Below are 144,179 nucleotides of genomic sequence, written 5' to 3'. Positions count from 1 at the left end.
GACCTTCTGCACGAGGCTCTACGAGAGAGCTGATGGGGCAAATAGCATAGCAGGGTTGCGCATAATTCCGCGCATAGAGGGGATGAATTAACAGCCGCCCAGTTTGTGATGGTGCACACCTGTCGTTCATGGAATAAGCCAATCATTCTTCCTACGTGACCCGCATGAGCTGCACATAATCCCACGTCCGGGGGCAGCAGAAATTTATCTGTGAAAGTGATTATGAAAGGACAGCTGTACGACAGCGTTGGACTCTCAGTAAAAGAGCTGCAGCACTACTGTCCCTACAGTGAAAAGATGTTCAGAAGCAGACCGTGAAGTCAGTAAGCGTGGGGAGCTCTATCAGCACGGAGTTACCTTCAAGTAAAGTTGGTGTGGTGCTGTGCGCCAATAGTCACACCATGATCTTGGAGATGGGTTGAAAGGCTGGGCTAAAGCTCCGGACGTTTTATAACTAGATACGTGCGACCTAATGCCCGTGTGCATTAAATATAAATCTGAATTACTGATATTTCAGAGGGAAGTATTTTCGCGTTCTTGCTAGCGCATATGCTGCGGATGCACGTATAGGAAAAAACTGATTGTTTACAGCAAGCAGTCAACTACTAGTGACCAGCTACATGGTCATACTAAAGAGCGTGAACCGCTGCATAAAAGCATGGTCACTTCAGGTCACTTGCAAATGCTATTTATCTAGCACCCGCGAACAACTGCACGTAGCAAAGCTGGTGCCATGTAAAGGAGGCTATGACTGAACATACACTGTCGTCCCGAAGCTTTGCGTTATTCTAGACGGATATTGTACCAATGAGTCAGATTCTGCAACACATATATCTCTTCAGAAATGCCAGCGTTTTAAGACGGCAAGCATTACATGAGCGTTCACGAGTGCGGACAGCGCCACTTCTGTGTTGCATATACCCAAGTACGAGGTTTTCATACTGATTCGCCTCACCACCGGGCGGGAGCGATATGCTCTCCCGCTGCTGTCAGACAGAAGCTTACACTAGCAATACTTTAGTTTGAGCTATTTGGTTGTAACCAGACATAAGACATAAGCTTATATTATTTTTCCATAATGCTTCCTCGCCTTATTCTACAAAGGGCACGTATCTGGATCAGCCGTGATACAGCTCTCAGGCGCTGTACTTGAGTGTTATCAACGCCGTTTCGAATTGAACTCGGACGTACGATAGTCAGCTGGCGAAATCTTGACAGCGGGCTAAAGAAGCAGGAAGAAACATCTTTTCATGCCATCAAACCCAACAAAATAGGATAACTTTGTTGTCACCCATGTTTACAGGTAACGTTTTCTTTTTTTTCGCGAAGTCACTCTGAAATACTTATTCCCCACAAATACCTCGCACGTTTATTTCACTCCAAAGATGTTATCGAGATTCATAGTTATACACCATTTCAAATTTACCATTCTGGGTGGCGCCATATTTCCACTGGGCTATGTCAGCCACGTTGCGACTGGCGCATTTCATATCGATATCTTATTGCGCGTGCCCAGCACAGTCCAAAGCACATGTGCGCTAATTAAAGCTGTAAACAACGAAAACTCCTTTAGTTGTGAGTCAGCGCTCGTCCGTGTGGTTTCCTTCATCTTTGTCTTCCGTCCCTTTCGCGCTGTTTTTTCCACCCAAAATGAACGTATACCAACTCGCCCAACTTTCCATTCTACTCCTATACGTAAGCATGGTTCCCAGCTGCGGCGTTTACAGCTCAGCACTAGTCCCTGACGCCTGTCCGATTCCCTTAGAAAGCCCCTGGCGCCCCTAACGGCCACTTCTGTCCCCTTTGTAAACTGACGTTGAAGTTTAGTGACCAGTAATAGTATTGAATGACTTTGGTATGTTCCAGCTTGATGATGCTGCTTGAATCCCCTTGTCGCCGAAGACCAGCTCGTTGCCCCGCTTGCTAGCTCTTTTATTTAAAGACCATTTCGGTGCCAAAGCAAACTATTTTACACAAGAAATTAAGTTCTCAATGGCTGAATTTCTTGTCCCTTTTGATTCATAGCTCAAGCTGTGAATGGAAGAATTGAACAAGAAATCAGCCAGATTCCACGCTTAATCGTATATACAAAACACTGCGCAAGTTCCTCAATGTGTAACGTAACCTATGCAGTGCACTGTGAGATGTCCATGTGGCTCAGGCAATGTTTAACATTAGTAACAACACCCAGTGCACCGCGCAGACCGACTTTGCCTGGCAACAGAACGTATCTAACTACACAGCGACGCTTGGCTTGGTGTAGCTCGCTTATCTCAGGCCACCAGCCTCCTTGAGCGAGCCGAAGGAACAAACCCTCTCTCTACCTCCGGCACGATTTGTCACGGAACGCCATAGGTTCTAGCCAGCAGCAAGAGAAGCCTCGTTTTGACAAATGCGCTCAGAACCAAGACTCCCTCCCGGCTTCCTGACTCTGGCGAAATAACTAATGGGAGAGTCGGCCGCATGGCTTTTTCCGTGCGCGGCCGGGAATGAAGATAATTCCGCACTGCTACCCAAAAAGGCGGGTCCCGGTACTGCTCGAAGACAGTGTGCTGGAATCACGAGGGCGGCGCCGTTGTACCTAACGAGCGTCGCTAGTACTTGGCAGGATTTATTTGTCAAGACGGGTTCAAGACGCTCTTGCCTCTATTGCCCAGTCTTAGAGATTTCATTTGCGCCGCAGTTCTTCTTCGCAAATGCGGGCCAGGTTTGTAATCACTTAGGAATTCGTTAATGGAAAGAAAAACTTGGCGCTTCGAAATGATTCGCGCCAGCGCGGATTAAACGAATTTTTTTCGCAGAAAGGCGGTGGATGACGCGGAATGTGCGGCTCGTCCTGGTAATGCGGGAGAGCACTGAAAGAGCTTGTCTTCGGAACTTTTTCGAGTTTCGGAGAAAAAAAAAACATTGCAGTGAAGTAATGTTTCAGGAGACTCAGAAGTTCGGTTACCTTAATGTTCGGAGGTTCTACAAAACCGTCAAATTAGTAACTACCTAGTCAGCGATGAAAACAAATAGCAGACAGATAAAGCAAAATAACATGCCGGGTTAGACCATGATAATCACTCCAATGGTCATCGAGATCATTTCCAAAATGTGGTCGAGAAACGCACCAAATGATATTTTTCAATAAGGTTTTAATGTTTGCAGCAACAGCAAAAGAAGCAGAGAGAATTGCTCTTGCCCGTTTTGAGGGTGACTGCCAACAAATTGATAGAAGAAAACTAAAGATTACAAGCGACCAGTTATAACAAGGCCCACAACCCTACTCTACTTTCTGCGGCGCCTGCTCTAAGCTAGAACCGAGAACATTGCAAGCGGAGGTCGTGCGTTAGGTCTTTAAAGGTAGCGTGTTTTTTTTTTGTCTTGTTGTGCGAAACGTAACCGCCTCTAGATATTGCGAGAAGCACTTTACAGTTCGCCGCTGGGTAAGCCGCACCATAAAACCCGCGTCAATAGCAGCTGGCTCTAAGTGAACACGTTTTTACGACAGCTGCGAAGAATTTGTTCGATGGGATTTTTTTCCACACGCATTTATTTGCCGCTTCCAGCGAAAGGAAGCTTCCAGTTCTTAGAAAAATATTTATTAAAAAAAACCTCCAGCGACGTGTCTGCCTTTTGGGCAGCTATTCTGAGCACTTGCGATTACAGGGCAAGAGGGCGTTTTGAGGTCACGCCTGTGCGTAATTATCTTGAAAAGCCTTTCGCGCCGATGAAATAGTTTAAGAGGTTTTTCATTTTTTGCTTTCTTGAGAAGCGCTGGCAAAAGGACCATGCCTTTTATTCATCTCACTTTTCGTTTAATTTACTTGGTTGAATCGCTAACAAGTAGCAGTTTTGTGTGCTTCTGACTACACACTTTGTTGTGATATTTTATTTCCGCAGTAATGATGCTGGATGAGTAAGGATGAAGCAACGAAAGCCTCAAGGGAAGGCTGTATAGGGTATATTTTTCAAATTACACATAGTAATCTTCGGTATTGATTGCGTAACATGCCGGCAACGGAATTGCGAACATTTGAGTGATATCGTAATATTATATTTTCAGTCAGGAGGTGCAGAGTGCTCAGTCGACATTTCGCTTTTTCGGTGATGTGATTCATGTAGTCCTGGCCAATGCGGCCAGGCCCCATACGAAAAAAAGGGGATGGGCAATGTTTCATTTCATTTATTCATTTATTCAGTCAGTCATTACAAGGGGGGGTGTCGAGGATACAAAGTTGCAAAGCAGGCAAAAGACACGTGAGCTTGTGCCACACGGTTATGAAATACTCACTATACACAAACCACTAAAAAACAATGAACATCGAGAAAATGAATATTCAAAGATCATTGGATACAGCGCTGACAACAACGCGAGGCAACTGGGTCCAATCTAGAGTTGTTTTGGGAAAAAAAATGCGCCTTAAATAAGTTTGTACGGCAAGAAATTTCGCGCACTTTTAAATCATGGTCGGTACGTTTAGACATAGTAAGGGCATTTAGTATATTTATCTCTTTCTATGTTTACCAATGAATGGTATATACTATGAAATAACTGTAATCATAATTTTCGTCGTTTAAAGTCCAGCAGCTCCCAATCTAATTCTCGTTTTATTCTTGTAGCGATGAATTCCCATTCGTAATTTCCAGTTACAAAGAGACCAGCCATGTTCTGTATACGCCCTAATTGTCGTTGTCGGATATTAAAGCTCAGAGGTCCTTATCGCAGAACTAGAAAAAAGTGCTAGCAAGTTAGTAGCTGCAGTTTCTTTTAATCTTAAAAAAGGAACAACCCACCCGAAACTCATTATGCCAGCGCCTGATGCGACCAATTGACAAAGTACTGAGAAATACTCATTGCGTAGGCAATCCCCAATATTGCATTCGCAGTGCATCCATTTGCGATGCACTGCGGATGCAACACTCTCACGATAAATGTGACGCTTTGCCTGACGTATTTATAAAGTTTCCAGAAGTATTTCAGATGGGAGGCACTGGGGAATAATGACGGGGCTATTACACTCCTTGCATATAAGCTCTTATGACAGCCTGCTCTTCTTTAGAACGAAAGACGCCACCCACAGCTGTTCGGAAGCACTGTGTACCAGCTTGAATTAGAGAGAGAAAAACTGTGACACCCCGATCAAAGTCTCATTGAAGACCGGTGTTTCGGCCCCAACTCGACACCTTATTCAGGGTTGACTGCAGTCAGACTGCAGGTGCTGAGTTGCCGCCGAAACGCACTTCTTAGTTCTACCCATGGATGGAACCAAGAAATGCGTTTATTTTTAACCTTTTTTGTTCCCTGTGACTGGTGGACGCCGCTGTGTGTGTGACATTAGTTGCGGCGCTGAAAACGGGCCGTCTCTGGTTGGAGAGGGGTGAACTTTGAGACAGCGTGAAGTTCATATACATACACTGATGGAAGGAAGCGTTGAATGTGGGTTACACTTCCGGGGTATGACTTGCATGGGCCAAGCTGCCGCTTGAATGAACTGGGCTTGGTGTCAAGCTCTGGCATGCTCATAGTCACTTTAATAGTGCAAGTTCTCAGAATGCTCCGCGATTGCACTGGGCTCTCGCTCGAAATTCACTTTTTCACTTTTCGTTTCACTGATGTAGATGGCGGAACAGCCAACAGAAGGTATTTGGTAAGCGATATCATTTGCTCATTCCTTCGATGCGCGGTCCTTCGGCCGGTAGTTTACGATGGTTACGACGAGCCCGATAGTTTACGATGGTTTGTGACACACCTCTATTCTCTGCTTACAAAACTGGCAGGCCAGCATTTCACTCATACCTTCGACTTAAGAGAAGGTTTTGTGTGCTGTGTTGGTGTTCTGAGTATTCTTCAGTCAGTCGATCGTGAAGCAGTCGGGCGACCCGTCGGAAAAGTTATGCGTATAGCAGTTCTGGCATAGGTAAGTTATGACGTTTTCCTCCTCCAATTACCAGGCTGAAAAACGTTCGTTAAGCGCTTGAAGAAGGAAGAGCTTGATGTTTTTTTCTTTTCGCCGCCAACTTGAACACCGAATTCCTACAGTCTTCGTTTTCATCCAGAAGCGTCGAGCATCGTATTCATAATCATCATCAACCTGACTAAGCCCACTGGAGGGGGAAGGCCTCTCCCATGACTCTCCAATTAACCCTGTCCTTTGCCAGCTACGGCCACGATATTCCCGCAAATTTCTTAATCTCATCCGCCTACCTAACTTTCTGCCACCCCCTGCTACGCTTTTCTTCTCTTGGAATCCACTCCGTTACCCTTAACGACCAGCGGTTATCTTGCCTTCTGACTACACGTCCCGCCCAAGCTCACTTCTTCCTCTTGATTTTTACTAGGATGCCATTTGGGTGTTCCACATGACACCATATACGAGTGCTTTGAAGCTTGTTCTTTTATTGTTTTCATTTCCACATCAGAAAAAAAAATTAGTGAACAGAAACAAATTTATTGCAACAGGACCGCACTGCAGATATTTAGTTTTGTCATAAGAGATCTGTATTTGCCTTAGGAGCGTATGCAGTAATTTTTACGGCATGAGTTGCACACTTCGTGAGCACGTAAGAAAAGCTTGACTCTATGTCTCCGAATTTCTGCATGCATTTTGCTTACATTCAATGAATCAATCAATCAATCAATCAATCAATCAATCAATCAATCAATCAATCAATCAATCAATCAATCAATCAATCAATCAATCAATCAATCAATCAATCAATCAATCAATCAATCAATCAATCATCGATTACCAATAACACGGGGAAGAAGCACACGCATTGCTTTTCCCCGCATAAACATTTCTGATAAAGTACTGCAGTAAAAACAACAAGGCCTGCTGAAGTCTCACATTATACCAGGGACATCAGCCCACCGCAGGGCTGTATTGTAAAAAAAATAAGGCTTTTGGTTGCTTCCAAAAGGAACCTACAAAACCTAGCCTTCTACAAAAATCCATTTCGATACCTCTTCTGATAATCACTGAAGTTGCCGTCAGATTGAAGTCATGTTTTCATGCCAGTTAATTCAAAGCATTTTGACGGGTTAAAGCTGCAGGGCAGTTTTAATCAAAAAGCGACCACGAAGCAATCCCTCCTAGCACTGCTTCTTGGCAAACGTTTGATGTTTTTATTTATTGATTTCTGGCCTTTCAAGCAACATGCATCTTAGGCACGCATCTTTAAATATGTGCCATTTAGGCAAGAAAACAAAAAAGAATGCCAAGTAGAATGTATACGTCGTGCCCTGCATTCATTAATCATTTTAATGGCTGTCGGAGCATCCCATTAACGATAAACAAGACTCGTTTCTCCCTTTATCTCCTGTGAACCAAAGCAGTGGTGGACCTTACGACCTTGTCATGTCTGACGAATGACGAAGTGGCATGTGAACAGCTGACCTCCTAACTGTGATAAAAAGTGTAGTCGTCGGCATTAATATTTCACGCCATCATTATTTTCAACCTTTAGATGCATCATTTCTAGGTAAACGAGTGTTCATATATATAGTATTATGGTTCATTGCTCGTTTCGGGCATTTTGAATGCTGTTCACGGACAATTCCAAGAGATCTGCGCCAAATAATAACAGATGGTGCGTGTTCAGAACAGCGAAAATGCAGTGAAATGCCCCACTATACGCATCACTTCAATACAAAAATCAGGATGTACAGAAATATAAATTGCCGTGTTGAATATAAAGGTAATTGAAAATTCTCCATTGCGAAGATATGCAAATACACAAGGTAGACCCCTCACTGATGAACCACTTTAGTCAAACGAACTTTCAAAGACGCAATTGGAGGTCTGACTCATCGTTTCTTAATACTTTTTCCTTATTGAGGTTCAAAGCACGAAAAAAAAAAACATACTGCAGGTTGCCGCCTGACTGTAGATATAAGAATAATTGACGTCTCGAAGTCAGCACCCAGTAGTATTACAATTCCAACGAGCAGTATCAAAGGCTGAAAGATAGCAAAAGCAACCGGTTGCCAATCGATAGCGCCGATCCTTGAACCACCGGGCTCTGTCAAAAGAAGCCGTTGTTCGCTAGACCGTAATCCTTTCTGCTATGGCTCAACGACCTTTGACACTTGTCATACCCCCCCTCTTACACCTCCGACCTTTTTCCACGTCCCTGCCTCCGCTGACCCTCGTAGTTTGGTGCGCCGTACGTCTTTCACTTGCCTCATGTTCGCAAAGGGCGTTGAAATGGCGGCGACAGATGTTGTCGAGACCACAGCGTCTACGGTGATCGCTCCCCTTCTTGTGTTCAAACGGTTCTTGGCTTCTAATTTTGCGCCCTTGTAGCTTTTTTGATTTTTCTCCCGTTCTAGGAGATGGAGACTGAGCCGGCTTCTTTTCTCGGAAAAATCAATGCTCCGGTAGAGCTGTTTTGAAGGCAAACATCTCATGCAACCGACTCGATACGAAAGAAACAGTGATAGGCGATTCCAGAGCGAGCGAAACTGAGTACGAACCATTTGTCTTCACCTAAGTCAACGTGCCTCACCTCTGAAGGCGGGCGGGGAAGGATAGGGAAAAAAGGGGAGCTGACCCGCACTCTTCTCGTCGAGATCATGCGGGCCGGTGAACCTCGCTAAGCAAAGTGCACATGCGTGTTTGCACGTGGCAGGATCTTGAACCTTTCACCACGGAAACGCAGGAGCGGGGTGACCTTTCTGTATTATTGCAGAAACGAGTTTGGCCGTTTGCATAGAAACCCTGCGAGTGCATTGTGTAATTCCACACCGATACTAATTCCGTGCACTGCTGAATACATGGATGTGGGATTCGTGATGAGGGCATGCCCTTAGCACACAACAGATAAGCCCTCACATCTTCCGCTGGACAATTGTAAAGTTGCTGTTAGGACTCGTTGGTGTTTGAAAACTTGGAGCTACTAATACTTTGCAGCGCCATCTGTATATGGCATGCTAGGTGATGCGACTGAGTCATCCGAGCCCTCCTCACATCACCATTTGAGCACCCTCCACACCCCATGTGGGCACCCTCTACCACATCTGGGAAACCCCGTATCCCATCAGTGCTTAATGCACCAAACTAGTCCAGCATAACCATGAAATGAATTTACTAGAGCTTTCCCGTGGATCAAAATAATTGATTCGCCATAAACGCAATCCTACACCTAAAAACTCTGAACAGCCAAAATTTGTAAACACGCAGATTGGCACTAGCATTTCGCACAACCCCCTTTGCTGCTTGAAGTTCGCATTATCACAGGGGTAAACGTCTGGTGAATGTTTCTGGTTTTTCAAATTGAAAGTACTTAGAGAAGAAGCAACATATTGTAAAGGCAACAGCAGAAGGAAAAAAACGCTACCTGCTAAATATTAGGCCTTTAACTTCCTTCAAGAATGTCGGTGTCTGAAACGCATGATCTACGACTCTCACATTATACAGGCACTGAGAAGGGACATGTAATTGTTTACTTTTGTTTACTTTGATGTAATGCGCAGATATACAGAAAGGAGAATAAGAATTACCTACAGCAATGTTTCCTACTCTAAAAATCGTTTAGAAGACTTTAGGCAAAACTAAGCGCGAGTGCATAATCAAGATACAAATATAACAGAGTTAAGGGTGCTAGGTCGACTGGGGAGCTGAACTCACACATAGTGCGTTGGGCCGCCGCGGTGGCTCAGCGGTTATGGTGTTCGGCTGCTGACCCAAAAGACGCGGGTTCGATCCCGGCCGCGGCGGCTAGAATTTCTTTGGAGGAGAAATTCTAGAGGCCCGTGTACTGTGCGATGTCAGTGCACGTTAAAGAACCCCAGGTGGTCGAAATTTCCGGAGCCCTCCACTACGGCGTCTCTCATAGCCTCAGTCGCTTTGGGACGTTAAACCCCATAAACCAAACCATAAACCAAACATAGTGCGTTCTACATTGCTTGGCCGTGCTGTTTCTGCACATCGTGCATCCCACAGATTCCTTGCGATCCTACGAATTATGTGGCAGTGTCTGGACCAATCAGCAGAGTTGGTGACTTTCACGCATGTCACTTAGCCTTCACAGCGATAGTGCCCGGATCAAGTAAATATAAACGTCTGGTTCATTAAAAGTTATTAATACTTTGCCGAACGGAATGATTAAGCGTGCCTTTCGACGCCATCAGCTCCAGTAGTGCTGCACAGAATTATCGAGAAGCAGCCTTGATAACAAGTGCAGTGGCCCGAGCCGTGCCGTCTTGCCCGTTGCCGATACGAGCAGAAGTATTGCGCTACGTCAGCGCACAATTAGTTTCGCCCCCCTTGTGTTCTCGGATGCTGACACTTTGCTCACGCCGCCCAGATAGGATACGGCGAGCATTTCCAATGTTTGCCACGGGCGATGTCGTGAAATTACGTGTCAATGTACGCCATGCGAAGATGGGGAATAGTGTATTAAGGAGTTCCGCGTACTGCTGAGCGGTAATCCGTGCAAACTTACGAGGAGGTTTGCTTCCTCTGAACACGATCAGCCTTATTCAAACTGCTGTCTTTTATTTTCCATCACTGTTCCGGTCATATTCATTTTCAAGGGACTTGCAGCAGTACGAAATGTTCTTGATTTTGCTCTTGGTGTTAAGATTTAAATTCTGGTTTCAAAAGCAAGGGGATGGCAATGCGGGCGTATTCCTAACAACCAACTTTCTCCATTCGATAGGTGGCAATTTTCTAACTAGTAAGTCATCACGGAGAAAAATTAGCGAAACTTGAAAATGATCATGGCCTTCCACCTCGTGACCAAGAAACTGTGTATCAGACGCCACACGCTATCATCCTACTGAAGAATAAACCAGTAGCCAGTAGCTTTGTGAAAAGTGAGAATATCACCCCACGTCATGAGCAGTATTCGCTGTAAATGCGGCTCCGAACCTGCTAAGCTTCATTTAAATTAGTGGTAAGAACAAGTTCGTATTATCTCGTCACGCAGTCAGGCATAGTCATCATCATCAGCTTGACTACGCCCACTGCAGGGCCAAGGTCTCTCCCATGGTCTCTCCAATTAACACTGCCCTTCGCCAGTTGCGGCCGCCGTATCCCCGCAAATTTCTTAATCTCACGCGCCCACCGAACTTTCTGCCGCCCCCTGTTACGCTTGCATCTTCTTAGAATCTACTCCGTTACACTTAAGGACCAGCGGCTATCTTGCCTTCGCATTGCATGCCTTGCCCAAGCCAATTTCTTCCTCTTGGTTTCGACCAGGATGTCATTAACCCGCGTTTGTTCCCTCACCTACTTCGCCGCTTCCGATCTCTTAACGTTACACCTATGATTTTTCTTTCCGTAGCTCGCTGAGCTGTCCTTAACTTAAGCTGAAACCTCTTTGTTAGCCTCCACGTTTCTGCCCCATAGGTGATTACCGGTAAGATACAGCTGTTGTATACTTTTCTCTTGAGAGATATTGGTCAACTGCCATTCATGATCTGAGAGAACCTGCCATATGCGCTCCACCCCACTCTTATTCTTCTAGTTATTTCCTTCTCATGATCCAAATCAGCGGTCACTACCTGCCCTAAATAAACACAGCACTCAGAAAATGCACCCTATGTGATTCTGTCCTTTTGTCCTTTCTCTTCCGTCGAGTTATATTTGTTCCAATCCTTTCCGATACCTTCCGAAGATTGACCCATCAATACCAGTTAACTATGTTATTTAAAGCATTGAGAATATTTTAATTAAACTGCATGAGCATGACTCATAACTGCCTTAGGCGCCCCCAACCTGGCTAACAAGTTAGCTTGTGGATGCAAAAGCCACACTTTCATGAAATTCTATATTATTTTCTTTCCAAGATGTATGAATGTACTGCTCTTTCCTGAAATCTTCAGCCATCCTTAATGCAGTAGCGTAAATTTAGCAGCCCGCCCGACAATTTAATGTTCTGAGCGGGGGAATGATTTCTAGCACTACATGCCCTACAATCCAGTGACACTGCAGGATCAAGCAGCAATCTCTTTGGCTTGAAACATCCTCGAAGGTAGCTAGCTAGCTTGCGGTCGCATAGCTTAGCAACAGCTGCAGAGACCGCTTAGTGAAAATTTTATGACGCACAACCCCATAGGTCTAGCAAGCGTCGCATATTCGAAGCTTATATATGAAGGCAGGCAGGCCATATGCACACCGTCACTAAAAACGAAAGGCGTAAAAACTGCCACACTGCGACAGGATCTCGCGCAAGAGCCGAGTGCCGGCATAAATCTCGCTGCATTTGTATACGCTCCTATCGTATATCACTAGTCGCGTAAAAATGCAATTTTTTAGCATCACAGTAAATCACTAAACGCACAGAACGTCTTGCGAACATGCTAAAGCGCAGACTTTAAAGTGAGTCCTGCTACTTTTTTCGTATCTTTATCAAGAAATATCCGAAACTTGCATATAACCTTGAGCATTCGGCCCGCCGATATCTGCATAAGCTTGCTGAGGTCTGCTGCATAATCGTGACTCCATGCTTCTCAATATCGTGACTCGCAGCCTTTGTAGCTGAACTGGCATTGTGAATTTCCTTTATTTGGTCGTTTTTCCCGTTTAGTTTGTGGCTTCTTACACGCGGGGTGCCCTAAGCAGTCGCCCGTGAGCATTAAAAGTGGGCCAACAAGAATTTTTGAAACGAGAAGAAAACACAAAATTTGAGGCGGCACATTAAGTTCAGCAAGTTGCAGCTAGCGAGCTCAGCCAATCTTCCTTCGACGACAACAAGCGAGAAAAACTGAAAACAGGACCGCAGCAAGCTGCTGCGTATCCCCGACTGCGGTGAACAAAACTGGGGCTGGTATGCATAAAAGAAGACATACTGGCAATCCGGTGCGTATTACACGTTTTCTACAACGCTGTGCGGCCACTTCCAGTGCAACGCGCCACCATTCACAGCCTACGTACTAGATGACAAGTATTGCCCCGGCGCACTGGATGATCTGTTGCGGCACCTACGCTGTATAACCTGCCACCAGTGTGGAACGATCATCATCATCATCAGCCTCATTTTGTCTACTGTTTATAAAGACATATATACATGCCTCCTGCAAACCCTGTCCTGCGGCAGCTGCGGTGCCTTATCCCCTCAAACTTCCTAATGACATCCACCCACATGACTTTCTGCTGGTCCCTGTTAGCTTGCCTTCTCTTGGAATCCGTTCCCATTACCCATAACGGCCATCGGCTACCTTGCCTTCGGATTGCATACTTTACTCATGCCCATTTCTGCTTGATTTTCTCTAAAATGTCATTAGCTCGTGCAAGGTATGTTTGTGAGCGAGCTCGTTAGTAATCATTCTCAGAAATGCAACACTGTTCGCCGACGGACAAGGAAAATGATAGGACACAACTTCGATTGTTCCCTGACCCACTCTGTTCCCTTTATGTCTTTCAACGTCACGACTATCACTTTCCTCTCCAAAGCTCGCAGCATTCTCGTCAATTCAAGTTGAACTCTTTTCGTTAGCCTCCACGTTCATGCCCCCTGGGCGAGTACAGGAAACATATACCTTTAGGCATACTAGTAAGATGCAATGCATCACCTTTATAATATCTGCAGAAATGAACTCGGGCCCATATTTTCCCCACGAGCTATTTCACTGCCGTGGTTCGGATATGAGGCCACTACACGTCTTAGGTAGATTATTCTTCCCGACATCTTCTACTGCTTCGCTGCCAATAGTAAAGTGTCGTTCCTTTGCCACCCTGTTGAACATAACTTCATCTTTATGCGTCCAACAATCAACGTCCAACAATCAATATCGAGGCTTGAAAATTTTCAAGATATATCACATATGGCTAGTTGGCATACTTGACGTAGGTTGTCCATAAAAATTGTGGCCACAGTTGTGGCAAGATTTCGCCTGTGTATCACTTAATCCCACTGAATCATTACAAAACTAATATCAATATATTGTTTTGCTGGTATACATTCCAATGATACGACAATCTTTAGCAAGGGCATTGCAGTGGCGACAACAACTGCAGACTATGTTTTCACAATAAGGTTGACGATTAATAGACGCAGCCATTCGAAGAACGTCTGGCTAAATGCGTAATGTGTAAAAAAGTGGAAGACTGGGCTGGCTGTTTTGCCATAATTATGAAGTAGCGCAACAAAAAAAACCACAGACAGGACGACAGACAGTCAGCGCTTTTCCAATTTTTTCTGTCTACATTTTTCCTGGTACGATGCTCCTAAATTACTGCGCAAACAACACGAACACTGCATTGCGCCGGCAGCCCACACAGAATTAAAACAAACAAATTTCAGCTTCTAGTGTGGTGTCTTAGACACCTTGCTTGCTAGATCGTTAACAAAGCCACACAACACGACACAGATAAAAAAACATACATAAGCGAAAAATGGTGTTTGGCTCGTACGACGGTCCAAGCAAGGTTACACACGCTTGAAGAAAGTAAAATTCTGGCAACGGTGCCTTGATTTTATGATGTGCTTGTAAAAGCAGGCCCAGTGACCGCCGCAAAAGTCAAAAGTGTTCTTAAGCGGTGTCGCAGAGCGGCTAATTAAAAGAAAACTGGCGGCTGCTAAAGATACCTGAAGTTGAAGCCCAGAAAAAGCGCGCTCTCCATTAACCTTTGTGCACTTTCCCTGTAACAAGTGCGCTTTCCAATAAAGAGAAACCAAGGGCTCAGTCTTGGAAAAGATTTTTTTTTCTTCCTTTAACCCTTTTCTATTTGTTTTTCAATGTGTCTTCACTTATTTTTATTTCTTTTTTTTTTCTTCCTTCTCTTCTTTCTCTCTGTTTCTTTCTTACCTGCTTCTGTCTTAACGGCTGTTCTCTTTCTTCCATTTCCTGCCTGGATTCACATTCCTTGTTACTGTTTGCTTTCTGCTCATTTCCTTGCTTTTTCTTTCCTTCTTTTTTGCCTCGATTATTTAATCTACTGCTTCGTGTTTCCCCGCCTCCTTCCTATGTATCTTTCTTACTGGCTGGAATCGTAGAGACAGAACCACGCCCTTGTCATTTCTTTGCCCGTCCGTGAACTTCCTGTCACTACGATTCTGGACATGTGCACTCAATGTCAGCGGAAGAATAGTGCTTGTTTTCGCCAGGTCCTACACAGGCCTTGAAAGGAAAAAGCGCACCCAGTAAAGAAAGCGATGGACAGGGAACGATGAGAAAAAGAGAATCCACGTTGGCACTACTTTTCTTTTACTTATTTGTATGTGTGTCAAAAAAAGGTGCTGACATCGGAAGACCTTTCTCTACTTTTCCCCTCCGCGGGGAAGCAGTATTAAGAGCTAGGTAGGTAAACAGAAAGTAGTAAGTAATGTAAGTCTAGTGCTGACGCACCTTTTCTGATATACGCACTAGGTACGAAGAATAAACTCTTCGTACACAACGATTTGCATAACACTCAGGACTAGAGCCGGAATGTTTATGCCTTCAATTTGTCCTGTTTGTCGGGCTGTCGTGACAAAGACCCGCTGCCGCGTAGGTGCCGAAAGCAAACTTGCAGGCGCGTGTCGAGAGAGTAACAGATGCAGACGAGAAAAATAAATAAATATCCTCAATTCAACTCTCTGTATGCTCTGTTGCTCTGGGCCCAGTGGTTATGCCCAGTACTGTTATGACAACAGCCTGTGACACTCACTGGAGAAGACTATGTTGTTTGCAAGCGGGGCGACAAGGTTCTCGCAGGTCACCGTAAGTAGCTGCGGCAGCAGTCTAGGCAGCACTACTTATTCACGAAGGCCAGCACATGCCATGCATCATAACAATATATTGCATGGCAGTTGCTGAAGCCACATAAAAAGAAAGTTGATGTTTTTGTTCCGACGCATCCATGTGCACTTGTGAAGAGAGCAGTCGTGCGATGTCAGTGCACGTTAAAGAACCCCAGGTGGTCGAAATTTCCGGAGCCCTCCACTACGGCGTCCCTCAGTCGCTTTGGGACGTTAAACCCCATAAACCAAACCAAACCACCCACTCCACGATCTCAGCTCTTCCATTTACTATACGCTCCGTCCACAGCATATGGGAGGAAAATTAAACTTTTCTACACAATTACCTCAGGCTATGAATTTATATTAAAAAAAAGGGTTAGGGTTTTAACTTGGTTAAACAGGTTATGGTGCCGCAGCGCGGGCAGTATTAGTGGACGAAGAAGACAGTGTGCAATGCCCAGCGCAATGCGCAGCAGAACACAAGGCGTGTTCGGGTGCGGTGATAGCCCAGTGCTCTCGCGCAGCGACATGCGATGTTAATCTTTCTCCGATGCCGTGGTTTCAACACCCAGTGACTTATATTGATTTCATTTCATCATTCACCTTACGTGACATCACTGTTGCCAGGCAAGGGCACAAAATCCAACGATGACAAAATTCTTGGTCGGTGTTAGTGAGCGTATGAGTGCTTCCGAACTAAAAGTTTTGGTTGGAGATTACTCGCAGTTCAATATCAGTTATCGCCTTAGAAAGCACCGCTGCAAAGCCCCTAGCGGCAGCCATTGGAACAGTAGGAAGGACGCCTGCCGTGGATTCCGCTTCCACTGCCAGCATGGCCGATGTACACATGCGGCATTTTCTGCTTGTGCGCGGCCCATGGAGTTAATTTTCCTGTGAGAACATGCACAAGGGAATGAAATTGAACATGTACAGTCGGTTGCAAAAGTTTACAGCCCACCGCGCCGTTTATTTCAACGACGCGGTGGGCTGTAAACCTTTGCAGCAGATGGTACCCCACATTACAGCCCACAGGGATGTGATCCTGTTCATAAACGCTGGTTGGCGCAGATAAGTTGGGCCGAGTCTTGCTAAGACGAGGAGCTAGGTATAGTGTGTCGCCTCAGTTACTAGTGCGGACTGATATCGACAGGTGGTTACCAAATCAATAATCTGAAAAGGGATTGATGCTTTGGAAAGACAGCCAGAAGAAAATCTGGCGACATGACAAGACCGAGCTCTGACAGTCAACGCATGAATCTCGCGCCGAGCGCTGGCGGTGCGGCTGCCACCACTCGCTGTATTCCTCTTTACGAATCCTTCGAATTTGTTTATCATGCTAACTATAATTTCTTGTTTAGCGCTGTGGCTCAGCAGTTATGGCGCTGGGCTGCTGACCCGAAGACGCGAGTTCGATCCCGGCCGCGGCAATCGAATTTCGATGGAGGCGATATTCTAGGGGCCCGTGTACTGTGCGATATCAGTGCACGTTAAAGATCCCCCGGTGGCCGAAACTTCCGAAGCCCTCCACTACGGCGTCCCTCACAGCTTGCGTCACTTTCAGATGTTAAAGCCCCATAAACCATAAACCAAACAATTAATTTTTTGTTTACACTGCAAGTGCAGTTTTTTCGTGTGATGAGACATTGGCGTCAGACCAGAGATTGATTTTCAGGGGGAAATGCCTGTGAAAATGCCTGTGAAACAAAGCAGGGAAAGACAAATGCACTTAATATTGGGAAGTGAAATGTATGGCCTGTATTCCTGGTTGATAACTGTACATATGTTGCCGAGATAAATTGAAGTTAGCTTTGCCTTCGCGTGCACCACTTGGACATCAATCGAGGGAAAGCTGAGATATTGTAATGATTATTTTAGAGCATCCGACGATTCTCATGCGCTGTGTATCTTCCTAACTAGAATTAATGCGTAAATCTAAATATCCATTTTTTTTTAAAGGAGTAATCATCGCTTGGTGATAGTGCGATCACTCAGATAAAAGAAGGCATAGAATGAATATTGAATAAAATTTTCTGTTCCATTTCTCTACGTGCTTCTCTTCTGCCTCCGATGCACATATTTCAAATGTTCACTCTTCAGAAGAGTGGAATCATATGAAAAAGGCTAATCACAAAAAAAATGGGCTCAACAGACCAGGGTAGACTATTTCGTTGTGTTTTTGCATATAAATAGCATGTCGATGTATTTTCTATTGCTTAAAATTGCTTTCTAGGCCATACCCCATCTACGCCCTTGAGAGTGTGGCCCAGTTCCGTGTAGTCTGTTCCATCTAATGCACAGACGTAATAAATATAATCCGGCAACTTTAGTAAGCAGCATGAAGAAGTAAATGAAGTTGCGTACAATTTACGAAACTACGCTTGATGCGTGAAACACTTCCGAGGCAGTATAAGGACTTGCGATGAATGCAAACACCATGGCTCTAAAGTTCAGGCTTCCTGAACCACCATGAATTCTTACTACAAAGCGCCATAAGGAATGCAACTTCAAGCAGGAAGCGCACAAAGCCCACAAATGAGTGGGCAATCAACAGCGTGGCCATCCTGTCAGATTGTCAATATAGATATACCGGGGGCGAGCAGCCATCGAGAATTTAAAGCCATAGGTGGAATTTAGTTTCAACGTAAATAGGAGCGAGAGTTACTATCGTGAGAGAAGCGGGTAAGTGTTCGTGTGTGAAGCATTTCTTTTAGCCGTCACCGACTTCACGATAGGCAGCTCTATAATAGGAGCACACAAAAGTGCACCCACAAGTTGGCTCGTTGCGCGGCGACTCCGCTTTTCGCACTGACTTCCTTCTTTAAAAGCGCGCTTCATGAAAAGTAGGACTACTTGTCGCGTTTTCAAACTGTGCGTGTGTTCTGCGCCTTGCGAAACATAAACGATGCGAAAGCGAATCAGAACAATCACTGAATGCGGGTAGTGGCAGCGAAGCGAGAAAGGCAATAAGCAATGCAGCGCTACAAACGAGCCCGCAGCAAAATTTTTGTTTTACTCTGTGAAAAGCAGCGATCCGCCGCTGCGCTGTTTACAAGTGAAGGCCCGAGGAGTTTCTAGAAGCGAGTTACTAGAGAGGTTTTGTAAGCTTTCAAGCGGCCAACTGTGCAACTCTGTATTCTTCTTCATCACTAAAGGCTTACGCGGATGTAGGTTAGCGACTAATGAATACCCCCAGGACGTAACCTATGAAAACGCAGTCCCATGACGACGCGTACGCAGAGAGAGGCAGAGGAGGCCTGCCAACGCTTCGAGCGTTTGACGCCAGGCGGTGCAACCGTTCGCGGGCGTAGCTAGGGCGAATGAGGGAGAAATTCCGTGATAATGAAACATAGGGCATTATGGGGGTACAAAAGCATCAAACACTGACAGGTATTTGGAAAGGAATAATGGTGCCGGGGGCTTAATTTCGGGAATGCGGTTTTGTGCCCAAGGGCAGAAGTTCAGTAGAGACTAGAAATATAATCAGAGAGCTGGTGGCAGATTAGCACTAGGTGCCCACGGCGAAACCACAAACGAGGCAGTACAAGGGGAATATAGGGTTTACATCGTTCGAAGCACGGTGAGCTCAGAGTAAAATATATGAAGAACGCCTGAGGAAATTCGACGATAACAGATGGGCAGCTAAGGTATTTAAATGGTTATACAGAAAAAAGGATGACTGAAATCGGCGGGAAAGGACTGAGGAAACTAGCCAGTAAGCATGCAGGATAGAAAGACGGAGGAATGAAGAGCTTTAAACGGCCGGTAAAAGACGCAGGAGGGAAAAACAGGATTACTTCAATAGAAAAGAAGAAGAGTGTAGATCTATACCGAACTTCGAAAAGGAAGGCCAGATAGGAATAGTTCCGCTATGCTACATCATGCTACGTGTGTAGCATGGTGAAGCGCTATGGGTGTAGCGTGGTGCGTGTACAGTCGGCGCCGAATAAACCGTGAAGAAGCAATGAAAATGAAAAAAGAAAGATAAAAAACAATCTTGTAGCTGAAGGAGAAAGAATACTAGTACGCTTGATCTTCACTTGATGGATGCTGCAAAGACCACTGGTAATCAGTTTTAATCAACCCAGCCGGTATTTCTTCTGCAGCACCTAATATTTTTACGTTCTTTTGTTGACGTTTCAGTTATTCTGTTAGCGCTTCATGTGATGGTGGTGGTGGCACCTCCGACACCGTCGAATTTAGATGCCCTGACAACTCTAAGGCGGAAACCTCTAAAGCCTCATCGTTGTCGACAGAAGGTTGTCAGCAGAGGTGTCACGCTTTTTCTAGCCAGATCACATTTTTCTATCTTTGTGCACGATGGGATTCGAACCACCATCCTTCCGTTCCGCAGCCGAGCGTGCTCATGGCTACGCTACTTCCTGCAAACGCATATGTAGTTCTCCTTGTCTAGGACACTGGTCAGTGTTTGCAGAAAGGCGTCGAATCAGACGGATGCCTCCCAAACGCCGTCCAGTGTCTCCCGCACTTTATAGTCATAAACAATTGTGTACTTAATTAGCATCTTAACCACAACATCAGTGACACAAGCAGCAGCACCGCGCTAAAGGCTTTCACCTCACCACACTTTAGGTCAACAAAGTACCCCCTGAATTTTTTAATTTAATATCTAAAATTCTCAAAATTTATTCATTTCTATGAAGTTATTAGTCTTTCTTTCGCTCTATTTTCTTGCATGCTTTCTCGAGGCTGCCAACGCCTCCCAGTGTGTCTGGTGAGCCCGAATCACCGTTTTCTGGCAGCTGTTCTGCTCAAGCATGTTTGCCCTAACAGGTCTCGTCTGGCACGCGGAAGACCACAAAGGACAGAAACACGCGCGGCATGCAGCGTTCAGGGGCGGCATGGAGCGCTCAAGCGAAGAGAAATCTTTGAAGCCAGCATTTGTTGGGCACGCGCAAGATTGCTCCGGGCTGCTGCGACAGCTGAGTTTGACTGCCGCGCTATTCGCTGTGAAGCGGTTCAAAAACAAAGGGGCTCATTCGTGTGTGTGTGTTTGTTTACACGGTTTGAACTTGGAGCGGGGAGCGATTACCGGAGGAAGCGCTCAGGGCACACAAGTTGTTGTTGTTTTCCTCAGGTAGAAGGGCCCGCAAGTGATTTCTTCATTACGCGTCTTTGCTTTTGTTTTTGTTGTTATGCCTCTGAAGCGATGGCACATACCCACGGTGGGGGATTGGACAGGGTTTGGTGCAGGTCCAAACAGGAAAAAAAAAAATTATTCAGGCTTATCTCAAGCGGCTCAAAAATAAAAATTGAGGAATCTGGGAAAACGAGCCATGAATTTTGAAAGATTTTGAGATGGTTGGAATGAAAATAGAGGAAACAAAGAGTTGAGTGTTAAAAGGAAGTAATTAAGAATAGTAAGAACAAATAAATAAAATTTGAGAGAAAATTAAAGGGAAAGAAGTGTTAACAAAAAAATCTCTTAGTCTCTATTACATATCTGTGAAGAAGGTCGCACACCACGACAAACGTTTCTTTTTATATTTCTTGCTTCATTTCATTGTTTTGCCTTTTTTTTTGCCAGCAGCGTTGCCAACGTCAAGGCGGACTTAAAATAAGAGCAACTTGTCTGCAGTCCCCGATTCCCTAGCAGCGAGCGATGATGTGAAAAACAAAGCAAAAAAAAATCAGGAACAGCTGTTGCGCTTTTTGTGAATATTTTTAGACGCTGTGTGACTGCTATGCCCTTAATGTATGTTTAGTTTTGTACGTTGAGAGTCATATAATAGAATATTCCTCAGGAGAACAAAAAGGAGTGCATGTATTTAAGCCCATTTTACTCCCCATGACTCGGTATATTTGAGCATCAAAGAATTAAGCATTAGAATTGTAAGGCCGGTATAATTGCGGCTATATTTAAACTCTGCGATCGCAAAGGTACGCTGCAGTTCCAATGTGAGAAACATGCAGTTAAACCCATCATGAAATGCCAAATGAAGCTCAGGTCTGTCGCAAACCTAAGCTGATAAGGAAGTACAGTGGTTGAAGGCGAAAAAATTTGAATGGATGATGAAAAAACCTGGTGCGATAAATCTGAGATGGATTTACCGTCACTGATTGCTTTGTTGCCTTTACTCATGTGAATTTTTTAAATGAAAGCCAAAGCTTCACACACGCGACAAACTTTCTCTGGAAGCTCGAGTCGGCGGAGGTGGGTCGTTGGGTGATGCCTCTGCAGGCTGGAATTGGGGTAAGGAGGTGTGTATCTGGTAGAGGTTAGTGAGTGGGCAGCTCATTAACTACGGGGGGGGGGGGGGGGGGGCGGTAGCTCTTATTCGAGCCCTCTCTCCAGCTCCCCTTACACTTTCTTTACATCTGCTTTAAGACCTGCCGGCAGTGAGAAAAGAATATTTCGGAATTTCACGAGCCCTCTTTTATTTCAACTTTCTTTTTACCTGTGTTTTTCTAATTAAAATCGCTTTGGTTAAAACACTGCGGAAAAGCGAGGACACAAATGTCCATAAAGGTAGCTTCCGATTTTAAAATTCTTTTACTGTATTTCGGTGTTGATTTTCGCCTAACTTTGCCCAACGGTCTGGACACTGCAACAAGAAATAGTGAACTTGTGGCAAACTTTTTCCTTCACGTTTCCTTTGTTTCTTTGCCATCTTTATCATCATAGATTTGGTTTTTGCATGCACTCGATCGCAGAATCACAAAACGGTTACGTATTCTTTAGTACGGATCCTAAAATTATTTCCGTCAGTGAGATTTCGAAGTTCATTCAATACTCTTTATACACTGCACGCATTCTCAGCGCAATGCTCATATTGCACTTCGACTGTCCTCCAATTAAAGGCAGTCACAGAACTTTCTGCCATTTGAGTCGCATTCACAGAGCACTCAAAAGACGTCGCAGAGAGCTTTGCACCTAATTGTGGCAACAAACTCTGTGTGCCTCATTTGAACTCTGTGCTCACGTGTTCTCGAGTTTCTCGATTAGTTATTCCTGTTCTTACCTTTGAACAACACTTCCCTGTTTCCGGTGCCAGACGTTGTGCTGTCATTGGTGACACGTGCTTTTTAATTGGATGAAACATTAGGACTGGCAAAAAAGTCTGTCCCTAAGCCTTGTTTTGATGCTGTCCAAAGGGCGCTATGGGCGATGATCACAGTGGTGCATCATTAACATAATGAGCACGGCGCGATTATCACTTATTGCTTTGTTCCGTTTCGGACAACCTGGCGAAAATTGCAAGGGCCTCCAGGATTTGCCTGCTTCAATTTACAGCAGATAACGACAGTCAAACGCCCTGTCTTTCGTCACAGTTTTACTGTTACGCTTGTTAAAAATGGTAAACTATATTTTTTCATGGGATGGCTCATCTCGTGAAAAAAAAATTCAAGCTATTTTCATACGTTTGTTTACTTCTTACTCGGAGTCTTGCGCGTGCTGAATCTTAATTGGTTCTTTCCAGTAATAATATGCATCATGTTAACACTCCAACTAACACTGACCCAATGATGATTGAGTGGTGCAAATTGGTACTACACACCATCGTGGCTTATTGGCTACTGAGTCTAAGGACGCGAAATGAATCCCGACCGCAGTGGTTGCGTTTCAGTGGAGGCGAAATGCAAGAAGTGCCGTATGTTGTATGATGCCCGTGTACTTTAAATGAGTCCAGTTGGTCGAAATAATTCGGAGCCCTCGACTACGTCGTCTGTCTTAGCTCATATGCGGCTTGCAGGCGTTGAACCCCTCACACCAAACCAAACGTTACATACTACACCGTTCATACGATACCATGACATTACAAACAAAAATAACTGATGGCACTTAAGAATTCTTATGTGCTTTGAATGCGAAAACAATGTTGCTATTTTTATTTTCTTATTATTTTGATTAATTTTCAATTTTATTCTCTTTCAATGACATTCCTACTGATTAGCATACAGTCGTAGGCAACGCATATGCTAGGCTCACCTTTGTCCGCCAAAACGCAAAGCGGTTTTGTGGTCTATGAGTTGCTTGCTCCCCTCGCAGTGTTGAAGTGGTTGGTTTAATTCCCCGCACCTTAGGAAGAAACTTTATTTTTCTTTGATATCGCTCTGATGTCATCTGGGATTATTAGTGAATACTTTTGCGGTCAACGACGACAAAGTCGGTTTCGTCTTCGAGGAGCCATACAATGTCATCGCTTTATTACCCTACTAACCATACGATTTTATAGTAAGAGTGGTACTGAAAAAACCTCTATCGGAAGTGTAAAGGATGATCGGGTACGCAATAACTGACAACGATGCATCAATGCTCGAAGCCAAAGACTTCGAGAAATGCCCCTTTCGGTTACGACCTGCACGAATAAGTACGCAACTTCTTTTGCGACGGCTTCGGTTAATATAGACATAAAATGCGCCGCGAATGGCTGGAGCCAATATTTTAAACCTTGCGACACGCTTTGTAGAGCCACTTTAGAATATGCATGCGAAATAAAATTATAAAACTGCTTTTAAGATTAATGCACCAGCGTTTCGCGTAATCGCCGCAGTGTCTGGGGAATGTGCTCCTAAATGGAGGCTTGCTTTTGAATGCAAAAATTCGTAATATGATCTTAATGGTTCACCAATTGTTTTCTTATAGAAACCAGTCAAGGTAAGTACAACTGACATCCTGAAAACAGCGTAGTGTTTTGGCATGGAGATATCAAGACCTGATTGAAATTGCATAATCAATAATCTTAGAATATTGCATCATTTTCTATGCTACCTGCGCATAATATTGCAACGGATAATATAATAATAATATTGCATATTCTGAAAGGGATTGCGGATGATGCTTTTAACTTACTGGTTTGCAAAGACTGCACTACCGTGGACGCAATCATAAAAGAATGCCGTCATTTCGAACAGGTTAAAAGCCGCCGAATTCCACAGCAATTCTCTCGGCTCCCTAATACTGCCGCTACTTCTTCCTGTGAGGAACACCGATTACCGTCCCGCGCCTCTTCCGATGATGACCCCGTTACCGGCACTGTGACCCGCATCGTTCGCCGCGAACTGGAAGCCCTTGCGCCTGTTCTGCCCCGTCCGACCGCACCTGATAACTCTCTACCCACCGTGTCGCTGATTCAGGCCGTCGTGCGTCAGGAACTCGCTAACCTGAACCTTCCTCCGGCTGTGTGCACCATCAGAAGCCCGGACACCCCCCAGCCACCTCTCTCTGTTTATCGTCGCACCTATTATTCTCCGCAGCGTTATCGCAATCCAAATGAGTGGCGTACGGCAGACGACCGCCCCATCTGCTTCCGGTGTTCTCGCATTGGCCACATCGCCCGACATTGCCGCAGTCCATGGTCTTCACCAGCCCGCAACGTCTGCCCCTCCTTCTACAGTTCTACCTCGACCCGCACCTTCTCGCCCCGAGCCCCGTCCGAACCATCTGAAGCAGCCGTTCCCCCTCCACGCCGATTCTCCCGCTCTCCGTCGCCGCAGGGCCGCCGCTCTCGCTCCCCACAGTCGCCTTCAACCAGCCGCTCCCATTTGGAAAACTAAATGATGCAGCTCCCGGAGGTGACGCTGCATCAACGACCCGGACCACAAATCCTCTCTCGACCTCTCGACCAAATCTCCTGGACATCTTTATCGACCGTGTTCCTGTGCGCGCCCTGATTGACACCGGTGCTCAAATATCAGTGATGAGTGCTGCCCTCCGCCGTCGCCTACGCAAAGTCCTCACGCCTGCAATGTCCCGTGTGCGTGTCGCGGATGGTGGCACGCCTGCTGTCGACGGTACGTGTACCGCGCGCGTTACCATTGGCGGCCACAGTATACCGGTTCAATTCACCGTGCTGACCACCTGTGCCCATGACCTCATTCTTGGCTTGGATTTTCTGACTGACCATTCCGCCCTCATTGACTGCTCGGATGGCGTCCTACACCTCGAACTTCCACTGCTGTATTCAGAACCCGTCGATATATCCCTGCGACTGTACAGTACCGATTATGCTCGCCTGTCATCTCGAACCGCCTCTTTCGTTCCACTGACCCCATCTCACCCTGTTCCTGATGGCGACTATCTCGTTACGCCCAACCTTGACCTCCTGCTGACCCGTAACGTTGCCCTACCTCATACCATCGCCACCATCCAAGCTAACGCCCTCTCTCTGCCTTTCCTCAACTTCGGCGTCTCTTCTCAAGTGCTCCCGTCCGGCATCTGCGTGGCTACCCTATCTCCTCTCGCTCCTTGCCACGTCGCTCAGTTGGCCCACACCCCTGTTCACGACACTGCCACCCCGCGCCGGCAGTATCCTCAGTCGCCCGACGCCTTCACGACCATGATGGCCACCGACCTCAGTCCCGACCAAACTGCCCAGCTTCGTGCCCTTCTCGAATCTTTTTCGGATATTTTTGATGTCAACAACACGACGCTGGGCCAAACTCTCGCCGTCAGGCACCGCATTGAAACCGGCGATGCCCCTCCCATCCGCCGCCGCCCCTATCGAGTCTCTCACGCCGAGCGTCAAGTTATCAATGCGGAAGTTACTAAAATGCTCGCGAAAAACATTATCGAACCCTCGCACAGTCCCTGGGCCTCACCCGTCGTACTTGTGAAGAAAAAGGATGGCTCCTGGCGTTTTTGCATTGATTATCGGCACTTGAATAAGATCACCAAAAAGGACGTGTACCCCTTGCCGCGTATCGATGACGCCCTTGACTGCCTTCATGGTGCCAAATTTTTCTCCTCCATTGATCTTCGCTCCGGCTACTGGCAAATTGCTGTAGACGACCAGGACCGTGAAAAGACCGCCTTTGTGACACCTGATGGGCTTTACCAATTCAAAGTTATGCCTTTCGGATTATGCAACGCGCCAGCCACATTCGAGCGCATGATGGATGCCCTTTTGCACGGCTTTAAGTGGTCCACCTGCCTGTGCTACCTCGATGACGTCATTGTCTTTTCGCCCACGTTTTCCGCTCATATCACTGACCTTTCCCAGATCCTTTCCCTCTTTCGTCATGCCGGCCTGCAGCTCAACTCGTCTAAGTGCCGTTTCGCGCGCCGCCAGCTCACCATCTTGGGTCATGTCGTCGACAATACGGGGGTCCACCCTGACCCTGAGAAGATCCGAGCCGTCAAAGACTTTCCCCAGCCACGTTCTTCTCACGACGTCCGAAGCTTCTTGGGGCTCTGCTCCTACTTTCGTCGATTCGTTCAAGGCTTCGCCGACATCGCCCGCCCCCTAACTAACCTTCTGAAGAAAGACACCACCTTCATCTGGGGACCCGACCAGGCGCAAGCGTTTTCCAACCTGATATCGAAGCTTACTACCGCGCCAGTTCTCGCCCACTTCGATGTGACCGCTCCCACTGAAGTTCGCACCGACGCCAGTGGCTACGGCATCGGCGCTATCCTCTCACAGAGACAATCCGGAGAGCACCGTGTGATCGCGTACGCCAGCCGTCTCCTCTCTGCCCCGGAGCGGAATTACTCAATTACCGAACGCGAGTGCTTAGCTCTTGTCTGGGCTGTTGGGAAATTTCGCCCATATTTATACGGCCGCCCCTTTACAGTTGTCACTGACCACCATGCGTTGTGCTGGCTCTCTTCCTTGAAAGACCCTACAGGACGGCTTGGTCGTTGGGCACTGAGCCTGCAGCAGTACCATTACTCTGTACTCTACAAGTCTGGCCGCTTGCACGCCGATGCCGACTGCCTTTCCCGTTACCCCGTTGGCCCGTGTGACAATCTTGGCACTGACAGCGTGGATGATCTGTGCTCCCTCTCTGTCCTCGCTAACATGGCCGAAGAACAGCGCCGCGATGCCGAGCTGCGCTCCATTATCGACCGCCTCAACACCGCCCCATTCGACCCTCCGATGCGCCGCTTTGTGCTCCGTGATGGAGTTTTATACCGCAGGAGCCTTAGCCAGGATGGCCCAGACCTCCTCCTCGTTGTCCCCGAGCACCTTCGCACTGCTGTCCTTCAAGAGCTGCATGATCTTCCCACTGCTGGTCACTTGGGTGTCTTCCGTACTTACGACCGCGTGCGTCGTCGATTCTTTTGGCCGCGCCTCTACCGCTGTGTACGCCGCTATGTTGCTGCCTGCGATGAGTGCCAGCGCCGGAAACGCCCCACCACTCTGTCAGCCGGTCTGCTTCAGCCCATTGACGTCCCACCCGAACCTTTCCATCGCGTCGGCTTAGACCTTTTGGGACCATTTCCGGAATCCGCCTCGGGCAACAAATGGATAGCTGTTGCCACAGACTACGCTACCCGTTACGCGATCACACGCGCACTGCCCACCAGTACGGCTACTGATGTTGCCGACTTTCTTTTGACCGACCTTATCCTACATCATGGAGCTCCCCGTCAACTTCTGACCGACCGAGGCCGATGCTTTCTGTCCAGAGTTGTCGCTGACATTCTTCGATCGTGCTCTACGAAACATAAGCTCACCACCGCCTACCACCCGCAGACGAACGGCCTCACAGAACGCTTCAATCGCACTCTCACCGATATGCTGGCTATGTACGTTTCTCCGGACCATCGCGACTGGGATACCGCTCTCCCCTATGTGACGTTCGCCTACAACTCCTCCCGCCATGACACTGCCGGTTACTCCCCTTTTTATCTTTTGTATGGCCGCGAGCCACTGCTGCCTCTGGACACGCTGCTTCCCACTTCTACTGCTCCGCCGTCTGCATACGCCCACGACGCCATTACCCGCGCTGACCACGCTCGCCAACTCGCACGCTCCCGGCTCCTCGCTTCCCAGACCTCTCAGCAGGAATTCTACAACCGCCGTCACCGTGTGGTCTCCTTCACCCCTGGCTCCCTCGTCTTGCTTTGGTCGCCATCTCGCCGCGTGGGGCTCTCTGAAAAACTTCTGTCCCGCTACATCGGCCCGTACCGTGTCCTGCGCCAAGTCACCGCAGTCACCTACGAGATCGCTCCGGCCTTCCCCGGTGCCACGTCCTCTCAGCATCAGACCGATGTTGTGCACGTCTCTCGCCTCAAGCCCTACGTCTTGCAGTCCCCCCCACTGCCCTGATGAGCACCGAGACGGTGCCTTTCCGACCGGGGGGCCATGCAACGGATAATCTCCGTGAAGACGACGCAGAGGAAGTGCCCGGTGTGTGCGCGCTTGCCGCTCGGGGCTAGCTGTGATCTGGACCCTGTGCTCCGGTCGTCCTTGTGCCGACATAGACTTCGGGCCACGTAACAATATTAATAAAAATTAGAAATTTATAGGTCTTTCTTTCGAGAGGATCGTCATTCTTGGTTGAAGCGGAGACGTCATTGTCAGTTGTTGCTGTGCGTACTTTTGCTATTTTTTTCTTTCCTTTACTTTGAATTTTCACTCGCAAATGTCACTTTGACTATCACTTTCAAAGATGCATTTTGCATGAGGATAAAAAAATCTCAGTATAAAGAGCACTGAGTGCGGAATAAGTTATTTTCTTTATCATCATTCGGTTGTTTTTCACTCAACATTGCAACACCGCCGTTGAAGACTGAACCGTAGGCATGACGAAAAAAAAAATCTTTCTGCATCGCTTAAAACACGAAGCCCGCTAGCGAAAAGCAGCTAAAAATAAAACAATTGTCATGGGGTGTTCCTTTTTCAACTTATCGACTACCATTAGAGGCAATTAGGCCCTCCGCTTACGAGGTTCCAGAGGACGCAGTAGTATCTGGTGGGTTACGGTGGTAATGATTGTGTGCTCTTCGTTTCGCTTAATGCGCAAGGGCCAAGCTTTCACGGCTCACACAGGGGCCGCATGCGAAGACTAGAGGGTGGCCGAGCCCCGAAACAAATGCGGGTAAATCCACCCTGTACATGTCCGGCTCATATATATCACCTGGTCATATATTACCTGTATATAAAGTTATATAACCTGCTCAAGACAGATTGGAGGGCTTTGGTTGGCACTATCTTGCCTTTGCGGATATTTCTGGAGCAAACTTGCGTAAATATTTGAAGTATAATTAAATAAAACTTGTTAAAGAATCGAGGCGTCCGCCAGCAGTACTGTTTGAGTGTCATTAGCCGTAACCTGCATATTAGTACTCAAAATCCCAAGAATCACCTACGCCTTTGACCCTCTTGAAGAGGCTTGTTGTTTATTTGTTTCAGCATGTTGCAAACTATAAGTGCTAAACGTGATGCTATCAGATAGGCGTGCATGATGCCATAGGGAAAACAACTTAGACGTCTGCGATATCATGAATTACAAATATGTGCCTTCATTTTCTGTTTGAAAATGGTGTGTACAGCTTGTATGCTGCTGTGAGCACTGTGTTGAAAGTTGGTTGAACAGATCGAAAAGACCGCCCACATCAGCAAGCCGTTGATTTGTTCGGAGCTCTCAAAGTGGGAGTGTTTCCATAATGCAGGAGGCGGTACTCGTTGTAGGTGATTTGTTCTTTGCCCGGTAACATACATGGCTGGTGACATGAAATGAGGATAATACAATATAAAGTGTAAACTGATGCGCGCAAAACAGACAAGAATATGGACATATGAAGTTAGACAATGAGTACAAATGGAAGTTCGCCTGCATCGATAGATTGATTACCTTATTGTAGTGACGGTGGCGCTACGTTAATTAAAAACGGTGATTTTATAGGCTAGAGAAGGCCAATGAATGAAAATAAAGGTGTCCCACTACCGACCGATTTCGCAAGTAAATTGCATTGCGCCGGGACAGCGTCCTAGAGCCTAGGGTTCCACTCCATTCACTTCAAAATGGCGATCAATAAGTATTTTTCGGTTTGGACATTATGAGTTTCAATCAAGTTGTGATAAAACTTTCGAAAGTAAATTTCCCAGTAATAAATGTGCCTTTCATGCCCGTAAAAATATGACCATAACCAGAAATAGCTAAAGTCGATTTTTGCTGTAATCAATATTCAGGTAGAGCTGTCCTCAATGTCTCTTTAAAGTTGTTAGTCTTAAAGACTTCTTTTTGAAGCAAGTCCAAGTCTTTGAAAGCAAAGCAAGTCTTTGAAGCAAGTCAAAGTGGTGATCTTCGCACATTGTGAGAAGGCTGCCTTACCTCAAGGTCCGGAAACACTTTCCAGGCTGCACCAAGAAGTGTTGTTCAGGCTTAGTGCAGTTTTCAGCGTCGCACGAGAGGGCGCTTGACAGCACAGGAAATAAAAAAGAAACGCGCAACCAACAAGCACACACACACACGACGCACTATGCGTTTTTCAAAAAAATTTTTAATAAACTCTCACAATAATCTCAACTCTTGAGTGCACCGCCATGATTTGGTTGCGTGCGCCCGAGGTGAAACAGCCGAGAATAACAGGAGCCGTTGGTCCCAGTCAGAGAAATGTGCAGCGGAGAAATGAATCTACGTGCTGTTCACGTGCTGCCCGCGCGTGCACTCCGAAATACCGTGCTTTGTGACAAATAACTTAGTAACACACTGTACACAAGAAGAAGCGGTAGTCGGACAGAAGGAGGTTTCGTTGTACGTCACATTCACTCGCAAACACTTGTGAAAAAGTGCGGCAAGGTACCTAACTAGTTCAGCGTTAGGTGCACCATTCTCGGCACGGTGATTCTTAAGGGCAGACAGTTTTTTTGTGCGACACATTGTATATTAGATACATCTATTAGGAGGAAAAATACAGAAGTATGACGCATCCCTGACGAATGGCGTTACGCTGCCAAAAAGGTCTAATAGCAGAGACCTCTAAATAAATCGCCCCTAACAGAATTGAAAAGCTCGGCACGTTAGATGGAAGTGTAGCAGACAGTAGCGAAACAATAAAGGCTAAGTCGAGAAATAGAAAGGGTGTCGAACAGAGCCAATAGCGATTTGTCTCTCATCTTATTTTACTCAATCAATACAAGTCTCTTTGAGCCTAGTCAATCTCTCCAAGAAAAGAAAGATGTCACCGTGAACTTTGGCTAGTGCACAGAAACTGCGACGTTTCATGCAAACCATACTAGAAAGTTATATTGAGGTGGCAAAACAAAATGGCACCAATCTACTCATGCGAATGAAATCTTTCTTTTGTCTGCTGCGAGGAATAAAAGAAAGGAGACTTTATTCACATGATAAATCCTTCTACCGCAATAGTTGCTCCAACATGCTACCCTCGATAAGCGAACACATGCTGTTGGTAAGACGCTGTTTCCTAAAGTTATCGGCAGAGAGGTGTCCACACAAAGAGAGTCAAGCCTGTCTGCAAAATTAATCTACATGTGAGTGTGTTTGGTAGAAAAAATTTATTTAAAGGTGGCCCGGAACGTCTAAAAACCGTGCGTTCCAGTCCACAAAATGCGTAGTGACTATCGGTTTTTAATACTTTTGTTTCGCACTCCATAGCGTGTTACCCAGCTCACCGCCTACAGAGCGTGTTTAAGGCAGTGCGAGGCTGTTCAACTTTATGACTATCAACTAAGAAAACGGGTACTCTGTTTGTTCACGTTGTTGATAAGTGATCTCATAAGAAACCTACACCCTTCCTTGCTTACGCGGCGTCAAAGTGTGCAGATTCAGTGATTGCTCCCTTTTGATTTTCAAGGGCAAAAAAAAAACACAATAAAAAAGCAGGATCGTCAGCAGCACAAGATATGCCGTGACAGTGCGCTATTATTCCAGCCACTCTGGACAATCAAAGCCCGGCTCAAGTTTCGGAATCATAATGAGAAAATCCGAGTGTTCGCAATGGACGCAATGAGGAACCCCGGTTTCCTCGTCTCTTCATGTGTCCCGGATAAATGCGCCGTATGGCGTGATGTTCTACCAACTAGCCCAGCGTGATTTTCTGCCAACTAGCCCAACTCATACTGCTATCAGTTTTCAATACAGCGTGCAACGTGAAAAGTTGGTCAGCGAAGAATTTCAGCGTGTCTTTTATAAATACAAGCTTTCGATGCTGTCCTCAAGGAATCATCCAGATTTACTGAAGCACAGTAAACGTTGAGGGACCAGATTATCCCCCCCCCTCTCTTACAAAGGGGGTGGTGCCACGAGTAATATTTTTAAACATTTTTTATCACCGCCTGTTCAACACGACACCATCAGCGTGCTTCGGCGTGTGCATTGTTGATATCGCTAGAATGTGCATGTCGTTTTCCAAGTCCAACAATGCCGTCTCAATGTATCTGTCGTCAGCTAGGAGGGTTAGCGCTGTATTTTCTACACTTGAAACCAGCATCAGTGACTTTTTATTACTGCTAGAGGGAGCTATTGTTTGTTGATCACGGTAGAATTCTGCTTTGTGAATAATGGAGTCATCCGTGAATGCTCCTTCTGAAGATTTTGAGCCTGCTTTTTTGATGAAATTCATGTCCCTTTGATCAAGAATGTATAGGCCTGCCAGTGGGCGATTATGCCCGAATAGTGGCATTCTTTTAGCATCCGTGGAATAGTTAATCTCTGTATGGGTGATCTCACTAACTACCCTCATCCGTGAGAAGACCCTGAGAGCTAGTGCTACGAAACGGACTCCACTACAAGAAACAGTGGAAACGCTACAGGCCTCTATATTTTTGTCAAAGGTGGTAGTTCATGAAAGTGGGCTTCAAATCAGGCCTTTGTTGTTATCGAACACAAATGCAAATTCTGACTCTGAAAATTGAAGTCTTGAGCCCAGTATTACAAGCTTGCTGAATAATTCTGTGCGTAAAGGCACAGCTATGAAGTCGCCAAAGTACGCTGCAATTCAAACTGAGTGTTAGTGAACAGTTACAACAGTTTTCATTTTCCTCCGCTGGCTGCTGCAGACGTTTTATTGTTTTTATGAACTTTTGTTTAGTTGATCCTTGTTTTTTTTCGGTTTAGCTGTCATTTACAAGGCTGATCAACTTTTGTGATTTGGACGCTTGTGGAAGGCTAAGTCAAGTTAGACGGCTTTCTGTAAGAGCATGAAATGGTCACGCAAGTAGTATGACTGCAAGGACTAGGAGCACTCCAGGCAGTTTATGGTCTTCCCTTCAACCTAATGAAGCTCCTGCACTTTGCAGTTTAATGCTCATAATCAAAGCCCCTGTCCCTCAGAACAGTCTATCCGATTGTCAGCTTCACGCAGGCGCAGCTTATACACAGAATCTTAACGCGGATCTAATGACAGTGAATGTTCTAGGCAGTGGGGAGTGTTGCAGCGGCTGATTCCAAGGACATCAGTATTCTCCCTCATGAATCATTCTCTCTAGTACTGTACATTCTCTAGTTAAACCATAGAAGAGTACGAAACTATGATGAATACTATTTCAGTGTGGAGGCGACGCCACAGTCGTGAAAACAGTTTTGTGCAACATATTGATAGACATATCCTGATTAACAGCTTTAGTCATTGCAAAAACACTCGCTGACCACGTGGCGAATATCACAACCCGATATAGACACTCCTTCACTGATCTCTACCACATGCAATTGCTTACAAAGTGAAAGACAATTCTGATAATCGGCTTTTCGCATGTTGAAAGTTATATCTCTCACTGTTCCTCTGACCTTTAGAGGGTACACCACCGGATAGACTCTAATCACACTGCACATGGCTGCTTCAGATAACCCGCAGCGCCTGAAGAGTGTTGTTGGCCGTTGCAAAGGCCACCGGATGTCGGTAACGTACAGCCAACACTGACGATCACTGTCCTAATTCATGTAACTTTGCGCACACGCCTCCAGCCTCTCTCCTTCGACGAGATAATAATCATGCGAAGTAGGTCTGTGCGTGGGCATAACACTCATCAACGGCAACCACTAGCACCGGGTGGGAGGAATACAGTCTTGGTTCGCAACCGGTTTGCACACGTCATCTCACGCTCTGGAGGCGCAGTTGATGTAAGTTGCAAGTCAGGCGTCAGCAGAAAGGTGTGACCATTGTCATCAGTTGTTTCTAAAGCGTCGAAGAAGTGCCGCTTCCATCATGGGTAACTTCGTCCTCGCTCATGGTACACGAGTCATCAGAGGTTACCTCGACCGTGTAACGTACGCACACATGAGAACTCACTGCTCACTTCACAAAATCGAGCTGTCACAATGGCGTTACAGGCTGAGAGTCAGTACCGTTGAAGACACGTGCTTTCCGCCATCGCAGACGTGCGACTGAAGATGGCGTGCCAGGTAAACTCCCTTCATCTGGCACTGGAGTCACTGCATGTCACCTCATTACGTCGTCAGTATACGTTCGCACAAACTCGCCGTTCACGTCGCACAGTCGCGTGTATCCCAGTGACGTCACACGTCGTGGCTCTGTAGCGTCGAAGACATGTGGTGTCCGTTTCCAACGGGAGCACCCCTGTTGTTGCCGTAAGCCTGGTGGGCGTGGTGGCTGGCGTTGCTAGTGGTGTTGTTGTTGTTGTTGTTATGCCTCGGCGGAGCATGAGGAGGAGATGGAGGCGCGCCCAGGTTGACCCTGGCCACCGCCGAAGCGTTGGGCGCACTCAGGTTCTGGCCGTTGACGGTCACGTTAGCGTAGATGGGCTGCGGGCCCGCGGCGAAAGTGACCAGGCCGTTGGGGTTGTGCCGGATGCCCGGGCCGTTGCTGTAAGGCGTGCTGTTTGCCTCAGCAGCCTCGAGAGCCAGCCGGGAGAAGGACATCACGGTGGCGTTGTCCTTCTCTAGGCTGCGGTTCACCTCGATGTTCTCCGTGTTCTTCACCCGCTGGGCCTTCCTGTAGGGGACGATACTGATCACACTGGCTAACGCGTCGGTAACGCTCGAGGCTCTGATCGGTCCTCGACTTTCTTTTCGATGATAGTTCGGCAGTGCACGCAAGGCTTAAGCACAAACGGTTTCTTTGTGGGAAAAAAAACGAACCACTGCAAGATTCTATTAAAGGACGATAATTTTCCTTGAATACCATCAGTTTTAACGTTCATCTGTCGCCGTACGCTGCTAGTTCTCATCCTACTATGCTTGCTTTTCATTCCGTATATTTATGCATTTTTTCAATTGAGGCTTCTGCCGCAAATTTTCGGAAGGGTTGAAAATTAACTGGCACGAGAACCACTTTGGTTTGCGAACTTTTTGTTTTTCAGCAGCTCACGATCTTTTTGTCGCACGTTCCATGGAACGACAACATTCAAATACTTTTATTACACCCATCAGCACGACGTTTCTACGTAATGCTAGCTTACATGGGCAGTGTTCACTTTTCAAATATGCTAACCCATTGTTGTCAACCAAGGTTACATGCGGTGCCTTCAAGATAAGAATAAACAGTACACATAACGGCAAAGTTTTGAGCAAAGTACGTAAAAATAGCACGTGTAGCAAAAATCTTATTTTAAAAAGTGCCAGAGGCCTGATTATTCATGTCCAACATTCTTAAACAAAATTTTTAATATAGGACAATTGTAAAGTACTCTTACAGAAATATTGAAGATAATGGACAATTCTTTTTATGTGCAGCAAAAACGTTCTTTTAAAGCTTTTCCATCGCTTGCATCGAGCAATTAAGGCTGCCATAGAAAACCTATGGGGAACGCTTTTTATTTTATCAAAAACGTTAATGGCAAAAAAGAATGCAAGCCTGCCGAAGGGAGATCTGCGGATGAATTGACTGTTATAATGAGGTCTTACAGTATGTAAAAAAAATGAGTTCATAAGCTCTCCCCCGTTCGAAACCAGATTTGTACAAAATTGTTGGGTATACATAGACATTTCATACCTCGGGTGCTTTTACCCAGAGAAGAGAAAAGTAATTGGCAACTGTAGGCATACACGCTACAGCTGGTAAAATCTTGCTTAATCTCTGCGCTAAATTACATAAAATTTTGCGCCTTAAAACAGTTTAGAATTACATGAAGAATTTTACTTACGTTCTCATCCAGACGATGGCCACGACGATTGCGATCACAAGCAAAGCTCCTGCTCCAACAGCAATAGCGATTCCCACAGTGCGCGAAGAATCGTAGGTGAAGTCTGCACCTGAAGCGATATTTTTCAAGAGTTAGAGTTCGGAAGCATATGCCTGGTCTCCGCGAGAAATAAAGCGCTTGATGCTTACGATTGCTGTCGGCGCCTTCTATATCATTGGTGCCGATCATCGGAATATCTGGAAAAATTATGGAAACAAGTGCAATGTGTTTATCAGTCGCATACTGAACAGCCAGCGTTGAACACTGAAGTGAACACGCGATTGAAATTGAATTGGGGCACTGAAAATTCTGGACTGAATGTTCATTGAAGAACAACTTTCAGTATTGAATACCAGCGGTGCGAGGTTGTTGAGCTCCATTTTTATAGCGCACCACCGGTTGCGGATTGCGTCTTCGCGATACGTAATGACTGAGAATATGCGACATTATGCGGAGGCGTACAGATCTAAATAAAACGAGGTTGAAACGACGTTTTTCCTCTTTGATTTCTCGTATATTGGTAAAAGCATAGTGTTCTCACTCCGACTTTGAGTATTTCACGCTTTGAAGAGCTTGAATCGTTACGATCTTCAAAATCTGGCAGGGAGAGTCCCGGAACGGAATACAATAACCTAAGTGTTCGGAACATCTCACTGCGAAGCATGTTTGTTCATTGGAACCAATATGTCAAGTAGAATTTTACTGCAACCGGGAAAGATTTCGTGCAAACAGTTTTTATGACAGTCAAGCCACCCTAAACGCAGCGTCGACATTATATCATTAACGCAAAAGCATACTAGGAACGCGGAAACTATAAAATGAAGCTGAGGCAATCTCCACGTAGCTGACAGACGATCTTATTCATCATCATTATCATTATTCATCAGGCTCGGTGCCCGTAGAGGGCACAGTCTCCTACCATTGGTCTTTAGGCAGCCGGTTCTGAGTCAGCTCCAGCCATCTCATACCAGCAATTTTTGTGGTGTCATGTCTTCAGCTGTTTCTTCCTAGGTTACATTTGCCTCACCTTCGTAACCATTCTGTCCTCCTCACGGACCACAAGCTTATAACTGGCCACTTAATAAGTCACAGTGCTTGGTACGAAGCATAGCGTCCTCACCGGTGCATCGTGGTTCGCGTCCGCTCCAGTGGCCGTCTTCTTGACAGGTCCTGACAGGTTCGCCGATCAGCTTGAAGTCGTGCAGGCACTCGTACTCCACTACGCTCTCGAACGTGGTCGTCCCGTTTACGAGCAGGCCTCTGCCGTTGCTGATCACCGACGGGTTGCCACAGTCGACCACTGGGAGGGATACAAGTTAAGAAAAAAGAACCATCTCTGTAAAGCTGCCGTGATGCATATATGATATCATATATTATAAAATTTAAAGTAAAACAAGAAAATAATAATCAACATTGTCATACAATTTACCATATTACGCCTTTCATATTGTACATCTAAGTGCCCTTCGCAAAACCGATTGCAGTTACAATGGCACGATTTTGCAGCGCAATGTCAGAGGTTCCGATATCACGCAAATAAATTTTGCTAAACGTCACTACCTTTTCACCTTTCACAGAAATGTCTGCCGTCGAAAAAAAGTTCCTGTTGTGCTTCTTCCTATCCGCCAGCGGCATCCTCTAACATGAGAAAGATGTTGCATACTCTAAGTGGCAGTGGGCCGAAAAACAAATAGCGGAACAAAATCGGCACGAGCTACACTTTCAGACGTTGTTTCCTTTTTTTTTTTTTTTTGGGGGGGGGGGGGGGAAGAGTTGTTAAAGGTTTATTCCTGGACGGGAGAAGCTTACAATATGTCTCGTGAGCAAGTACACGTAATGAAGGCTGGGAGCAGCTCCGCAATAAACTATCTATGCCACAAGGACCGGCACAAATACCGGCCTAATAGATGTTTCTGGGTTATGGGGGCGTAACGTCCTAAAGCGACTCGGGCTATGACGGACGCCGTAGTGGAGGGCTCCGAAACGTTCGACCACCAGCGGTCCTTCAACATCCACTGACATCGCGCAGTACACGGGCCTCTAGAATTTCGCTTCCATCGAAATTCGACTGCCATGGCCGGGATCGAACCCGCGTCTTTTGGATCACCAGCCGAGCGCCATAACCACTGAGCCACCGAGCTGAGCTGGAAGAATATCGCCGAAACTTCCTGCGCACAGCCGAAGAGCCGACGAAATGTCACGCATGGTTCAATACATTCATACGCCAGCTGTGACATTTTCAAAGCTTGCCTAGTTCTGTCACGTTTTTTAAGAGTATTTATGCAGTACAAGATATTACACCTTTATGTAACAAAGTGTTTTGCAAGCTGCCCAACTTTACGTAGCATAACTTTAGCGAGGCTGTTAGTTGCTATGCAGAAAGCTGAAGGTTTGCAGCGGTTTACGGGGTTTCTTGGGATCAATGCGTAATAAGAAATTTTTACGAATCCAGGGTTTTCAATAGTTATATAAAGTGAAACTGAAATATAAAATCAGTAAAACTGGGGGGGGGGGGCAAAAAGCACACAGAGAAAAAAATAGCACAGCAGTTTGGTAGCTTCCACCACATCGCTCACCTTACAGCTTTGAGCAAGAATTCCCGCTCGCCTTTCTATGGCCAGAGCGTTATGAAACTTCGAAGAGGTATTGAACTATTACACCGTCGAAAGGGCCATGAAATCCCGCTGTCAAATTTCAACGCTGCTGTTGGTTCATGGCGCTTCTTTGTTGTGCTTCAAGTCGCATTACTAAGTGGCAATAATGTGTCGTGAAAAAAAAAACATGAAACAAAGAACAAAAAGAGCTAAGTAGTTCTTCAGTTCCACCTATTCGTGAAAATTTAACTTTTAACAAACATATCCACTCGCCTTACTTAGTCAGTAAGTAAGAAATACTGACCGGTTCTTCAGGTGAAAACAAGGCATAAATTCTAACCGATTCATTTATAAACTGATCCTATGTGTGAGCATGGCTAATTAGTGCAAAATTTATCGCTCTGGCCATATTTATAGATTTTACCTAACCAAGCGTTTTGTGAGGCTTTAGGTAATATTTGATAAGCAGGATTGATCTGAAGTGCTGCTTGCAGCTTTAGCGTTCCTCCTGCCATGTAGTTTTTTTGTCATATTTGCTTGTGTTGCGCTGATTGCCTTCTGAAATCCATCTCTAGCTAGAGGGTAAAGTATATAAATAAAGCAACATTTTTATTCACCCGACAAGCTGGGAAACAGAACCTCAGAAACGGAAGTTAACATGAGAGGCAAATGGAAAAAATGCGCATAGATAAATTTCTCTTTCTTTCCTTTAAAAAAAAAAACAGCCTCTTTCTGTAATCAGGCAGAAGAGGCTCAGAGGAACTTTCAAGGAAACCAAATAGGTCATCAAGCTATTTGCAAGGCTTAAATATCAAATTGGCTGGAAATGAAGCAGTGGTAGAGAAAAGTATGCATCAGCAAATGATAAAAAAAAACCTCTCGAAGGCAAAGACAGCGCACATGTTGCGCACTCAAAACGTTCGCCAAGTTGGCCCCGCACTGCCCGAAATCTTGCCGATCTCCAGTCATCGATTTTTGGCGCCGCAAAAGGCAGCTTACGCCTCTCCCCCTACCACTCTCCACTACTGACATTCTGCATCAGAAATCGGACGTGCTGAGCAAGTTTCCTGCATGCGTCAGCACTTCTGTTTGTGCTATGTACGTGGCCACTCAAAAACGAACTTAAAAAAATCTCTGCCTCTCCCGTAAACGAGAGTAGAGTAAGCATGAAATGTTTACGGGCCTAATGTCATCTCGGTGGACACCCGAACCGCACCGTACAGGAAGGGAGGAGCGCCACCACCCGTTCAGCGCGATGCCTTGCCATTTGAACGCAAGGTTTCTTGAGGAAAGGAAATGGCGCAGTAATTCTCTGCCATCTCGGTGGACACCCGAACCGCACCGTAAAGGAAGGGAGGAACGCCACCACCCGTTCGGCGCGATGCCTTGCCCTTTGAACGCAGCGCTTCTCACCCGGATCACGTGACAACGAAGTGTAACATGGCATTTATGTGCTTTTTGCACGCGTTATTAGAAATTGGAAATTATAATTCCGTGCATTATCAAACCCACAGCTCCACTGATATCTTGATAAACATTGAGAAGGCACTGGCAGCAGTTATTTTTTGTCTCGTTTGGAGACCAACCGGCGCTTGCATGCCGGTCGCGTAGGAGGGCTTAGAGAGTCTCGTTAAATCTCGTTAAGTCTCGTACGGTGCCCGGATGTTCTCGTTTTAGAGCCCGGATGAGTGGATTTCAGTGCCCGGATGATGGCTCTCGGTCTCGGCGTGACGTCACCACACTGCCGACAACGGGATCTAAAAGCATTTCATGCTTAAAAATACAAGGTGCTATCAAGGGGAACTTGCAGCTAGTAGCAAAAGGGGTAAAAGCTAGCAGGCCGCTTACTCCAACCAAGGCTCTGCTGGCCTTCACATTTTTACTCCGCACAGAACATCCGATCGAACGCTAACGACAAAGTACGAAAGAAAGCCCGGACGTACTTACGTGCAACAATGTACTAGTCGATTATGTCGACAGAAAACAGAAAAAGGCAATGGCAGCTTGATTTATTTGTGCCTAAATACAAAAGCTAAGTACGTCAGCGCAGATATTTTGCACTGAAACCTTCAAAAGTGCGCGCGCACTGAGTCTAGGATCTTACACATGGTCTCATGGCAGGGAACCTTTGTCCTATAGACATAGGAGTCCCGCACTGAGGACCCAACCTCGGGAGATCTGGAAAACTTCGCCATTATAGGCGCTAATAGTGCTTACCCTCCCTCATCTATAAATGGGACTGTTTTGACGTCACTAGTGCACGTAAAGGAAGACATTAAATAACAACAGAACAATGTTAAATTAAACACCGAAAGGGTTACTAGAGGAAAAGCACGAAGGACAATAAAAAAAATGTTCTCACAGGGCGCAGCGTTAGCGTCCGAGATATTCAACAAGCAACAACTGTAGCACAATTTCTGCCTTTGGTCAGGCAAGAGCTTAGGTTAAGTTAGGTTTATTTATTTATTCATTTACTCTCAGTGTTTAAGCATTAAAGGGAGGAGTGGGTAAAAAGATAGTAAGGACAGAACTGCTACGGTATCACCACGTTATATGATCGTTAACGGCGTTCTTAAACAGGTAGGCGTCTGTAATGAAGGCGATGGAATTGGGAGGGGGTTCGATTCCTTAGATGTCTTGGCAATGAAAGATGCGAAACGCAGGTTGATGAGACTGCTGGACAAGTCAACCTCGAACTAGGTTAGGATTTGTTTGGTTCGGTTAGGTTATGAAGACAGGAAAAATTACTGTACCTGCCTCCGTGCACCTGGAACGAGCCACGACTGAGGGAAGTTGGGGAAGAAATATGAGGAGGGAATGAGATAAGATGTGCGGGTACGCTCTGTAATATGCGTGGATGGATATGACTTGTGCCTCTTCTATTCGCAACTTTTACGTGCGGTGTCGCCACCACGCGGTCACCGCCGGTACCACCCGACAGATCATTCCAGTGGACAGCTTCAGGCTAGCTTCGGCGTTCCCCGCCCAACTTAGGCTGCATGGTTTCTATTGCATTGTGAGGTTTCTATTGCACGTGCCACGTACGCAGAAAGTTTATACAGACAGGTGATATCGTATACATATTCATGCCATAGCATACAACCTCGATCCTACTGAGAGCTTCGCCATTACCGAGCCAGCTAGCGCACTTTGCAGGCATCAGGCCGCTAAACATAGCACAACACAGTGCTAGCGCAGCTACCGGGTCATCTCCCAAAGCAGCACAAGGTGTCGGCCCAATGTTGTCAATATTGCCAGCATGAACAATGTTGGTCCTATATTGGACCCGGAGCACCACCCATTTCCTATATTGGGCCGATTACTTGTGCAGCTTGGAGAGGCTGGCAGCCATATTGCATTTCCCAGGAGGCCTGCTTAAGTACGTGAAAGTTGAGAATAGAGGAATTTCTCGTGCAGCCGTCTTTTCCTGGGGGCTGTGATGTCGCAACCTATCATACCCCTGCACACTGCGCACGCCCCCGCAGGGCACACACATCCATCAAACTCATTAGCAAAGGCACTGGAAGAAGGAGAGGGAATTGCGTGGGCGTCCCACTCACGGGTGCAGTTGGGCGCGTCTCCGCTCCAGCGTCCGGTGCTCTGGCAGACGCGGGTGCTGAGGCCCTGCAGGTCGTAGCCAGGCTCGCACGAGTACTCGACCGAGGAGCCCACCAGGCTTGTCGAGAATTTAATCACTGTCCAGCTGTCGCTGGCCTTTGGCTCCGGGCAGCGCACCTCTGCCACCCGCGCGACGGCATCATGGGAAGAGAAGAAGGCAAGCGCGCACACACGCACGGGAGCGTTAGGAAACGGGGCATCTTTCGGCACCTATTGAAGGGGCCGTCACTGGCGACAGGTGGTGTATAGCGCGGCGCACACAACAGTGTGTCCACATTGGACACCCTGATTGAAAATTTCCCTCTTCAGGGTGTTCGCGTCGAACGAAAACAAAAGTAAAAAAAGGTGGCCAGCAATGCGTTCCCGATTTTACTTCTCCGGTTTATCTAAGCTACCTTCTTTATTATTTTACTTTAAAAGTTTTACGCTGTCTAGCAGAGTAGCTATGGTCAACTCCAGGTTAGCTTGCTTGTATTAGTCACGAAGTTTCGAGCAAACAATCCAGTAAAAGTCCCATTTTCACAAGGTACCTTAAAATCAGCCACCCTCGTTTCAAACATAGATAGCTGGGAAAGTTTGTTTAGGTTCCTAATGAGAGGCACGGAGTGTAACCACACAGGGTACAAATGAAGGAGGAAGAAAAACGTCGGCGCTCATCCTCATTTTTTTTCTCGCTTCGGCCTGTGTTTGAGAGCGCTTTAGATCTCCTTATTATGAGAAGAAACCAACTCCATGACCTATTCATAATTTCAGCTCAACATCTGCTCCATTGAGAACATTCCTTAGCTCTACCTTCTGGCTTCGTGTCTTCTCTCGTTGCTCGTTATATCGCCCAAGAAGCCTCCTTAAGTGGTTTATGGTTTGGCCCTGTTGTTCACTGCGCGTGACAATGAAACATGTAACGTGTTATTGCAGCTCACGTACTGGCCGTGTTGGGAAGTTTTCCAAGTAGTGTAATATTTAATTTAATGTGACCATGAACTAAAGGAGCTCGCAAGGGGACTAATAACTGAAGGGGATTGTAAATATTAAAGGGCTGCATACGTGTGTTATATTTCGCAGCAGTCATTTGAGAAACAGACAGACATCATGGATGCATAACTGACGCCGCATGAAGCATACTTCTTGTGAAGCAAGATTTACTGTTTAGACATCGATCTGTATGTCTCTTCTATTTCCTTCGAATAAGAAAAGTAAATAAACAGACCAAACATGAAGAAACAAGAAGACATTGAAATGTTGACATCAGGAGTCAACAGGGTCAGAAGCGTTTACAACGTCCACCTCCATTCACAACAAAAACTTTCCTTCTACTTATATTTTCGGAGGCTCTAGACCTCTCTAGGTTCCCGTCGCACGCATTATAACGCTAAGAGACGAATTTGACTGCACTCTTCTATTTAAGTAAAGCGTTCACTTGATTATGTGATAAATATTCCATGGGTTGATGCAGGACTTCAGAAATAACTAAGCGCTACAGAAGTAAACGCGAACGTCATAGTTTCATCATCGTGCCTAGAAAACAAATTTCTGAGCATTCCATTACACTTTAACAGCGAACGCCAATTGAAGCATTAAATGTATAGGCTAAATATTAGAGCGCTAAACCATCAATCACTTTTCTGCTTAACTGTCACTAATAGGGACTAGGAACCCCATAGTCACGTGTTGTAGGTCGTCAGTGAAGAGACAACTGCCGATTACTTAACTTCATTAGACTGCCACGGAGAATTGTTGGCTCCTGTGCTGCCGTTCATAATATGGCAGTATAAAGTTGTTACCATCCATCCACTCGAAGCACAGGGCGAAGCGAATGTCTCCCTTTCCTCTAGTCTTACGTAATACCCTCATGCTCATGGCAAACTTTAAACTAGAGTTAGACAAGAACACGATAGGATCACGGCATTTTTGCCTTGTTTGTATGCGCTGTTTCTGTAATAAAAATTAGTTATACTTGCAGTTTGGGCTTTTTGGTGCAATATTGTAAGAGGTACGCAGCACTGGAGGTACAATATTCTTGTCCATACTGTGTGCTGTTTACCACTTAAAATTCCTCCTGTACTGAGCTTGCGGGGAGAGGGTGGGGGGGGGGGGGGGGGGGCTTCCACAATCTACGATCCATCCTGGTATCTGTACGACACCAATTTCTGAGACATCTCTTACCCAGGCAGAGGGGCTCGGGTCCACTCCAGGTGCCGTTCTCGAGGCAAAGTCTCCTCGGTGCCCCGTCCAGGTGGTAGTTCTTGTCGCACTCGTACTCCACCGTGGCCCCGTAGTGCGTCGAGTTGGTGGACAGGAGCCAGTGGCCGTTGCCGATGGGCAGAGGGAAGGTGCACTCCACATCTGCGCGTTTAGATAAAGGAGGCCGGGGAAGAGTCAGCCAAGAGACATTCAGAACTGAAGTGGTGCGAAAATATGCTATGGAGTATGAGTGGGCCGTTGATGAGGTTTGCGAGAGGTGGAAATATGGGTCCTCAGGATATGCGCGGGAAGTCTGAGGGTAAGGTCTACTCAAATGTGCAATTTGAAGGACAGAGAAAGAGAGAACGAATTTTCAATAACAAGGCCTGATACGGTTCCCTAAGGGATTATCATTTCCCACACAGCACGTCGGCGAGGTAGTGAACGAAGAGAAGGACTAGAAATAATTTAATCGACGCTGATGGTAGTGAGTTGCAGTTCATTTAGTCCTCGGAGATGGCTGCGTTCGTGCAGATTTTAGGGTGTTGTGTTTGGTTGCTTGGAAGGGGTATAGTTGTAGGCCAGTTGATAAATGCTAATAAGGAGGAAAAACAGCCCAAGACACAGGACGGAGCCGGGGTACTACACATGGCGGTGTTGCCCCCCCCCCCCCCCCCTCCGTCACGTGTCTTCTGCAGTTTTTGGAGCAACCGCCCCGCTTTCCGATCTTCCGGGAAAACGAGGAGGAGTTCGTGGAAAAAGTAACAGCGCAATAAGTGAACACAACCCCGTCAATAAGTGAACACATCAGCAACACTGTTAGAGGAGGGATCAAGGCAACTAAAAGAAGGCTTGGAAAGAACAAAGACAGGACCTGACTGTATCGAAAAGATACGAGACCTCGCACGGCATCTTGATTGGATGGCTCTAATCCGCTTATGCCCCATGCATCATATCAAACACGCGCTCACTGCAGACGCCCAGAACAGCGAGGATACTGGAAAATTATGCCGACAGACGCCTGACTTTACATGTCACTGCGACGCTGTCTGTTCCTACTTTTTTTTGTTCGAAAATCTTAAGCTAGTACAATACCAAAGGCTCGGCTCTGAGAACGCTTATGTGAGACTCATTAGTTCATAACTACTTTTCATCTCAGCAGTTAATCTAAGTACAAATCGAAAGAAAAACCAGGTATTAGATTTTAATTCATGATACAAAGCGCCCACATTTATTTTACATTTTCACGAGTGCGTGCCGGGAGCGCCAGATCAAAATTTCAGGGCGGGCTCATTTGCTAACTGCAAAACTTAACGAACGAACAACAGTAGAATTAAACCGTGATGTGAAAACACACAGAAGACAGGACAGACGTCCGCTTTATGCAAATGTTTCCTGTTAGCAATGAATGCTTTGAATATCGGGGTCATGCAGGCGATCCAACGAATCTGCTTGCTCATCGAGCAGGCGGATGGCTAATCGCCTTGTGGGAAGTTTGCGCAACAGCTTCAAGTTATTGCATATTGTCCCCTTATCTTGCCAGGTCAAACTATCCATGCGCTGTTGCCGCGATGTTTTTTGCTAGTTTTTATATCGGGCGCTTGTTTCGAGCGCTCTTTTAGTAACGAGGTCAGGAAGCCTGCCCACTCCGCATTTATTAGCCGCGAATCGAAGCTTTGCTCGGAAGGGAGCCCTTTGCAAGCCCCAACTTCCTGGACAACTGTGAAGTGCACATCGATACCGTTCGATACAAGGCGCCTCGCTAACGGTGCATTAATGCATTCCCCATTAATGACAGAGGAATGATTCGCGAGCATTAAAGATCTGCTTCTGTCTTTCACACACCGAGGTCATTGAACGGCGCACCAGGCGCAGTCCAGAGGAGACATCGCAACGACAAAAATTTTAAAAAGCGCATAGGCCTGCACGTGCAGCCAGTCCAGCGACTGAGCATACGTGCCATTGATTATTTTCCGGGCATTGTCTCTCCGCAGTAATTGATCGTCCCTTAGCTTCGCCGTCCGCCTTGGGGACAAGTGGGTCCTTCAATCATCTTAGCCGGTATTGACTGCGTGCGCTAGTCGGCTGTATGCGCGGACTGCCTTAACAACAGCGCGTGCTTCATTTTATGCAGGCTATGAAGGCGTAGCAAAGCAGGTGCGATGTCCAGCACGCAGCTCGAAAAGAAGGCATGCCGTCCCACGTGGCACTCAGCTTTGTTCGATACGCTCTCAACTTCAAGACCTTTCATTTGCCGTGACTGCTTTGTCGCGTGCTCGCCAAGGGAATGAGTAGCGCATTGACTGCTCGCGCGAAGCGCTGTAAAGCATGCCGCGAAGTTATATGCAGCGCCAGAAATTGTAAGCAGCGTGACGAATCACTGCATGTGATGTCGAGAACGATTTTAACTGCTTACAAGCAACGCTATCAGATATATATATATATATATATATATATATATATATATATATATATATATATATATATATATATATATATACAGGGAGAGAGAGAGAGAGAGATTTTGTCGCAGTTAAGTATAAAACTCATGGCATCTTCACAACACGAGGCTACAAAAAAATAGGCAGAGCAGTTCTCTATATGCGATATAAGCAACTCCCTTCGATCGGCACATATAGGTTATGTATCTTTCTCAAAATGCACCACTTCCTGTTATCTACTTGTCCCATTTCTCCTTTTATCCTGCTATGTGTTTCTGACCAGAATATGGCTTGATGCAAAATGCACATACATGCTTTCCGTCAACACTGCCGATATTTTTGGTCGCCAAAGCAAGAAAGGGAACGTTTTGGCTAATGCGTGTGCTTTGGTGTTTTGGCACGCACCAAGAAAACCGGCCAACGGTAATGGCAGAACCAATGATGGGTAAAGTGCGTGCCAGCCTTTGCACTACCCGTTCCCTGACTTCCGGCAACACTGCCTTTTTTGCATGTGTCAACACATGCAAAGGACAGTACCTTTAATGCAATGACATTTTCTGAAAGGCCACTCGATTCTTTGTCGGGGCTTCCTTGTACACCAGAAAAACAAGCGTTTATTGAATTGTCCAGTGTTGGTTTTCTATCTTTTCTAACCAATTCAGTCCAAAAATACGCCGGAGCCGCTCACACAATACGGCAGAATCTTTTGTCATCCTGTCGTTACGCCAGGCTATTCTGCAGTATTGCAAAGCTGTCTCTTGTCACGACAGAACACACCGCGTCGTTACGACAAGAGGTTATGTAATACCTCAGAAAATCCTGTTGTTACTACAAGGATTACTCTTGTCCGGTCCCAAAATAATACTGGAAAATCAGTTGTGGCATCAGAAAATTTTCTCTGTCGCTTTTCGATAGGCATATTTGTCTAATACTTGTCTTTCTCCTTCATCGCAAGTGTGTCATCTAGTGCTACGAAGTCCGGCGACAGCCCAGGCTTCGATGTTTATTTTCCTGTAGTCTTGGTCGGTGCTGACACCCGGACGTAGTATATTTTTGAGTAGATGAGCAGAAGTGTATGCTTAGCTAGAAAGAAGACTAAGATGAACTCATCCAAGTAGCACTCAAAGTAGGAAACACTGTAGAGAGAACACAGAACGAAACTTCTTATCACTTGCATTGGGTATACCCTGTCATCAGCCAATACGCCACATCTTCCTATCCATTATTTCCTATTTCAACAGCTAAGGGTAAGAAGACAAGAAAACTGAAACTTCTGTTAGCTTGCCACCCTCCACCTTACCTTAAATATTCACTCCGCCTCAATCAACAAAGCCTAACTAGATTCGAGGCAGTGAAACAAAAACACAGGAAGTGAAAAAAAATCAATATTGTAAATTAGGGAAGTTTAGAACCTAGGTGATTTAGTACCATGTTTCTTCTTTTTCTAAACGACTAAAGAAGCATGCCGTGCGCGTTGAACGGATTTCGCAGATTGATTACGATATTTCTACGTGTTTTGTACTTATTATTAAAACAGAGCTGCCGTCAGCTAGTTGTGATAACTAGCTATACTATTATCCCCGACAGGTATAATTTGTAAGGCACCTTGGAGCAAATTATGAAACGAGAGCGGCTCCCGTTTATCAAAAGTTTGCGAAGAACCGGAAGTGCCAGCAAAAAATTTAGTCGATTCAAATTCCAGATTAAGATATTTCATGCTTTTTTATTATAGTTTCTTGGCTTTTTCCTATTCTTAGGACCCCGGCCTCTTGAAATGTTCGTGACTAGCCGCTTCGATCAGCAGTATTATTAGAAAAATGCAAATTAGCTGCTCCTAATCAAGGGGGAAAGAAGACAAGCTCAGGATCTCCAATTTCAAAGTGGCGAGACACCAACTTTATTTCTTCCTGCATCGATTTTTTGTATCCCCCCTTTAAATGAAGGTCACCTGTTTTCTGCACAAATAGCACTTTCTGCCATCTGTCTTCTTGTCCTTTTTACAGCATACTTTTCCGTTGTATCGGCGCGCACTGATGGGAAGCAAGCACGAAGGAACGTAGTCGAACAAAACGAGCGAACCGTGTCCAATTACGACAAGATGGTTTGTGCTTTTAGCGTGAGTACAAAAGTGGATGTTCGAAAGGAAAGGAATACGCGTTGTCTCACAGAAAACATTCAGCTTTGGACTGAAAATGTTTGAAACTCGGGTTAAATTATGACTACTAGGTTATAGCATGACTGACATGTCAGTATGAAATGTAAGGATGTAAAGTAATTACGCTGAAAAGAAAATGGAGATAATTAGTTGGGAATGAAACCCTTGACTTTTGGCAGCGAGTCAGAAAGGCTACTGTAATGATCGGAGGCCCAGCCAGCGGAGAACGGCGAGCCAGTCAGGCGCCGTCAGGTATGCGGCCAAAAGCGCTGCTGTTTCTCGTCGTCGGCGTGGACAAAAGCTCTAATCCCCTTCACCGGCGATGCTGAATGCGGCTCTGGTGCCGTACTGCGCTCCTGGGGACTGGCAGCGGAAACAGGCGAGCCAGCCGGGCGCCATCAGGCCACTTCGGCCGAAGCGCTGCTGCTCGGGGAAGACAAAAGAGACACTGCGTGGGGCAGCTACTGGCGACGGCGTCGGCGTACACAAATGCATCTAATCCCCTTCGCTGGGGAGGCTGAGTGCGGCGCTTCTCCTGGACTGCCCGTGGACCGACGGACGAGACCCAGTGGCGACGACGGCGGGGGCGACGGCGCCGCCAACTCAGTGCCCGCGTGCGCCCTGAGGAGCCGACAGGGCGGAAGGGCGACACGGCTGATTTGTCCCTGAAGAGGTCACCGGTGTGAGCGGTCAGCGCTCGCGTCCCCATCGATCAGGATCGTCACTCAGCAGCGAACGACCTTTTCGCCTGGTCAAACAGTTCGCGACTCAGAGATGCCAAGTTCCTCCTTGCCCGTGTGTGTGTGTGTCTGTGCGGTGTGCGCGATCAAGTGGGGAGGGCGGAGCCTAAGAAGACGCTAGCGGCCCATTGGACGCTCAACCAGAGATCACATTCCCTAGCTGGGTGCCTGGGGAATGGGAACTGCATTTAAGCAGCAATCTGTAGGGTGCCAGAGGATCCTCCCCCATATCCTGACTTTGGTCTACTTGCTACTGTACATAATGTAAAATAAACCGTCAAGCTTGCTATTCCTCCCGAAGTCTTCCCTCCGTAGTCTGCCTGCTTCGTCCTAATGCGGTGAAGACCCTGGTCCCGATCCCCGAGCATATCACTACCCATAGGCTATTCAGGAACATTCGTTCGACTTCGTTAAAAGGAGGCTTTGTGTGCGTTGTGGTGTATTACGTGGTCTAATATATGTGTATACTGATGTACGCTAATGAGTGTGTACAATTAAAAATACGTGGTAATTAAAAGACAAAGAAGGAAAAACACATTAGCGCTGTCGCGTCATGCCTTAAAGGCGGTGCTTAAGTGTCCCCACAATTTTGTAGTAATGAAGAACTTTTTTTTTGTTTTGTAGTATTTCTGTCCAGCACAGCAGTTTTTTTTTCTGGAGTGAATTTCTGTATTAACTGCGCAAAATTGCGTTCTTACTACAAAAATTAGTTGTTTTCAAAAGTTCATGGGCAAAAATATCACAGGAAATCTGTTCCCAGCCTAAAAATACAACAAAAAAGTTTCTGTCGTCACAACAGACTTCTTGTAACGACTTTGACCAAGAACTTGTAGCAACAACAAATTTTTGTAGTAGCAACAGAAGTTTGTGCACTTAGTACAAAAAAGTACTACAGAACTGCAGACTACAAAAAAAAAATACTAAAACGAGTACTTAACAAAAACACAGAGAACAAGACAAATCCTGCCAGACTCAACTGGAGCGAACTACGATAATTTTTGTGCATCGCGATCAAAGGAAAAGAGAAATTGTGGAGGCGTATCATATTGTCAAGACAGGAGGATGTGTCAGCAAACCTCTGCTGTCGTGGAAAGAACTTGAATTTTTGTATAGTAACCGCTAATCATCTTTTTTTTTCTGAATCGTTCCTTGGCGTTTTACTTGCTTTTTCCCCCTTTTTCTTTTGTATGGTTTCTCATGACTCCTATTCATTCTGAGTGCGGAAATAAATCGCTTTCGCTGCTAGTAAGCGCATTTACTGTGTGGTGTTTCTTACGCATGCTCGTCTTTTTGTGCTTTGGTATCCATTCTGAATCTATACCACCATGGCCAACTTTTGGTGCTTCTTTAAAAAAAAATAGACGAAAACAGAAAGATCTATCGTAAATAAAAAATATTTTGTTCTAATTTTGAGACTGTTCTGTTGTTTCTTTTGGACTCGGTTGTGACGGCAAAAAAATATTTTGTGTGTGTGTGTTTCTCAACTCGGAAGGAGGAATCGTTAGGTAACTTGAAGCCCAGAGACAGCGCGCGCGCCCAGAGTGCGCAGTCTTCAGACACTGGGTTTAGGAGACCAGCAGTGCAACGAAAATTTCCAAAGAGAACGGGGTGTCTTTGGCGGCTAGATCGATGATTCAGGGAGCCACAGGAAGAGGCACGCGTGCTCGTGCATCTAATTAAGCACCTGCGACCCGTAGCGCGTACGGGGACCACTACCGTGAGGCTGAAATACGCAGGGGGTTGAAACAACCCGGCGAGAGAAGTTAAAACCAGGCTGTCAACGTTCATATAAATATATGCGGATAGGGTGGGGAGGGAGGAAGCATTCAAAACAATTTCAAGAAACGTCCATACAAAAAATGAAGTACTTAGAGGAAGTTTAATAGCGTATTCGGCGTGCCTGGAGTATCGAGAGGAGTTTCGGTGTTACTTGAAGCGTCGTGGGTAACTTAAACTATTTATATCCAAACTACACGGCAAGAATGTGGAAGGAAGCTTCGCTTCCACTGAAGACGGAGTTCTCTGGCGCTCTGTGCGTTTAACCGGCGTGCATGTAGCCTGTTTGCTTGATAACAGTCCGGAGTTTGGCTATTTTAAATCGGAAACATGGAAATTTGAGCGCATCCAGGGCTCTCTTTGTGCCGTATTCATTTAGTCCCGTCTCCTCGTGCCGCTGTTTTGCATCATGTTTGCAATCTAACACTTTGAAAACTTGCGAAAATTACGAGGGCTGTTGAAAGCATTACTTAGCGCACAAGTTCTGCATAGCTATGAGCTTCACTGCAACGTGTTTGCACGGGTACTAGTATCTCGTCGAGCACATTCTACCACGGAAGCTGTAAGACGCATTCGTACTTAGGGTTTTTCAGTGTCCGTAGTGTATCCCATATGGACCTATAAGGTATGTCTAACAATATATATATATATATATATATATATATATATATATATATATATATATATATATATATATATATATATATATCAAGAATGATTTCTTGGCAGCTGATTGATCAATATGAGATAAAGTCGCCAGAAATTGAAAAACATAACAGGATTTAATTCACGACGTTGCGGCTAGAGGACGAGCCTTTATATATATATATATATATATATATATATATATATATATATATATATATATATATATATACATACAGAGACGTGAAGAGTAGAGCGAGAACGATATCAGTGTTATATATCTAAAAAAGAGGTTGCAGGACGACGACGACGCTATGGTGCGCTCTTGTGAGCGGTTCGGCTGTGACAGGCCTTCGGCCCTTGGCCACGATGATTACCTTTGCCATCACGTATCAATACTATCACGGCATCATAAAAACGGACTGGCGAAACTCTTGCCCTAGGCACTCCTGGCATATAATTCAACAGCAACCACTGGTGCAACCGTGCTTGTTTACATGTACACTTTCTTATTTGACAGGCTTTGGAACTATGTGTACATCTGTGTGTGCGTGCGCGTGTGCACGTAGCTCTTTGATACTTTTTTCCTCAGATTATTCATTTCTGTTTCGCCCGAAGGAACAAGGAAAGTGTCTGATAGTTCGTCTGGAACTTCAAAGTTTTTGGCATTGCTCTCCTGAGCCTTGTATCGGTGCGTTAACAAAGTCCTTTTCTTTTGCGGAGGTTCGAAGGAACAAGAAGAGGGATGGGTAGATGCAAAGACAGAAGCTCGCGTCGGCGTATAAGAGAAGCGGCTGAAAAACTCCACGCTGCTTCCCAAGTTGGAATTGGCGATTCAAAAGCTAAATATAAATTTCGACCTGCTTTCCAGGAGAAGTACCCCGTCCCCCATTCACTCAAAAACTCCCCCGGCACCCCCACTTTCTTACCTTCGCTATCGAAATACATGTTTAAGCTAGAAGGTATACTTATCATACACCCACGGAATTTACCCCATGGTTGCTGCCTAACGTAGTCGTCGATATTGAATTGCTAAATTCATTTCTCACTGCCTACAAATTCAACAAAACATGGGTAGGCCTTTATACAGTGCTGACATACAGGAAAACCATGCACCTTGGAAAAGTATGCGCATTTTAAGCCCGGAGCAGAGAAAACCTTGTTTCTCTACGGAACCATCAACGGATGGGCGTGCACCTTGGTAGGCGTGTACGCTTTCTGTTTTATTCTTCTTTCTAGCCTTCAGCGTGACCTTATGTACTGCATTTCGGAGGAGAATAAGCGGCTCAGTTCGCGGCTGCCGATTTGCAAGGTAAGGCTTCTGTTCTGAAGGCGAGTGGTACTGACACCACAGGGAAACATTACCCCAGGCTTTCATGAATGAATAAAACACGTTGCTTTATTTTGGGAACACCTGACTCCCCAGCACGAAGGTGATGTATGAAGAACGCTAGATATCAAAGAAGGCATCGCAATATTCTCAACGGAAAAAAACCCGGCTACTGATGGAACCCCGCATGCGTAAAATAGCTGGCAGCATTACAAGTCATGTTTTTTCTCTTCTACAAGAAATTTCGTACTAAAAAATTCAAACAGATGTGAGTCTTGAATACTTTATTTTGCCCTTACTGTAGAAAGTTTTTTTTGAAACCTTTATGTTTATTTTTCTTTTCAGCAACGTCCTTTAGCCGCGAACAATCCTTCGTTCAGTGTTTACTCTGCATCTTTTTAAACTCACACAGCCACGCTAGTGATTCGACCGGCTATTCTTCAGTCACTTCTTAAATGAATAGTGGGCAACATCCGGTTGTCAGTTGGATACAGGCATCGTTTCGTATACCTGTTTTAATTTCGGCTCCGAGTGTTTACGTACGATACATCCACGCTAAACCTCACTCTAATGCAGCAGGGGACACAACGGCGCCGTCTGCGCGATGAATTATTCACGTTGATCGTTCCACGTGGTAGCTAGAAGTGTGAATACGTCCTCGGAGCGAGGCAGTCTACATTTCATATTCCGCAGCCCTGCTGAAACCGTCAATATCAATATATTTTTCGGGCGAGGCGTGTGATGTTGCACAGCAGTAAGCTCAGTTGGAGTTTTGTCGTCATACATCCTCACTTCCGTTGGCTCCTTCCCGTGTTGACAATAAACTCTGTTCTTGGCACTCTGTAGCTAAATCTGCCATTGCAGTTTCCAAAATACATGAGCAGAATTTATCGTCATCATTACCGGATATTTGTTTTGATTTTCAAACAAAAGTATCAGTAGATGGCATTCCATAACGAATGCCCGTTTTCAGAATAACAGCGCATTTCATCAGAGAAAATACCAGCGAAATTATTTTTTATCTTGAGTAAAAATTAGCGCAGCACAAAGACATCCACTAGTAAGAAATACAGGACAACGCGCCCAAGAGAATGAAACTTACCCAAGAGAAGGAAGCACCAACTAGCCCCATAAAATGAGTAATTCTAGAAAATTATTTTGTTGTTTATCAAAAAATCTTTGATCGTGTTATCTCTCGATTAATCTCGAAGTGATAGTCGGGGCTCGAAGGCATAAGAGTAGATAAATCTGTCCGCGAAGCACGGCTGATTACTATACCAGAGTGCATCTGCTAGTATAAAAGGACGACATGCCAAATAAAAGAAATAAGCCGAAAAGGAACCAGAACTTTGTGGCATTACAGTGTCGCATTCAAAGCATGTCAGACTACAATGTCGCATTCGAGGCAGAACTTTGAAGCAGCTTTGTACATATCTCGCCAATCTGAGATGAAGGGCAAGAACATTGTAGATACGACGCTTACGTGAAAGACCCTGGACTTGGGATCGTGACAGATATTCTTCAGTCGGGAGGCGCCAGTTTGTTACACTAAAGTTGCACAGCCTTCCAGTGTGAGCCCGAAGCTTGAACATTTCTTAGAAGACTTCTATATATGCTTAGCAGCAGCGTTAGAAGACTTCGTGGCCCGATAGCAGGAAATGACGCCTTTCAGTACAATACGACGTCGCTGAAAGCGGAGAAACTCTGACTAGAAATTACATCGCTGTGACTCAAGATGTCGTACTTGTGACTCAAAATGGCGTAGCTGTCAACACCATAAACGGCGAAGCTGAGCCACCGATAGAAGCACCTTAATCATAGCGTGTACTCACAGACACACTGTGGCACCTCCGCCGTCCAGCGTCCGGTCGCCTGGCACGTCCTGAGCGACTCGCCCTGCACAATGTGACCCGAGACGCACCGGTACTGCACCGTCGAGCCAATTTTGAAGGACTCGGCCGACGAGCGGTCGTTGCCACCGTACACCACGGTGGCGTTCTTCGGTATCTCCGGGGGCGGACACCGGATCTCTGCGAGAGAAATTTATGCAGGGATAAGTGAATAAGGACAAGACGAGAGAATAATGTGGGCGCATTGCCAGAATTTTTGTGAAAGCATGCTTTCATGAGAGGCTGGTAAGCTGAGCTATCGAGTTCGTTGAAGTTCCTCGCACTATAAACAACAATAAAAAACACATGATGAATCACGTCAACTACGAAGCAAAAAACTTATACGGCGTACATTGACGCCTGGTGTCCTTTTTCGAAAGTTTTACATTCATCGCTCTCTTTGTTCATGCATTGATGGCAATAGAAGCCGCTGTCAAAGCAACCGCATGCAATATACCTGCAAAGTGGAAAACTTTTTCCTGTCTACAAACAAAATATTTCCCACCGAAAAAACAAACGGCAGCAACGTGAGCAAAATCGCCATACATACGCAAAGAACTGCGTAAAAGTATAGCAAGAGCACTTTTTGAACTTTAAAAATGGGCTTTTTTTCGAGCAGCCCCTTTCTATTGCCAATAAAAGCGCTGTAAAGAGCTTTCTCTCTATATATATGCGACAAAGGAGAGCGGACACTTTAGAAGTGTTTCAAAATTCACATCATACCGAAGTTTTGATCGAAATTATACTTTTGAATCAAGCTCGGCCAATGCAGAAATGCGAAATTGCCATTGTAATCATATCACATAGCTAAAAGTTGAAATCTGACTTAAAGCCGCTAAAGCTGTGTCGGTAATCAAACGTTACCAGGACGATCCCTTCTCAAAACGATGAAGTGTACAAAGTATTCCGACCTAAGTTTATACTGGACGGTATTGTCAATAAATGCTTCCGTTAACTGCATTACTAATGAACACGATGACCGATGTTTGTATGCAAACACGCATCCGCGAATCATATATTACTGCCTTTCATAGACATACCAGCAGTGTCTTTTCTTAGTGCTGTTTTTCCTGCTCTGCTATGCAGATATTTTTGCTGACGTTCAAACTGCTAAATGTGTGTGTTCAGCGCAATATTAGATAGGTTGTAAGAGGGTAACGGAGTGGATTCCAATAGAAGGGAAGCGTAGCAGAGGGCGGCAGAAAGTTAGGTGGGCGGATGAGGTCAAGAAGTTTGCGGCGATACGTCAGGCGCAGCTGGCAAAGGACAGGGTGATGATGATGATGATGATGATGATGAAAGAGACAAACGCAGGACCAACGCTTAACTTAAACTGATGGTTTAATGATATGACCGCAAATGTATATACACATACAAAAAGCCTTGAACTGGCGTATCACAAGAAATTCACCATATATTTGTCGTCACGTCCGTAAACTATCCGTGGAAGTTCGGCCTTCGTCCTGTATATGCCGCTTCCAACGTCCTCTCTAATCTTTGAGCTGAATAAATGCAATCGAATTGTTCAGAGAAACTAGCTCGTCCTTCTACTCTAGCAAAACTACCGGTCTAGGTACTGTACACAGAAAATGTACTTCGAACACACAAGACAATTTGAGATTTTATCTTCTTAAACCTGGCAGAGGTTTGGTTTGGTTTGGTTTATGGGTTTAAACGTGCCAACGTGACTCGGGCTATGAGGAACACCGTAGTGAAGGGCTCCGGAAATTTCAACCATCTGGGGTTCATTAACGTGCACTGACAGCGCACAGTACACGGGACTCTACAATTTCGCCTCCATCGAAACTCGACCGCCGCGGCCGGGATCGAACCCGCGTCTTTCTGGTCAGCCAGCAGCCAAGCGCCATAACCACTGAGCCACCGCGACGGCTGAAAACCTGGCATAGGAATAAAATTTGTAAATTGGCAGATGCTGAACATGAAAAACACTGCTTCTTAGGATCATTAGTTTCGGTGTTTGTCATCCTGCAATAAAGAGTTCTTAATGTCATTTTCGTAGCTCATTTATTTTTGTTGGTAAGCGTTTTTTATGGATGCAGAGATAATTAAACTTTACTTATTGATAAGCCTTTCTAAGGAAACAAAGGCGATTCAGTAACGGTTCCCGTATACACAGCGGAAATTAAGCACTTTTGACGCAGACGCATTCATATTTTCGAAATCAGAGCAGTCTAAACTTAACTACAGGCCACTCGTAATTTGGTCTATAGAATTTATATCAATTATCGACAGTTGTATGATCCCGTACTATACTCAGTGAGAAATGCATTGTATTCTATTTAAGCCCTGAATTAACATTGTCATTTGTATAGCTTTAAGAGAAGTTTACACCCTACCGGCAATGTACGCAGGGCGCCACACTCGACGTCGTTGTATAAATTATTGTGACGTCACAAAAGAAGGTCCAGAATTAGAGTCCTTCACTTGGGTGATAAAAAGCTATAAATATACCTAAGCCATTTCCTCTTGCCCTCCCACAACACCTCAAACCCCCCCCCCCCCCCCCCCTTTATTTTTCTTTCCGGTACCACCACGAGAGTGCCCACTTTAAGGCTTATATACAGGATAGGAAACACTCTTTGATGTAGTAACGTGATACAGTATAGAAACACAGATGGCGTTCCAGGCAAAAGGACTAGGAATCATTTCACCATTGGCGAACAAGTGGACATTGAAACTGTTGGTTACGAATACAACACGCTCTTATCTGCGCCGGAAAGATTTACATAGAAAATTAATAAGACATTTTTAGTAGCACCGGGACAAAATGCCTGTAGAATGCCTGTGGGTTGGAATAACCCACTGACGCTGTTCTTCATTAGGCTGTGGATAAGAGCTCTCCCGCCTCGTCGTAGTCAACAGCCGACCTTCCAGCTTACCCCGGCGACACAACTGAAAATACCGTCCCCACATTTGCGCGAGAGTGTTTTTCATAAAGCGTGCGCTTGATAGAGGCGAACCAGGAATGTATAAAGGTTGGCGTGTTTCCAGAGCGGCCTTCCGGCCGTCATCGTCACCGGCTGAACTTTATATGTTCATACCTTTCTCCGGAGACATAAAAAAGGCCAAAAATAAACACCAAAGAAAATGGAGCTGAGGTCACACGCCAAATAGATGGCGTGCGCGTTTTCTGCACGCCTGTTTACCCTGACACGAGCCTTCCACTCTTCCTCCGGAAGTCGCCACCTCGCAGGCAACTAAAACACGGAAGTGCCACTCTGTCTTCTGGCACCGTCACCTGTCGTGAAGTCCGTGCCAGACGCCCCGTAGTCCAACGTCCCAAGAAAACAGGAAATGGAACGAAACGAATCTCGCTTGTTGCTTTCACTGAACAGGCGGCCATGCATTGGGTCCAGAGTTGCCCAGTGCTACACTCTAGAACTAAAGAACAAATAGCATGAAAATAACATCGCACTTAATTCGCTTCGTTCGCTGCCGAAATACCCCGTTACCGGGACAATCTGTTTCTCGGTGACCGATCCATCGTCCCTAATAAACTAAATGCCCACGACACGCTTGACCTCCAGTTTGCTTTCCTTGATAACCACTAACTAACGTCAAGACTAGTCGCTCCAGTTGCTTGCCATTTTTCTCCCTATTAGGCTTAGAGTGTGCACCGGTGTATGTTCTGTCCCCCACCTACACAGCAGGAATCTTTAACAATCCTCGAAGACCAGCATTCAGCTAGTTACCTAAACACCAACTTCACTGGAAGAAAGTAGACAAACCGTCGCAGTCATCAGTTTCTCGCTCATCGATTTAATGTAGGCTGCAATCTGCACAGAACACGCCCGAACCGCAGGTTACTTTATTCAGGAACATTTCCTCCTGATCAAGTGGAGTATTCACTGCAGTTGTTTTTCTTATTAAGCTCACAGTGCACGCAGGTGTCTGCTCTCAACACCCGTCACCACCCCAGGTATCTTCAGTATCTAAATCAGCCGTTCCTTCGACACAACATTAGACGAAGAAAGAACGTAAGCATCTTCGGACATAACAAGGGTGTTGAATAATGGCACCGAAGGAAAACTAATTTTGCGAAAACTAAATGCAAAAGCCTGGCTCGGACGGGTAGTCTAGCGGATCAACTTATCAGACGAAAGGGTGAACCACCTCTGTCTATGTGCGGTAATATAACTTGGTTTTGGTTATAGAAGTTTAACGCCCCAAAGCGACTCAGGCTATGAGGGATGCTGTAGTGAAGGGCTCCGGAAATTTCGACCACCTGGGGTTCTTTAACGTGCAGTGACATCGCACAGTACACGGGCCACCAGAATTTCACCTCCGAAGAAATTCGACCGCCGCGGCCGGGGTTGAACCCGCGTCTTTCGGGTCAGCAGCAGAGCGCCATAACCACTAAGCCACCGCGGTGGTTATAATATAACTAGCAAACACGGCGCTGGTGAAGTTGGCACGTAAAGCGCAACCAGAATGTATGGCAGTCTAGAAGAGTAACTGTATACGATCGTTCACAAAACACTCGCAAAACACAAACAAGAAAGACAAAACACTCGTGTTGTGTCTTTCTCCCACCTTGCTCTTCGTTTTTGGCCCTAGCTGCATCATGATTATTATTCAACTCGGCCAGCTTTCCACCTTGCTACACTAACAGAACGCATGGCTTTAGTAGCCAGAAATAGTGAACGCTGCTAGTCAGTCCAAGCAAGATGCAGTTAACCAGCCAAGGACGAGCTAAGTTCGAGCGGTTTTCCAGGCCCTGGTTCTGGTCGATGGCTCCGTGTCGTAGGCTGGCCCAAGTCGAGGCCATCTGTCTACGCCGTCATGCGTGTTTTTCCACGTGCGCAAACTCTACCGGCCTATTTTAGTTCCTCCCAGCTTCGACAGGCACGTCACTGCCAGGGCGCTCCGGGACTAGGCGTACTTGGATCCCCGGCAGTGCGTCATCATAGAGGTTTGTATTGACATGCAGACGACAAAAAACGCGCACGGGATTCGGGTGTGCGGAAGAAGAACTATGTAGACGCAGCCATGCAACAAAATAGACTGAAATTGCCTCCAGGCTTGAGGGGACGTAAATGACGCAACCCCTGGTTTTCATGCCAGGCGAATGGGTCGCGAGGGTGTAAGGAGATAGCGCCACCCAGCGGCGTTCGTGAGGAGAAGACAAAGCACGAGGAGCGCGTGCGGAGGGCTACGCCGGGACAGGTCGAACAGGATTACGTGGCAGAGAAGAGAAGAGCGCGGTGGGCGACGGACGTGGACGAGTTCTGCTGGCTCCCCGAGTTCCGGGCTTGGGCCTTAGCCGCAGACGTCCGGGCCACCAGACCTGGACATCCATCGTCGAGAGCCTCAACCACCAGGCCCAGGCGCCACTCTTCTCCGTCCATCCGTCAGCTGCTCTACATAGGCCGCTTCGGGCGCCTACGTGACTTTTCCGGGATAGCAGACCTGGAAACCGTGCCGGGAGCCCACGAACGCTGACGCTGCGGTAGCGTTTCATCGACGTTGGAACGCCAAGAGACTCCTTGACTGCCCGACACCCAGCCAGTTCCTCCCCGCTCGTTGCTCGAATAAGACAAGTAGTGTGAACTTTCCTCTTTGACTCTTTTTCCTGCATTTATCATAAGCACTTTGTTCTGTTCCCTCGTGTGTTTTTCCCGTGTATTGTTGCGTTGTTCTCTTGTTCCTTTCCTTTCTTCTCGCTCATATTGTAATTGGTTTCCTTTCCGTTAAAAGCCGCCTCGTTTATTGTTTGTACTTTGGTGTTTGTTGAAAATAAGACCTGCAATCTCACAGAGTCCTCACAAATTTGGCGTCCACTACGACAGGACGAGGTCGGTTTTAAATTCTTTGCCTGGTGTGTTAATTTAGGCACAGTATGAGCGCGTCGGATTTGGTTGCTTTAGGCGAGCGCATGGGCTTGTGCGGCGCGGAGTTACGAGCGTGGGTGGAGGACGAGCTTCGTAAGGCACGGGAAGAGAGAGCCGCTGAGCGTGAAGCTGCGAAGCAGAAGCTGGAGTTAGAGGCACGGAATTTGGAGTTAGAGGCACGGAATTTGGAGACGGGGCGTGAAGCTGCGAAGGAACGTTTGGAGTTAGAGGCGCAGAACTTGCAGCTACAAATAAAGCTCAAGGAGGGTGGCGCAAATCCTCCGAGTGACCGTGGAGAGCGTAGCGTCTCATCGACCAGCTCCATTAACCCGCACAGCCTCATACCACAGTTATATGAAGCGCGGGATGACCTCGATGCCTACTTAAAGAGGTTTGAGCATGTGGCCACGGGGCAGGGTTGGCCAAAAGAAAAGTGGGCAACGGCGTTGAGCTTGTGCCTTGGCGGCGAAGCACTTAGGGTCTTCGGTCGGCTCTCGCCTGAGGATTCCGTGGATTATGACAAAGCGAAGCTTGCCTTGCTTCAGAGGTTTAGGTTCACCGCGGAAGGGTACCGAGAGAAGTTTCGCCAGAGCAAGCCCCAGGATGGAGAAACGGCCTCGCAATATGCTGCCAGGTTGTTTAGCTTCTTTGACCGTTGGGTCGAGATGCGGGGAGAAGGCCGCACTTTTGAGGTGGTTCGCGAGATGGTCGTGAGCGAACAATTTCTGAACAACTGTCATTCTCGTTTAGCCCTTTTCTTACGTGAGCGGGAGGGCAAGACAGTTGCCAAGCTGGCGGAGGCTGCCGATCATTTTCTTGAAGCACAACGGCAAAATAACTTGTTGGTCTTTAAAGAAAAGGGGGAGCACACGATAGGTAAAGCCAAAGACGAGATTTCAGGTCCACAGTCTCGCCTTCGGTGTTTTCTTTGTGAGAAGACTGGGCACAAGGCGGCGGATTGTCGGACGAAGCCGAAGCAATCGTATTGCACCTGGTGCCGCGAGGTAGGACATGATGCCCAGTCGTGCAAAGCTAAGAGGCCAGGAGACCGTGAGGAGTCCTCCTGTTGCATGACACCTCGACATTCACATCCCGATAACCCTGCAGAGGTAACGCGCGTAGAGGGCCAGTTGGGGGAGATGGTCTGTCCTTCCAACCCGGTGGAAACTGCTATGCCCGTGGGGCACGGTGAGGTGTTCGGCCAGCCTGGTTCGGTATTACGGGATACGGGCAGCACCGGTATTGTTGTGCGTGAGTCTCTTGTACCGCCAGCGGCACTAACAGGGAAAAAGGCTACATTATTCTTGGCCAATGGGACCCGTGTAGAAGTTCCGGAAGCGGAGGTGGTGATTTCTTCTCCATACTTCTCGGGTAAGGCCATCGCGCGCTGCTTGTCTACACCCTTATACGACATTATAATAGGCAATGTCCCTGGCGCTAAACCTCCATTCTCGGTTGACCCGCCAGTTCTCACTGATCAGGCAGTTTCCCTTGCCATGACGGGTGCGGTCGATGTTCCTCCCCTTATGATGACAGCAAAGGTTTCAGAGAGTAGTAAAAGCCTCACTCTGAACACACTCCACTTGTCACGGCCGGAGTTTCGCCTGAAACAGGAAGAAGACCCGACCTTAGAGGTGTGTCGCAGGAAGTTGGGGCAAATATTTCATGGCAAGGGACAGACCGCCCACTCCTTTGATACTGATGACGGTGTTCTCTTCCGGACATACCAAGTGTGTCCCGGCCAAGTCGTTGAGCAAGCGGTGGTACCGAAGGACTTACGCACGCAAGTCCTTAAGTTGGCGCATAAGAGTGCATTATCCGGCCATCATGGAATACGGCAAACAATAGCTAGGGTGCTCACTGAGTTTTACTGGCCCGGTGTACAGGCTGACATTAAGAGTTATGTCAGATCGTGTGACATGTGTCAGCAGACTGTGTCGAAGGCAAGGGAGAACAGAGTGAATAACATCATAGGACGGGAACATGTAAAATCATGGTGGAAACCGAGGTCGGTGTGGAGAAAACGGTTTCACAAAGGAAAACGGAAGTACTAGCCGGAAAAGTTCTCGCGACGGTGAAGTGGTTTGATGTGAACAATGGAATACGGAAGAATGTAGCCCACACCTGTTCTTGTTGGAATTGTTTTTGTTTGTTCATGTTTGTTTTTGAGTGTCGGCTATCTACTTTTTATGCTTTCCGTGTTTATTCGCCCTTTATGGACGCTTTATGTTGACTTTCCATGTGCTCTCTGTGCTGTGTGTGCGAAGGTCTGTGAACGCTTCGAACATTGATGACCGTCGTATTGTGTGTGGTGTGTAGTGTGCGCGCTGTGGTGCGGTGTTCTGTGTTGCGATCGTCGAACGCGTCTGGTGTCGCTCTCCTGAAGTCGAGTTCTTTCCCTTGGAAAAAACTTCCGAAGAGGGGGCCTTCTGTAAGGAGATAGCGCCACCCAGCGGCGTTCGTGAGGAGAAGACAAAGCACGAGGAGCGCGTGCGGAGGGCTACGCCGGGACAGGTCGAACAGGATTACGTGGCAGAGAAGAGAAGAGCGCGGTGGGCGACGGACGTGGACGAGTTCTGCTGGCTCCCCGAGTTCCGGGCTTGGGCCTTAGCCGCAGACGTCCGGGCCACCAGACCTGGACATCCATCGTCGAGAGCCTCAACCACCAGGCCCAGGCGCCACTCTTCTCCGTCCATCCGTCAGCTGCTCTACATAGGCCGCTTCGGGCGCCTACGTGACTTTTCCGGGATAGCAGACCTGGAAACCGTGCCGGGAGCCCACGAACGCTGACGCTGCGGTAGCGTTTCATCGACGTTGGAACGCCAAGAGACTCCTTGACTGCCCGACACCCAGCCAGTTCCTCCCCGCTCGTTGCTCGAATAAGACAAGTAGTGTGAACTTTCCTCTTTGACTCTTTTTCCTGCATTTATCATAAGCACTTTGTTCTGGTCCCTCGTGTGTTTTTCCCGTGTATTGTTGCGTTGTTCTCTTGTTCCTTTCCTTTCTTCTCGCTCATATTGTAATTGGTTTCCTTTCCGTTAAAAGCCGCCTCGTTTATTGTTTGTACTTTGGTGTTTGTTGAAAATAAGACCTGCAATCTCACAGAGTCCTCACAGAGGGAAAGCTGTAAAATGCATTTCCATACCCAACAATTCTGGACAAAAGCATTTTTCAGCTGGAAACCTTTTAAGAAAGCAATTTTTTCATATAATGTAAAATTTCACTACGACAACCAATATATCCGCCGATCATCCTGCGGCAGTCTTGAATGTCTCTTCTATTAACATTATTGCTATCGTCAAAAGCGTTGCCCATTCGTTTTCTGTGGGAGCCTTTACTGTTCGATGTGACCGTTGGAAACACTTTAAAAGAAAGATTTTACTATAGATCAGAAGAATGGACCATTACTTTCATTATTTCTCGAAAAGTATCTTACAGTTTTCTAATTTTCCAAAATTTTTACAGAAATTGTTGGTTATGCCAGAGCGCACGTAATGTGCAAACATTTCCTGCTATCTCTATACATGCCGGTCCACTTGCAAAGGGAAAGTTTTACAATTATTCAGCTGCAAATCATTCCCCAACTCCGAGAGGCAATGAAGTCTTTTGGCACTGTCGAAATTTCAAGTGGGGAATAATAGGCCCTTAATTGTACAGCGGTTCTGCAGGTAATTATGATCTATGGTTCTCGAATGTGAGGTTTCTGTTAGCCATGGCGGAAACGGCTAGATCTTGAGACGTTATTCATCAACAAGTTACTTTTATCGGTTAGAGGAAAGGGCGGCGCGTTGTTGTTTAAGGCAAAAAGCAGACGAAAGATGTGAAACTATGCAGCGTGAATCTGAGCTCTCTTTCTTCTGAACCAAGAAAGTTTTGAAAACGCATTTAAATGTGGCGCATTTATGCAAAAATCATGTGGGTCGCGTGCGTATATGTCGTGCTTCGTTTTTTTTAATATTTTTTTAGCCTCTAGGCGTTATGAATACAAACATGTTTTTGCACAAGCAAAAGATGCCTGGGGTTGCTAGCCGGCAGAAGGCAAAGACTTAAAAGCGATGCAAATGTGAAACGAAGTTTCACCTGCATAAGACCTACTCACAAGTGGAATAAGCAATACAAACCAGAGACGTGCTGAAGGAGACAATCTTTCAATTTTAGCACTATCCCATTCACAAGGCAGAAATAAACAGGTTTAGCATAGCGCATCCTCAAATACACAAATAAATTGCACGCGCCAGAAAAAGTGCAGCGCAGATCACGTGAGCTGAACTTTAATTGAGACCAAGCCGCTGCATTCGTTGAAGTTATGTACGCTTTTCCTCTTAAGTTAGCGGACGGGCATTTCAAGTAAGCAAAGAGAATATCGTCAGCTACATGGCTACCTCATTCGAAGCGAAATTATGGCGATTCAGAGTTGATTCGCAGTTTGTACTGCTATGTTTGGCCCATGTTAACTGTACATCAGTTGCAAATTCTTTTTTCTTATTTTTACGTATCTATAACAGAAAAACTGGCCAATTAATGTGCCCTTTTGTTGAAGTGGTTTAACGATTGCACTTTTCCTAAGACTTCCGAGGCGTGTAGTTTTGTTGACTAAAAATGACTTCCGTCCGAAACACCAGACGGCCCCACTACAGCCGACGTTGTCGTTGTGTTTGTGTGTGCGTGCGTTAAACGAAAATGTGCATATGAGACATAAAGCGCGAGTTAACGGGAGGCGTTTTAGCGTAGCATACGCGTCACGCTGTTCAAAAATAACTTATGTGGCACGAATCCCATGGACAGTTTGTCGAAACACCAGCTCACGGGGAGAGCTGAAACTGCTTAGCGGGTTTTGTCCGTAACGGTTATGGCCCGAAAAATGCCATAACTCAACGCACATTAAATAGTACATGAACAAGACCGGCTTGTCCGAGCCTCGGTGAATGTTTACAAGGGAGGTTTTTGAATAAGGCTAGGGTTGCTGAAAACCAACGTATGATCTTTCCTTCAAACAGTATCTACAGGTATAAGCAGGTAATAAAGGAGCAGATAGCGATACGATAATCAGTAAAGGTGGAACTGCAGGATGGCGGCAGAGCAAAAAACAGCTCATAGCGAGTGCTCCCTGCCATATTTATATAATGGTGTTTTTTATTTATTGCTTTTTGCGAATATCTGATCACCAAAGAAGGCTCCATATGCTGGGGGTGGGTAGAAAGATGAGGAACAGAAGGATGCAATCACGAGAGAAAATACGCCAACAAAATTGAAGCACAGCACATGGGAAAGTAGTCAAACGTAGGAATGCAGTCAACATCATTGTCAGTAAGCTTTTTCCACCAATTTGCTCTTCACTGAAGTCAGAATGCTCTCAAATCAGCCTGAGTTGCTTCGGGACTTTAAACCCCAATAACCAAACCAATAACCATCATTATTTCAGTGAAGTGCAGTCGCCAACACCTGTGTGCTCCCCGTACCTCCTATTCCAGTGAGTGCAAATTGTAAAACAAGATGTAAACGTTCGTAAATAACGGAACTATATCTTCAGAACTGTTTTTCGGGATTTTTCGGCAGTTCTTTAGTTTTACTCCAGTGATTCATGGACACTGCCAGTTTGTACTTGCAGTCGCAGTTTAAATGCGATCTCGATACCTTTAAATCGTTGTTCCGAGCAGCCAGGAATTCAAGCACATGTTGCCTGCTGTCGTACCTGTGTTCTTAATTCTCTGTTGATTCTTAGGTTTCTCGCTACCAAAAAACTACACGATCACGGACAAAGACTGTCTTTAGAACCCCATGGAAATGGTGCAGAGAGGAAGCAGAAGCGCTAAAACGCAGAAACAAACTCCTCGACATTATTTCATATTTATTTCGCTCCCCACAAAAGACCCCGCAAGGTTTCCCATTATTTACCAAAACCATTTCCTGAATTCTCCAGTCCTTTTGTTCGGCGCTTCCGCAAACAGCCTCGGAAGGGACACTACACGCGGCTAGGCACGTGTAGTGCGTTTGTATTTTTTTATCTCGAAAAAATAAATATCTTCCTCGAGTAAACGCGTCGCAGTTTTGGTTATCGGCGTTCTTCCGGTCTTGTTGCGCCTCCAAACAAGGACGCCATTTCACGCCTGGTAGCTTGCACTCGCCTGATTGCGGTCGCCGCTCGTGAACTCGAGCCGCAAATGCTAGCCGTGCTCCTCCGCAGACAGGCGTTGTTTCCTCCCGATATATAACCACAGTAATGATTTACGAGGTCTGCGGACACAGTATGCGTACTACTTTCATTTAAATGAGAATTTCTGAGTCGGTTGTTGAACGTCACGTACGGGCGATGCAGCCGATTTTTTGTTTTGTTTTAAGCGCGGTTTAAAGCGATGTAAAAATCAGGACCCGCATGTGACCCCTTTTTTTTTCCTCTTTAAAAGCTTGCAAATTCATTACTTGGTTCTTAGTACAGCACATATTGTTGTTGTTCGTTTTTCTGTTTTTATTTCGCATTTCTCTACATTCTAAACACGAATGCTCGTACATGGTAGTAAAAAGGTAGTAAATTGTCCTCTAGCACATTCTTTATTATAAAAGGGAGTACACTAGAGGACAGTTATTCCCTCTTCACCGCTTCCCGTTTATACGAAGGCGCGAAGGTGCGTAGTACGGTCACCTTCGTAAGGCTAGTCATAAGATAAAAAGGAACAGTCTATTCTCTCACAAGAATGAATTCTGTTGTTATCTCTGGAGTAGGTTTTTAAAATTTTTCTTGTCAGTATGAAACGTCCTCAGGATACCTACTTGGAAAAGAGGAAAAATTTTGTCGACTGAGCACACTTATGGAGAGATTAATGGTTGAATGTACATACTGTGCTCTCGTTTATATCAGAGCAACTTGCGCCAATGTTAATTATATCGTTGTTAGACTCTCTAATTTCCTTAACGACCGCACATCCGGGTGGCGCAGGCGGAGTAGGATTGTAGAGTAAAACATCTTCTTCTAGCATCATCCCTTACCAGTCGTATGTGTCTATGAGCGTTTAAATGGAAACAACTTACTAGAGAAGTTTCGGTCACCAAACCGGAAATATTCATGAGAAAATTCCTGAAGGGCATGCAGTAAAGTAAAAACAACATGCGCGGACCAGTACGGAAACCAGCGCTTAAAGCCAGTCATTTTATGTTCGAGCTGACGGCAGTTCTGACCCACTTTGCGACATTCGGCATGATTTCCGGGACAGCGTCCATGCTAGAATTTCTTTTTTTGCATTTCAGATCCTGATATGCAAGAGGTCTGAAAGAACGGCCCGCGAAGGTAGAAAAACTATTTCAAAATATTCCCTTATTATTCGCTTTAAGCCATTTTCCTGCACAACTATTTCGGCTGGAAAGTATACCCTTGTTATTTTTTTTAACCAGGACTCATTACAATGGGGAAAGATAGGAAGATGCTGTCATCTGCAGTACAGCTTTCAGAATGTCCTGATGCTTAACGGCTGTATGCGGTACATTTCGACTGAATTATATTTTTGTTCAGCCATTTAACGATTCAATGTTTGCGCGTTGCCAACCACAGTTACAATTTATACATCTCAATTTCCATTAAGTTGAATTTCCCGACAACTTGATAAAATATACCATTTCATTGCAAGTGTGCTCGGTATACGGCTGCTAGCCTACGGCAAAGCTTGGTACTGATCTCGGTAATAACTCTTCTAGCTGACTGCATACAGCCAGGCTGCAGTGTCGTCCCAAGTTAAGGGAAGCGTGCCGACACAAACGCGTCTTCCATCACCGGTGAACAAATCAAGAAACCCGGGTTTCCGTGCCCAGAAGGTGTTCGGGCCTGAATGCCTAGACTCTACATTGTGGCTTAGTAGATTGCGTGAGCTGCGAACTGCCTTTTTTCTTTATCTTTTCGTTTTCTCTTTTTTGTAATAACTCTATTCATGCAGCTGCCGAAGCCATACAGTCGTAGTTGTTTCTTCAGTCTTCGTACCTTTTCTTCATTGCATTGACGCTTCCGCACACATCAGTACAATCAAGAAAACGTCTATTGCTGCTGTACATGCGATGGTATTGTGCACACGTGCCTTAAGCACCTACACTATTTTTCCTCCGACCTACAGGTGCACTTCTTGTAAGCTGCAACGCGAAAGCGCCATCGACGAAGCATGCTTTGTTGCTATGCCAGTTGTTTCGCACAAAAAAGTTCTGCAATTAAAAAAAAAAGGTTTTTTTTTTTTAGTGTGAACAGAGCTTTTTACGACCTTTCATTGTCAGCGGTGTAGCGCATCAGAATACAGCTAAGACGCGCTAACTAGAAGCTGCTTCACTAATATTGAATAGATAACTTTTTAACTATTACCGTTAGTCTCTTTGTTTATTAAAAGGCGTGTAAACTACCGTGAGCAATATAAATATCATTTTTTATAATTTCCAAAACACAGTAAACTTCGGCGCGGTGACCCATCAAATTTTGCGTATTTTGACGAGTTGCGAGCATTGGAGGGCTTGCTTTGCTTGCAAGCTTTTCGAAAGCCCGTGTATTTTGTCACAATGCCGAAAAAATTTGTTGGCCCTCAGGTTCAAAGATAACGCGTTTTCGAAATTTATGCTTACCGCGTGCTAGACGTCTCAATAAATCACGAGACTAAAGAAATAGCTAAAACGTTAAGTATTCCTTGATAAGCAACCAGCACATTAGTTAGACCATCTTAGCTGTGCGCTGAGAAAAAGGCGCTGTTCTAATTCAAAACGCCTACATTTAAAAACTAAACAACAACCCAGGTGAAACACCCGCGACGCAATAAATACTTTGTAAAACCTGAGTCGAAAATCCTCCAGAAACCTTGTCAGTTCTTTGAATATACTAGCAAAGAATAATAACTGGTGTGCGCCCAGGGTTAAAATTTAACGTTTCCTTCGCAGTCCCGCGTTTTTCCTGGCCGTTTTAGTAAAGGTTTTTCACTTTCTTTAGGTAACCAATGCAAACCTTTGAGATGCTATAGTTTCAGAGTTTAATCACCAGCACAAGAATACTGAAAACATAACCAGCATTTCTGGACAAAAGAATTTTTGAGGGGGACACCGTTTAAGAACGCAATTTTTTCACATAATGCAAGATTTCACTACACCAATAAATATATCTACAGATCACCCTACGGCAAGCTTGCATTTTTTTTTCTATTAACGTTTTTTTCGACCGTCAGAAGCGCTCTCTTTGCTTTTCTATGGGAGTCTTAACTGTTTGATGCGGTCCAACAATTTTGTTACATTTCAGAAGAATGGACCATTATTTCTATGACAGTATCTTATAATTTTTAAATTTTTCGTCCGAGACTGTTGGACATGGAGAAACGCACTCCAGAGTAGCCAAGTCACGTAGAATTCCGAGTTGTGGACAATTATGACGATGTCAACGAATATTTTAAGGCGAAAGCCTTTAGTGGCTCATACTGTCGTCCGTTAACAAAGCGTGTCACACGCGTTTAACTCGGGAACTGAAAGAAGATAGAAGAAAACCAACGGTTGCTTCAGATAAGGAGGAAAAAATGAGCCTAGAAGCCAAGTTTGATGACTGTAGATTAATCAGTTAACTAATTATAGGCACAAATGTCGAAGTTGTGTCGAAATAGCGCGGACGTCGATATAGCCACTCGAACGGTGTGACGTAACATCCACCTAAAGTCGTCACGGCATAGTCAAAATTGTCACAGAATGGTGGGAAAAACGTCGAATTTGTGTCAAATTAGATGAAAAAATGTGTACTTAAGTGTAATTCACACTCAAGAACCCCGGAAGGTGAATAATTTGGGTATCGATATAGCCACGGGAACGGTGTGACGTCACATCTACCGGAAGTTGTCATGGCATAGCCTCTTCAGCTTTCGCCTCTCAACACTTCAGTTGCCAAAGTGTCCTCGGAATTTTTGGGTGGTGGTTGCCGGGTGATGGTGACGGTGTATACCATGAGGATGGTGACGACTTTTGTCACGATCATGATAATAACCGCGGAAGTTTTCGAAAGGGAGTTAGTTACCTTCGCACTTTGGCGGCGTGCCGTTCCAGCGGCCGTCGAGCCCACAAGTGCGCACGCGCACTCCGTTGAGGCGGTAGCCCGCGCTGCACCAGTGCGCGATCTGGGATCCGAGGTAGGTGGAGCCGTTCTCGTACGACACCTCGCCCTTCAGGATGGGGGGCACACGGCCGCAGTCCACGACTGCAGGGGGTGGCGCAAGGGGAGAGAAAGAAGTAATGAGAAAAAAATTATTTCATCGAAAGCAGCAAAACAGCGACAAAGGTTCTTTGCCAACACAGAAAAACAAGCCGCGCTTGACTCTGCATCGATTCTGACACCATGACTCGAAAATGTTGAAATTACCCAGAACAATAGGAGAACGGGTGAACGAATACTAAATAAACTTTCGTGTCCACATAAAACTTTTCGTAAGCAATAAAAATATCCAGCCGCGGCGGACGACTTCCGATTGAGGCAAAATTCTAGAGGCTGGCGTACTTCGTGCGATGTCAGTGCACGTTAAGAACCCCAGGTGGTCGAAATTATCCACAGCTCACCATTAAGGCGCCCCCCATAGCCCTGAGTCACATTGAGGCATTAAACCCTCATGAAACCAAAGCATCTGACCACGGAAACATCAGGCATACGGAGAGCACTGATGATAATCGGCTAATTCACCGGTTAATTCAATTCGTTAATAGAACTTCTCACGCTAACGAAAATCGGTTAAACAACCGTTTGAATATTGAAAATTGTTTTTTTAGGAAATGAAATGGCCGGCGCATCTCATATATCTCGGCGGACACGCTCACCGCGTCGAAGGGAAGAGATAAAGGAAGGAGTGAAACAGTTACCAGGCAGTTTTTACCAAAGACCTCGAACAGTTTTTTTTTTACTCCACTGTGTCTTTATACGTGAATATAATTGTAAATAAAAGGAATAGGTTAAAGATTACCTCATGTTCGTCATGCTCTCCCACTACCTCGACATTTTTAGAGAATTAACTCTGATAAAGGTAACGTAAATTGTCATCTTACAATGTACAAACAATAATTGGTCCCTTGTTCATTTTACAGTGCCAATCGTGATGAAGCCGTGGGTGTAATGTTTTGCGGCATTCGCTGCATAGAACACCGGCCATGGAGGCTGTATATTGGTCGAGGCAAAACACCAAAAGTACCTGTGTGATTTGCCATGTCAGTTCACGTTAAATAGGTTCAGTTGGCTGCAATTGAAGCACAGCCCTCCAATATGGCGTTCCCCGTACTCTCCAGGGAGCTTCAAGACCATAAACCCCACATATTATGACTCTCATATTACAACCAGCCACATTTTACCCCTGGTCAGTTGATGTCATACAGAAACTCTCCTTCTCACTTCTCTTTTATGTTCGTTCGGGCAAGAAGAATCAACCGAAATTCAATTTCCGCTGCAGTAACGCAACTTCTTTACGACTCCTCTGAATAGGAGCATGCATTCGACATCAAATTAAAGCTATAGCAAGATTACGACTGTCAAGAGATTTACTCCATAGTCTAGCACACGCTTAAGAAAGCTCGGAATGGGTTCCACAGACACTTCCCTGTGTAACGGTTTCCTGAACTAGGCCTGCATGTGCAAAAAGCAGTCACCTTTCAAAAAGCAAGAAGAACGGGCAGGAACACGAGTGTTTGGCACGTGTGCCAAGATATACGGACTGCAATTTCAGCGTTCGTACCTGTGGCCGATGGGTCGCTTGGAAACCTCCAGGGTGCCCTAGGGGCTATATATTCACCGAACAAAGCCACGCCTGTCAGGGAAACCTGGCCGTACAGGCCAAGCAATATTCGAGACGAAGTTCTACAGCTGTATACGCAGCCCTGAGTTAATCCGGACGCCAAACCTGTTTTCTTGTTTCTGAGGCCTTCCGATGACGTGTATTGCTGTTTTGGGAACTTACTTGGCCAAAACCGTGCCAATGAACTCTTTCTGTTATTAGCTAGTCCGAAGGCATGTTACGAAGTGTAAGTAAGTGGCCCTAAACACTTTGTACGTGTTTCGTGCTTCTACTCTTTCGTATTTTTTAGCCTTATGAAAACATGTTACCCCCGTTCGCTAGCGTTATAGTTATTATAATAAAAGTAACGATACATAACCCATTAGCCAGTTAGCTTTATATGTCTAATTGCGTATTTTTAGATGCTTAAATCATTTCTCTGTGATTATTGCAGCAATTCTTTATATTTGGCACTGCCAATTTATCGCTTTCATTCTAACAATAATCGAAATACAAGCTTGCTCTTGTGTATAATGTACTAACAAGATGGAAAGAAACGCGAACAGCATGGCGCCTACGCGCTCCGCTGTTCTAATTTCTTTTTTTGATGGCGCTTTTAGCTGGATGGTAAGAAAAGGACGTTAGAGCCGTCCTAGAATTGTTGGATTTGGTTTATAGGGTTTAACGTCCCAAAGCGACTCTGGCTATGAGAGAAGCCGTAGTGAAGGGCTCCGGAAATTTCTAACACCTGGGGTTCTTTAACGTGCACTGACATCGCACAGTACACGGGCCTCTAGAATTTCGCCTCCATCGAAATTAAACCTCCGCGGCCGGGATCGAACCCGCGTCTTTCAGGTCAGCAGCCGAGCATCATAACCACTGAGCCACCGCGGCGGCTGCGTCACGGACAACTCCAGCATCTTTTTGCTACCACCGAAGTAAAAGCGGGCTTAAGAAATTGGCTGTGGTTTGACCAATGGTCATCCCGAGTAGAATTGCGGGAGCAACGGCGCGGCAATCGCAGCGGTGGCGGCATCTCAGGGGGCACTTTGACTGTCTGAAGTGCGTAGAGGCGAAAGCGTTTTCCTCACCTCTTTGACTGCGTCTTTTGCACTGGTGACGTCACCACTGGATGACGTCGCACATAATTAAGCACTAAATACTAAGTAGCTGCTAATTATTAATTAATTACTGATTCATAACTAAACACTAATTAACTGCTAATTAATGAAGCTTAAGCTTCGCCTTTTCGAGTGGGACGCGAGAGCATGTTGTAGCACTGCCAGGGAGTCCACGGAACGCCACCAACCGCTCGGCGCGATGCATTGCCCTTTGAACGCAACGCTTATTGAGGAAAAGAAATGGCGCAGTTATTCTCTGTCATCTCGGTTGGGTGGACACCTGAACCGCACCATACAGGAAGGGAGGAAGTCGGAGTGAAAGAAAAAAGAGAGGCCGTAATGAAGAAAATAAAAATTTTATTTGATGAAAGGAAATTACGCAGTAACTGTAATAAATAACCCTCATCTAAAGCCCTCATCCGAGGGCCCTTGAGGTATTTGTAATAAATAAATAAACTGTCTCACTCCTCGCGCATGCGCAGTTGGGGCTCTCCAGGGCTCCACGAAATCGCTCACACCTAGCGTAGTGTTGCTTCGCAAAAAAAAATGCCAAAAGCGGAGTGCCTAGGCAGCGCTCTGTTCGCATTTCTTTCCATCGTGATAGTAGAACTCAACTCTCCTGCATACTTGCGTGCACCTCGAATAATAGGCAACTGGGTGTATGGCGCAGAGCGCCTTGGGTGCGATAAAAAAAAAGTACTACCATCGTCATCAAGTACATCGCCTCGTACCTCAAATAGCACCAAGAACGTCAAGCACCCTTCCGGTGTGTGGAAGTAAGCAGTCGCAGCCCACAATTTCTCGGGCCATCATTACCATCAATGTGTGGCCCCAAAATATCTTCGCCATCATTGCCATCAGAGTAAGTTGACTAACATGTGCACGTGGGAGCGACGCCGGACCACTGTCCGTCACGAAGACATGTCCTGGACTCAGGTCCGTCCATGACGTGCCCCGGGTGGCATTTGTAGTGCACCGTGTCGTGCACCTGGAAGTCCTCCTCGACGACGTAGCCTCCCAACGGAATGTCCGGCTCCCCACACGATATCACTGCAGAGGCAGATATGTAGATTGTAATCATCAGTGATCACATACAAGCTGCCGACACATCCCTGGAAGGCTGCTGAAAGCTAGTACAAGAAAACTCTATGACAGCCTTTTGATTGTGTAAGAACAATCCGCGAAAAAGCTCACAGAGACCACTGTAACTGACAGGTGTTGCTAGCTACGCATAATAACCTGTAGATAGTACAATTGCCCAGCAAGGTAGGGAACACCGATATGTACAGGTACGGACATAACTAAATGGAGCACGCTATTCGGTTCTAACTGCAACCAGGCTTTCCCTGTGGAAAATGAAGAACTGTTTCTTTATGACAAGGCGCGTCAACGTAAGCTACCAGCATGCGCATACCATTACTGGAAATTTCTATTAGGCAACGCGGTAAAATAATCTAAGACAATTGCGTGCTCAGTTTACTTGTGTCCGCACCTGCACACGTACAGGGCAGTTTAATAGGGTTCAGGTAAATACGGTTGTGTGTACCTGGCTGCGTGTTCTACGTTGCTCCACTTACGCATAAGAGCTACCTGTAGCAGATAGCAACTGCTGTAATAGGTGTACTGTAATAGGTGCTGTAATAGCTGTAGGCAGGACACTTCCTCCGACGTGTCCTGCTCGAGTTCCCTGCTTGTGTCCCGTTCCTTCCAAAAAAGTGTGTTGCTTGAGTGCTCCGCTTAAGGTTGACGCTGGCTGCACCATAGCGCCGAAAGTTACGGCAGTTAAGCAGGGCAGCCTTGGCCTGAGTGGCTGTGCCGTCGCGATGCTTAGACTTACTGTCGCAGGTGGGCTCGACGTCACTCCAGAAGCCCGTCTCGAGGCAGGTCCTGGTCTCCACTCCGCTCAGGGTGAAGTTTTCTCCGCAGGAATAGCGGGCCACGCTCAGGAACGTCGAGGTGCCGTTCACCAGGTACACGTCGCCGTCCTCCAGCGGCCTCGGCTCGCCGCAGTCAATGACTGCGGGAGACCATAAAGGAGGAATTCATTTACTATATCCTTGTAATGCACGACTCCTCCAAGTTGGGCGCACACCTTAGCCGGAAAAAAAATGTCATGCTGTCAACAAGGAAATGGGGTAAATGAATTATTTGCCAGTATAAAAGAGCAGTTGGGTTCACATAAAAAAAAGGTGACTTGGAAATACAAAATCAAAATATTTTCATGGTAGAGACGGCAGGTTCTATATGCATGCTTGATTCGTAAACGCTAAAAGCGAAATGGTTGGTTGGTTGGTTTATGGGGTTTAACGTCCCAAAGCGACTAAGGCTATGAGAGACGCCGTAGTGGAGGGCTCCGCAAATTTCGACCACCTGGGGTTCTTTAACGTGCACTGACATCGCACAGTACACGGGCCTCTAGAATTTCTGAGAAATAATGTAGTCAGATTTTGGAAAGCGTAATATTCAACGCGCATATTTTGCCCTCAGGTAGAAAGGAAATTTTTTTTCACTATTTCTGCGGGGCAGCACAACAGCAATGCGGTAACAACGGTGATTGACTCAACCCTACGCGAGATCACCAGCGCATCACTACAAGACTGTACGATAGTCGAGGCTGAGGAAGCGGCCGTCGCTCTAGCGGCAGCGGAGGGCTATCGGTCTAAACGGTCTCTAAAAATCCTTACAGACTCACAAACAGCATGCCGCAACTACCTACGCGGCAGAATAGGGCACAGAGCGCTCCGCATACTCCGCTCTGGGGGCCACATAACACAACGATAAACAAACGAAGAACCAATCAGGCATACGATAGTATGGACGCCGGGACATACGGGAGTGACAGGGAACCAAGAGGCGGACAGGATAGCTCGAGGTTACACTTATTACCGAGCATCCAACGTAGGCGGCCTCGAGGGGAACGAACCTGTACCCCAAGATTATTCGGCGATACTAAATTATTACAAGGGCTGCAGAAAGCGGTATCCACCACCGGACAACTCCCTTAGCAGAGAGGACTCTGTCGCGTGGAGGCAGCTACAGACGGGCTCCTACCCGAACCTACACGTACTCAACAAAATATATCCAACACAATACAATGACAAATGCCCTTCGTGCCAAGAACCCCCCACGCTGTACCACATAACGCGGGCATGCCAGAGGATAAGCGTGGTACCAGTGATAACAAATCCGAGTGCGGAGCAATGGGAGGGAGTGCTCTCCAGCGATCGCCGGGTCGACCAAGAAGGTCTGATTCGGCGAGCAAAACTGGCAGCAGCATCCAGCGGAGCCCTGGACTAAGGGCAACCGACCTTTGAGCAAGATGGACGAAGCCATCTCAAAACCGCCGAACACAACCGAATCTAGAGCTAATAAAGTTTTCACTCACTTACTCACTATTTCTTTCCATTCGAAGGAGCATAAAAGGAAAGAAACAAGCGAAAAACCTACCCGGAAAGTCTAAAGGATGGTGGCACATGGGCATCTCTAAAATGTGTTTAGTTCCTTGTTAGACAGCAAGCATAATAAAGTGTTTTCATCCTCACGCGCAACACTATCGACGATAGGTTACAATCTTTCCTGAACTATCCTCTCTGGTGCGTAACAGGCATCAGGAATCGTGGCTTCTACCAGCTCATGTGAGTACCCTGAGTATCTGTCGCGCACGCATCGCAGGCCCGGTAGTGCAGCACTGCTATAAGACGAAGCAAATCACTCGAAAACTAACATCGCAAAGGCATCAAAGTATTCTGCAGGGTGGCATTTCTGGCCACTGTGTCGAACGTGCACAGCCGATAGCCGTACCGAGCATTAAAGAAGTGGTTGTTACCAATGCAGCGCATGTAATCGGCCCAATATTGGAAACATATTGGCAAAGGCCGCCCTACAAAGGACCAGGGTAAAAACATTCGTTTGCAATGCTGGGCCGATTATCTGTGCTGCTAGGGCAGCTCCATCTACGCTGCGAAGAACTGCAACAATATTTCACTGCAGCGGCGAGCCGCCGCGCGTTCCCCAATACCTATCCCAAGCCACTTTCTTCTTCACGTGCTCCCGCCCTCTCCGCTGCACCTCCTCGCTCACAAATCGCAGAACGCGCAGTGCAGGCTCAACAACCAGAGCTGCTCAGTAATCCAAGGGCTACTGCTCCATTTATTTAGAGCTTTTTCCTTTTCCGTCGCACGAAGCATGAGCGACATCTAGCGGTGCCAGGCAGGGCATGCTTCGGTTTGGTTTGGTTTATAGAGTTTAACGTCCCAAAGCGACTCAGGCTATGAGAGACGCTGTAGTGAAGGGCTCCGGAAATTCCGACCACCTGGGGTTCTTTAATGTGCACTGACATCGCACAGTACACGGGCCTGTACAATTTCTCCTCCAAAGAAATTCAACCGCCGCGGCCGGGATCGAACCCGCGTCTTTCGGGTCAGCAGCCGAGCACCATAACCACTCGGTTGCTGACCCGAAAGACGCGGGTTCGATCCAGGCCGCGGCGGTTGAATTTCGATGGAGGCGAAATTCTAGGGGCCCGTGTACTGTGCGATGTCAGTGCACATTAAAGAACACCAGGTGGTCGAAATTTCCGGAGCCCTTCACTACGGCGTCTGTCATAGCCTTAGTCGCTTTGGGACGTTAAAAACCCCATAAACCAAACCAAACCGAAGAATGCCCTGCCTGGCACCGAAATGTGCGGTATTTCGAACCAGCATGCACCGACCTTTGCGTTACAGGAAAGTCATATTTTTTTAAGAACCGTAAGCTTATCATCTTGATGGTGTTTGAAATAATTTGCGCTAACAACTACCGTATACGTTCACATTAACTGACAATAACATTTTCCCAATTTGTAAGGTTGCGCGTAGAATAGCGTAGGAGATATCCACTATTTAAACAGAATTTTACTTGGTTCAACAAGTCCGCCCGATGCACGGTACGCAGGGTACAGAACTTTCTCTTCTCCCTTTTGTATGCGCTGAATAAAAACAGTCGCGGTGCAGCAAAACATTTTTTTTCCCCTCGTATTTGAGTCGGCAAGAATGTTGCTTGCAGTCGCGGTTCAGAGTGAAACTGGAAACGCGGCTTCTAGACCCTCGAATTCTGCGACTTGTACCATGCGGGTGAGGAAGGGGCGTGCAAATATTTTCCGCGAGTCAGCAGGATGAAGTCGCATGTTGCGCAAACAGAGCTGCGCGACTGCTGAAAAGCAGAAACTTTGCCAGGAATTTGAGAAATCCTCTTCCCTTTGTGCAAAACTGCGCAGATGTCACGGATCACGGGTTCTTCCGCGTGAACGCGTCGCTCTCTTTGGAGTCCCGCCGACGCAAACTTGTAGGAAGGTTTTTAGGATTTTTTTTTTGCTTGTTTTGCCCAAAACGAGAGCATCGGAGATAAACAGGCAGCATTCGGGAAGGAAAAGGTTTTATTCCTGCCACACTGAGTGGAAACGTGCTTCACAAGCACTTCGTCTTAAGGTAGCGTTAGAGAATTAATGCGGCTGCCTGGAATCGCGTATACTCTAAGCTGCGAGGTGATGCAGAGCACGAATTTGTTGCTGTTGTTGTTTACCTCAGTACGAATTTGGTTTGCGTGGCTTCTTCCTCTTCGGGATTTGAAAACTGAAATAATCACGTCACCTTTCATGTGCACCGGTGTGAGCGACACAGTGGCACGCAATTTGAAAAGGTGCCAACTTCTCCAGGCGTTTTTTCGACAGTTTTAAATCACTGAGGTAAAGTGAAACCTGAAATAGCAGAGGCACTACAGCTCATTGTATTAAGAATATTCTGTACTTTACCTCTGTAAACCTACATCATTTACCTTTATGTAGCATAAGTACATAATGCAGTCCCACACGGCTTCATTTTGCCGCCTATAAAGTTTAATGTTTATGTTATTAATATTTCTTATGCTTTCACTTCTTCAGAGATTCAGGAAGATGCTGATCCAGCGACATCGTTCTTTCAGACTTTCATTCAGGTGCTGTGTTTTAACAGATAAGTTCAAAGCTGGTTTAGTACTTGTCAATCCTTTAAAGACAAAGTTGCTGGGCATCCATAAACCTCACAAGGTAGTACAGAGATCAAACGCTTTCCTAGGACACGTTCTAGGCGTATTTAGAGCAGAACATGCGATATCTAGCGATAACATTTTGTTAAAAAAGGTCTGAATGTAATCATGTGCAGTTAAACGCATGAGATTTCATCGTCATTGTTTTGCCTTCCTGGTCGCAGCGTCTTTGAGAGCAGCAGAAAACATAGTTCTGTTACTAGACAAGTGCTTTGCCCTCTGTCCCAACGAATGCCTACTCCGTTTTGTACACGTCCAAAAACACTTCCTGCCAATTCTACTCGGCCCTCGTGTCACATGTGTCAAATATCTGCTGATTCCCATCAATGATGATCACTCATGAATTGTACGCATGGTGTACACATGATGAAACTAAAAAATGACGCCTGCCTAGTTTTCTACCTCAAAATCTTTTTTCGATCGTCGGTGAGGAAACTATTAGCGCGAGTAATAGTATAGACCGTTCCAAGGTGAGGAATGAGCTACTTCTTTAATCGTCCAACACATGGAGAAAGAGAGCATATAATTCATCAGAACACAGCCACAATTGTGCTACATTGCTCTAGGGATGGGAATTCGATCAATGGACTTCAAAAGATCCCTCTTCCCTCGTTTGATAATTTCTTCAGATTGCTCTCCTGAAGTATTTTTGGACGCGCGACTAGTGTCAAAAGGCTGTTGAATAGACACCTTTCAGGCAGACTGGTTGCCACGTTTTAGAAGAATTCGTATGGATTATGGAAAGCGTTACGTTCATGGTATACTCCAGCAATTTTTAATCAGCTTAGAGACGCCAATCTGCATCTTAAAAGCTGCTGATTAAAAGCCCAATATAAATGCTAATTTACTTGAGAGATTTTGTGTGACGTTGACTCATATTCATGTTCCAAAACGGTTATGACAAATGTTGCGCCTTTATTTTTTAGAAAAAAAAAGAGATATTCCACTCTCTACGCTCAACACCCCAGGCACAAGAACTACATGAATGATCTTTAAAATGAGGGCAAACAGCGTTCCATGAACACTCACGGGCTGCGGATAATCCTCGATGACGCTGATTTTCCACTAAAAAATTCGGCAGCAATTTTGAAGCACCGGAAAGTTGAATCTCTGTTGCGTTGGCCTACTTACATGTTGCACCGCTACGCTTATCACTCAACAGCCATGACTGTCAAGCTTTTTGTCAATTTAGCGTGCTTGGCGTGCCTCTAGTTATGCTGTCAGCATGGCATATTCAGTGTTTCAGCGAAGGCCACAAATTTTTGAAATTTTGCCCGTCCTCTCTATCTGTCATGTCTGTTATGTTTATCTGCGTATTCGTCTGAAAAGTTAGCGCTGTTTAAATTTGAAGATTTTAAAATATCATTTTGAAGTTTTAAAGGTCACTTGTGTGAAATTGCAATAGAAGTGTTGGCGGATTCATCAACACTAGTAATACTATGCTGCAAAAACCATCTGTATACCTCGAAATGTCTATTTTGATAAATTACTCCGGTATACCATGCACAGGTATACCATGCACGCGGGTTTCATTTTTTAGTCTTCTTGTTATAATAAAGTGTTTCGCCAGTAAACGCTCACTAAACATTAACACTGAGTGAATAGTTGAAAAAATTAAACTGAGCAGCCGTTTAAATGAAAAATTAAAGCAACGCATATTGACCTGAAATGTTGAAAGAAAAATTTATCATTTGATTGTCTGTGTTCGTGATTTGAGAAATTGTGACTCAACGCAAAATGACATGTTAACGTCTCAGCACACTTGTACGAGCCGGGCTCGTCATAAGCCGACTGTCATTTCTGGCTCGTGACGAGTCCAGCATGTCATGCGTTTTCTGGCACTCAGTCTCCGGGTTAAGAGAGTAGGGACCGTCCAAAGCATTAATCGGCAATATGAGCCCGCTAGGGGGCTAGAAGTGTATCGGTTGAGTGAGCTTTACTCGGTGAATATTGACAGTTGGCTTTGTCACAAATATGATGAAGATGGTTGTGTTTGTACACGTCTCAATTTGTTGAAAAGAAAACGTTGAAAACAAAGCATTTTGTGGCTTTTCACGAAGCATCGCTCATCACTACTAAAGACGCACTAGGCAACAACAAAAGTGTCGCACTCCTCGAGCCTGTGCATACATACGTGAGCCGAAAACCTTCTGCTGCTGCGTCACATCTCATTTTAAACTTTCCTCTGCACACAGTACGTCTCAATTTCGTTATATATGGTGCTTACACAATGGAGCTCGCTTTTCCTGTTTTTTGGTTCAGTGTTCACACAGCATCCAGCGTCTTTGAATCCCTCTCTTCTCGATCCGTGCTCCATTGTGTATTCCGTATGCAAACCTCCAGCACGTAATAGCTGCCTTCAAGAAACGAAAGCCCGAAGGAGCGGAATAACAAACAAAAAGACAAATAGGTAGAATTTGAAGGGGTACAAATGGCGAGGCAAACAATCCTCTTGATACGCGTAGGCACTTTCGATTCAAAGAGTGCGAATGGGAATAAACATGGAAACAAGGGAAGACTCGGTGGTCGTTTCGCGTTCTTGGACGCGCCGCAAGGTTCGCACACTGACGTCAGCACAGAGGCCGCAGGGGCTCGGAAGAAAAGAGAGAACGGAGGTTGGACTTGCAATAAAACAAACAATAACAAGAAAAAAGCTTGCAACCAAACAAACAGTAACAAAAGAAAAGCACTAGTAGCAAGCGTGACGGGGACCTCAAGCAAGGTGCTCCAGTATTCTGGAGCGACACAGAAGTTTCGGTCGAAACTTTTTTCTTAAAGAAAGTTGACCAAGGAATTCCGCAGGGCGACGGAATGTGAAAGTTCGGGTTTTCTCGACCCCGGCAGAAGCGGAGACGAAAAATAAAACGGAAAGTGTTTTGTCTCCCTCAAAACAGTTGGAGTAAAACTGTGCTGCCCGGTAAACAAGCATTACTCTTCCCCAACCTTACACCACCCTAGCACATCCTGGGCACGCCTAGCCACAAACCTTTCCGGGTTTTAGTTCCTTTCGTGCGAATGTGAGAGGCGGTCGCTACACTTTGGTGAATTAAAGTTTCAGCGAGCTGCGCAAGAGCGCAAAAGTAAGCTAGGCACTACAAAGAAGAATAATAAGAGAGTGACTCTCAGATAGGACGGTCCATGCACTAGAGAAGTGGGACAGAAGGCAGGCGATAAGGGACAACAACGGCGGCCGGGACGGACGCCGAATGCTAAGAGAAGGGGACGACGCATTTAGGAAATCAGTGCTGGCACCGGGGTAACCGGTGGTTGCGCCTGCCGAGAGAACCGCCTAGTCTGGCAACTCCCTGAGTTGCGGCGAAAGGTTCCGGTAACGTCGTAACTGGGTCGCGAACCAAGACGGGGCAGGCGTCGGAGCGTGGATGTTTACAACGCCATCTCCTTCCCAAGTCTTCCGCATCTGCCACTAATTTGATGGATTTCCTTTCGAAAACCGCATAAGAGTTACAACTGCGTTGTCTCGTCACGTTTCGTTTCTTATTTTTAATGGGACAACAATAGAGCTATCACACGGAAACTCCGCCGATGTCGGAAATAAAATTCTCCTGACTGATCGAGGGAGGTCCCGTAATCTTGTAATAATATCGCAACCTCCGTATGCTGGCCGATGAGACTTAAATAACTGATTGGTCGAGAGAAATCACGTGGGCTTGTGGCGTATTCGCAACGTGTTCCGCGGATTGTGAGCGACCTAGTTTCTAGACGGCACTGCATACAGAAAATGGAAATCCAAAATGAGAAAAAAAAATTAATGTTGTAAAAGCAAATGTCAGCACCGGATAGCTGGTGCAATTTTTAGGAGAATCCTTCAAGATGTCGTATAATTTGTAATAAGGGAGTAATTACTCACCGGCGTCCACCAAAGCGCAGCCATACGGCTACAAAAGAAAGCTATACAGCGGAAGCCTGCTACTGTTCGAATATGGTGGTTGATGGGTCAAATTAGCAAAATGGCGCAAGAACACGCAGAAGTTGCAACACACGCTGTGGCAGATATGAATTCTAATGCTGTCACATTTCACTTTTAAGATGACTGAAGCGTCCCTGTTGCTGCTTTTTGTCATTTTCCTTCTGCAGAGCAGTGCCTTAAGCTACCTGTATTTCTTCTTAGTTGTAGCGCATGAAAGCCTTAGCCACTTATGCACCATTCAATCCAACACAACACAACTCTTCTTAGTTGTTTTCAAAGAAAGGTAAAGATCAGCAGGTGGTGCTTTATTTAGTCATCGAGCTGCATACCCAACTCAAAATCGCATTAATAAAGACAACCCGACTATGATTCCCTTAGTAAATGGAGTCAGCTCCAAACTACATAATTTTATGTCTGGGAGAATTTTTCGACAACAGGGCCAGGGTTTTGAAGGTATTTCAGGCTGATTTCATAGGCAGTTAAGTTCAGAGCTTCATGCTTACGCTATTATGAATTTCGGATCCTAAAACCAGCTCTTTTGCTAACCTCATGGGCGCATTTTCTCGTTTCTTACTGTCTCATAGATGGGATTTTATGCGTGGTGTAAGGACCTGCTGACTTATATTCTATTTCTCAAACAAAAACTCTCGTGTTAGCCTTTCGGTTATTGAGAATACATTCTAGACCTACACGAGCAGCGCGCGCCGTGTGGTTCAGGCAGTGTACGTTGCGAAGAACTCGCTATCCGCAGTCATATGACTCTAGTGGACTAGGCCAGTCCGTTGCAATGAGGCCTAAACTTGAGCTGTTTGTTCACTCATGTTCAGGAACAGGCTCTTCAAAGTTAAAGAAAACGCAGGGACAGAAGCACACAGTACAAAACAGCCTTTTTTTATTTTATAGCCGTTCTTTAGCAACGCCTTGTTTCTGCGTTCTTTTGGGCATAACATGGTCAGTTCTAGTGTGACTTCCTCCCTTATGCGGAAACCAGTAACCGCTGTCAGACACCAACCCCTCCTTACTTCTAGAAAATAAATATTAAAAAAGCGGTAGGGTTTTAATTTGGTTAAATCGAGTAGACGTGCGAAAGCGTGTGTGTAGCCTGGTTGGCTCATAGTTTGGCTTAAAGCACCCCGTGTTTGAAAGACGCGAAAGCAAGGGACCTTGAAAACACCAAGGTCATCCTCGAGGTTCCGGCCATTGGCTACAGGTGGCGCGACGCTCCTCTGAACTTAACCAAGCTTTCTCCCGTTGGCTATAGCTTGGGCAATGCCCCTCCAAACTAACTCGAGCTTACCCGATTTACTCCAAGGCTTCACACAAGAGACTTGTTAAAAATCGTGTCAAGCAGTGCTTTTGCACTGGTAAAAAAAGAAAAACAGAGAAACAACCTTTAAAGTGATGTCTCACGTTATAGTAAAGAGTTTAGGCGTCGTACCAGAATTGTGCGCCGCGCGATGGGACCTCTTAAGTACTCACACTTGCAGGTTGGATCGTCTCCGCTCCAGGTTCCACCCAGCTCGCAGTAGCGTGTGTCGTTTCCGATGAGCTTGTGGCCGGAGTCGCACTTGTAGTGCGCCCGGTCTCCGAACCGGCGACCTTGCACGTCCAGGCTGGAGCTCGGCACCGGAGACAGCAGCGGGCAGTAGCTCTCTGCGATCCACAGAGGGAAAAAAAGGAGGAGGAAAAGCTCAAGTTTGAATTCGTGCTTCACTTGTTGCGAGTATCCTCAAGGAAACCTAAAAAGCAAAACAAATTTCAAAATGTATAAAGCCTATGCTTCACATCACAGATTTGCTTCACGCAAATGGCGCCGCGTTGTCACTTCGCCGCTTTACGGCACTCTTTTGCTCCCCCGCCGCGTGGTTTTAAACGCGCATACTCGAGGATATTGTTGTATTCCGATCCTGTACTAACATCCAAAGTTGGAACTTCAAAACTGATGCTAATAGAGCTTTCTGCGATCGTTGGAAGGCTGTCCAAAGAACAGAATAAATTGCACTGAAGCACAAAGTACACTTTTTGTAGGCCATGCAAACTTGTTGTTTTCTGGACATGTGCCCACCTGATTTTTTCATTTCGATTACTTTTAATATGACACAGTTAAACCTCCCGTTCAGCGGGAAGACCAGCGCCGTTCAGGCGGCGTTATTGTGTGGAGAAACCCTCGTCACGCATGATTTTGCGCATGCAAGTCTGGAATGAGAACGGTCTAAAGGAGTACTTCTGATGTAAATTACAGGTACGCGCATGTCTCGAAAGACTTAACTTTATGGCAGATTTGATTTCATTTAAAGTAACATTTCTATATATTTGAGTCGGTATTCAAGCCCAGGACCCTTGGATCGACAGCCAGGCAAGCGGAGGACTCTGCAACGTGAGCACTTAAAATTGGCTCCTGTACAAGGGGTGTGAAATGTGCGTGGTGTTGGCATAATGTGGAGCTTAGACTATAATTTGGAATTAGTGGAGGAAACTATAGACGCGCTAATTAACTAGATACTAATTAGGGTAGCATTGTACTTGTAAACTGCAGCGTGTAAGAGTCGAGGTGAAAGCTGTATGGAATTAGCTAGAGCGGTGCTCTAACCCTGCAGAAGCAACAGTAACGAACGGCATATGCACATAAATTGTGGAGCACTTTTACAGGACAACAGATCATAACGGTTACACATACACTGAAAACAGCGGTGTGGCTGAACTGGTGGCTGAATTTTGAAATGTACGAAAACTAAAACGAGAAACAGACAAAGAAAAAAAAGGTGATATCTTTCAGCGTAAGTATATTAGAAACTCAGCTCCTGACTTGTGCACTGAAATTACTGTAGTGCATATTTATCAGCGTTGTTCGCGTGTTCCTGCAGGCTATCGCAGCGCTGTGCAGCACCCGCACTTCTTTGAGTGGCCGCAAGCACTGCGGTCAAAGAATCACTTTCAAGGTGAAAACCTTTAATGGCTCACACTGTCGTCAGTTAGCAGAAGGTGCCGCACCTTTGGCAGCGTTTAACTCGTGATAACTCGGGCAATAAAAAGATAGGAGAAAACAAATGGTTGTTTCAGATAGAGGAGGAAAAAATAAGCCTAGAAGCCACGTTTGATGACTGTAGAGTAATTAGTTAATTAATTACAGTAAAAAATGGCAAAATTGCGTCGAAATAGTGCGGACGTAGATATAACAACGGTAACGATGTGACGTCACATCCGCTGGAAGTCGTCACGGCATAGTGAAAAATGCCACATAATGGTCAGAAAATGTTGCATTTCTGTCAAATTAGGTGGGAAATGTGTAATTAAGCGTAATTAACACTTAGGATCTCCGAAAGAGGTATAATTTGGGTATCGATATAGCCACGGGAAAGGTGTGACGTCACATCCACCGGTGGTCGTCACGGCATAGTGTCTTCGGCTTTCGCCTCTCAACACTTTAGTTGCCAAAGTGTCTTCTCAATTTTTCCCGGATGTAATTGCAGCCCTTCAGGTGACCGCTAGATAATCCGCTCAAACACCTGCACAATCTGCATAAATAGTCCCCTGTTACTCCTGGAACAAGCTGGGTTGAAGTAGTGCATTTTTTATTTCCTTCTTTTGGTTCTCGAGGAGCGCTTTACTTCATTCATATGCCTTCTCCTCATCCATTTCCGTGTTTACCGCCATCCGTAAGCGGTTTACGCTCTACGCCATGTATTTAAAACCTTAGCGTCATCAGGAATAGATGGATACAGTGAATTCAACGAAAGATGGGAACGCCGAACTAGAGAAAAAGACTTGGTCGCCTGAGTGTCCTGCAAATACTGTAAGTGCACTAAATCGCTGGATGATGACAGTGCGAGAACTCTATCCGTAGGGTACAAATGCTGAGTTGTCGCATCTGAAAATCGAGAAGTTGTATTTTTATGCTTTTTATGCTTGTTTTTCTTTCCGTTTAACTTTTCGAAATTGTTTATATCTTCACGTACAGTATTTGCCAAAAGTAACCAGGCTGCATGGTTTGCTTCTCATTCGTATAGCAGAGCCCTCACGGCTTCCCTAAAGATCAAAAAGTTCTTTGAAGGTGAGAGCAGGGGTTCCCCTTACCATACAGACATTCAGAGCTTGAGGGTTGGCATAATACCGTTAATGTACGACTGAGACGCAAACCGTACAGCCTGGTTACATTTGGCAAAGACTGTGCGTCATATATTCCATGCATTCAGACAGAAATATAGATCAAGGCTGTCATTTTCCCTAAGCGCACTTTCATTTGTTATGCCTGACTTCGGCACTCGGGCAATGGCATTGAGATGAATAACCCGCACGGACCCAAGAAAACAAATTAAACAAAGACAGGCAAACACAGTCCAATGATTTAGTGGCTACCCTACACTCCAGGAGGAGTAGAAAGGAAGTGAAAGAGGAGAGAGAGAAGGAAAATTTTGCCCATCATATTGATGGGTCCTGGCCATAGTCAGTGGCTCATTGCGGCTATGCGGCCTGCCTAACTTAGACTCAATGAAACGAAGCCCGAGAGGCCTTTCATCTGGCCTCAGCTTCAATTTGCACCATGCTACCGCAAAGTACAGTCTTTGTCACAAGTAACCAGGCTCCATGGTTTGCTTCTCATTCGTATAAGGGAGCCCTCACGGCTTCCTTAAAGATGAAAAAGTTCTTTGAAGAGTACAGAAGTTCTCCTTACGACACAGAAATTTAGAGCTTGAGGGCTGGCATAATAGCTTTAATATACGACTGAGAAGAAAAACGTGCAGCCTGGTTACTTTTCACAAAGACTGTACATTAGGTAAAGCTTGCAGGACTGCAGTGTCGTTATCGGAATACCCCTGCTTAACGAGACCCTTTAGGGAGCAGCAGATTTCGCGATAGCAGTATGCTGGCCTACACAGCACAACAACGCGAACTCTCACTGAAATGGAAAAATTCTGTTGAAAGTACAAGTGAGAAGCTCCATTCACAGGACAGCAAGACGGAAGAACGTTTACCGCCCCCTTGGCGGTAATATAGTGTGTGATCCTGAGCGATAGGCAGCCAGGAGTGGTAGAAAAGGGCATACCGCAGCTGACGGCTAGTCGTTCGAGCACCGGCGTCGCATTCGGGCTTTGTGGTGTTCAATCTCCATGCCGCCGGGTGCCTACAAGTTACGTAATCGGTACAAGCTTTCCTTGTCTTATTCAGGATGAAATCGTTGGGAAATGGGTTTATGACCTCATCTTGAGTAGACAAAAACACCTTGTGGTGCTCTTTCGCCACAGATGCCATCGCGCCATAAAATTTCATCATCGTCATCAACATTAAAAAGGACAGAAAAGAATCCACCGCTAAAGGAGTCGTTACTAAATGGGACCTCGGTATGCAGACAACGAAGCTCGCCAATCAAGAGTTTTTCTTACGAGCAAAAGTGCTGCACAAACATGGCGCGTGGCAGTGAGATCTACGCTGCAGCAAACTCTGCGCTACAATGTTTTAAAAAGCCCCCATTCCTAGACGAGCTCTACCCGGTCTCAAAATCCTCAAAGTTTTCAGTTGCGGAGCAATAAGGGGATTCGCTACCGTCATACCGACCTGGAACTGCTGTGTCATTAGAGCGGACATTCTAATCGCACAATTCATTGTGCAAGAACTTTTGAGTAGCGGACTCGACCACACGACATTTTGGAATGCGGTTGAAACTGGGTGCAGTTGAAATCTTTAAGAGCGGATGTTATGCTTAATGGGCGTCGTAGAGCTTGGCTGGACTGCATCACACCCCCATGAAGTGAAAGTTTTCAAGCGCAGAGACTTGCGTTGAATATGTTCCACCTTCAACTTTGCGAATGTGATGTTCTTAAGGCCGCATACTATATACTTACAGGTTTGCATATCTTGGACCAGGACTTAGAAGATAGCTTTTTTTTTGCGCAGTTTATGGGGGCTCTTTCCTTTCTCTCTCTATCTCTCTTTATGTTCTTTTAAGCTGTGCGTATGGGAGCAGTGCTTGGATGTGTGTGCTCGTTTAATGCAATTTTATAACCCTAGGGATGCCCTCTATAATAGCCTCACATCTTTAGTCCTTTTCTGTGCCAGTGACGCAATATTTCTTGGTGATTAAAAGACACTGGTAAATGAAACCCAAGTGTCTGCAAAAAATAAGCAAAAAGAGTCAAGAACCCGGTTAAGGCAAGTGAAAATGATTATTCGTAGTGAATGCTATACTTTCGGCAACTCATGCTACAAAGAGTGCGACATTCAGTGCTTCTTTTCTTGTCTACCGAATATATCGGTATTTTTGCCATTCCAGAATGAAAGTGAAGGCCTATTCTATTTGTGACAACTATAGCGGTGTCGTTCATTGCAGTACGCTTATTGTCACGTTTACTTTATGTGTGCGGTCAGCAAACTCGTTCTCTCCTGAAATATTTACTACGCCCATGTTTCTAGAAGGACAATTTTAAAGAGTCAGTTCAATGTCCACGCTTGTGTTGTACCCTTCCTTGGACTCTGTTATATTGCTGTTGTAGTGTTAGAATCTTTATAAGCCTAACGGTAGCTTTTTGGTCGGTTTTGCTTCATTATATTAACAACTTTACATTCTGTGTGACGGCCTAGTCGAAATCAAGAAGAAGAAATGGGCTTGGACAGGGCATGTATTGAGATGGCAAGATAGCCAGCGGTGGTTAAGGGTAACAAACTAGATTCCAAGAGGAGGTAAGCGTAGCGTGGGGCGGCGGAAAGTCAGGTGGACGGATGACGTTAGGAAGGTTGCATGGGTGTGTGGCGACATCTGACAGTACACAGCGATAATTAGAAAATATGAGAGATGTCTTTCTCCAGCAGTGGTCACAGTCAGTCTCATGACGATTATGATGTGTAAACTAGCACTGCAAAATTGGCACTCGCCTAATTTGGCACGTTAAGAAATGAAGAAACCAAAGAGGGCCGCATGACTTGAGTTAAAAGGCTGAAAAAGCGGTACAAATGCAACGAGAGAGCACGCAGCGGGCTCACAGCTGCTACCGTCCGTAATCGGCATTATAAAACTCGGATCCTTTCATCGTTATTTTGCTGTTCATGAAAATTCCCCAAGGTCAGAGGCGCTAGTAATAGTTTAGCCCAGATTAGGTTACATGGAAAGGAGACGGGCTGTAACTACACAATGAGCGTGGCCACTGGAATCGCGCCCATTAGAAAGGGATGAATTTGTCAGCCAGCCGACGTTCTGCCAGCCGGCCGCATTGCGAAACTTTTCATCACTGCTCTGAAACTGTTGCAAAGGAAAGAGCTAAATTCGCAAATCGACCGCGAAGGGTTAAATCAATTATGCAGTACCGATATTGATTTCTCGCGCAAAAATATAAAAAAATATGCTCAATTAGACACAAGCGTCATGCTTTCGTCGTGACTTTGCTACTTTTCTAGGGGAGCACAAATTGCTTAATGGCTGAAGTGCGCATTGCGTAACGCAGCCATGGCCCTGTCGCTCGACCGGCGCGATGCAAAGTTCACTCCATAGCGTTATGTAGTGGAAAGATCGTGGCGTAATGATTGCTTTCCTTCAGTTCACCTCAATATATCACCCGAATCATTGTTCGGCATTTGGCAGTGAAGGCAGGTAAACAAAATAACCGCAGCAAAGAAATTCTGCAGACCTATTAAAATTGTATCGCTTTGCCCGAAGCGGTGGCTCAGTGGTTAGCGCACCCGACTGTTGGGCCGAGGACACGGGTGCAAATCCGGCAGCGGCGGCCGCGTTTGGATAGTAGTAGTGGTAGTAGTAGTACTCAACTTTATTTAATTTCCTCTTAAGTACCAGATCCCTTGGGTGGCGGAATGGAAAGCGCCCATTTGGTTTTTAATGTCACTGCACGTTAAAGAACCCCAAGTGGTTCAAATTAATATGAAGCACTTCATTACGGTGACCCTGACGCCCATGTGTCGCTTGGGGACGTTAACTATGCTCCATAGCTATACCCATAGCTCTATAGCTGTAGTATATTCTACTATACTATACTATACTATACTATACTATACTATACTATACTATACTATACTATACTATACTATACTATACTATACTATACTATACTATACTATACTATACTATACTAAACTGTACTGTACTGTACTGTACTGTACTGTACTGTACTATACTATACTATACTATGGTAGAGAGAGGGTGCGGTAGATGGTCCTTGGCGATCACAAAATGAACAAGGGAGGGGAAAACCTCAGTTTGCTAGAGCCAACGTTTCGACAAGAGGACTTGTCTTCGTCTGGGCAAAGCGTTCATCATCGGCAGGGATTATATAGGGCCTTCGCTCCGAGGAGGAAGGCCCCGGGGGTGGGGAAGGAAAGTGGTGTGGGAGGGGATGCTTGTCAGGAAGGGGAGGGAGGTGAATCATCATTCGCTAGGCTGCAATAGTGCAACAACCTATATCCGGGGGGTATGCAATGAACAAAAGGCTTTGAAGGGGCTGCGACGGGGGGGGGGGGGGGGGGGGGGGGGAGGCGCTGGGTGAACCTGCAAAACTCAGATAAAAGGATTAGTCAGCGTGGTACAGGGAAATGATAACAAGGGAAAAAAAAAAGGGGGGGGGGGGGCTGGCACTGGAAGGAGAAAGGCAGGGGGGGGGGAAATGGCTCGTGTTCAGAGAAAGCCAAAAAGTGGGGGCAGAGGGGGGTAACAGGAGTGTCATGGTTTCCGAGAACTGGTAGCAGGGGATTAGGAGAAAAAAAAGGAAAAAAAAGGGAAAAAAAAGGTGAACAAAGGAAGAGGGTGACAAGGCCGGAAATGCGGTGGAAGATATGACTTGGGAAGGGTGCAAGGAGCGACAATATACTTATGTGAGGTTCTAGGAAATAGTCTGACCACGTGCAAGACATTTGTTAATTTAAAATTATGCTGACCCTGGAATGTACCTGAGAGATTCCAGGTTTCCTCTGGACATGTTGATCCCTGTTGGTTGCAGTGTTTTAAATTTGTGGATTAGGAATGCTTCTCTGTATTTTCTGTCCCTAGTCGATTTGAAGCCTGACTGAAGAATGAACAATTTGAGTTCTTCGAATTTGTAATTTGTTCGTCTTCCTTTGTTCACCTTTTTTTTCCTTTTTTTTCCTTTTTTTTCTCCTAATCCCCTGCTACCAGTTCTCGGAAACCATGACACTCCTGTTACCCCCTCTGCCCCCACTTTTTGGCTTTCTCTGAACACGAGCCATTTCCCCCCCCCCCTGCCTTTCTCCTTCCAGTGCCAGCCCCCCCCCCTTTTTTTTTCCCTTGTTATCATTTCCCTGTACCACGCTGACTAATCCTTTTATCTGAGTTTTGCAGGTTCACCCAGCGCCTCCCCCCCCCCCCCCCCCCCCCCCCCCCCCCCCCCCCCCCCCCGTCGCAGCCCCTTCAAAGCCTTTTGTTCATTGCATACCCCCCGGATATAGGTTGTTGCACTATTGCAGCCTAGCGAATGATGATTCACCTCCCTCCCCTTCCTGACAAGCATCCCCTCCCACACCACTTTCCTTCCCCACCCCCGGGGCCTTCCTCCTCGGAGCGAAGGCCCTATATAATCCCTGACGATGATGAACGCTTTGCCCAGACGAAGACAAGTCCCCTTGTCGAAACGTTGGCTCTAGCAAACTGAGGTTTTCCCCTCCCTTGTTCATTTTGTGATATACTATACTATACTATACTATACTATACTATACTATACTATACTATACTATACTATACTATACTATACTATACTATACTATGCTATGCTATGCTATGCTATGATATGATATGATATGCTATGATATGCTATGCTATGCTATGACATGCTATGCTATGCTATGCTATGCTATGCTATGCTATGCTATGCTATGCTATGCTATGCTATGCTATACTATGCTATACTATACAGCGTGAGTAAATGTTTAAGCAACATTGACTTCAGCGAGCCTCTCTTGCCAAACCCTTTAACCTTCCACCCCAGCTCTACTCATTGATGCCGGAATCAATGCTGCAAGTGGCGTGAAAAAATCAGTATGGATTGGAGCCCTGCACGGGCTTGGGCAGGCCCGAAAGCCCAAACCGAGCACGGCCGGAAGATGGGCTGCTTCGCTGAGCCTGCGTCTAGCCCAGGCTTGAAGTTACTGGCCGCACATAGATAGTCAGTGAAGTATACACTGGGGCATTTTATCAGAACGGATGGTGGAACCAGGAAAGAACCTGCTACACGCTTATTTACTTCTTTTTGTCGTATCTGCTACAGTTGCATTTTGATCTGGCGAGAACATTACAGACAACAAAGTTGTTTTTTGTTGCCCGGAAAATCACGAAAATGAAAGTGTAGCGCACAGCGACGCTGCATTGCGGAGGCCCTAAGATCGGCGTTCCCAGCCGGCGAAAGAAGAAAATAAAGTTGAACGGCGCGTGCTCGGTGCGCAAGCACGGCACGGGCTGTTCAGTTCGGGAAGCCTGCCATGCTGAACCTCTTGTTCTGGTGCTCCGCTACGGCCCCGTAAATTCTCTACAAAAGAATCCCGGTGTTAGAAATTTCACCATAGAGTTTATTCACGTGTAATGGGAGAAGGTTTAATGGTGTTATTTGTAGACCACGTTTAATCAGCGCTTCGCTTGGCTGGGCCAGGCCTCGCGCCAAGCTCGGCGGGCCGGGTTGGGGTGATTTGAATGATAATTTTGCGGGGCCAGGTCAGTATCGGTCTTGAAGTAAGTCACCGGCCTTGGTCCGGGATCAGGCTAAGAGCCTCTGGATTGGGCTGGGCTGTGGCCTTAGTATGAGGCCCCTGAAGTGCTGTACTACGGGTACACCAAGAATGCTTTCTCCTATGTCTACGCTGTCGCTGCGATCGGCACGGAAAATTTCAACGCAGCTTTCCTGTACCGATAACTGTATCACAGTGACCCAGGCCGAATTCTGTATAGCTGAATAAACCATTCGGCTACTCACGCAGGCAGGATGGCTTTGTTCCATTCCACCGGCCCTCTGTGCCGCAAATGCGTCTGGGATGCCCGACCAGTGTGTAGTTCGTATCGCACACGTACTCCACAGTGGCGTTGTACGTCGTCCGGCCGTGCAGCAGCACCACGCGACCGTTGTCTACGGGATCCGGGGCGCCGCAGTCCAAATCTGCAAAATATAGAAAGGCAGAGGGCAGCTACAGTATGACGGCTGATATGGTACTGGGTCCACCTATGAACCCGTGATATACTGCTCTAAAGTTTATGAAATTAAAGATGTGATATCAATAAAAACTGATCGTTGTGAGAAAGACGCACAAGGTGAATCCTCAACCTCAAGCGTCCTCATTAAGGCAGAGCTCATGGATCATTGGTCACGGAGAAGGTCTTGTCCAAGCGTCGGTGTTTATTTGTAAACGAATTTCGTCGTCCGCTACTGCTGTATTGCTTCGCACACTTGTTTCGATGCGACGCATTTATGAATAGCTCGTTGTTTTCGTTAACGTTGTGCAAACCGTGTGAGAGTTTTGGAATTTCTCCGTTAAAGTAAGTCTGGGATCAATTATTAACGGCATATGAAATCAAGCTGCTGACGCTGCTAGAGAATTGATAACGCTCATGTCATCGCACAAGGTTGCGAAAATTTAGGGCGTGTTTGTGATCGCTTACGTTTTAACTAAGGAACGTGCAAAACTAAAACGGGCCTCTCTGAATTTGTTGAAACAGCAGAACTCAACAGATTTTTGTTCGCAGATCACGAATGGCAGTTTACCAATATCCCTCAAGAGAAAAGTATACAACAGCTGTATCCTACCGATACTCACCTATGGGGCAGAAACGTGGAGGCTAACACAGAGGGTTCAGCTTAAGTTAAGGACAACGCAGCGAGCTATGAAAAGAAAAAAGATAGGTGTAACGTTAAGAGATCTGAAGCGGGCGGAGCGGGTGAGAGAACAAACGCGGGTTAATGGCAGCCTAGCTGAAATCAAGAGGAAGAATTGGGCTTGGACAGGGCATGTAATGCGAAGGCAAGATAACCGCTGGTCCTTAAGGGTAACCGAGTGGATTCGAAGAGAAAGCAAACGTAGCAGGGGACGGCAGAAAGTTAGGTGGGCGGATGAGATTAAGAAGTTTGGGGGGATACGATGGCCGCAGCTGGCCAAGGACAGGGTTAATTGGAGAGGCATGTGAGCAGCCTTTGCCCTGTAGTGGGCGTAGTCAGGCTGATGATGATTATGATGATAATGATGATGATTATGATGATTAAGTGTCCCTCGTTTTTTTAAACGGTTGTACTTTTTAAATAGTTGTTCCTTTCTTTAATCACTGTGTACACTGCGCTTAGGGACGAAGTCCAAGAAGAAGAAAGACAGCTCTGCCGCGCTCACTAGCAGTTGTCGCCTTCCTTATGTCGTTCGTCGATTGACACCGCGGTTTGCCCGCTGGAGTTGTGCTGTGCGTGAAACACAAAACCTCATAAACCTACCCCTTCTCTTAAGGCTAACGTTACTCGTTAAAGCGAATACAAACTTCGCTAATTTCCCTTCTGCACAATAACCCGCATTGGGAGTTTTTTGCCGCTTTAATTGCGGTTGCAAGACGGTGTGTATCAGCGAAACCATTGTGTGCATCGGAGTTTTTTGGGTGTTAACTGACAGCGCGCAGCTAACCATATATTAGAGGCATACAAAAGCGACGCCTTCGTATTCGCAACGGTTCAAGCAAAATAAACAGAAACGCAAACGAAGTAATAAGCCTTCTTTAAGGCGTTGCTTTGATGCTCATAACACGGAAGCTTCTCGAAAAATACTGGAAAATAACTTTATTTTTGTTTGGCGCATCCCCACGACTTCAGTTCAGGGTGGACGCAGCATTCACATCGTTTGGGGTCACGGCTTAAGTGTGTATTCCAGGGGGAGTCTCTAGCGCAGGAAGTGGGACTGGAGCCGAAGATTAAGAATTAATTTCTGAAAAAAAAGTAAACGAACTTATATATATATATATATATATATATATATATATATATATATATATATATATATATATATATATATATATATATATATATATATATATATATATATATATATATATATATATATATATAAGTTCGTTTACTTTTTTTTCAGAAATTAATTCTTATCTTATAATATATATATATATATATATATATATATATATATGTGAGCAGTAAGGCGCTCAACATTATGCGAGCTGTATGTTGACTCGCCGGCTGCTTGCCCTCGTTATCATATTTGGCGGAGACTTCCGTGCCGGTACCCGATTTTGAGAGACGGTCTGCGCCATTGAACAAAGAGCTAAAACTCGCTGCTTAAGGAGATACAATGCCCGGCTCCTCTGAGCCGAAATTCGGCGATTTTATTTCTGCCTGAAAGCTTGCACTATCTCTATTTAGGTACCTTCTTATTGCGTATACTTTAAAGGCTTTAGTCGCGCGCAGTCTGTTTTTTTTTTTTGAAGAAGTGTATTCCAGTGAGCGCTTCGAGAGTATCAGTTATTTGTTATTTGAAATATACGCCGAGCTGAAAGAGAGGTGTGGATTTCGCGCCAGTTAATTAGGACCGACTGAGATAGGCCTTCCTAACATCGTTATCGGGTCGCCTTCCGGCTTGAGTTTAATACTTTTGCCCTTTATTATTTTCCCCGAAGTGGTGTTTATATTCCTATATACTTTCTTTTTAGATTTTTCAGTTTTTTATATCTCCTTTCTTTACTAATGTGTGCGGTTCTCTCTGAATTTACGCCTTACTCATACTACGAATATGCAGTGCATTCTTTAAAAAGCCATACGTACGTATCTCAGAAGCTCCACTTTCTTGGAATTAACGTATTCCATTACCGAGCTTTGAGACGGCCGATTTGAAAAGCTTTTTGCCGAGTAGCTACGCGCTAATCTGTAGTGCGGTGGTGCATGCTAATGTGGACACCTTGATAAGTCGAGCGCGAAATTTAGACTCCCGTGGGATTTGAGTTCCACAGGGAAGTTAAATGATATACTATGGTTAGTCCTTTGGTTTTTCTGCTTACTTAGCCAGAGCGCATCTTATTTATGTTCGTGTCATACGTGCAGTTTCTAAGCCGCGAAAAAAAATGACGAGGATACGTACCAGGGAATGTGGCGTTTTTTTTTTTTTTTTTACTGGAGTTATAATTTCAGTACCTCTATATCTCCAAATTATCCCCGCTTTTCATAATTCACTTACACCACGCTCTGCTATCAATTTCAAAGTAGCATATTACCCCAGGTACTTTCTTTTCTTTCAGACTGTCCTGCTTCTCATTCCGTCCTGGTAGTTTGACCGTCCTTTGGGGCTGTAAGATCACTGTACTTCTTACCCATTCCTAGAGGTTCTTACGTAAGCATAGCGCAATGTTTTTGTATTTGTGTTGCTGATCGTCGACAAATCATCAATCTAATCCATTTTTTTCCCTGAAAGATAGTAGATTAGAAAACGGAAGAAGGAACTACCACCTACTGCCGGTGGCATCAGAACGGCGCTCTACCAACAAGGCTATGGCTGAAGCTGTCTATGCAATGTTGCACTTCCGGATGTACTTGCGCTGCGTGCAGACTAGCTTTAGAGTGTTCTCTAGCGCCACCCTCTCCGATAGCGGCAGACATACAAATTCCCATTATTGCTACATGTGACCGTAGAACGCGAACGAGGGCTGAAGGCAGCAGCTGTGAGAGAGCCCTCCTATGGTACCTATCACACCAAGGGTAAGGGAACAGGATGGGTAGGGAAATGAGGGGCTCATTTTGACATACCTGCCAAAAAAGCCAACACTCATTGAAACCAAGGAAAGATAGGTTAATGGCTCTATTTTTATTTTAGGTGTTAGTCGATAGGGAATCAGAAGTGTGATCATTTTTCACCTTTAAGATAAATGATCAGAAAGTGAAATAACAACCTAGTATATGTGTGTGCGTGCGTGTGCGTTTGTGCATGAGCACGTCAGTATGTTTGAGTGCGCTTTGTTACATGCGCGCCTCATCTCTTTTTGTAGGCGTCCCCTGAGCGCCGCTGAAAACCATGCCATCTACTTCCGCAGTGCTCAAACTCCACAGGTCTGCGTGATTAACACATCTGCGAAAAATTTTGAGAGTCGTCAGCTGCAGGAAATATTTTTTTTACTTTCTTCTTTGAAAAATAAATACACATGTTGTAATCCTGCAACTTGCAGGAAGACGTCCCGCTAAATTTGTCAAATGAAGAGCCAGTGCAAGTAACTTGACTGCATTTTGTCCGCTTCTGTGACGAAGAGTATCCTGTGCTACTATCAGGTACCCTGTTTTTTTCACACAATTTTCGGGGAAATAAAGCAATTAAAGTATTGCGACGCTGCCTTATGAGCTTATTTGCAAGTACAGAGCCCTGAAGCTGTGGACGCCACTTCCTCGAAGTGGCCCATGCCAAATCTCCGTGATTTGGGCTATTTACGTTTCCCTATTTCTCAAAGAGGCCATCTTTCCTTTTAGTTTTCACTCTGTGGCATTGTAATGCCTATCAGGGCCTGCTCGCACTTGCTTTCATATGCAAATTCCGTGCCAATAGAAAAAAAAAACCCACATAGCACTGAATTCCTGTTTCTACCATGGTGACTTTATCGCGCGGCACGTTGTTAACGGTTTTGCCTAACAAAACACGCTGCACTGAGTAATATATTCCGCAGATTTGGCGCACTAGGCTACACCGATAAGCCGCGGTCGACTTTTCCGGTTCGAATAAAAGGAACAATGACGCATTTTCTCAGCTATAGCCCTCGGCCTTTACGTGGTTTGAAATTCATTTCTTGAGCGGTGATGAGAATCCAAGCGCGCCCCTTATACGCGATTTAATACTGTAAGAACGCTCATTGTGACCGTATGGGACTTGTGTTAGTTTGTTAAAACAATTGTTTCAAATTCGGATGTGCGATGGAAAGTGCGTATCTGCACTTTCGACAGGACGAAATATGAAAGATTTAGAATTTACGCTTGCTCATACAGGTTATTATGTATAGGTCAAAGAAATCTTGCGTGAGGTTTACAATCCTTAGATCGCAGAACAGTGCAGAGGAAAAACGATTTCAACTCGAAGTCGACTCCTGCTGTCTGCAGTGGATGGACTCTAGCGAGTGAAATACGGCATATTGTGACGGCCAGCCAATTCTTCAGCGCCAAAACATAACGGCGCTGCGGTCTGCGCGTATACTTACACTTGCATGACGGTGCACTGCCGGTCCAGAACCCGGACGCTGCGCACTTCCGGGATGAACTTCCGACTAGCAGGCTTCCGGTGGGACACTCGTAAGACACTTCCTGGCCCACGCGGTAGTCCTTTCCGGTTGCGGTAGAGTTCTCCTGCCGATCCGGGCTGCCGCAGTTGGACGGGTCTGCAAATTTGAAGGAGTGAAGAGAGTGTTCCTAGCTTAATGAGTCTCCTCTGCGCTTACGGAGTGCTGCATCAGTCATCTACGCCAGTAATTAGGACAGAGCTTTCAGCCGTGGCTCGGGGGCATTTTTGTGCTTATCTTTTTTTGCTGCGAGAGTAAGGAAAAAAATGGTCCCTCATTAGGCGAGGTCTGGCGACGAAGATCATTGCATATTTAAAAAAAAAATGTTGCGCTCAGTCGACTCACGAAGAAAGAGTTTTAATGTATATCACCGCTCTTCTACTTTATTGAATAATTTATAATGTTCTAAAGCCTGGAAAGTTTCAATGTTTACCCATGCTACTGAAAGCACCAAGCTGTCACGGCCACAAGCATGCTTCAAAATTTTCTAAGCCATGCCTGAAAGAGTCCCGAAAGCGGAGAAAGTTAACACTTGAGATTGGAGCCTGTGCAGTTCCATTTGTTCATAATTAATATGCTTTCGCGAACACAGGTACGCGACACGAGAGCTTTACGCAAGGCGTAAGACTAATTTTAAATTTGTGAAACGAGAGTTGCATACGGGATGAACCTTCCTGAAAGCTGAAAGCATTCGGGATGAAGTAATGCGTCGGGTGAATACAGCGAGACTTAGGCACTTGGCAAACAGGTCCGCTGGCGCAAAAGCGCGCTGACGACGAAGCCTTGCTAGTCATTGACGTGAACTTACGGCATCAGAGAAACATTTTCCCCAACAACCAATGCAGAGCGCTGAATGTGCACTGAAAAAAAATTCACAGGGCGCCTAATTTCATTATGTGTTGGCGGTGAGACAGTATTAGCAGCTCTTGTTGCTTTTACGGAAAGGGTCTTTCGGTCTTGTGATGTCACATGCGGTCTGGTGGCACTACTTTCCACCAGCCAATGGGAATGCTCCGGTATGGTGATGCCACGTGCCTCCAGCAAATGAGAATGTCACGGCGTGGTGACTTCACTTCTTTCCAGCCAATGGGCGAATTTTATGATCAACGATGTGTTTTGGCAACATGGGGCTTGTAATGGGATCGCATTATTAAATTTCGTCACAATGAAAACCTCTTCTGGAATAGAGATAAACGTGAAAAATCTCGTAAATTAGAAGCAACCATGAAACGAAAAGAAACGAAAAGCACTCAAAGCCGATGGCATTAGCCGACTTCTACAGCACCGCGTATGGCTTTCCTGATTTGGTGTCATGGTGTCGGAGCGATTTTTTAAATCTCTTTTTCCCGGTATTCATAAATACGACTACAACAAATTCGTAATGACGCCCCAGTCGTTGTTTATTCAGAGTCAAAGCTGCCTGAGAAAGATAAACATCAGTCGACCAATCAAGAAACAGCAACCAAGATGCACCTCCTAAGGTTATAATTTGATTGCAAGCGTTTGCATAATTAATTAAATCATACAACCCTGCGCCTCCTGGTGCGTTTCAATATTCTCACACTATTTCCTCTCTCTGGAAAGGAATAAAACAGAAAAAAAAACATTGTCACGCTATCATGCAATGTTACTCGGCTAATTTGTGTTAGCAGGCTCATTCTGGCTGGCATTTCACTTCTGAATTTTCCTTTTTTTACCTTTCCGATCATCTCTCTTAGGAATGACATTATTAGCTTCTGCGTCGAAGCCCCTGTTGCTATGCTCTCTGAGCGGGCTGTAGTTGTGGTGTACAGATTGTTTGAGTGTTCTGAGAAGTGAGACGGATACTGCTCGCATCTCTTCCTTAAGATCATTTTTTGTTTTCATAGCGGGCTTCGCAGACATACGCGGCAGAGAACAAACTGGAGGAAATGATGATATACAAAGCGCGCCCCGATAGGTGGCCACTTAAGCCCGGCGCGGGGGCGAAGAGATGAGAGTTCTTAAGGCCACCTGGAAGAGAAGCTGCTGTGTTTGCACTACGGCCGTTTAAGTTCCGCTCGGGGTTTTGAGCACAATATTTTTTCTTTTCTGTTCCGACGCCAAAGTTCACAGTGTCTCGCACTTAGATCAAGCTTTCCTCCTCTAACTCCTTTGCAGTGGCCTCGGCTTTAGCCTTGAGATCACGGATCGCATAGTTTTGGTAAATGGTATTTACAGTGCTGACGCAGTAAAATCGCTGCCGCTTAATCAGAACTTCATAATGTCAGACATGACCTAACAGAGGACCGACAACTCGAAGCCTTCACTGCTGCCTCTTAACTAGTTCCTAACTAACCACTGCTGACTACTAGAGATGACTGCCTCTACGTGATTCAATTTAGAGCGCCTTATTGTCTATGAATGCGATGGCTTAAACAACGCCGTCAGTGCACTCCTGTGCTTGGTGAGATAAAGCGCAACCTCAAGAATAACTTCGTCAGGACAGTCATAGCCTGCATTGTTGGGTTTCCGGTCACCTTTACATTCATCCTCGGAGCTGTGGATGCAGAATTTTTTTTTTTTTTTTTTCAGAACGAAAAGCTCTACTTTTCCCATGCTGAGCCTGAAGGTCATCCGTCTCTTAGATTTGACCTCTAAAGGCAGGTACACCTCATGTGCAAAACCACGCGTGGCAGGAGCTTAGATCTTCCTAATCGACCCCATAGCAGCACGCAAGGCAGTCACGTCTGCCGCAGCGCTAGCTGCTGCTCGGCCGCTCCTCGTCGCCAGTTGTGTCATGTGATATGTCACGTGATTCGCTCTTACGCTTGTCAGTCACGTCCGCTGCTGCGCCAACCGCCACTCTGGACGCTCGCTCTTGCATTCAAGCAGCATAAGGCGGTCCGGCGCACATTCCAAATTCCACTGTCCATTCACCAACTTTGTACAAAATACCCCTGTCCTGTGCGTGTACATTGGATTCGCGGGCATGCCCAGGATCCGTATAATATTTATGTGGATGCATTGACACACCTTGACACATCCGATATACCGCCACCTTCCCCTCTTCCCCCAGATCCGTTCCTGTCCCATGTTTCCGAGAAACATGCTTTCCGTCAGCGAACACGCGCTCTAATTCCTCCGTGTTCGTACCCTCTCCCCCGGAGTCTCACTCGGGAGGAGGAGGTATCTGTGCGCCGGATTCGGGCAGGAGCGGCTCTGACTCCTTCTGTGCGTCATCGGTGGCGTGAGAGACGTTTCGAAGTGGCTGACAAGTGTCCCCATTGTGGTGCTACGCCAGACCAGTGTGATGAAAAACACTTGCTGTGGACTTGCCCGGCTACAGCCTCCGTGAGACGACGCTTCCTAAGCAAGATAGGGCTGCGATGGGAAGTAGCAGGAGACTATCGCAAGTGGACTCATGATAATCTCTTTATCGTGAACTTTTGCCACTTTTCAAGCGAGGCTTGTTCACTCTCCTTCTTCTAACTTTCTTTCCCTTTCTCATTATGACTAGTGGCAAACATCTCAAATAAAAAAGAACAATTTTCACTCGCTGAAGTCTAAAAAAAATAAAGATCAACCAAAGCTAAACCGTGTTTGACCATCTTTAACCGAGCTTTCGGTCTGTATATCCTGGGCTAAGGTGAGTTGAGCCACGCCCACTTTTACGTTATTCCGCATTGATATGTAGAAATCCTAACCAAGTTATGCTGTTGATCGTCGAGGTAGGTATGAGCACGCCTATTCATTTCGTGTTTAAAAGAATTGTCTTTGTGCCATGATAGGTTCACCTCGGGATATCGGTCTGTTGTAATTTTGCGTTGGTTTGACTTCATCCTCCAGCAGTACTCCTGTTTAGTCGTTCTGTGTAGTACATGTGTGGTTTCAAAAACGCTTATACGTTCTTAGCTTTTAAGAAAATAGGTGAACGAAAGGCACTGTGTCCTTTCCACACCGTTCGTCTCTTATCTCCCAAATGGTAGCCTTCTCTGGAATAGAACCTTGGTCATCAACTCTCGCAGTTCCATACCACATTGACTTATCAGCTAGTTTATCCTTCATTAATCACAACACTATGTCAACGAAAAAAAAAGACGTTCTCACGAAACGTTACATTGTTGTACAGTCGTGGGGTCACAAGAAAACGGTATACCATTTTTTCTAACTCTATTCGAGGTTCTCATATTTTCTCAAGAAGGGCTTGTAGCAACGTCGGTGACGTCCAGAGTCCCATGTGCCAACTTAAAATTTTACTTTTAAGGGCAAACGTTTCTTTAATTCAATATGCTGGTTTTGTAGAAAAGGGCATGGCTCTATCTTTTAATTTTTCTTGCGAACATAAAACCCTTCCATCGGTTTGAAGAAAGCAAAAATATGTTCGCGATAAAGTATGGACCTCAGAATTATTCTGGCTGTCTTTATAAAGAAGGAGAAGGGGCAGGCCACACTTGATAACTGAATCCAATGGAAAAAAATTAAAGATACAGTAAAATGGCAAGCCAGAACTCAGCAAAGCCCAAGGAATTCCTTTTATTGCTACACCCAGCGATACCACTGGAAATAACAAATGCAATCTTAAATCCTATACCGTGGCGCAACTCCTTCGAAACAAGCCGTTCTCGGACAGCGGTGCTTGCGAAAGAAGTTGAGCTTGCACTTGGCTTGCGCTAGAAAGAAAACTTGCCTAAGGCAACGCCAGATAGAGTATATCCGCTAGAGAAAGTCTCGCTGAAGAAAAGAAGACCTCATACGGCAATGGTAGCGAACCCATGTGGAAGACATACGCCTGCTTCTTTCTACCGAAGCTACTTCATAGTTCCATGCAGTGCTATGCATAACATGAAAATTTAAAAGCGACTCTGGTGCCTCTGAGTTTAGTACCCTGCAAGTAAAGATAGAAACCTCACCTTCCTTTGATATTCCTCATGTGCGGGTCGAAGTAACACCTGCGTTTGGTTATCCGCTAATACAAATTGAAGCAATACACGTGTTCATTAATCCACACGTACCGTTCGAAGCCGCGCCTGCGATCTTTAGTCCACACGTACAGATCGAAGCAGCACCTGCACTTGTTAGTCTCAACGTCCAGGTCAAAATAATACAAAAGAGAACGCTATATTAGTGCTATTTGTGCGGAGGCGAAAGATGAGTGAACAAATCAGACAGCATAATTTAAATGCGCGCAGGCAAAGTAACACTGAAACTAGAACTCGTTTTTGGTTATGCATTGCGCATTTCTGTTCTTTGCAGTCTACTGGAAGGCATGGACAACTTCTTCGGAGTGAAAAATAACGAAAGGGGCGTGCCTGTGAAAGGTGTTTTCACGTTTGTACATCACCCGGTATCAAGAGATCATAACAAAACCAGCAACGCGTATACGTTCTGTGAATTTATCAGAATACTTACACCGAGACTAGCCGCCATTAAACACAGGTCCTTCATGTCTGCTGCCACGCTGTACCCTTTGTAGTAACGTGAAGTCAAGTTTTCTGATCAAATGTTAAAACTTGATTACATACAGTCACTGCTTGAGAAAGAAAGTGCTATGACGGGACAGGTACGTAGCTGGCACAAGCCACTCTCATCCCCCTTTGATGCGCAGTCTGCCATTAAGAGGGCAACGATGCATCCCATAAAAGCACTTTCGTTTTCGGACGCTGTTCGAGAGTTCCTCGTTTGACCAGAACCCGCCACAGCGGAATTTCAATGGCAGACTTTCTGCTACAACTGAACAGAAGGTCTCGGATTCAATTTCCGCCGTGGCAGCCGCATTCGATGCGGACGTAATGCGAAAACAGCCATGTGGAAACCGACCTAACAGAGCTCGGAAATTCACCAGGAGTCTCCCCTACTTGGACAAGCCTGAGAGAACGGTGCGGCTATCGCACGTGAAACTGCAGCAGTATGAAACGACAATTTCGACCGCTATCCTCTTTGAGAAAAACGAAATGCGACAGTATGGTTGAGTTTATCAGACCTGCAGACCTTCACGCTGTTTACAGCATTGCCGCAGGCTGAATACACTTGCGCTGCATCTCTTTTCATTTCTTTTGTATAGATTTTTTCGGAGCATTTCGCGACAACCATGTAGAACAAACATTGGACCTAACTTCCGTCGCAGAAAAACGTTTTCATGTAAGATAAAAAAGACTTCCAGACAGAAGCATGCTCCCTCAGCAAAATCTCATTTAGAGATGTAGGGAGGATATTTCGTCAGTGTCTTGTTTACCTTGAACACACACGGCCTCCAAATAAAAACAAAAATCCAGATGATCACCTCACTTCTACTCGGAACCGTATCATGCTCTGTTATCTCAGCCTCGCCGCCTCAGTCTTGGACGAGGCAAATAGAAACGCGGCTACTTTACAGACGTGTTACTAAGCGCAAGCCTTGCGTAACAAGTTGGTAACTGCAACAAATTTTATTGTGGAAACATTTCAACTCGCAGAGGAAATCAAAGTTCTAGGGTCAAAATGAAAGAGCATGACTTTAAGAACTTGGGGGGGGAAGTGGGGGGGGGGGGGGGGGGGTGACGGTTTGCTAGTCACAAGAGCAAGCTGTACACTAATATCTATCTGTCCCTGTTTTCGATCAATGACTTGCAAGTGTTTTGTCGGAGGAGGAAGAATAAGATGAAAGGCAGGGAGGTTAACCGGAAGAATAATCGGTTTGCTATCCTACACGCGGGGAAGTAGAAAGAAAAATGAAGAACGAATTAGCACAACCTGATACCTTATAGTATATTATTAAGCTGATCAACCACGCAAGGTTAGCGTGTGAAGATACCTTATTATTGAATGTTGTGGAGACAGAAAACACAGTAATTTCCTGTATTAACGCGATGGCGTTAAAGGCCCAGTTCACCAGAAAATCTGGTGTCGGCACTGTCGGCGTTGTGAGCGAAAAATCACGAGCATGGATCTGGCAGGTGATCACCATAGAGCAACCTAGGAGGCACGAGCATGGATCTGGCAGTCGTTGCCCATTGAGCAACCCAGGAGGCAGGTGACCAACCTAAGTGACCTAGAGCGGCTTCATCACAACCTGCCTAGCGGATAGCGAGCAAAATGGCCACCGTGGCAGGTGGTAATTAAGCTAATGATTTGTCGCTCGGGAAGAGAAGCTTGGGCCTCAGAAGGCGCACCGCTGGGAGCACCTGCCATCGCAGTGCAGTGACGCGCCGCTTAAGAGCTGCACAACTGCGCCAGGAGCCGGGTGTGAGGACTCCCAGGCATCTACGAATGTAGAGAATGACCTTCTGAATATATGGGAATTAACCCATTACTCTATCGCGTCATACCTTTACGGCGGAGCTTAAGTTTCCTCTGCATTTTTTTTTATTCTTTCGATGTACCATCAGCTTGCAAAACCAGAAGTCAGTTAAGACACAACAGATATTTTTGGCATCAATTTCTCAGAATGTGAACCACAAGGAACTTTACTTTGCACGAAAATACATAAAAACACATTTTTCGGCACGCCAGCGGATAGATCCACTACCCGCAATATGCAGAGCAGGGAAAGTGGTAGTGCAAAGTTCCTTTCCCTTGCGACTCAGGCAACCTCCGATAGAAGTCGCTTCAAAATCTGTAGGGCTATACGTCTTCGTTCCCAGGAACAAATGATGAGCTTTAAAAGAAGCCACTCACTGTATTGGCAGATCCAGGGCAGGTAGTCGAGGTCGCAGGTGACGTCATTCCAGCGCCACTTCCGGCCCCCGTCGATGACCACGCAGTTCTGCTGGCCGTTGTAGTTGTTGGGCTGGTCCTCGGCCCAAAGGAAGTCCCGTACCGGCTCACCTGCGCAGCAGAGAGTGTATTAAGAAAAAGGTATAAAACTCAAGCGAGCGTTAGCATTTCCGATACTTCCCTAGTCGTGCCAGTTTATTAAGGTGCCTATCTGGCTTTCTCAGTACTCTTAGAAGCCTATTAAGAATTTCATTACCTTCAATATTTGAGCATATTGTTGTCCTAAATCGTGTCACAAGTGACGGTCTCTAGAGACGTTTTGCGCCAGCGTATATCGCAGAAACCCGTGTATAGTTATTTTTGAAACAAAAATCTGGCTCCTACTGACAACGTAATATTGCAGTGTAAACGTCGCTAAAATTTTGTAGCGGTAATAAACTACTGTGATTCTAAACCCATTGGTTAATTACATAAAAATAAGATAAAGCAGACACTTGCCTCAAAATAATTGAAGAAATATTTTCAGTATCTGTCGTTGTGTTTAATCATGCACAGTATTTGGTGCTACTACGACGCTTCATATGTGATCAGCAATTTCCGTCTTGTAAGAAATGCTGCAAACAGAGCTAAAGTGTTTAACAGGCAGTCGCAGTAATGCTCCCACTACATGTGCATTCAAATTTAAGTAAGCTTATAGGCAAGTTCTAAAGTTCCTCGAGCTTTCCTGCTGTGTTTTCTGTTCTGTTCACTGCTGCTGAGCAGTAGTCACATTGTTAAGCTCAGTCAAACTTTTGCTGACTTCTTAGGGCGGTAATTTTGCGTAAATGAGCTCTAACGGGAATGACATTTTGCTTACCGCTGACCCAGAACCAGCCTCGCTTTCCGGCCCCGATGCCGGTGCGTCGCTGGGCGCCCATCCAGACCAGCTTGGACTTGAGCTTGTCCCGGCGTCGCTCCAGCTCGGCAGAGATGAACGGCAGAGTCAGGTCGTCCACACTATGTACCAGCAGGCCGCCGCGAGTCTGCAGGGCGCAGGTGGCGTTGTCAGTGGAACACAAGAAGAAAAAAAAACAAAGAAACGTTTGGTTTGGTTTGGTTTATGGGGTTTAACGTCCCAAAGCGACTAAGGCTATGAGAGACGCCGTAGTGAAGGGCTCCGGAAATTTCGACCACCTGGGGTTCTTTAACGTGCACTGACATCGCACAGTACACGGGCCTCTAGAATTTCTCCTCCAAAGAAATTCTAGCCGCCGCGGCCGGGATCGAACCCGCGTCTTTTGGGTCAGCAGTCGAGCACCATAGCCACTGAGCCACCGCGGCGGCTCACAAAGAAACGTCAGAAATCAAATCAGCATGCGGAACATATCGCGATTAATCCTTCTGTTTTTAACAACTTAAATAAGCCTAAAATTAACCCTTGCGTTGGCTTCGTGGCAATAACCTCCTCGAATGTTGAGAGAAAAAATCCTAACATGATTGACGTACCGCTGAGCGGCGAAGTGGTGTCGAGTGTAAATTGGTATGGTTTTTTTTTTTAGGAAGGAAAATGGCGCAGTATCTGTCTCGCATATCTCGGCGGACACCTGAACCGCGCCGTAAGGGAAGAGAGGAAGGTAGGAGTTAAAGACGAAAGAGAGAAAGAGGTGCAGTAGTGGAGGTCTCCGGAATAATTTCGACCACCTGGGGATCTTCAACGTGCACTGACATTGCACAGCACACGGGCGCCTCTTGCGTTTCGCCTCCATCGAAACGCGGCCGCCGCGGTCGGGTTCGCACCCGGGTACTCCGGCTCGGTAGACGGGCGTCTTACCACTGAGCCACCGCGGCGGGTATAAACACCCTTTTGTGCCCCAATGCTGAGAGGCCTTACTAAAAGGTTCAACCAGCTCTTGGAGACCATGACAGCCTCGATATCATTTTCAAGGCCAAAGAAATGGACGCGGTAGCTTCCCACAGTGAAATTACAGCGACTGCGGTCACAACAGCGGAAGGCAGAGAGTAGGTATCGACGGACAAAGTCGCGTCTCGACCTCAGTGATGCAAGGCGCATCCAGAAGAAAATGCAGCATAATTCAAGCACTCCGAGTCCTACATTGAATGTCGTTCCGTGAAACACTTTTTCCAAGGAAGCCTATCTCACGCATATGGAGTGTCGCTCGTGAGCTTGGAATATCCCCTCGACGGCTTTACTCATTCAAGGTTCTCAAACTCCCCCAGTAACGTGGCAAGGTCGAGATAGCCGAAGACTTCTGCTTTGAAAGTGCAGCCATTAGAAACAGCGGGCACGGCTCGGTCTCACGCGTGACCCTGTAATATTTGCGAATAAAGAGGCTCGACTTATAACAACCACGTGATCAATGGATATCACGACTTTACAGCATCTCATTCCAGCAATAGTGTGGAGGCTTATTGATTAGCAGTTCCGTATAGACTCCTTGTTTTGGTGCTTTCCTAATTGTGACTTCGTTTCCAAGGAAGTGCGTGGCATTTTCCATTTTTTTTTGCACATATAGTCGGACGAACGGCGCATGCGCGTACTGCTCAGCTTGGGCCGTGTGTTTCAAAGCAAACTTGACAGTTGCTTGTAGCCCTCGTTCCGTTTTCACTTCTCTTCCATACGACATGTCATCGCACTGCCCTCCCTTAAATTTGAGTGAGCGGAGCGCAATGCCACTCTGCATCGCTACACACCAGCATCTGTAAATCACGATAAATCGCTCACTGCTTCGTAAAACAAATTAAAGATGGGTTAAACTTTATTTTTATCACCTTTTTGACACTTTCTCATGCTATCAGCTGTAAAACAGTCTCTCCCGTAAATATAAATAAAATAAAATGCCCTACTACAGGCAACAGCAAGCGTGGACTGCACTTCATTCCGCAAGCCTCTTTTTGAAGCCACAGTTTCCTCTACAAACGCGGTCCCTACTGCTGGTTTCTTAATTTTCTTTTTTCCCCGGAATCGCGATCTCTTCGCGCTGACGTAGAAGGCGTAAATAACAGTAAATTATTTTTGCAAGAACAGACCCATAACTTGTGCGGTGTCTAACCACGGCCTGAGAATTGATTACATCGCCCACATCGCTTCCAGATACCCTCGTTTACTGCTTTCAAACTGTTCCGAATAATTTATGATGGGCGCACTGTGGAAACATTACCGTGTTAAGGACCTAGGGATGAACGCTTCCAAACACGCGAGGAGTTGTTAACAATACGTATCCTGGTGGTAAAGATTCCACCTGTAACTTCTATCTGCATTCCTTCTGTAAGTATAAATGCACTACTTTAACTACATTAAATGCTCACGGCATCACTTAAAGCTGCCGCTTATTGAAGTAAACGCAACCAACATTTCACGATACTAAAATCACACAGTAACAAAAACATTAATTATTTAAACCTGCATGCTGCCATGCAGAACATTCTGTTATAACATCTGCCATCTCCATGCATCGCCTGCTTATAATTTATAGCAGGCTCTCGGCATATGTATGCGTTTTCATACAGTGCCTTAAACCCTTATAAAAATGGTCTATAGAAACTCTATAGACTTCCTATAAACTCAAAAAAAGACAAAAAGAAATATATATAGGAAGGCAATAGTATCTATGGGAAGTCTATAGACTGTCTATAGAAAAAAGTCTACTAAAAGTGTATGGCCATAAATTTATAGATTGTCTATAGGCTGTCTATAGGATTTGTATTGTCTATAGACTGTTCTCTAGAATTTCTCTATAGAGAGTCTACAGACTTCATAGACAGAAGTCTATGGACAGTCTGTAGAGTGTCTAAAGAATTTTGCTCAGAGCCTGTTCTCTAAGGTTTGTCTATAGAGAGTTCTCAGACTTTATAGACAGATGTTATGGACACTCTATATACTGTCTAAAAAATTTTGCCTATAGACTGTTCTCCAGGCTGTGTCTATAGAGAGGCTATAGAGTTTATAAACAGAAGGCTATGGACTGTCTAAAAAATTTTGTAAGAAAAAGTACACTTATACTTACATGGTAAGTACAGATAGAGAGTGCGAGCACGCTGCCACTCCGGCGAACTACGTGAACGTAGCCGAATGAGCTTTACTTGTTATTCCAGCCTATTGTCCTTGTTTCATCGTACAAACACCTAGAAATATTGTTTTCACGATGCGGCAACGGCGTGTGAACTTGCTGCAAACAGCCTGCTCCATCCCGAACATATTCCGCAAACGCACCGCTAACGGCGCTGCCATCCCTCTGCGCGTGGCGCGGACTACTGCTAAAGAGAGCAACGGTATGGTGTTTACTTGAGAAAAGACCTTAGGAAATAGGCCGGCTACGCAAGCAAGCTCAAATATTCGGAATGGCTCAAAGAAACACGAAAATCCAAAACTCGTTTCTAAAGGAGAGTAGGCGCACGCATATTGGCCCGGGGCGAACAAGTAAACCGTGCGCCGAAACTTCAGCCTCCTTGCCGTTTTGGAAAGTGGAGACGGGCAATTTTTCAACAGAATTGCGCTTACAGCCGAGCGACTGGACGCGTTCTTACAAACGCAGCGAAGCGTATAATGGCTCCGTATTCCTGTCGAGAAAACAGTTTCTGAACTTTTAAAACGTCAGGAGCGCCGAAAATTAATGCATTTTTCTGCCGACAGCGAGTGGTTTTGAATCTAGCCAAGACCGCAGTTAGAATTTAGTTTGAACTTGCGAGGCTACACGTAAATGACACACGTAACAGAGGCACAGGACACAGGACGCCATCACCGTCCTTCGACGATTCGGGCGTTTTTAGAGAGCGTCGAGTTGTTTACCTTGCCGTAAAATATGCCAAGCTGAGAAACTACACGCTGCAAGCGCACCCAGCGAGAGGGTTGCAGCGCAGTTCGTTAGGTGAAAAGTTACTTTTTACTCAAAATAGCGCCCCAGATACTGCCCTTAAAGCCTGATAGTCTCGGCGGACGTTTCCTTAAAAAGCAAAGTGTATGGTGCCAAACACTGTAGTTGTACACGGTCGCCCACTTCTAGTTTGAACACGGCTCCGGGCGGCCGGCGATCCGCGCAGCGCCTCTCTCGGGTGCCTGGGTAACTAGCGCGCGAGCGCAGTGGAATCCATAGGCGTGGCTTTCGCCGCATCGTCTGCTACAGCGCGCCAGCGTTGCCGCTTTAACCTCGCCTTGCGGTGAAGAGCACTTTCGCACTGAGTGCGCAAAGCGCCTGACGCAGCAGCTTAGAAGCACAGCACCTGCGCGAGGTCGAGAGCTGCATCAGCTAAGGCGTTTCGTTATCGTTCCTTCTTGGAATCAACACGTATAGTTAAGCTGATACGGTGAAAGACTTCGTCCAAGTGGGAGTTCAAGCGGTTTACTCTGAGGCCACCACCATTACTTAGCTGCAATATTTTATCATTTGAAGCTATTCGTCCACAGCAGCCACAATAAGCCGGCGGCTCACGGGCGGTTTCATACGCTCAAGTGCCGCACCGCAGTACGTTGCCAGTGCTAAATTATGTTTACTGGTAATACAAGTGCAGGTTAGGCGAAATTTTCTTAATTGGTTCTTTAGCTTAACACAGAAGGGGCTAAGTTGCTAGGAAGTTTCCAGAATCCCATCCAAATTCTGGAAAACAATTACTCCGTCCGGTCACTGTTCTTCATCATTTGTTGTTAATGATAAACCATGTTCTAACCCTTCAGTTATCTCCGAAGCCTTTAACAAATACTTTAGATCGGTATTTGAGAGTGACAATGGCACTACACCAACGTTTAGTTTAGTCACTGAATTGCCGTACTTCCCGAAGTTGGATATAACATACAATGGCGTTCTTAATCTACTGTTACAAATTGACACGACGAAAAGCACTGGAGCCGATGGTATAACCAATATGTTTCTAAAAAAGTATTCTGAGTGGTGTGCCCGCTACCTGACTGTGATTTTCCAAAAGTCCCTCCTATCCGAAACCGTTCCACAAGTCTGGAAAATAGCTAATGTAGTACCAGTATTTAAGTCCGGTAATAAACAATGCCTCTCCAATTATAGACCAATTTCCTTATTGTGTACTTGTTGCAAGGTATTAGAGCACATTATTCATAAACATATTGTGTCGTACTTGGCTAACAACAATCTTCTCTGTAATAATCAGCATGGTTTCCGGGCCGGGTTCTCCACACTCACGCAGTTAATTGAATTCTCACACGACATTGCATCATGCTTAAATAACCGCGGTCAGATGGACGCCATTTTTATCGACTACTCCAAAGCATTCGATTTGGTTTCTCATAGTAAACTCATTACTAAACTTGGCGCTTTTCTCAAGGGAACTCACGGCGTTCCACTACTAGGCTGGATTAAGGACTATTTACGGTTAAGATCCCAGTTTGTCACCTTCAATCTCTCAATCAGCGTCTGTCTCTGTAACGTATGGCGTCCCGCAGGGATCAGTTCTAGGGCCACTTCTATTTCTCATCTACATTAATTACGTCGTCCAGATAACTGCTAACACACCTGTTAAAATCCGTTTATATGCAGATGACTGCGTTCTGTATTCAAACATAAATAATGCATGCGACCAGCTAATTTTAAATAATGTGTTTTCTTCATTCTGTGCTTGGAGCAATACATGGCAGATGAAGATAAATTTCAGCAAAACTGTGTCGATGACATTCACTAACAAGAAGAATCCTTTGCGTTTTTCGTACACTAACAGCACTCATCAGCTAACGCACGTAAACGAGTTCAAGTACCTAGGAGTAACCTTTTGTTCTAACTTAAACTGGTCAAAACACGTCGATTTAACTTGCTCCAAGGCAATGAAGAAACTCGGATTTTTAAAACGTACCTTAAAGGATTCGACTAAAAACTGTAAGTTGACGGCGTACAAATCTCTGGTAAGGCCTGTGTTTGAATACGCCTCGGCAGTCTGGTCACCGCACTTCGCTAAAGACATCACTAAACTAGAAAATGTGCAGAAAAAAGCAATAAGATTTATATATCAACGTTATGACCGCCAGTTCTCTCCCACAGCTCATGCCCGCACCTTATCACTTGACACACTTCAACACAGACGCATATGTGATCGCCTTATCACTCTTCACAAGATCCTCAACAAATGCATTTATGTTGACGCCCCGCTTTTCTTTTCTTTCGCCAGTTCTTCAGCACGTGTCACTCGCCGTACCAACCCGCTTAACATTGTGCCGTTTATGACGTTTTTGGACTGTTTCAAATATTCATTTTTTCCTTCGACAGTCGAGCTATGGAATAATCTGGATATTACATTACGTCAGATGTCTGTTGACCGCTTTGCACAAGAATTGCCTAATCATGTATTTTCTTATTAATACCAGACTTTTGTTTATGTAAAATCTCTGATTCACACTTGTAATTATGCACTTTCCTACTGTTTTATCTATGTTTTCCATCCTCTGTACCACTCCTGCAATGTCCCAACCCATGGGATAGCAGTATTTGTAAATAAATAAATAAATAAATAAAAATTTGTTAAAATAACGCCTGAACATTTCGCACACCGATGCCCTCGTCTGGAAATGATTTTCAATGGTCTCTACGCAGGTCTTGGTTGCTGCTCATATGCAACCCCTCTTCTGAGCATATGAGCAAAACATGACCATGTTTTTCGTTCGTTCATTCTTTTTCACGATTCTTACCGTGCAGTGGTGGTGTTCGTACTGGCTTTGTATTAATATCCCTCCAAGGTAGCGCGCCATAGATTTAGTACTGACATCGCAGAATGGCAATTTGAGCGGATGAAACCACCCGTGAGCCGCCGGCTTAATGTGGCTGCTGTGGACGAATAGCTTAAAATGATAAAATATTGCAGCTAAGTAATGGTGGTGGCCTCAGAGTAAACCGCTTGAACTCCCACTTGGACGATGTCTTTCACTGTATCAGCTTAATTATACGTGTTGATTGCAAGAAGGAACCGATAAAGAAAAGCCTTAGCCACCGCTGATGCAGCTCTCGCCCACGCGCAGGTGCTGTGCTTCTAAGCAGCTGCGTCGGGCGCTTTGCGCGCTCAGTGCGAAAGTGCTCTTCACCGCAAGGCGACGCTGGCGCGCTTTAGAAGACGATGCGGCGAAAGCCACGCCTATGGATTCCACTGGTTGTATTTACAAACAAATGGAAAGAATACTGACACACTCACTAAGCTAAAACGCACGGTAGAAGCGACGGCGCGATTAATCCGCCGCATAGCTAACCGCAGCCCATTTAATGGCTCAAACAGCGCGATTAGCCAATTCCAGAACTGGCAGGAGTATTCTTACTAGGCTCGGAATTAACTTTCAACCTAAGAATAACGATGCTAAAGTAGACTTACCCCGCGACTATAGGACAGCCCTACTAATCAAACCACTCCCCAAAAACATGCACCCCTTACACCATGAGGGTAGAAGACAAGCACGAGCCAAAACCTTACATGAGAAATACAGACAGTGCGCTGCAACACTTTATGTAGATGCGGCAGAATACAAAAATACCAATGCCTTTGCAATTGTGGTTGTGAACGAGAATGGTGACCACATCGTCTCGGCGACAATCAAAACGAAATCCTCTGAAACGGCAGAAGAGGCGGCTATAGCCCTCGCCCTAGCACATACCCAAGGGAGCATCATCCTCAGCGATTCCAAAATGGGTATCAATAATTTCGCTAAAGGGCGAATTACAAACACCTCCCTTAGAATCCCTAACGCAACCAAATTCTCACCAAATTATTCCGAATTGATATGGGTCCCAGCCCATTAGGGGAATCCGGGGAACGAGGCAGCCCACAATAAAGCCCGAGGTTTCGTCGACCGGGCAGTGGATGAGTCTGGCTCCCTGAATTTCACGAAGGACTCAATGATCACATATCATGATCTCACCAATCATGTTAAATTAGAGAGGAGAATTTTCCCCCCTCCAGACAAAAGACTTACTAAAGAACAAGATGTTACGTGGCGTCGTCTACAGACGAGATCGATACGCACCCCATCACTCCTCGCGCACATTTATCCAGATCTTTACAACCCAAACTGCAAACACTGCGGCCAACGTGCTACCTACGATCACATCCTGTGGGACTGCAAAATAGAGCCACCTCCGGGTGATCTAGTTACAGCTCCTTCTCTCGAGCGGTGGGAGACCGTGCTGGCTAGCTCTGACCCCAGAACGCAAGTTTTGGCGGTGGAGTGGGCTGACAAAGTCGTCGAGGGCTATGTACTCTGGACCACTTAACGCGGCCTCTTGCCAAGCTCTTCCCGGCGAATAAAATGTTTTACAATCAAAATTCCACTGAGCCCGCGCGCTAGTTACCCAGGCGGCTGAGAGAGGCGCTGCGCGGAGCGCCGGCCGCCCGGAGCCGTGTTCAAACTAGAAGTGGATGACCGTGTACACTGTTGTTATTGATTTGAACACCATCCGCACAAATCGTCGAGTTCAGTATGTGTTCTGTGAGTATGTGTTCTTTCTGCTGGCGTCTACGCAGCATCGCAAACGATGAAGGCACGCCAACTAGCACGGCAGCATTCTTCGTGATTGGTCGAATCTCGCGTGGTGCAGGAACCTGCCTAAATTGGAAAACAGTTCCTAAAACACGTCCTTCTAACGATGGCGCTAGTACGTATGAGGCAAATGTGGATACTCTTCAGCATTGTGGAGAATTTAGCACGAAACACGCGATAACCCCTAAACGGGTACTTTTTCCCGCGTAGGGCGAGCTATGAAGAAGAGCACATTTAGAGTGCTACAGTATGCACACGTTGTGCAACTGTTCTGCATAGTTTACGCAACATGACCTCTCTGTTTTGCTTTTTTTTAACGAAAAGTTTTGTTCTACGTGCGCTCACCTGGCAGTAGGAAGAGGCATCCTGGAAGGACCCTCCGCGGCTTCCTTGGAACTCGTAGCACTTTCGGATGAACGTGGTCAGCTCGAGTGGCTCCACCTGGTTGCCGCACCGGTCCGGTGAGAACTCTGCAAGAGGCACACAAAGACGACACCGTCAAGGACGTCGGCAAGCCACCTTGCGTGCTAAATTGAATCTTACATCCTAGTTGTTGGAAATACTTTTTCGCTGTACCATGCAGTCCAGAGTGAGCTGAATCGCTTATCCTCAAACACACACAATAAAATCTGCCCTTTTCTACTTTTATTACGTCACTTATTAAGAACCAATTTCTCCGCATTTATTTACCACGCCTTCTTAAACACACCAGGGTAGCGGCTGCTTTCAGCCAACGCTGAATAGCAACTGTAGCTTTTCGCTTCCAAGAAAAGCTCCAATGGAATGGCAAGTCTGAATGCGGGTGGCATGGACCTTGTCCGTAGGCATCTGAGAAGCCTAGTCAACAGAGGCATCCACATTACCTTCCGTTAGATCAGCTTTACTTAGAATGTACCGCGTGCGATGCCTCGTCGTTAACTTTAGTTCGCTGGTCAAGGTGCCCTTCGTCTTAGTGCACTTCGCTCTTTAAACTCCGGATGAATCCCCCTCTCCTTATATACCCGACTCCGTGCGAGAGTCTGGAGCACTGTTCTGCCCAACTCTAGCCTCTCATCTCATCACCGATCAACGTGCACAGGGAGGTCTTAGCTCAGGTCAGATCACAGGCGAGGCCAACTATGCCTGTTCCACCAGATTCTTTGCGTCATCATCATGAAATGCATTTCATTTGCTTAGTAATTTGTGTTGCACAGCCCATGTGTGCTTCTTGAATTATGTTACAGCGATTTCTGCTGAAATAAAAGCTGGCGGCGCGTTGTGTTGTTCGTGGTAGTACGGAGTAAAACAGTAGGCTATGATATCGAGAAAAAATGAAAACAAACTCCATACCAGCCGCGACTAAAACTGGTGGTTTCAGGGTAGAAATCCGCATTGAATGTCCCTAGTACAACGAATGACTAGTACATATTCTTGAGTTCACATGCATAATCAACTGTTACTAAGTCTACAGCTTAGGCAGGAAAGATTTCTGTAGTTTGCAGCAAGGCCCATTCAAGAATTAGGGCTCGCTATCGCAGTGCCGTCGGAAGCGCAAGCACTACCGGACCTCACGACCCGTTTTCTATGGTGCTGGTTTGGAGGTGGAGCTTGGAACCTGTCTGCGGCACGTGCGTGGTGTGCGCACCAAAGCTGTGTGCGCACCGAAGCTGTGTGCAAAGCTAAGCTCGCAGGGCTTACGACTCTGCAGCGGCAGTTGGTCACGATGGGGAACGCTGCTGTTTACACTGATTTGCGACTAACAGGATTAGTTGGCAAGGCAAGTGAAAGGTACGCTACCGGCCTCGACGTTTTACAGTAAAGTTAAGCATTAAGAAGGAAGGACAGGCAGCCTATAGCTGCACACATGTTGCGCAGCGCTCGGGAAAGAGTCGCAATTTTTTTTTCATCCTCATCTCATGCATGACATGCTTGAAGTGTCATATGTAAGTTGTAAGCTACCTTGCCTGCCTTTTCTATTCGTCATATTAATATATCTTAATATTCAGTAGTCGTGTTATCGTCAGCTAGGAAGGCTCTAATTAAAGCATGTTGTTCTCTTCATTTGATGTATCCGCGCTGAACGATGTAACCCTGCTGCAAATGAGGAATGCCGCGACGAAATCCTGTTCAATTATACAATACCCTTTAACTTATATAACACCTCTAATGCAATGAAGTAACCTAGCAAGTAGAATCGCACACTCATATCAAACTGCAAGAAGCTAAGGCCGCTCTAACAATCGATCCTTTCGCCATAACATCCAGATTTGTTCGTGAAATTCCTAAAACAATGCAGTGTATCCATTGAAATCTAAGCCGATAGTTGTTATTATTTTTAAACACGACATATGAAGCTTTTAGGTCGGCTTAGATTCAAGGATTTAGTCGCTGTATTCATGAATTAGGACAATATCGGATAAAAACAAAAAAAAACAGTAGCACGCAGATGGCGCCTCCATAAAACGCACGCAAAAGACGGCACAGTAGGCTTTATTATCCGTAGCCGAAGCCGATAAAAGAACACACGTGGATTGGCTACAATTTTGCCCTCGTTTTCTACTTGTGTTGTGGCGTGGGCACTCTCAGCGGCAGTGCAAATCTTTAACCCGTGGTTTTTGAGCGACATCGTGGCACCATGCACAAGGTGTCATTATGGTTTCTTTTATTGCGAAAGCAATATTAGTTGCACTTTCAGCCTGTCGCGTAGCGAGGCCTGTAGCTACCAAATTAGCATATTGGATTGGATTGGATTGGATTGGATTGTATAACCGATGCATCACCACAAGTCTAACCACAAGCACCACCACCAGCTACACTACCAGCTGAACCATGGCGTCGCTACGGATATTGCTTTCGCAATTACCGGGCTTAACCAAGCTAAGCCACAGCCATTTTTTTCTTTTCATAAACAGCGTTCAGCTTCAACGCTTCTAAAACTCTCAGTTACGCGTACACAGCAGCCACACTTCGATAGCTTAGTTTATCTTCGTGATGGAGCCAGCAAAAGTCACTATGCAACCTCGCAATGCTTAGCGCCGTCGAATTTTAGGATGCTAGACTAGGACTGTTCAAGTCACTTTGAGCCATTTTGTACATCCTTCGTACAAGGCTTACCTACCGGCTCTGGAGAAATCTTTTTGAGAAAACAAGTTAGGCGTTTGGGTGAGAGGGTGTAATGGTCGAAAGCTGTTCTTGGGAGCGGGAACGCCGCTATGCATTTCCCTCCTAGTAAAATCATAGTGCCAGGCCACGTTTCGCGGAAGAAGTTTGACATCTTCTTCCGTTTCACGCGTCTGCTTGGGCAAGTAATATGCCTGAGTGTATTGCTAGTTCGTTGCGACATCTTTGAGACACCGCCTACACTATGCAGTACTCTATCTTCTTCTTCCAAGAAAAAGAATGAACTTTATCGAGAAACTGGTCATGAGAGTAGCGTAACGTTCACATGGGTAGGGTCCTCATTCCAGACCTGCAGTGGCCCGAGCTGCTTCACGAACCTGGTAAATCATCTTTAGCTAATCTTCCAACAATACACTAGTAAGTTGAGCCTCCTACTGCTCGTAAGACGTATGTGTGTCGTCTTTAAAGGTCCAGGCTTGTCTGCACACCCCCACGAAACGTGAAAAACTGTAGGACTTGTGTCACACCAGGGGCAGGTGCCAGGGTATTACGCAGGATTCGTTTTACTGCCTTTCTGCAGGTTTAGAAATCAGTTCGTATTTGACGCCAGGCTACAGAATCTGCTGTGCTTAGCTTTTTGCGCGGTGAAAGGTATCTCCTGCGGTTAAGACATAGACCACCGAAAATAGCAATGGAACTCTTTGCTGTTATCCCTTTACAAGAACATCAAGAAATTATTTGGACACCGGGTCATATCGTCCTGCTGTGTTTGCACTTTGATCGTTTTTGTAGAGGATGTGTGCGAACCATGACTCGGTGTCTAAATAATTTCATGATGTTATTGTAAATGGATAACAGCAAGGAATTCTACTGCCCTTTTCGGGGGCCTCGGTCTCTGGTTAAGACCCAGGCCCCCGAAAAGAACAGTAGAACGCCTTGCTGTTATCCCTTTACAAGAACATTATGAAGTTATTTAGACACCGGTTCATGTCGTCTTTCTGTGTTTGCGCTTTGATCGTTTTTGTGCAGCATGTGTGCGAATCGAGGGGATTTGCTTTATAAACGGTACTGGTAACACAGGTGTGGTCAACGCAAGATGTTAACAACGCAATAAAACGACATTTTGTTTCCTTTTCTTAGTTTCTTTTTTATTATAAAGCAGCTTCGAAGCTGAGTTTTAGCCATTTCTTTTGCCTTTATTGTTTTGCTTTCTTACAGAAGGAGAGGGGCTGACAGAATAAAAAAGTTAACTTGGCTCTTCGAATACTTCGTTCTCATCTACGTTCTTCCCTCTGACGCATAAAGACTGAAAGCTTTTTCTGTTAAGAAGAGCAGCCTTTATTATTATTATTTCTGGACTGACATATTCGTCCGAAACTGCCAGTCGACGTTTTCCTGCACTCTCACAAAGATAAGGACGATGACAGTGACCTGAAGATTACTCGCAGTTGGGTCGAAACCCTGATAATTACGAATTCTTACGCCTGTTCACTGGCATTCCTGTACTCACATGCTGAAGTGTGCAGCTTCTCCCACCGGCCTGAATGCACTGCGCAGCGAAGTCCTAAACACAGCTGGTTGCCGCAATCTCTCCGCAACCCCCGATATCACTCTAAGGTACAATTTGTACCTCCTTTGACAACCTCACAAACGGACGTGGGCCACCTGACAAAAGCTGCTGTTCCTTAACATTTTTATTTTTTCCTTAGCCTGCACTGATTCGAAGCTCCTGAATGCTTCAATCGTTTTATTGAGCAGTGTTCGCGATCCTCGTAAAAGGTGCGCAGATCGATTTCTGCCGAAAACCGGAGAGGTGCCTTTAGCCCCGTCGGGGAAAACCCATCGACGCGTACGTCTTCGTGGGTGTGTCTGTGTGTGCACACTTGTGAAAGGTCAAGATAGGATGGTCTCCCCACTCCTAGCATTTTCTAAAACTTTTAGCCGTTTAAGTTGAATTTGTTTTGATTTGTTGCATGCCTATCTTATTTTTTTCAGGCAATGTTTCATCGTGGCCTTAAACTATTTTCTTGTATTTTTACAGCAAAAAGAAAATAAAGCGAGCCTGTTCTGGACAAACAAAGAAGTGCGAATGTTATACTTCAAAATAAGCAATCGAAACTGAAAACATATGGAACAAAAGAGAGAAAAGAGAGTGGCAGAGAAGGATGGAGAAGAGGGAAAGATAGGGGTGCCTTTCTGTGAACGCTATTTCATCTCCTCGAGAATTTTTTCTTGGCTCCTTCGCTTTCTCAAAAGGAGCAATGGCTTCCCTTTATACATTTGGTACAGAACGTCAAGGCGATTCTTGATCTACTTTTCTGAAATCGAAACTGAGGTGTAGATCGAGAGTTCACTACAGCTGGAAAGAAAATGACACGCCCAACACCCACCTGGAACCCCCACGCGAAAACATCTCTGCCTGCTCTCTAAAAATTACAGTAAAAACAATAAAAAGAACTCCAGGGCATTCCATCTTCCTTCCGGGGGACGACATGTAAATGACTGCAGTCCTGGAGTCATGCCCCAGAATTCCTTCCAGGCAAACCTACTTCACAAACTTGCCCACACCTCTTCTGCACAGCCCTGCCCCGTATCGCTGTTTTGCAACCCTTCTGCACGAAATTGCCCCCCCCCCCCCCCCCCCCGCCTGAAACACGCCACTGCTCCAGTGTACCTTGCTCACAACAGTCCTCCACTACCCTGCTCCACAGCCCTGCTCCATAGCCCTGCTATATAGATAATAGCCCTCACCCACTGTCTGGCTCCACACCCCTGCTCAATGTCAATGCTCTAAAACTACCTAGACTACATGACACTAGATGGCGCATTACTCGCATTTCCCGTAATCTGCTCCGAATGCCCCATATGTACCAGGGCCTCCAGGAAAAGTCACCTTTAAGCAGTAAGTTAAGCCTAAGCCAAGACAAGTCCCCTTGTTGGAAAATTGGCCAATGTACTGAGGCTTCCTTACCACCTGTCGTTGAAATCTCAGCCACAAAGCGGAGGTAGAGTGCGTGCAACACCGGCGCGTAGGACAGCTGCTCGCCTCTAAAAAATAGAATCTAGGCTAATCTTTTCGGTCTAATTACTCTAACTGAATTCTAGTTACTGCTCCTTTCCACTCGAACAACCCACTTGAATTGCCATGCTCGAGATTGTTGGCCTGAAGCTTCCGTCGCGACTTCACTTTAGAAATGATTCAATGAACCTCTACATAGGGTGCCTAAAGAAGGCCATCGAATTAGTTGTTTTTTTTTCGTTCATGCATTTTTCGTTAGCCGTCCGGAATATTGGAAGCCAAGGCAGAAAGGCAGTGCTGCAGCCTACCTTGCGTTGTGAACACCATGACTTCACAGAGTGATAAGGACCCCTCGCCTCCAACCATGTGAATGTAGACGAAGCGGCCCAAAATAGGGTAGGCGCATTCGAAGTCCTTCGTGGATCCATCCTCTGAAAGATGCAAATCAGATGACAGTCGCATTACTGAACGTTCTTTGTCTTCTCCGAACTGACCTCGGCCAGAAAAAAACGGTCAAGAAAACCCATGACGCAGAACGTGCACTGGCAACTAACTTACTTACTACTCGCTACTAACGTCGTAATGCTGACACTGTCAGTAGTCAGCGCTTCTCGGTACTGTCGGTTACTGCTCTCTACTAATCCACTTATGAGTCCCTACTAACGCAGTTAGTGTTTTGTCGGCTGGTCATTTCTGAAGCAAGTCCCACCACCTAACCAAATTTCGAGAGCTTGTATTTTGTCATAGACCCTTGTATAAAGCCACTTTCTTTTTACGTTTTTGTTTATAAGCGTTGAGCGCACCTTCTCAACGCAGCAGTTAAAACCTAATTTATGAAACTGTTCCCGTGCAGTCACACGGTTTTCTGGTAAAACGTTCAGTACGCATCCTCCGCAGATGCATCGGTCCTCAGACTGAATGTGAAAATAATTTTCCAGCTTAAAACCAGTGTGCGAGGCATTTAAAGGCTATATCTTGAATTAAACGCTTCTCTGAGAACGGCGATACTAAAAAATGGTCGAAAGTTGCATACCCGCGTTGCCCTAGTGAAAAAAAAAAATCTCCGCCAACACTGCCTCAGTGTTCGACTTAAGAGCGTTAGGTTCAAGTGTTTACATCGGTGTGCTCAACACACCTGCAGAAGGCCAAATCCAAACATCCGCGGATGTTCCCTTTTCGGAAACATCCCTTCTAAGACACAAGCAGCGCCATCTATCCCGTCGATTTTGCACTACTATTGCGACTCACAGCCACCTTCGCTATATACGGCATATTTCCTCGTTAAATTAGTTAATAAGTTTTATAACCGTGTGCATCACAAGACGAATCGTTTGACGCCATCCGGAACGCCTTGCGACCAACAGTTCCGCCGTAATGGCCGTCTGAAGGTCCTCGGAATGCACGGCTTGGGGGCGGAAAGGTCGTCGTTGCGAATCCCACAGTTACATTGGGCTTCATCTAAATTATTAATTTTATCCTCAGAAACATGCCAAGTCATTTGACACCACTTGGAACATTTTGCGCATAACGGGTAGCCCCCAAATTTCATGCAAATGGTGGACGCCTAGGGGGCCCCACTTCGATGGCCGCTATGTTGGCACTTATTATAACGGATCGAAAGCACAGGTATCAATTGAGGCGCTACGCGCTCACTGTTGCTCTGTGATATAGTGTGGTCACGTGGTTACTGTTTTCATCAATTTGACCTTCACTGCAGACACACACGTCCTTGACAAACGTCAGCAGCCGCGCTCACGCTCACGCTCTCAACAAAGAACCTCGTCCAAAAACACTCACCCAATGTCCCCGGGTACCAGGCGCAGAGGCGGCTTCCCTGAAGGCTGGACTGGTTGCTCACCCGTATCTCGAGGTCGTGAAGAGGCTGGTGACCTGCAGGTGCGGTGACACGTCATTAAAGCTGGTCGTACGTCATAGCAATACGTCACAGCTGTGCCTTGTGACGTCAAGCAGGCAGTGCCGTGTGCAACACCGAGTTTGAATGTACGGCATAGTTCAATGTTGTGACCGGCAAGCAGACTGAATCAATACATGTGATACTTCCATTATTATGATATTTACCTGTGTAGTCCTCAATTTGGGACCAGGGGTGAACCCTCTGAAAAATTGAACCTGGCCACTTAAAGTTCCCGGATACTGAGCGAAAAGTAATCAACGAAAAATAAGAAAAAAAAGCACGAAAATACGTGATAATATCACTCTGGGTTTGATACGCACGTTTTAAGCGAGTGGGGACTGTGACAATAACAGAAAAAAAAAACTGCAATGCATAGATGTTCAAGCGAACATGTGCGTGACCTTTGATGCGATTGTAGGAGCGGAAATTGATTTAACTCTAGCCCGGATATTACTTGGACTCTTTCAAGTGAACTTTGTTCGAATTTTTTTACACGACTACCCACACACATCCTACTGATGTAAATAAAGAGACGAGTTAAACTTTCATTTCAAAAACCTTCAACACAGGAGCATTTGAAGAGGCTCTACGTTGACGATGGCTGCCTCTTTCCCGCACGGGTTTCAATCCGGGACGAAGAATTAGACTGGGATTGAGGAGTGTAACCCAAATAACTCAGAATGGTGGATAGAAGAGACAATATTTTGAGTGGTTTGAATTGAGCAAATATGTTAGAAGAAACAAATAATCGCTCAGAAATGTACTCAGTAACGTGAGCGCATAGAACTATGCACGTGAAAATACCTGCAAGCCATCTATCTGCTCGTAAGTATATGTATACACAATAAGTATGAAAGGAGTTATCCTAACGACCTCATAGAAAATAAGAATTTTCTTAACGATTGAATAATTCGCTGAAACCGAAGACCGGCGTTCAACACATGCGCTCGAGGAATAAAATTCCTAAAAAGGAAAAATGGCTCAATATTTCTTATTCTGAAAGAAGTGCAAAGTTTTCTAAACAATGAAGTACACCAAGTGGTATTATATTGCTTTGCTATTGGAAGGCTGTGTGGGTTCCGAAAAACTGACTCCAAATGAAGTTGAGTTCGAAGCCGACATGCATAAATCTGTAGTTTTTTTTTTCATGGAATGTATGTTTTTTCTGGCGAAATAAAGGAAATGGGCTTCCGGAAAATAGCTGAGAGGTGTCCGAGGCCCTGTAGGGCAAGTAAAAATACAAAAATAAAAAGTAAAAGGCAGAGCAACAGAGGATGTGTAAACTCATAGGCAGACATGTACATGAAGCAAAAGGTGAAATAGCACAGAACGGCGATATTTAGGCTCATGAAACGAGGAAATAAAAAACAAGGAAATTGGCAGGCCACCAAAGACCGTAGCACATTATGCAAGGCTTCGTGGCTTAAACTTTAATCAATTATGTCTCAATGGAATGCTCATCTAGGCAAGAAAAACAAAGACGGAGCTCTATGAAAGAAGTACAGTTTAAAGTTCTCTTCTCTTTTCCCCTCTTTTTCTCCGCTCTGTTTTTGTTGTTCTCATTCCTTTCTTCTTTTGTTCTTTGTAGAATCCGGTCAGGCTGCGATAAGTATCTTCCTGAGATTGCTAAAGGCCCCATAAGCGGGAATTCTTAGTACACCTTTAGACTTTTCCTGTTTCCTGTTCTGGTTGCATAAGGGCTAGCTAGAATGGTGTTCATGCAAGGATCTGGTAAACAAAACTGATGACAAGGCTTGGCTCGGTTTATGAAGTTTTAATGTCCCAAAGCAAGTCAGGCTATAAGGGACGTCGTCGTGAAGGGCTCCGGAAATTTCCACCAACTGGCGTTCTTTAACGTGCACTGACATCGCACAGTACACGGGCCTCTAGAATTTCGCCTCCATCGAAATTCGACCACCGCTGCTGGGATCGAACCCACGTCTTTTGGATTGCAGCCGAGTGTCATAACGGTAGTGACTCTGCCGTGGTCAATAAGAGACGTTGTTTATTCAATGCAATATCCATTTGTAAAACATCTACCCAGCTCGTCGAAGATGCGCACACTCCCTAATTTAGTACCTGATCCTAGTAGTTGTAGAAAGGCATGTCAGCACCTTAGCTAACACATGGTCCGAAATAAATACGCCGAGCGACTCTTATTTGTCACTAGCTGGTCGCAAGTCAGAGTTTTTTGCATAAATACCTGCCGCCTCTCAACAGTATACGTATATAGAGTCGCGGGCTGGTCGCGCGACCACCACGACTCGCCAGCTATGAGTGACCTCAACAAAGTTACATCCGCCATGCTCTCATCCCAAAGTGATTAGTTCGCGGCGTAAACCGCAACCGTATATATAGTGCGCATTACTGTCCGAATGGCTCAGAAGCGAGTCGCTGAAAGCCTCGCGGGCACATTAGATACGACAGCTACGACGACGCTTCCAGGGCCCTTTCTGCGACACAGTCGCTGGCGGAGACAAAGCTAGCAGGCAAAGTAGGTAGCAAAACAATACAAGGTCATACTCGCAGCAATGGAAGGACAGAGATAAGCACGCCTTTTTTTTATTCCTTAAGCTGCATATTTCTCCTTTTTTTTTTCTTTCTGCGTCAACTCTCTGACAGGGAAAACATAGGATAGAGGGGCAGTCACCGGAAGACCCACCTCGGCCTGACTCAAACTGAATTTGTTATGGGGACATTCCTTTTAGGAGGGTGGGAAGCGTGGTGGTGGGTTATTCGGTTTGCTCCTATGCAGTGGTCCTGGAGATGAGAGTGTGTGTGCGTGTGTGTGTGGAGGGGGGGGGGGGGGGGATGCGCTGGGACGACCCCAAATTTAGCCCGGTATAGTAGCCTTTGCACTCCCCGGGGCTCTATGTATCTCGTTAGCCGAAGAGGTTCCCATGCCTGGTATGCCAAGCGGGCTACCTGCGATTATTCCGTGCCCGAGGGAAATCCGCTTTATTTGCCCAACGGGGTACCCAGTCCTCATCACAGGCCTGTTTCTACTGAGGACTTCAGGGAGCTGTATCGAGAGTATCGTTAAGAGAATCATGACATTTGAGACGTCGCAAAAGATCCATGTTTGCCTGCATGAATACGTCAGCTTCCGCATGCTAATCCGATGCTTATATTTACCTATAGGGTGCACGAAACTGTTTTCTCAGAATACGTTGAAGCACTCATCGCAGCGCTCACATCTCCCGCATTTCTGTGCGCGAGAGATACAGCTTGTTCCTGCCTCTACGCGAAGATTCATGCCTAAGTGCGGGCCCCTGTTCTCCCGTGAATCCAGTGAGATCCGAAAAATTCTACGCATTCAGGATATCAAGGATTCCTGTTTACTGAAGTAATTCCGTATTTTGAGGCCCTAGTTTGTCGACACTAGGCCAGTCTTTATAACTTGAAACAAATCGCATCCTCCATATATTTGTACCTCTGATCAAGGTTCAGTAATCAAAGCGCTAGGAACAAAATACAAATGGAGCTTTTGAGGGATGGTTCTTGAATACGCACACAGAATTCGGGAGATGAAGTTCAACATTTCTCTCACATAGGTTTCGCGACTGCATGGAATTTCCTGCGGAACAGTCCAGATCGGTCGGCAGGAAAACAAGATCGCACGGATAAATGGAGAGATGAAAAAAGAGGAAAAGGCTGGAAATGAACAGGGTCACCATCTGCCTTCCTACCTCAGACTGGGTGAAGATGGAGAACAGAGAACGTACTCATATGAGGCCATTAAAAAAGGTGCCCATTAAGAGTTGTCCGCACCTCATTATTTTTACTGACAAGCAGTCACATTGTTCCTTTATAGCCAAAGCTGTTCCAAGCAGCCCTACCCGCGGTATGTGAACATCTGTGTGTACACCATCAGCATCCGGTCACGTGGCCTGTCACGTGATCAGCACCATGCCATGACCGCATGTTCGATGCGATTGTTGTGGTAACCCAGGTTGTGGCTAAGTTTGTAGGCATTATACCTTGCTGTAGGTTGATATTAGCAAAAGGCAGCCATCAGCCTGCTCAAAGCTTCCACTGAGTTTAGCATGTCAGGCAGAACAGCATAGGCTATTGGCAGTTTTATTTTAACAGTTTTCTTCCAGGCTAGTGAAACCCACGAGCAATTTTAAACTTCACGGTTGAATCTGCTAAATTTGTTCTTGCGTGAAAAACTGCTCGCTTTTTTTACTGCAGTCACCTGCGCGTGCAACATTGTACAAGTTTAAAACCATGTGCTTTAAATACAATCGAAGCACTCGTACGTACCGCAGCATCCCCTGGTGAGCACGCGCACGACGCGAACTTGGTACGGCCGAAGTAGGTCCACCTGCCACCAGGGAGCGTTCTCCACCTTGGTCTCGGTGCAGAACCGGTTCTCGTGCAGCGTGGTCAGGTCGCCGTCGTTGGCGTTCTTCGAGTCGCCCCCACGCACCGTACTCGACTGGTTTGTCGGCTTGCCGTACGCCACGTTCACCGCTACACGCACAATGAATGACAGGCAGTCATTTAGGTTAGGTTTTCCAACCTTTCTTTAGCAGCGGCACGGGTATAGAAGTACCTCAAGTTTATCACATACAAGACAATCTCAAAAGAAAATAAAAAGTCAAAGAAAACACTGCTATCGCAAGCTTTCTCAAAGCACACAAGGAGGCCTGTCTCAGGGTAACATTGTAAATGTGGTCGTCATCTTGCGAGCAAACTACGACACCCTGAAACTGAAACAATGCTATTCAATTTCATAAGCTGAGCAAACAAAAATTTGTATAATCTACTCTCGGTTAGGAAATCTCCACCGAGCGCAGTGGTGTCGAGAGCCCAGGGTATAAATGGAGATGCCGTTTATACATAACTCTTCATTTTCTCTCTCAACTTAAAAAATATGCTATTTGTGTTCTACTATCCTTACACAATGCCTTTCCGGAGGTCGATAACACTATTTAGATAAAAAAAATTAACTTTTTATATAGAGCGGCTCTTGCGCAAGTTTCATTTTGCAGCCACAAAAGGGACCCGGTGTTACATATTCAGGAGCACAAAGAGAGTTTGTGAACGCGCACAAAAGAAGCACCGCATTCAACTCATTGTGTACCTTCAACTCAAAGCTTAAAGAATTTCCTCATGGCATATTAATACAAAGTTCCCCTATCACCCAAAAAGCAGCGTGCTAAAAAGACTTACCACAATACGGAATGCCACCGACCCATCGACCTTGGTCGGAACACGACCTCGTCGCCGTACTGCGAAAAGAACGGTAGAACAGCTTAGCCTATGTTTACTCAAACGTCGAGAATAAAAGAAAGAATCTGTCGATCGATGCAACCTTGCCCAACGGTCAGCTCTACGGCCGCCATCAGCAGTGCCCTGCAGCATTTGGTCCCGACAGCTCTGTTGTGCTAGCGTTGCAAAGGAGAGTTTATGTTGCCGGCCTCTTACACTGCTAGTTCTGCTTGTGTTCTGCTTGACTTAAAAGAGTGCAGCACTATGGGAGGTGCCACTCAGACTCAGAGGGCGTATTCGGAGCATTGGCCCCATAAGACGGTTGTGTCTTCGTTAGCTTGATTGAATTAGACTTTACTGGCTTGCTGGATTAGTTGAATTTGTACGCCGACAAATTTGGATCTCCAAAGACGTATCCAGCAAATCACGCATTAATTGTCAGCCATCAAACATTGTTTTCTTGTTGGCAGACATCTATTTGTATAGTCCCCTTCAAGTGGGCAACAGCTCTTGGTGCTACATTGCTGCACCTTTTCAATGTAACGGGCTTGTAGACATGACTAAAAACTAAGTTTCGTAAGCAGTCGTTCCTCCGTGCTCAGTGTGACAACATTGTTAGTTACGCGTTCCGCTGGCGTTGTGGGCTGCGGCCGCATTTGTTGTTACAACCTAGACGAGCAGCAAGCTCTCGTTTAACGTCTCTGCGTCGGGCTCGTCAACCATTGCAGTCAGGCACGGTCGCTGCGGATGTTGTAAACATGCCAACAGTGATGCCAACAGTGAAAAACCATCACAGAACAGATACTGATTCGTAAACAGGAGAGGGTACAAAACTAAAGGGCGACGCCAAAAAGCGCAAGCTGGTAATACGAAGCCCTGATTTAGGATCGAGAAAAACAAACACGAGGCTATAAGTTAGGAAACACGAAAATAGATATAGCCGTGGGATGAACCAAGGTGGAAGCCGAGCGCTTCTTTCGCTTTGCCAACGAATGCGACGTGGCTTCGGCTTGCGCAAGGGAATTGACCTCAATCTTCAAACACCGTCCTTCCTCGTCCTTGGCTTCCCACGCGGACATACGTGGGTGGCATGGAACGTGCTTTGCTGGCCCGGGCGAGCCCAGCCAGCTTTGATCGCATGTCACTGATTTGGCAACTACTTTGACCGTCCTTTTATACTAAGCGGGAGCGAGTAAAAGCGGCCTTGGCATCATCGATATCACCACGGCCTCGAAAAACTCGATTCGTAAGCAAAGTAAGCCAACACGTCGAAAGAAAGTGGTGTTTTGCAAACTGTTCAACTTTTCCTTTCAAGCTGCCAACTTCAATCTTAGCGTTTCTATGAACTTGCGAGCAAAGATATCATCTAAAGCCGTATTCGTCTAGCGACTTCTGTACGAGTCGTTCATAGAGAAATTCTTAAAAGTGATTTGCGTCGGCCGTATAGCGATGAATATGGCAGGGTAAAAGGGGGCAAGTACGGTGGTACTTGCCCTGAGCAAGAGAAGAAATTGCCGTGCAAAAGGCGAAGGCTTCGTTCACGAGCTGAACTTACAAAACACACACCAGTGCACTGTCAAGGAGCCAGGATTCTTCCAGTTATTTCGATCGTTTAGACAGGCTTGTCATTCGCACTCCTATCCCTCCCCCCTCGCACTCTTCACACACACACACAAAAAAAGAAAGATGTTGGCTGGAAAGCACGAAGATTTCGATCTTAGGATTCAACGTGTTTGTGGATTTTCACCACGAAGCTCCATTTGACCGTAGCAACTGAATTCACATCTCCAGTTTGGAGAAACCATTCACGTCCCCTCGTCTCTGCGTCTGAATGCATCTGTGGGCACGTTCCCGTCGCGCACTGCTTGTAAAGCTTCGCCGCATCCCATGCCTAACTCGATCGAGACCCCTTGAATGCATCCTTTGAAGTTCCTTTCCGACGTCGCAGTGGCTTTTAGAAGCCTTAACTACTTCCGACGAATCGCAGCCCTTTACGCTGTCTTCCGCAGATTTATTTTTGTTTTATTGATTTTCGACAAACCTTTGTGCTTCCCGCATCCCGGTTACAGTGAAGACCCGCGTAAACTTCTCGTTACCACGCTTAAGTCTTTTTTTTTTCTCAATTTTAATCACGCCCTACTATTCACAACCCGAACCACTGTTATTAACTCGCCTCACTTTAAAGAAACTCGCTTTCCGTCATCGGTAAAGAAAAGACAAAAGCAAAGCCGGAGACGAGTGCCGCCGTCTTTCCCTTCTCCTTCGTCATTCCAGCATAGGCGCTCTCAAAAAAAAAAAAAAAATTTATTGCGAAGAGCACGTTGCGTAGGGCTTCCCTTTGAAAGAACCTTTCTCGTAGCGAAGACCGGCGAAATCAGTGAGGGAGTAAATGGGCTCGCATCCTGAGGCACGCATGCAATTGCACAATGCTATGGCTCGCATTGTACGTAAGCTGGCTGCAAACTCATTCAGACCGCTGCGGAAGTACACCGCCACTTATTCGCGAGCACGACATTGCACTAATTTCGATCTTGTCGCGTGTCGCTAGGGCTTCATATCTCATCTACATGTCCCTGCTTCGAGATTTCAACTCGGGTTTCTTCATTCCACGTTTCAAGGTCGCTGCGGTCTTCCCAAAACGTCTGTACTTTTAATTTTTTAGCATTTCTTGCCCTTTATATTAGCGGGCCGTGCACTTTCTTTCCCTTAATGTTAAACGGCTCTGAGAGAAGCTTGTAGAAATATTTGCGTCGATTGTTCGTATTGTTAGAGTAACCCAATCAGTCAACAAGGCGGAAGGCAGAAAGGCAATTATGCAAGAAGGATGTCCATTTGGTATTCCTAGAGCGGAAAACGGGGCTAGATAGACGGAATGATCACACGTGGAAACACACTCATGGATAGCGTACAGAGGGTAAAACGTTTGTCTAGAACACGTTCTGGGCGTGTTTAGGGCTGAACACGCGATATCTAGCGATAGCGTATGGTTAAAACTGGTATGGATGTAAGCATGTGCAGTTAGCCTCATAAGATTCCATCGTCATTTTTTGCCTTCCTGGTCGCAGCGGCGTTGGGAGCAGCGGAACACACAGTTAGCTTGTTCTAGAGATGTGCTTTGGCCTCTGTACAGTCTTTGTCAAAAGTAACCAGGCTCCATGGTTTGCTTATCATTCGTATAACAGAGCCCGCACGGCTTCCCTAAAGATCAAAAAGTTCTTGGAAGGTGAGAACAGGGGTTCTTCTTACCATACCAGAGATTTAGAGCTTGAGGGCTGGCATAATAGCTTTAATATACGACTGAGAAGAAAAACGTGCAGCCTGGTTACTTTTGACAAAGGCTGTACATACCAATACGAAGGCAATATAAATGGTACCCGAGGTTTCTCCACTTTATCTTCCGCACCGGAAATAAAACGGCTACGCGGATCTTGTCTCACTAAAGGGCATTCAATTTAGCAACTGTACTCTAGCCCAAGGTTGCCTGAACGTTAGGAGCTGTAAAATTTAAACCCGTGAAACAGTTTCTTTTCCTTAATCCTGTCTTTAGCAGCACTGCAGAAATGGAGAAGAGGCTAGAGTGGGATAAGTGCAGTTTCGGCAAGCGATATGCGCTGGCACCTTCCTATAACCACGATACTGTTCTACCATTTATTTTATTTTGTTTTTCAGCCCACGGAGCTTGTCCCTAAGCCTATAGGCTATAGGGCATATAGCCTATAGGCTTTTTCATACAGGAAAAAGCTGGGTGGACTTCCTAGCGAGCTTCTGTGCGTCTGACTTTCTTCGCTAAATGTTTTCTAGTTACCTAATCCTCTTCCTAGCCTGAAAAATCCTTGTTACCTTGTTACCTGAATAATCCTTGTTACCTTGCCGTTTATGAAACTTTTTCTTTGGGAGAGCCGGAAATAGTGTGATTTTTATTTTTGCGGCTTTCAACCTTAAAAAATGCAACATGTTTGCTGTGCTACTCGTTTGAAGTGCCGACGCATGCACAACAGCTGAACTAGCGCAAGTGCACATGTTTTCACAGATCGATATACATTGTACGAACACTACGTCAAGCTTGTCCCCTGTTAAGGTTGCTGTGAACACCTGTGTAGTAGCACCACTTTTTTGTTCTTCCATTCACACTGCATGAAAGTCCTGTAATCCGGCTTCCTGGAATAGCCGGATCTATACCCGAGTTTTCATCCCGTGTAACCCATTGTCTTGACAAGAAATCTTCTGCACTTGACCCGACGGCTGCCCCTTCCGTGTAGTTAATTATTCAGGTGATCGTCTCAGAGCGTGTGCGGGGATGGGAGACTGGATCTTCTTTGTCTTACCCGAACAGCTCGTATCCGGGGTCGCACGTGTAAGTGGCCACCGTGCCAGGTGACCGGTCGTCGTTTGTGAAGCTGATGGTGGCGTACAAAGGCACGGCCGGAGGCGGGCAGGACGCCGCTGAAATGAAAAAAACAACAAAAGGTTCTAGCTCACGAAAACTTTATTCACTATGTTTTTATACTGCGAGTAAACATGCTATTGCTTCGTTCTTACAGCACCACAGTCAAAAAGAAAAGAAAAATACAAGAGAATCGCGTCGAAATACGACTGAATTGTTTGTCCTCCAGTCCTAACAAGTTTGTTTTTCGTAAAACTATTATTTTTGCGCAGAATTGTTCTATAGTTTTCGTCACCGTGACAAAGGACAGCTCAATGCTACATAAAATTCTGTCGTTGCAAAAAAAATTTTTTCTTACAACAAGTTCGTGCCCTAAATCAATATAAAATATCTGCTAAGACGACAAAATTTTCAAATGCATTTCTCGATAGGGGCGCGCATGTAGTATTAATATTTATGGCACATCTGACTTTTTTAGTAGTTTGCAATATTCTCTTGTTGCACTAATGGGAGGTTATTTTTTTACGATAACCCTTGCCACTCCCTTTTACGGATCTAGCTCTGGAGAAATAATTCTTAGATTCATGCTACGTTCACACAGTTTGCAAGCTTAAAGTAAGAAACATCCAGTTCATAGATGAATGCGAATTATCAACAGTATATTCGTTTTGGACACATGGCTTATTCCGACATGAAAAGTTTAAAGAACGAATAATATTGTTTACAATGGGAGGGGGCAATACTACGTGTTGACGATTTGTTAAAGCACCTAAAACAAGATCTCTGCTCCAAGCATCCTTTTTTGTCCATCAGAAAACGCTTGTTTCATTCCTTTCTTCGTGGTCTCCTTATTCCTATTTTCAATGTATTGCACCACTCCTTCAAATAATTGCAATTCCTTTTCCCCGAAAGACTGAATATTTTAATAGCATATTCACATGCATACAATGGAGTGAGCTTGCATGATTCATATTTCTGCAGAAAAGCATAATGGAGTCTCCACGTGCCATATCATATAATGCAAGTGCCCGAAGTTTCAAAATATATACCACACTTTCCGGTATGCAGTCCACTAGTCCACTCAATGCTGAAGTCCTCAGGGGTCAATCTTGCTTTTTGTTACTGTAGTCTGCACAGGATATATTGCGCGCAGGCGGCACTAAAATCTCGTTCGCCATTCTATGATCTGCTAGGTTATATTGAAAACCTTCATAGTCCTGTTCATAGTCCGCAAAGCCCAAAATTTTCACCTTAAAACGTGTAGAGCATGCGGGCTGTATACAGGAATTTGCGCTAGTAATAAAAACTCGTCTGCTCGCAGATGAATAGCCTCGATACAAACGAGTTCTCATAGCCAAAAGTAGAAACTGCAAATTACAAAGGCAGTTTTTGTGAAGCATCGGACTGCCAATGCGTTCTCGCTATATGAAATTTTATACGTCGGTTTCAACAAGAGAACACGTAGCGTGCATGAACGCACGCTTATTTCCCGACTACTGGAGATATGAAGATGTGGCTGAAAGTAAAGAGCGATGAATCAGTAAGTCCATTCCGAATGCTTTCTCAGCGGAGAACGTGGAATTGAAACTCCGTTTGAAAAGGCAGATGCGTTCACTTCCAAATATGTATGCGAAAGGCGTTGGACATTATTGCTATCTGACGTGCGTGCCATTCAGTCTCGTTATCAATACACTCAGGTGCAGATGTAGGCGAACAAACAATTGAAGACCGCAACAAAAGCAAGGAGTACTGCCTGCTAATTTCATCACATTTAGAACAAGCGCTGAGTATAAATGTCCCCCTTCTTGATTGTATATTTCAGTTAGGTCTCTTCCTGACTCTTGTTCTGAAGTCCCTTAGGCGCTACATCATGACACGGTTTAGCTGGAAGATTGTGTAGTCTACTTGTAGCCAATTTATAGTATAATTGTAGACTGCTCGTAGAGTGAGTAGTTCCTGAGGTCACTAAATTCGCTGACACTCCCTTAGAGTAAGGTTGCATGCTTTCCAGATGTTTTGATGGTTGCGCTTTCTAGAACAAAGTTACAAAACAACTTTGCTCAATAGGACTGCACACAGTGCGGCATGGAATGTCGGTTCTTGCAAATTACTTCACAGTACGCTTTTCCTACTTGACCTCCGTTAGAGGCCCGTGTACTGTGCGATGTCAGTGCACGTTAAAGAACCCCAGGTGGTCGAAATTTCCGGAGCCCTTCACTAAGGCGTCCCACATAGCCTGAGTCGCTTTGGGACGTTAAACCCCGTAAACCAAACCTACTTGACCTCCGTGAGAAAAACAAATAAAAAAGACAAGGAGGAGGTCTCGGAATTCAGTGCAACATGATTGAAATATATTTTGGCTTCGCACCCATAGAGATGGGCACTAAATGACTTTCCTTGTAACATAGATAGAGTACTGTACTCCTGTTCGTAGCTGCCCTAAGTGAGAAAAAAAAAAGCTGGTAAAGGAAAGCGTCCACGAGTTTTGTTTTTTTTTCAGTGGCCTGTAAACGATGAAAGCGTAAAAGGTAGAAGAAGCTAGAAGAAAAATATCCACTTTATCGTTAGCTGGGCTACCGTGATACATTGTGTCCCAAGCAAAGAGGTCGCGAATAGCAGCTAACAGAAAAAAAAAAAAGAATGATGGCCAAGGCGGGCAACAAAAGAAAACAAAAGAAGGCTGTGATCGCAGAATGAAATATGCATGTTTATAGCAGCATTTGTATTATATTGCTATAGACTTTCTGCAGCCAGGGACAAAAAAAACAAAAACAAAAATGAACTACAGATTCGCAAACTGGTCTATAGAAAGACTAACACCTAGAAAAATGTGCCAGGAAAGACAGAATCCCCTGGAGATACTTTGTACAAAGGCTCGGAAAGGAAAGAGAATTGAGCTGCTCCAAACTTGCCTCCGTGTTCAGTGTGCCTTCTTAAATATTTCAACATGTTCCTAACGGATTTCTGGAGCACAGGAAATAGGTTGGCCGCTGCTCGGGCTAGGTTCTTCTCTTTAGTATTCTTAGCTGTTTCTTCCGCAAGACTCAGGGAATAAGTGACGTAAATACAAGCGTTCAGAATGCGAATCCGAAGAGAGGTGGAAAGCACGAGGGTTGCGATTGCTCTTAACGAATGATATTTTGGTTTTCGACGTGCTACGAATTGCACTTGTGTGCAGGATGCATTGCGTGGATTCCTGTCTACTGATCCTGCAGCCATTGCGGAGTTTCAAATATATATATATATATATATATATATATATATATATATATATATATTCGTCAGGGCAGGCTTACCTGCCCTGACGAAGAGAATACCATTTCCGAAACTGTTGGCGAAATAAACCTGAAAAGAACAGTCGCGTTTGTCGTACTGCTGCACCTAAACTAGTAACCTGGGCCATTGGAACCCCTACTGAATATATACATAGCACAAAAAGAAAAACGTACTTGGTTGCTAGAGGTAAAATGCAAAATTGAGAATCGCTTCATTTAGGTAAACCTTTATTGCTAGCAATAAATGTTTACCTAAATGAAGCGTTTCTCATAGCGTATATATATATATATATACGCTTCCCTGACGAAGGGAATACCATTCCCGAAACTGTTGGCAAAATAAACGTTAAAATAACAGTCGCGTTTGTCGTAATACTGTACCCAAACTAGTAAACTGGGCCATTGGAACCCCTACTGAATACAGTTTCTCAACATGGCTGCCATGAACCCAACGACAGAGCGTCTGATTCGTCATTATCCAAGGCATCCGATCAACAGTGCCATCATCGGTGACTCCCTTACTAAGTACGTACACAACCACTTCACGCCAAGTGACCCAGAGGCCCCCTGCTTCATCTCTTACTGTGGCGCCACGTATGCTGACGTCCCCAAGCTGCTGCAGTACGTCCCTGCGAGCGTGAACACCCTGATCGTACACGTCGGGACAGTTGACATCGCAAGAAATGGGTCGTCTTCGTCCCTGGAGAGACTGGCACTACTCATTGAAGAGATTTGCCAGAACCGACCGGCAATTAAGAAGATAGGCGTCAGCCTTCCTCTTTCCCGTGCCCCAAATCGCCGAAGCAGAGGATCAAATCACCGCTGCTTCGTGAGATGGTTCAACATCCAGTTGTCCAAATTCAAGACCGGAGTTCGTCAGCTATGCAGGCGCAGAGAACTCGGCCCCGGTGTGCGATACATCGAACATGGTTTTACATCGTTGCCTCTGTGGCGCTTCCTCGCCGTGGACGGACTGCACACCAGTTTTGAGGGCGTCGGACTGCTGGCCCAACACTTCAAAGCGGAGCTCAACTACCCGCTTCCCCATTGGCAGCCGACCCCGTTCGTGCCACGCAGCAGAATCCCTGGGCGCCGCTCGGGGGACGCGGCCCCGTCAACACCACCACCCAGTATCCCTCCACCGCCACCCCCAGTGCCGGAGCGTCGCTACAACACCCGCCGGACGTACGCCATGGCTGCCCAGCAGGCGGCTTCTGGACCGAGCAACTGACTGCCTGTTACAAAAGGTACGGCCCGCGGAGAACAGACGTGGTCCCAGGCGTTCCTCTCAGTGAGGAAGATTATTGATAAGCGCGTGAGATTTGAGCTTCATGCATCTCACCTAACGTCCTACCTGTCGCAGGGTACTGTTCCAAAAGGTCTTCGTCTGGGCTGTACACTTTCCATGTCCACATTCAGTGAGAGAGAAAAAGAGGAATGGGATAATATACTATTAGAAGCATCGCTAAAGCTCACAGAAACGGTCGTCAATCATAGCAAACGGAAAGTTGCCGAACTTAGAGATGTCGAGGAAGAGCAGAGACGCCAACATGCTCTCTCTACTGCCGAAATGAGCGAACTAAAAAACTACGAGGCAAAAAGAAGAGAGGAAGTAACCAGGGATAAGACCAAGAAGCTAGAACGTGACCGAATTCCGCTGGCTTCAAACAGATATACAGAAACCAAAGCGTCCGAGCTAAGCGCTAATGGTAGGTTGGAAACTGTCGACCGTGAGAGTGCTGTCCGAGCTCCAGGGAATGACACAACTGCTCATATTTCTCTGGGTGTTGTCGATACGAGGTCCGCGGCTGAGAAGTGTGAAACAGCTGGTGGAAACACAAACGTGGTTAATTTTTCACAAAAGATTCTCACACCTGCCGAGCTCAGCCTCCTTACCAACGGTTTGACTTTTTGTCCAGCATCTGGTAGGTTCAATGAGTTTCAACTTTTTCAGGATCTGGACAATTTCGCGCGAAACCTACGCCTTAGGGAGTATTTCCACGAAAACACCAGCGACAGACAACAAACGATTCCCACCGTCGCAGAGAAGTTGTGGACACCGAGCGAACAACGTGATAGACACCTTGATATGTATATATTTGCAGTGCAGAAGGACATAATAACGGCGTATGGAAAACAACGTCCGGTTCGCAACAATCTCTCGAACGAAGAACGACAGGCTTTGAAAACGTTGCGTAAAGACGAAAACATCGTAATAAAACCGGCTGACACGGGTGGAGCTATAGTAATCCTGGACAAATCAGAATATTTAAAAGAAGGCCACCGCCAGCTCAATGATCCTCAGTTTTACAGAAAGCTTCCGAACGACCCCACACGTCAACTGGGGACAGAAATAGAGGACTCCCTTGCTGGACTCGCTAAGGACGGTAGAATAACTCAGGCAATGTTAAAATCAATTTCGCCGAGCAATCCATATATATATATATATATATATATACGCAGTTTCTAAACTAGACTTCACAGCGGTGATAAAATGGCACGCACGCAAGATTATTGGCGCACACGAAGCTAAGAGGCTCAAAGACTCTATATCGCACAAAACAAGCACATTCTTTGATCGATCCAGAAAGCGCAGCGTATACAGAAAAGTAAGACAGAACTCTGTTTTATTCAATAGTGGTCTATAATTTAAGGTTATTTTTATGCACCGTGAGTGGTAGTTTAAAGTAATAAGTTTTGAAGGCATGCACTAGGTGATGCGGCGTTGAACAGTGGTGTTCAAAAATGCAAATAAGGGTACACATTTACCAAAAAAAATGGAGCAGCCATATACAGTGTCGTGAACTTAAATCGCCCAAATATCTAACAGTGTGCCGAACAAAAAGCAGCGTTCGTCAGTTTAGGAGATAGATATAAAGCAAATCTCTGCATATTGAAACGCACCGTCTCTCCTAACGTCTGATAACGAAGATATGGGCGTGAAAAATGCAGACATAAGTCTGCTGCTCCTGACTTTCATTCAAAGAGAGAAAGCTTTCGAGCTGATATGAGTGTTCTTTGACACAGATCGATCGCTAATGAAAAAAAAAAGGGTTATAGACAGCGAAAAAACAACCTATGAATACTTGGACCTCAAAGGAAGGAGCAACTCAATAATTTCATTCAATTCTCGGAAAAAAATGATCTCTCATCCATTATATCTTTTAAGCTCTGCATAAGCGTTGATAAGAAGTTTGGGTCACATCTCTTCAAGAGCTGGCTCGTCCTACGAAGAATGTGGCTTATTGGAAATAGGTTAGCAAAAATAGCGAGGCTAGCATGATTGGTTTTTATGTGAACAAAGAATGTACTCGGCGTTTTGTGGAGCAACATACATTGAAGCTAAGTCAAGGAACATTTTTTAACGCAATAAACGGTTTTGTATGCGACGACGGAATCGATTTTATGCCGCCGTAGAATACATGAATCACACAAGAAAGAAGCTGACGCCTTCACAAATACAGTGCTTTCAGGAACCGCGGGAATCACGGCAACAATATCGGGCTTTTAAACTAAAGATGTTTGATGTATACTTTTAATTCAGGATCTTTAGATGGCTCACTTTCAAGGTCCCGTCTGCAAATAAGTTTCCGCAAGAAACGGCAACATGTGAGGTCACGATCCGACGAATCGCGTGATTTTGAGAAACCGCTTGTCTTGCAGCGCTCCTGGTGGTGTCAGAGTATTTCTCCTTGCATATAACACATTTTTTAGTCAAGTTGGAAACTAGCTTGCGATGTCAGATGTCAGAGCTACTGCTTCCTTTCCTTCCTTTAAAAACCTTTCCTTTCCTCAAAACACATGCTTTCGCATTCTTTCACGTAAGCAAACTTAAGTTCCTTCAGAATTTTTTTTTTCCTGACCAACATGCAGAAGGAGCTTGAATCCTGTTATTAGCATTGCTTCTCAGTGGAAACACCGCACAGAGGGCTTACATTAAATATAGACAGGATCGAGGCAAACGGCGGATTGCTCCAGGAACGCGTCCGGTTTCGCTGTCCTTTCCACTTAAAATCAATTACACGTGAAAGCTAAGCCTCGCTACAACAGCCTGCGATTTGTCTTCGTGAAAGGCACCTAAGCTCTTTTGGGAGACAGCAGCCACAAAGTAGCGCGTCAGGAACACTTTTTGCTCCTTTTTTTTTTTGTCTTCTGTTGTATATGATCACGGGAAGTGTGACGACGCCGGCCCGTTCTTCTAAATGTTTGGCGAAAGCACATCATTCTTGATTACGCTGAAGAAGCAGCAACCACCAGAAGAATAACAAAATGGAAGTAAATTCCTGGCGTGAAAAATTCAGCCGGGCGAAAACACGAGGACAATGAAGAAACAAAGATTGAATGCACACGCACTAAAACTCTCGTTTCCTTTCCAGAAACTTCTGCCTTTTTATACTGGCATTACTTGCCTTGATAAAGTTGTGCATATCGTGAGCGTATGTGGCGCTTTAGGTCAATATGTATTATATGACGTGTGCAGTGTCCTTGGGTGTAAGAACCGCCCTAGATTTTACTTATCTATTTTTACATTTGTAACCCGTAAACGAGGTGTAGCCTGTAAACAAGGCAGACGTTAACCTCCCTGCTTTTTGAACCAAAATGCCAGTACTAACGAGGTGCTGAGGCTTCATCTGAAAAAAAGAAAGCCTTCACTTCCCTACTCTCGTCTTTTGGAACAAGAACATGGCACTAAAAAAATGTATATGCTGAACCAAACACTATAATAAACCGAGAACAACCTACGGCACCTATGGGCGCCTTCGACCACGCTCCAGAAAAATCGTTCAGAATCGAAAAATCCTATTTTACTACCTGTCTTTCACTACTAAGCCAACCACGCAAACGGAATAGTTTGACTATATTGCGTTAGCCAAGGAATTCGGTTTTTACACCCGATCAAACTCTTCAGTGTACGGCGAATGGCGCGTAGGATTGCCGAGAGCACAGACACGATGGCAATCCTATTGGCTGGCAGGAGCGGTAGCTGCAGCTTCAGTGACGCCATCCAAACCTTGATATAAAGCGCAGCTGAACTGAAGGCTCCAGAAACGTTCCCGGCTAAAAGGGGAACGCAGAAATAGCGTCGGTCCCCCCCCCCCCCCCCCCAGTGGTCTCTTTACGATATTCGTGCTATCCTTTCTTTGTATGTGCTATACGATCTTTTCGTACATTCCTTTGAGATGGCAACATCTGGCATAGGCTGAGCTGTGTTTATTCACGATACTATGCCTGAGATTTCGCACGTTGATGTTGTTTATTTGCACACTCCTAGCGTACACACTCAGTGTAATGGAGCAGCTAAGCCTCGTCACACGTGAGCATATTTGTGAATGCTTCGGAGGCGTATCGTTCTGGGAACGGAAATAAAGGGTCGGAAATGTAGAGATCGCCTGATTT

General features: G+C 45.7%; 3 protein-coding genes across 3 annotated transcripts; 2 read left to right on the top strand and 1 right to left on the bottom strand.

The window, feature by feature from the left end:
- Window positions 1–30,827: 30,827 nt before the first annotated feature.
- On the bottom strand, window positions 30,828–137,879 carry LOC149335553 (P-selectin-like). The gene is made up of 22 exons (XM_089553969.1): window positions 137,876–137,879; window positions 135,449–135,566; window positions 131,085–131,143; window positions 130,173–130,382; window positions 125,789–125,881; window positions 124,300–124,422; window positions 118,219–118,343; window positions 109,258–109,423; window positions 108,363–108,512; window positions 100,671–100,847; window positions 95,440–95,619; window positions 86,003–86,176; window positions 76,373–76,552; window positions 75,412–75,585; window positions 71,680–71,859; window positions 55,762–55,959; window positions 44,825–45,004; window positions 42,604–42,780; window positions 37,570–37,749; window positions 36,599–36,646; window positions 36,411–36,519; window positions 30,828–35,260 (listed from the first exon to the last, which is right to left on the bottom strand). Exons 1-22 carry the CDS (start codon window positions 137,877–137,879, stop codon window positions 34,825–34,827), a joined length of 3,441 nt encoding a protein of 1,146 aa, XP_089410095.1. The 3' UTR covers window positions 30,828–34,824.
- Window positions 60,923–86,042, top strand: LOC149335554 (uncharacterized). Its single transcript, XM_089552169.1, has 4 exons — window positions 60,923–64,558; window positions 68,913–68,952; window positions 76,381–76,505; window positions 86,011–86,042. The coding sequence occupies exon 1, from the start codon at window positions 61,679–61,681 to the stop codon at window positions 63,722–63,724; it is 2,046 nt and encodes a 681-aa protein (XP_089408295.1). The 5' UTR covers window positions 60,923–61,678; the 3' UTR covers window positions 63,725–64,558; window positions 68,913–68,952; window positions 76,381–76,505; window positions 86,011–86,042.
- A 1,336-nt stretch (window positions 137,880–139,215) lies between the features above and the next one.
- Window positions 139,216–140,013, top strand: LOC149335552 (uncharacterized). Its single transcript, XM_089553968.1, has one exon. It carries the CDS (start codon window positions 139,216–139,218, stop codon window positions 140,011–140,013), a length of 798 nt encoding a protein of 265 aa, XP_089410094.1.
- The last annotated feature ends 4,166 nt before the right edge of the window (window positions 140,014–144,179 follow it).

This window comes from Amblyomma mixtum, chromosome 7 (genome assembly GCF_055824585.1).
Source record: "Amblyomma mixtum isolate Tamu chromosome 7, ASM5582458v1, whole genome shotgun sequence".
In the NCBI taxonomy this organism is placed as follows: Eukaryota; Metazoa; Arthropoda; class Arachnida; order Ixodida; family Ixodidae; genus Amblyomma; species Amblyomma mixtum.
The sequence above is the reverse complement of the archived record's forward strand: the minus strand, read 5'-3'. Positions and strand labels throughout refer to the sequence as shown.

Excerpts from the sequence above, each read along its gene's own strand:
- LOC149335552 (XM_089553968.1), top strand. The coding sequence starts at position 139,216 with ATGGCTGCCATGAACCCAACGACAGAGCGTCTGATTCGTCATTATCCA.
- LOC149335553 (XM_089553969.1), bottom strand. Across the intron at positions 55,960-71,679 it reads CACGCCGCCAAAGTGCGAAG|AGATCCGGTGTCCGCCCCCG; the intron begins GTAACTAACTCC and ends TTTCTCTCGCAG. Across the intron at positions 45,005-55,761 it reads GGAGGTGCCACAGTGTGTCT|ATGTGGAGTGCACCTTCCCT; the intron begins GTGAGTACACGC and ends CTAAACGCGCAG.
- LOC149335554 (XM_089552169.1), top strand. The coding sequence starts at position 61,679 with ATGAGCGCGTCGGATTTGGTTGCTTTAGGCGAGCGCATGGGCTTGTGC.